This window comes from Neoarius graeffei, chromosome 18 (assembly GCF_027579695.1).
Source record: "Neoarius graeffei isolate fNeoGra1 chromosome 18, fNeoGra1.pri, whole genome shotgun sequence".
Classification (NCBI taxonomy): domain Eukaryota; kingdom Metazoa; phylum Chordata; class Actinopteri; order Siluriformes; family Ariidae; genus Neoarius; species Neoarius graeffei.
The window spans coordinates 61,029,737-61,149,736 of NC_083586.1; the positions used below are offsets into that span (position 1 = coordinate 61,029,737).

Here is a 120,000-nt window from a genome sequence, read left to right on the forward strand (position 1 = left end):
ATATATAATTACAAAAATAAATATATACTACATACCATATCCATATACATATATATATACATATACACATAACTATCTATATAAATATATAATTACAAAAAAAAAATATCTACTACATACTTATCCCTGTAAATATGAAGATATCTATCCCCATAAATAAATATATACCATATACTAAGCTAGTTCTAATATAACAATCAACCCTATTCTATTTATCCCTCATCATCCTCCATTAACATATTTCCTCTGCAATATACTTGTTTAAAAATATTTTTTTGTACCTTTTTTTAAACAGATTTATATTTGCACTTTGTTTTATTTCTGTCTCCAGTCTGTTCCATAAAGTCACCCCACAGCTCGATACGCACATGCTTTTCATATTTGTTCGAACCTTTGGTTTTTTAAAATTTAGGTCTCCCCTTAGATTATATCCCCCCTCTCTCTCACTGAACATTCCTTGTATATTTTTTGGCAATAGATTATTTCTTGCTTTATACATTATTTGTGCTGTTCTGAATTTGACCAGATCCATAAATTTCAACATGTGTGATTTTATGAATAGTGGGTTTGTGTGATCTCTGTATCCTGTTTTGTTTATTGTCCTTATTGCTCTTTTCTGTATTGTACATATCGGCTGCAGAGTGGTTTTGTAGGTGTTTCCCCAGACTTCGACACAATAAGTCAGATATGGCAAAAATAATGAGTAATATAGAGTATGCAAAGATTTACAATCAAGAATATATTTTGTTTTCCACAGAATTGCCGAGCACTTTGCCAGTTTTGCTCGTACGTATCCTACATGAGGTTTCCAGCAGACTTTAGGATCCAAAATCACACCAAGAAATTTAATTTCCTGTACCATTTCTATCTTAGTATTGTCTATTATCAATTCTACATTACAATCTATTTTATGTCTCCCAAACAACATAATCTTTGTTTTGCTTAGATTTAATGATAATTTATTTTTGTCAAACCATAGTTTTAGTTTATTTATTTCAGTTGTGATTATCTCTAAAGTCTGCTGCAAATTCTCACCGGAACAAAAAATATTGGTGTCATCTGCAAACAAAACAAATTTCAATTCTTGCGAAATTGTACATATGTCATTGATGTATATTATGAATAATTTCGGACCTAATATTGACCCCTGTGGTACCCCGCATGTAATGTTCATGAAATCAGATTTATGGTCACCTATCTGCACAAACTGTTGCCTGTTTCTTAGATAGCTCGACAGCCAGCTCCACCCAACTCCCCTAACACCACACTTTTCTAGTTTACTTAATAATATACTATGATCAATAGTATCGAATGCTTTTTTTAGGTCCACAAATACTCCAATTGCTATTTTTTTATTGTCTATACATTTTGTGATTTCCTCTATTAGTTCCATTAGTGCCATCGATGTTGATCTGTCCGTTCTGAATCCATATTGACTGTCTGTAAGGAGGTTGTGTTTTTCAATGAATTTGTCCAGTCTATCTGAAAAAAGTTTTTCGAGTATTTTGGAGAATTGGGGGAGTAAAGAAACAGGCCTGTAGTTTGTGAAATGGTGTCTATCTCCGGTTTTAAACAATGGTATCACTTTTGCAATTTTCATTTTGTCTGGAAATGTACCTGATTGAAAAGATAAATTGCAGATGTGGGTGAGTGGTTTCACAATTCCCTCAATAACTGTCTTTACTGTTAACATGTCTATATCATTCCAGTCTGCAGAGGTTTTGTTTTTACATTTTCTTACAATTTGGATAATTTCTTCCTCATCAGTTGCAGTTAGAAAAATTGTACTTGGATTTCTGTCCCCCATATCTTCTATGTCCCCACATTGTGTTGTTTCGGGTTCCTTTATTTTTGCCGCTAAATCTGGTCCCACATTTACAAAGAATTGATTAAAACCATTCACCACATCCTCCATATTATTTATGGTCTTATCATTTACAGTGTAGTACTCTGGGTAATTTGTAGTTTTGGATCCATTTCTCACAATACCATTCAATACAGTCCATATACCTTTAATATTGTTTTTATTTTTCTCCACTAATTTATTATAATAGTCTTTCTTGCATATCCTCATAATATTAGTTAATTTATTTTTATATTTTTTATATTTTTCCTCTGCCTCTATAGTTCGATGCTTTAAGAATTGTCTGTATAATATATTTTTCTTTTTGCAGGCATTTTGTAGCCCCTTGGTGACCCACGGACTATTTGTATATTTATGTATATTACTGTATTTCTTTATAGGACAATTTTTATTATATAGTTCATTGAATATTATTAAAAATTCCTCATATGCTTTATCAACATCTTTTTCTTTATAAACTACATTCCAGTCCTGTATTATTAAGTCATTTTTTAGTGCAATCATGGTTTCTTCAGTTTTCATTCTTATATATTTATAATTTTTATTATCCTTTTTCTTGCTATAATTACAGTAATATACATTAAAAATAGGTAGGTGGTCACTGATGTCTGTTAATAGTAGACCGCTCTCTATATTATTTTCCAGGATATTAGTAAATATATTATCTATTAAAGTGGTGCTGTGAGAAGTGATCCTGCTTGGTCTGGTAATAGTTGGGTACAGTCCCATACTTAACATTGAATTAATGAACTCTTCTGTCATTTTATGTTTCTTATGATTTAAGAGGTCGATGTTAAAATCACCACAGATGTACATGACCTTCTGAGTTGATTTTATAAACATACTTTCCATCCAATCTATAAAAACTTCTATGCTTGATCCAGGAGATCTGTATATACAGCTCACCATTATATTTTTCATTTTTTCACAGCATATTTCTATTGTAATACACTCCATCCAATCATCAACAGCTACCGTCATTTTATTATTAATTTTGTATTCCAAACTATTATCAACATATATTGCCACTCCCCCTCCTCTTTTGTTCTTTCTATTGATATAATTTAATTCATACCCGTTCAGCTCAAAATCTACTCCCATCTCATCGTTGATCCAAGTTTCTGATATGGCTATTATATTGAATGGAGTATTGAACTGACTGAGATATTCCTTCATTTTATGGAAATTGGCATACAGACTTCTGATATTGAAATGAATAATTGATATCTTATTTCCGTCTCTGATCTTTGCATTGTATTGATATTCAGTGTAATACCGGCAGCTGATATTGATGTTGCTGAAAAGATTATTTTCCGGATCAATATTATTTTCCATATCTTGTATTTTGTGCTCAGTATAATGGAAAGTGTCCAGTTCTTGTGTCCAGTGTCCAGTGTCCAGTCCTTGTGTCATGATTGTAAATTGCTTTATTTGGCTCCCTCAGAATTTGTCCAGTTCCCCAATATCTCGGATGACCAAGATCTTGGCCTCTTCTGGAGATCCCCTCAACTTGATGAAAATCTTGCAGTTTTGTGTCCAAGTGTTTTGGATTTTCCCCTGTTTCCTTAGTAGTCTCGCCTTTTTTGCAATATCTGCATTTTTTTTTGTTAAGTGCTCATTTAAAAACACATCTGAGCCTTTCAGTTTCTTCCCTTGTTTTAACAATTGCATCTTATGCTTTCTGTTGGCAAATCTCATTATTACAGTTGGTTTGCCTGTGTTGCTTCTCCGTGGGAGAGGGTGACATGCTTCAATGTTATTGCTTTTTACCTCAATCCCCTTGGAGTGCAGGAATGCTAACACCTGTTTCTCCACAGAGTTAGCATCCTCCTCATTCAGTTCCTCTCCATCTCTTCTCGCCACTGCTCCAGCATATGAGCGGGGTTGAATTTGCAGTCCGGTCACAATGATGTCATTCATCCGGGTGTACTGCTCCAGCTCCTCCACTCGGTTCTCGAGAATGGCGATCCTCTTTGCCTTCTCTGAATTCTGCAGCCTCAGAGCTTTGACCTCTTCTACCAGGTCCAGGATGGTCTTCTGCTGCACCCTGACAGCAGAGATTTCTTCCCCCAGAAAGTCGAGGGATTTTTTAATATCATCAATCTCCTCGACCGTAGGAGCTTTCTTCGGGGGCATTGCGTTTGTTATTACGCGGCCCGTTCCTGCGCAACCTCTCGGCCCGCTCTCGCGCAGCCTCGCTCCCGCGCAACCTCTCGGCCCGCTCTCGCGCAACCTCTCGGCCCGCTCTCGCGCAGCTTCGCTCCCGCGCAACCTCTCGGCCCGCTCTCGCGCAACCTCTCGGCCCGCTCTCGCGCAGCTTCGCTCCCGCGCAACCTCTCGGCCCGCTCTCGCGCAACCTCTCGGCCCGCTCTCGCGCAACCTCTCGGCCCGCTCTCGCGCAGCTTCGCTCCCGCGCAACCTCTCGGCCCGCTCTCGCGGGTCATGCAGGTTAGGTTAACTGGTGACTCTAAATTGAGCGTAGGTGTGAATGTGAGTGTGAATGGTTGTCTGTGTCTATGTGTCAGCCCTGTGATGACCTGGCGACTTGTCCAGGGTGTACCCCGCCTTTCGCCCGTAGTCAGCTGGGATAGGCTCCAGCTTGCCTGCGACCCTGTAGAAGGATAAAGCGGCTAGAGATAATGAGATGAATGAGATGCTATGGAAGACTAGTTTAATTTCGCATTCAAATGTCCATTATATTCTGATTTAAGGTATCTTTACCTTAAAATGTGTAACTGGCTGGTTGAACATTTGTTTATCCATGGAAATTCATTCTCCCAGGCAACCTGGGACTTGCATTCACATTTTTGCCGTTTGGTATTGGGTTTAGTGGCCATGATGAATGACTGCTTGTAAAAAATGTCGGACAGCCCGGGTGAATCCTACATTACAGAAGTGACTGTCATTCTGTTCATTGATTGGTTAAAAATCAGTTGACGTCAGCAGTGTTTCTCAGACGATTCTGATTGGACATAATCGGGAGTATTTTTAACTTGGCGGTAGGGATTTCCCAAAACCGGGAGATTATCCAGTTTTTAACAAATACAATCGGGAGGCAGGAGACGGAGGCTAAAATCGGGAGCCTCCCGCCGAAATCGGGAGGGTTGTCAAATATGACTCTTGATCCAGTTAATTCACGAGCAGGTATTCGGTTTCAGTGCAAATGTTTGCACCCAGTTAAGTCTCATCTCATCTCATTATCTCTAGCCGCTTTATTCTGTTCTACAGGGTCGCAGGCGAGCTGGAGCCTATCCCAGCTGACTACGGGTGAAAGGCGGGGTACACCCTGGACAAGTCGCCAGGTCATCACAGGGCTGACACATAGACACAGACAACCATTCACACTCACATTCACACCTACGGTCAATTTAGAGTCACCAGTTAACCTAACCTGCATGTCTTTGGACTGTGGGGGAAACCGGAGCACCCGGAGGAAACCCACGCAGACACGGGGAGAACATGCAAACTCCGCACAGAAAGGCCCTCGCCGGCCCCGGGGCTCGAACCCGGACCTTCTTGCTGTGAGGCGACAGCACTAACCACTACACCACCGTGCCGCCCCCCAGTTAAGCCTATTTTTAGGAATATCATAACTTTTAAAATAAATAAATTGTTGTTATAAAGTTTTATTTTTAACTAAAACATGCGAGGGGTACATCAGGGCTTTGTTTGACTTTAAACACCTCTTTGTATTGAGGACGAACAGAGTGAGGACACTTTTGGGAAGTGAGGACATTTTGTCTGGTCCTCACTTCTTCAGAGGGCTGTTTGAGGGTTCAAGGACTCTTAGGGTTCAGGTTAGAATGAGTTTTAGGTTAGGATAAGGGGCGGGGTTAGGGAGTTAGTTATGATGGTTAAGGTTAGGGTCAGGGGTGAGGGAATACATTATGTCACTGTGTCCCCACAAAGATAGAAGTACAAGTGTGTGTGTGTGTGTGTGTGTGTGTGTGTGTGTGTGTGTGTGTGTGTGTGTGTGTGTTCACTTTTTCAGATGGGTTAAATGCAGAGAACGAACTTCACTGTACTGTAACGTTTATGTAACAAATAAAGGCTTTTAATTCTAATTCTAAATTTAATTCTCTAGTTTGTTCTCTGCAGAAATCATCAAGAAAAAAGATCAGTAAAAGAGGTGATTTGGCCAGGGGTGCACAAACCTTTGCATAAAAATCTATACAGGCAAAAATCACTATGATTGTGGCAGCGGGGGCGTGGCCAAGCAGCAGTCTGTGAATGGAGGGCGGGGTCAGGGCAGACACACAGCTTGTGAACAGGCAAGGCAGGCAACTGCTTGGGGCCCCCTGGCCCAGGGGCCTCCCGAGAGTCGGGGCCCGAGGGCTTATTTATTTTGTTTTTTATTGTTTTCATTGTTCTTTACCATTGTATTTTCACATTTGGAATTTAAAAAACTTTGGTTTCATACATTTTTCGTTGGTGTCAGATTATTTATAACTTTATAACATATTGGTGATGAATACTGGTCAGAAGGGCCCCTTGGAAATTTTTGCTTGGGGCCACAACAGACTCTAGAATCGCCTCTGGGCAAGGATGCGTTATCCTAATGGGCTTCATGGGATAGCTGCCCAGGACCTCGGCCACTAGGGGGCCTCGGAGGTAGCGAGATCGGAAAATATGAAACGATATTTTCAGAAGTTTTGATCATATTGATAACATTTTTGATGCATTTCGCCACCCGTAAGGAAGCCCACCTTGTCCCGTAGCATAAATCACCTGTCATTGTCAATATGATCATTGTCCACCATGTCTTCACACGTTACGCCAGCTTGAGTTCAATGATTTAATTAATGACTTCGCTTTCCAGAAAAGTAGGAAAGTGCCCTTGTAAGTTGACCCGTGGCTGTCAAACTGAATGCGCAAAGCTGTGTGCCACTGCTGTTTGGGACATTACGTGTGTGAAAGGATGAAATGTTTCACATAGCCTAACATTTTGAGATTTATTTCTGAGAAGCAAGATATTTTTCTTTCTTTGTTATCGCTCTTTGTTTTCACAAGTTAAAAGTCGCCTGGATTCCAAAATGAAAACGAACGGTTCTATACCAAATGAATGTTCTTGTTCTGAATACTAAAGAAACTGTTGTAGGCCTCGGTTATGTTCCTGACATGTTGTTCATTGACTCACTCATTCAAAGGCTTCTTGAGGCTAAACTTTAGTGAACCAGACTTGTTAACTGTGATGTCCGATGGATTTTTTCACCATGCAATTGCCTATTTCACCATTGCTTTTTCTCGATTAAATAGGTGTTGATGGATATAAAGTTTTATCGTTCAATAGTATTTCTAATTGTGCCACTGTCATTATTTAAGTTTCCGTGTCTAGTTAGACAGGCACGTCTGAGGGGGTGAATTTGCTGAGCGCAGTTAACAACAGGCGGGGGTGGGGCCTCGGGGGTGGGCCTCGGGGGGGTGTCTGCCCAGGGCCTCGGCAAGGGTTAACGCGGCCCTGCCTCTGGGTCAGGGAAGGTAAGTGGCTAAGTCATTCCACCTGCTGTCAATTAATGTGTGGGTGTGTGTTTGTTACAGGGATGGAGCATAAAAGGAGAGAGAGCAGAGAAAAGGGGCTCTCTCCCCGACCACAACACGTGTGAGTGAGTGAGTGCGTGAAAAGCAAGCTCTCATCTCATCTCATTATCTCTAGCCGCTTTATCCTGTTCTACAGGGTCGCAGGCGAGCTGGAGCCTATCCCAGCTGACTACGGGCGAAAGGCGGGGTACACCCTGGACAAGTCGCCAGGTCATCACAGGGCTGACACATAGACACAGACGACCATTCACACTCACATTCACACCTACGCTCAATTTAGAGTCACCAGTTAACCTAACCTGCATGTCTTTGGACTGTGGGGGAAACCGGAGCACCCAGAGGAAACCCACGCGGACACGGGGAGAACATGCAAACTCCGCACAGAAAGGCCCTCGCCGGCCACAGGGCTCGAACCCGGACCTTCTTGCTGTGAGGCAACAGCGCTAACCACTACACCACCGTGCCGCCCTGAAAAGCAAGCTGAAAAGCTAAAATAAAGTGTTTCTGTCACCATCAACTCTCGCCTGCCGTGCTTCTGTGCTCCGCCCACATCAGGAACTGTTACAACGATAATGACTGATTACTTGTAACTTGTCATTACTCCGGGTCATAACCTCAGGATTCGAAAGTGACATTTGATCGTAATGTGTTGTGGATGAAGATTGAGCAAGATCATTAGAGTGTCCAGGATTGTGTAAGGGTGGAATCAAACAGGAACAAACCGAAAAAAAAAATCTAACAAAAATAACAGTGTCAGGTTTACACTCCCCAGCCGCTTTAATAGGAACTTGTACTTGATTTGGCTGCAGGACTGGAACCCAATGTGTTCTTTCTGCTGGTGATTTTCTGCTGAGATGCTTTTCTGCTCAGGACGGTTGTAAAGAGTGATTATATGAGTTAAGCAAGCAGGTGGGTGTATGTTTTTTTTTGTTTGTTTGTTTGTTTTTCTAAACCTTTATTTGTCACATGCACACTTCAAGCACAGTGAAATTCATCCTCTGCATTTAACCCATCTGAAGCAGTGAACACACGCGCGCACACACTCAGAGCAGTGGGCAGCCACACCAGAGCGCCTGGGGAGCAGTCAGGGGTTTGGTACCTCGCTCAAGGGCACCTCAGCCCAAGGCCGCCCCACATCAACCTAACTGCATGTCTTTGGACTGTGGGGGAAACCGGAGCACCCGGAGGAAACCCATGCAGACACGGGGAGAACATGCAAACTCGACACAGAAAGGCCCTTGCCAGCCGCTGGGTTCGAACCCGGAACCTTCTTGCTGTGAGGCGACCGTGCTAACCACTACACCACCGTGCCGCCAGTTCCTAATAAAGTGGCCGGTGAGTGTGTGTGTGTATATCATGCTAACAGATGATTTACTGTATTCTGCCACTGTAGTTGCTTTCTATTTGGTCACAAATGATGTTTTTTATTGTTGATGTTATAACTGTAATGAATTTTAGGACTTTATTTCTGGGTTTTTTGACAGTACGTCTTCATGAGGCAAAGGATTACTAAGAGAGGAATGATGTGTGATATTTATGCGTTTATTTAAATCATGTAGCCGTCAGATGCGAAAAGGTTTATTAATAGAGCATTCTGACTAAAATGTTGTGTAAAATCAGTATTGCACTGAGAATTTTAAGTAACTATGCGGTTAAGAAGCTTCTGACACGACTGACTCACAGCCTCTGATGCTCTGGTGGAGGAGTCGAAATGATCGATGGCCGCGTGCAGGAATGACTTCCTGTGACTCTCTGTGGTGCATCTCAGTAAAATCGGTCTTACACTGGATGTGAACCAGCACATCATACATCATGGAGTGGGTGGGTAACATACACTGTTCGGGGTACAGTACAAGTCCAGTTCTAACCCCCCAAGGAAAGTTCAGTCTACTCTAATGCTCCTCCTACGGCTCATTCAGTCAGTTCAATGCCCGAACTGATGATCACATCATCAGTTTTTCTTTGGCTAATCAGACACAAGGTACGCCACCACTCTTGCTGGAGCGGTTGGGGGTTAGGTGCCTTGCTCAAGGGCACTTAAGTCAATCCTGCTAGTCTGGGGAATCGAACCAGCAACCTTTTGGTCCCAAAGCTGTTTCTCTAACCATTAGGCCATGACGGCTCATTACTGGACCTCAAGGTAACTATATGGATTTTTTTAGGACCAGAACGGTACACATATGGTCCCAATCAGTATATAAAGGGTACCGCCCCAGTGACAAGACATTGTGATTGTTGTAATTTTTTCTAGTTTATTTATTTAGCTCTTAGAGCTAAACTACCTTTCAGATTTTTCAAGTGTAGGTCATAAAAAGAATTTTCCCGACACCTAATTATTTTTGTTTAGTGGACCGAAAGCTACTGAATTTGAATCACAGACTTCCAATTGTTGTTTTTTTTTTTAAATAGAACAATAGGTCATTTGCAGGAGTCGGTCACGTGTCAATTTTTCCCACAGCAACAAGCCCGTGGTGGGCAAGCTAACTTGACGTTCCTTGACAACCATAAGAGTTTGACTGACGATGTGAAGCAATCCATTTCTACAGTAGCTGTTTTTACCTTTTTCTACTGTCTTTTTTTACCAGAATTTTTGTGTGTACTTGGAAAAAGTTTGTGGTTTTAACTTCTGTCATAAGTTAAAGGAATCATTGGCTGTAAAAGAGAGTTTTTTGGACTCAAGTTGGTCACCGCCGAAAGTGCAGGATCTCATGGTCAAAAAACCTGGACAGGGTGCAAACTACAGTAAGCGAATGATAAAGGTAGAAAAGGAGAAATGATAAGTTATAAACATACCTGAGAAATCCACCATTTCGCACGTGAATTTCTTTTGGCAGCAACCAACTTGAGTCCAAAAAACTCTCTTTTACAGTCAATGATTCACTTTAACTTACGACAGAAGTTAAAACCACAAACTTTTTCCAAGTACACACGAAAATCTGGGTCAAAAAAGACAGTAGAAAAGGTAAAAACAGCTATTGTAGAAATGGATTGCTCCAAATCGCCAGTCAAACTCTTATGGTTGTCAAGGAATGTCAAGTTAGCTTGCCCACCACGAGCTTGTTGCTATGGGGAAAATTGACACGTGACCGATTCCTGCAAATGGCCTATTAATGACTTTAGTTATTTTTTCCTGCTTCACCATGACCCAATTCAAGATACTATGTCATGCATCACATCCCGTGGTGGGCTTTCCTCATTCGCGCAAGGCATTGTGGGATACAAACTTGAAACAGGAGAGAAAAATGGAGGACGCGAGTGTGTGAATGAAACGTGAAAGACTGACTACAGTAATGGAAAGCGAGAAGAAAAGACGTTATGTTATATACAAAGGAAAGGCAGGAAATATCTCATCTCATTATCTCTAGCCGCTTTATCCTGTTCTACAGGGTCGCAGGCAAGCTGGAGCCTATCCCAGCTGACTACGGGCGAAAGGCGGGGTACACCCTGGACAAGTCGCCAGGTCATCACAGGGCTGACACATAGACACAGACAACCATTCACACTCACATTCACACCTACGCTCAATTTAGAGTCACCAGTTAACCTAACCTGCATGTCTTTGGACTGTGGGGGAAACCGGAGCACCCGGAGAAAACCCACGCGGACACGGAGAGAACATGCAAACTCCACACAGAAAGACCCTCGCCGGCCCCGGGGCTCGAACCCGGACCTTCTTGCTGTGAGGCGACAGCGCTAACCACTACACCACCATGCCACCTGCAGGAAATATCAAATTAATACTCGTAAATACCGGTGGTCAGCGAGCACCTCGGTGTGATCAGCTGTTCATTTAGCGACAGAAAGCTTGAACTGTCAAAGGTCAAAGGTAAACCTGCACATGCGCACACACACACACGTACTTCCTCTGTCTGCACGAAGCGAGCGATTTCATGCACATTATTTGCTTTAATCCCCTCAAATTAAATAACTTCCCAGCCACAGAATGGCCTGATATTTTGAGAGATATTACAGAAATGAACATATATCACAATGACCACATTTCAGAAGGGAACTAAATTTTTCTGAAATCGAAAGGCCATCTAGCTTTAATTATAGCATACGTAATCCTATCACTGGAGGCCTAGTGGTATAATAATAAATAAATCATGTACTTTACAAGCAGAATGTTAACAATAGTATGAAATGCGAATGAAATATAATTAATAATTAAACACATCTAACAAAAGTGTTGTTTACCTAAAGGTACAATAGAATCAATATTTAATTTTCCAAGAGTGTATGTTTAAAAAAAAAAAAAAAAAAAAATGTCAGAATAGGGGCGGCACGGTGGTGAAGTGGTTAGCGCTGTCGCCTCACAGCAAGAAGGTCCGGGTTCGAGCCCCGTCGCCGGCGAGGGCCTTTCTGTGCGGAGTTTGCATGTTCTCCCCGTGTCCGCGTGGGTTTCCTCCGGGTGCTCCGGTTTCCCCCACAGTCCAAAGACATGCAGGTTAGGTTAACTGGTGACTCTAAATTGAGCGTAGGTGTGAATGTGAGTGTGAATGGTTGTCTGTGTCTCTGTGTCAGCCCTGTGATGACCTGGCGACTTGTCCAGGGTGTACCCCGCCTTTCGCTAGTCAGCTGGGATAGGCTCCAGCTTGCCTGCGACCCTGTAGAACAGGATAAAGCGGCTAGAGATAATGAGATGAGATGAGAAGTGTCAGAATAGAAAAAGAATATTAAATGTCAACCTGAATGGCTAAATGTCTGGACTATAAAAGGAAAAAAACAGACAATGGGCAGGATCTGGAAAGGAATTTGTTAGATATTTAAATAATAAATATATTATTAATGATCTAATACAGTACGTAAAATGTGTTATTTGTGCGTAAATTTAATTGTAATATAAACAAGAGACATTTAGGGGAGAAGAAAAAAATGTTTATTCATGAAGGCGATGATGATGTGTTTTGTCAGGTGTCTGAGGGTGGGCGGTGCGTTTGTAACCAATAGAGACGCACTTCCGGAAACAGCCGCTCGTGCGCACGCGCTGATTGGCTAAGACGCGTGTCGCTGTCTCACCAGGCTCCGCCTCTATCCGGAAGTTGTTGGTCAGGAGACTTGTTTAGTTTGAGGAGCTTGTTCTGCGCGGCGCTTTCATTGATTAAAACTTTTTCGTCTCTTCTCTCCCTCATGGATGAAACGAGTCCGCTCGTGTCTCCTCTGCGCGACTCCGCCGACTTCGGAGCGTTCTCCGGTGAGCCGGCGAGTCCCCGGGGCGGATTTGGCGGTGCGCCGGGCACGGTGATCCGCGTCCCGGCGGGGAGTCCTGGGCGCAGCCGGGAGAGGCAGCCGTTGCTGGAGCGCGACCGGAACCGGGGTGGATCTCCGCGGGGGCTGCACAGAAACGAGTTCCCGGAGGATCCCGAGTTCAGGGAGATCATCCGCAAGGCGGAGAGAGCCATCGAGGACGGGATCTACCCCGAGCGGATCTACCAGGGCTCCAGCGGGAGCTACTTCGTCAAAGACTCGCACGGGGTGAGGAGTTCAGAAGCGCAAACACAAACAATCGTTCAGCCTTAAACTGTTACACTAATCACTTCCGGGTAAGCGCTCTCTCTTTTTTTTTTTTTTTTTCCTCCAGTTTAACAGGGTGCTGCATCACCGCAGCAGTGACGTCACACAAGGCCCCGGAAGTACCAACTTTTACCACAAACAAAAATATGCTAGTAATTTTAAAACGTAATGCACTGTATTCCGTAGTTTGTTTTTGTTTTTTTGTTTTTTCTCCTTGGAAACACGCTGTGTCATTACGAATCTCTAAGTGCATTGTGGGTAATCTGTACTCCCTCCTACGTCATCTGGGTTTATTATTTTGTTTACTTTTGGTCTCCAGTGAACTACAAGCAGGAGCAGTGTAAATAAATACACAGCTTAAAGATCTTTAAGGTACACTTATATATCAGGGCTCTCAGGAATGGGGGTCTTTCATTAATTATCTCATCTCATTATCTGTAGCCGCTTTATCCTTCTACAGGGTCGCAGGCGAGCTGGAGCCTATCCCAGCTGACTACGGGCGAAAGGCGGGGTTCACCCTGGACAAGTCGCCAGGTCATCACAGGGCTGACACATAGACACAGACAACCATTCACACTCACATTCACACCTACGCTCAATTTAGAGTCACCAGTTAACCTAACCTGCATGTCTTTGGACTGTGGGGGAAACCGGAGCACCCGGAGGAAACCCACGCGGACACGGGGAGAACATGCAAACTCCGCACAGAAAGGCCCTCGCCGGCCACGGGGCTCGAACCCGGACCTTCTTGCTGTGAGGCGATAGCGCTAACCACTACACCACCGTGCCGGCCATTCTTTAATTATATTAATAATATTATTATTATTAGTGTTGTTGTTATTAATAACTGCTCAGACTTGCAGAAGAAAGGATAACACACGGCACTGACAACTCAACCAAATACAAAGTCTTTATTCAATTTCCGTGTATTGAATAAATGTGTGTGTGTGTGTGTGTGTGTGAGAGAGAGAGAGAGATTATGACTGGTGTTGTTTATTGTAAGTGTTTGTTGCCTTTTTGGAGTCCTTCGTCATTTGTGTTGTTGGCTCCCACTTAAAACAGTTCGGCTCAAGTCCAGCCATTTTCAGGGTCATGATAGAGGCCAATGTCCCGTCCAGGGACGAGCTGTTTCGGGTTGAAGTTTTGTTCAGACTGACCATTGAAAATACCCTCTCGGTGTCAGCATTTGAATGAGGAAGCACCAAAACCAAGGTTGTGATCTTCGATAGCCTCCCAAATTGGTTCAAGCCAGTCGCCTTTGAAAAAGGAACCAAGGGCCTCGATTACTTAAATGTTTTCCTTTTATCTTAATAATGAGCAAGTCATGTTGTGTGCAAAAAATTTCTTACTTTGTTCTTTTTTGAGGACATTCTTCCCCAAAACTCCTCAATGTCAAAAGATGTTGGGTTCTGTAATCTGTAATAGTTGGACTTTCCTCTTCCCTATATCTTCCCCTGGAGTCACGCAGTTTCTATATTATGAACAATAAAAATTTAATCTTTCACAAACAGCTCTTTCATAACTGCTGACAAATTAAAAAGAAAAACTTCACTCTTACATGCTGCTTTAAACACACGTTAGTGTCGCTGTTATTATTACTGACCAGCGTCTGTTATTGCCTGTGAACAAGTGGAGCTGCTCGCCAGGGGATCATTTAAACAGGTGCAATACAGCTCAGCTCCTGTCAAACCTGACCATGTCCATGCTGATTATCTGGGCAACATTCTCTCACAGCAGGCAAGCTGTCATTTCTTGTGTCAAGCAAGTTGTGAATTTGCTGTAACATTAAAACAGGATATGCCTTCCTCTGGTCTCTGTGCTGCTCGGAGCTCATCCTCACGGTGTCCACTGAACAAAACTTTCAGAAGATGGTTGTAGCAGAATCATGTGAACAATTCCTGGGATAACAATGCTTTTTTCATTGGTTGTTGCGTTATCGACCCAGATACAATAGTGCTTCTGATTGGCTATTGTGTAGCCCCGCCCTTTTCCTTTTTTTGATTGGCTGGTAAGTGGCAGGCTCGACTCATGGGAGACGCGTTTGTTTCCTGCCGTTTCCATAACGATAGCGGCGCGCCAGAGAAATTTATATTATAATTTTTTTTCAGCGTGAGAAATACAATGTGTGGCTGGAGTGCGTGACAAAAGACCGAAAAGCGTGACTGTCACGCTCAATGCGTGAGACTTGAGAGATATATATATATACACACACACACACGGCCAGAGGACTGGGGGAGTCATTTTTGTTTTGTGGGCGGGGCTATAATCAGCTTTGCTCTTACCTTGTCCAGGTCTTCAGTCATCAGGTGACAACTCACATTTTTTTGCGTTCATTCAGTGCAGTTAACAAGCGGCGATGCCATCTGTTGCAATCTAATGCTAGTCTTGCACCATCCAAGATGTTGCAATCGTCACCCAAGAGAAGCCGGAGATCTTGTTCTAAGATCTTCAGCAGGGATAGCCTGGGATCCCCCACGCGTCAAGACCCATGAGTGGGCCTGGCGAGACCCATGAGTGGGCCTGGCGAGACCAATGAGTGGGCAACCAGTATGAGTGGGCCTGGCGAGACCAATGAGTGGGCAACCAGTATGGCCCAATCCCAATTCTAATTTCTCCCCCTTCCCCTTGGCCCTTTCCCTTGAAACTGAGCTACAAGGGATAGGGCTTGAAATTCAACCCTTACGTATTGGGATAGCCCTTCAACGATCGCATACGTCATCGCGTACCTCCGTCAGCGTTTACTTTAGCAAAACGCGACCAAATGCGTCATTGGCTGCGACCAGCCGCTACAGTCAGAGCCAGAACCAGAAATCTCTGCTGGCAGGGTGTGATTTGTTAACTAACACCACTGAATGGGATATCTTTGGCGCTTCGCGCACCACATCCGACAGAATGAGGTGTCAGAACACTCATGTAAACAATAAAAGCGAGAATAACAGAACAAAACGTACGCAGTAAAGCAACCGAAAACAATACTCACTCCCAAAGCTTTTTAGCAGCAGCTTGGATTTCAGAAATCGCTGCTCATTCTCAGCTCGAAAGCGAATCAAGCGGCGTGTTTCCTCTGGATAACAACTTAAAACACGTAAATAATGGAGAAAATACATTTATGACAATCTTTCGCCATGGGAGCCGCCATCTTTCTGAAATCCGCATGAAATCTCGCTGAAATCCGCATGGCATTGTGGGAAATCACTCAAACCCCTTCGTTCGGAGTCAGCTCCAGGAAAATCTCCGTTTGGAGGGGTACAGAAGCCCTACCCCTTCCCCTACCCCTCCGCGTTAACTGGGATTGGGATACCCCTACCCCTTCACGTGAACGCGCAAAATGGAGGGGAAGGGCCAAGGGGTTGGTCCAAGGGGTGAAATGGGATTCGGCCTATGAGTGGGCCTGGCGAGACCCATGAGTGGGCAACCAGTATGAGCGGGCCTGGCGAGACCCATGAGTGGGCAACCAGTATGAGCGGGCCTGGCGAGACCCATGAGTGGGCAACCAGTATGAGCGGGCCTGGCGAGACCCATGAGTGGGCAACCAGTATGAGCGGGCCTGGCGAGACCCATGAGTGGGCAACCAGTATGAGCGGGCCTGGCGAGACCCATGAGTGGGCAACCAGTATGAGCGGGCCTGGCGAGACCCATGAGTGGGCAACCAGTATGAGCGGGCCTGGCGAGACCCATGAGTGGGCAACCAGTATGAGCGGGCCTGGCGAGACCCATGAGTGGGCAACCAGTATGAGCGGGCCTGGCGAGACCCATGAGTGGGCAACCAGTATGAGCGGGCCTGGCGAGACCCATGAGTGGGCAACCAGTATGAGCGGGCCTGGCGAGACCCATGAGTGGGCAACCAGTATGAGCGGGCCTGGCGAGACCCATGAGTGGGCAACCAGTATGAGCGGGCCTGGCGAGACCCATGAGTGGGCAACCAGTATGAGTGGGCCTGGCGAGACCCATGAGTGGGCCTGGCGAGACCCATGAGTGGGCAACCAGTATGAGTGGGCCTGGCGAGACCAATGAGTGGGCAACCAGTATGAGTGGGCAACCAGTATGAGTGGGCAACCAGTATGAGTGGGCAACCAGTATGAGTGGGCCTGGCGAGACCCATGAGTGGGCAACCAGTTTGCTCTTTAACTGTACAGAATTCTCTGACCTGTGGACTTCTGCAGCGTTCCGGATGCTACTGTTACTCACTCGAGCTGATCAGCAAAATGGTAACTCTTACGTTAATCTGTTTCTTGGTTATTATTGTTGTTGTTGTTGTTGTTGTTTTTAAGATGTGTGACTTGTAATGCGAAAACTGGTACTGCATGGGCTCATTTGCGTACTGGATCCTGATTGGTTGTCGTGTTTTATGATGCAGTAACATGTCTGTTACAAGGTCAGAATGAGCTCAGCTTTTGTGAGGAGGTTTTTAGGTTTGTGTGTGAGAGAGCGAGAGCGCAAGACTTAACCCCTTTTTTTTTTCCTCCTCCATTTGTTCATGTATTAATCAGTATAAAACTGCACGTTTATGGAGCCTGGACCTGATACTGCTGTAGATTTGTTCCTCCATGAAGAGCCTCACTGTCACATGTTCAGTCTCTTCTAAAGACTTGAGCCTAAATCATATCCTAACATGACTTGGAGATCATCAGAACTGTCAGGCTGTGGTCTGGGTTTTTCCTCCGTACTCGACATCACCACGTTTCGCTCTGAGAGGAAGTCTGACGTGGCCCAGTTCTCCTTCTCTGTCCATTTCCAGAGCCGGAGCTGTAAATCCACACACAGCCCGTTAACTGGACACCTGAGGAATGTAAATCGGTGTCATGTGGAGCAGTTTGTTCTGTTCTGAGCTGTTTCAGCTTGAGAGGTGTGTCGTCACCTTTGAGTCCTGAGTCACCTTAAGCAAACAAACAAAGGAAGAGTGTTAATCCATTAGCTTTTATTGATCGGAGCCATTTCCTGATAAGCTGTCTTGTTTGACTTTTTTTTTTTTCACTTTTATTTTTCACTCCAGATCACTTGGGTTCAAGAACAGTTCTTCTGTTCAGTTCAAGGATTCATGTAACTGATGTTCTGGAACTCTCTGGAGTCGTTTTGTTCAGTTCTAGAACATGCAAGGTCAGATTCTGGAGCTCTCTAGAATGACTTATTGTTCAGTTTCGATGCTTATGTTGTGGAGGTTCTGGAACAGTCCGGAATTTTGTTCAGCTGTAGTAATTGTGCGATTGAAGTTCTGGAACTCTTCAGAACCCAATGAGGTGAAGGTTCTGGAAGTATCCAGAATGACTTTTTTTCAGTTCCACAGCTTTGGAGGATTCTTCAGAATTCGTTTGTTTGTCGTACTTGTTTTGTAGAGATGCTCAAAACTCCAGAGTTGTGTGGTTTTTTTTGTTTGTTTGTTTTGTTTTTTTTCCTCCCCCCGGTTTGAGAACTTGCATGGTGGATGTTCCGGACCTCTCTAGAAATTCTGGTGCTCTTTGGGATTCTGAATTGAGTTTTAGGAGTCATTTGGTGGAGGTTCTGGGACTGGATTATAGAATTATTTTGCTTGGTACTGAACCTCACATGCTGGAGGTTCTGGAACTGTCTGGAATTTCTGGAACTCTTCAGAGTTCTGACTTTAGGTCTCAGACTCTCATAGTGGAGGTTAGAATATTATTTTGTTGAGATCTAGAATTCATTAGGTAGAGATTCTGGAAATCCCAGGAATGATTTTAATTCCAGAACTCGGTTTCTAGACGTTTTGAAGCTCTTGAGGTTCTAAAGATTATGAACTTCTTGAACTCATTAGAATTCCATTGTTTGCTTCAAGTGCTGGTGTGGTGGAAAATCTGGAAATCTCTGGAATTTTGTTCAGCTGTAGAATTCACATGGTGGAAGTTCTGCAACTCTGCTTAATTCTTTTGTTCAATTCTAGAACTTTTTGGAGGTCTGGAACTCTTTAGAGTTTTGTCACTCAGTGCGTTTACATGCACATCCAAATCGAGCTACTGTCAGTAATCGAGCTAAGGGTCCCAGCAGGGTGCCAGAGAAATCCAACCCTACATGCACACAAGGAAATCGAGCTATTGTGTGAGGTGCATTGTGCACCCGAGCCACAGGTGGCGCTACATGCCCCATCGTGTTGGTACACTTCCGGTTGTCGTCATGAAGAAGAGCTATTCAAGAGTGTAAACAAAGTTATCAGTTCACGTTTCTGCTCACCATTTTCTCTTGTTCGTTCGTTCGTTCTCCGTGTTCCTCCTGACCTCTTCTGCTGCTCGCTACTACTACTGTTGTCATGCCGACCGAGGCTGTTGTGTTTCCCGCTTGTGGTCTCGTCACTAGTCACTTCCGGAAGGGGCAGTGCTGAAGTAAGTAGCTGGACTACGTAGCTCGATAGGGTTTACATGCACTAAGTAGCTCGGCTACAATCACATAATCTAGGTCGCGTAGCTCGATTACGAGAAATCTAGTTCGGTTCGATTTCAGCCGAGCTAAGGTGTTTCCATGGCATTTAGAACTTCGATTTCAGTCGAGCTACGGCAGAAATTCGATTTTCTTCATGTGCATGTAAACGCACTGACTCTCTCTGCTGGAGGTCCTGGACCTGTCTGGAATCATTTTGATGACTTCTCGAGCTAATAAGACGGAGAGTCTGGAAATCACATGGTGGAGGTTCTGGATCTCTTGAATTTCTTTTGGTCAGTTCTAGAGTTCATGAAGTCCATTGTTCAGGTCTAGAACTCTGCAGGACGGATCCATGAGCCTGTTTTAAAGGACGACGGCGCTGCGTGAGTTTGAGTTCTCCTGATTGGAGCCTAATTTGAGTCGTGATGCTTCAGTTAACCAAATTACATCTTTGATTCAAAAGGCTCTTGTGTGAGGTTCTGTGTTGGACTCGGGTGGATTGTTGTAATAGCTTAGCAGGGTGTGTGTGTGTGTGTGTGTGTGATCAGAGCACACTCCTGACCGTTCACTCACACTGCTAACCTCATTTACTCCCTAAATCTGATTTGTAGTCTGAGTGACCAAATCAGATTTGTGTGGACTGGAGTCACATGTGCTCCCGTGGCCACGCTGGTCGTCATGGTAACAGTGATGGGCAGGCAAGAGTAATGTAGAACATGGGATCTTTAAATATTATAATAGTTTTGGATGCCAGTGATGTGAAAATGCAGATCCTGTTAAATATGGACGTGTGTTTAACTGTTAAAGATCTGACCACAAACGCAGCAGGAATCTGGTTTGAAGCCTCCGATTAAAGCTGCAGAAAACCGTCGCTGCTCCAAACAGACACGAGGCGGCCAGTAAACGGGTAAACGTGCTGCTAAAAATGTATGTTGTACCAAAAAAGTGTAAGAGTGAACTGAGACGGAGCAGGAAGAGGAATCTGACCTAGAGATGTGTGTAAGGCGGAGCTGTCCCAGCCACTGTACTGACAGGCCGTCTGTGATTGGTCGAAATGTGTTATTGATCTGGCAACTGATTGGTGCCGTAGGGATCCGAACATACACACACACACACAGTCCAAGATGATTTACTGCCATCACAAATTCACTTCCTTATAGTTCAGTTTTAGCAGCTCTCTCTCTCTCTCGCTGTCTGTCTGTCTTTCTCTTTGTCTGTCTGTCTCTCTTTTTGGTGTCTCTCTTTCTCTGTGTGTGTGTGTCTCTCTCTCTCTGTCGGTCTCTGTCTGTCTGTGTCTCTCTCTCTTTCTGTGCCTCTGTCTGTCTGTCTCTCTCGCTCGCTGTCTGTCTCTCTCTCTCTCTCCCTCTCTCTCTGTTGAGTGGGAAAGGGATTTGATCTCTGTGAGGAATCGGGGTGTCATGTGGTCTTGACTAATCTAAACCGTGGTGTTGTAATTAGCTGCACTGAATCATAGAAAGATCCGGAGACCGTTTTCACTTGCGCTGTAGAGAAGTGTGGTGTGTGTGTGTGTGTGTGTTTTTCTGGAACCTGTTGCAATATTCACTTTGGGTTTTTCATATTTTCACAGTAGCGTGATGTGTCGCAGGCAACATCTGGTTAAATAAAGTGTCCTTGTCCAATCAGCTCCTAGTCAGTGTGATGATCAGAAATCCCGTCATCAGATGATCAGATCCTTTGTGGAAGTGATTAGATTAGAGCGATTACTGTCGGTTCCAGACACGCCCAGTTGTGTAAATGTGAGCCCTAAACCCCGCCCACTGGCTTGACTGACACTGCATCACCAGGGCTTACATCTGCTGGATTGTCTCGTTGGCCTTCAGCGTAAGGGATAATGAGCTCGGGTTGTTTCTCCTGATTGTGTGAAGGAGTAAATACGCTGCGCAGCCAAAAGTATGTGGACACCTGAAGATCACGTCCGTGTGTGTTTGTTGACCTTTTTATAGCTGGTTCCGTCTGATCAGAACCTGGTTTATTTGCCAGGAATGTTTTATATCCTTATACAAACTGCACGTGTCTGACACTCAACAGAGAAACACCAGGTCCAGGAAAAGTCCATGTGATTAGTCAGTGTGGTTAGTCGTTGTGTGATTATTCGTCGTGATCACGTGTGATTAGTTATTGTGTTTTAGTGTGTGTGTGTGTGTGTGTATGAGAGAGCAATTGGCGTGAATGTGTGATATTAGTTGACATGTTTGTGATTAGTCAATCTCTAATCGCATGTCGAGTGTACCCAAGTAGGAATCCTGAGTTGAGAAGTTGTTTTCTTAGGATCTCTAGAAATGGACTTGTAATTTTTTTTTTTTTTTATCATTACTTCAAATATATGGTTCCGCTGGGGATCGAACCCAGGACCTTCTGCATGTAAAGCAGACATGATGACCATTATACTATGGAACCAACTAATGATGCGGTAATAACCTGTATCTTATAGCTAATGTGTGTTTCAATGCCGTGTGTGTGTGTGTGGTGCAGAAGATCATCGGCGTGTTCAAGCCGAAGAACGAGGAACCGTACGGTCAGCTGAACCCCAAGTGGACCAAGTGGCTGCAGAAGCTGTGCTGCCCCTGCTGCTTCGGTCGAGACTGCCTCGTCCTCAACCAGGGATACCTGTCTGAGGCTGGAGCTAGCCTGGTGGACCAGAAACTGGAGCTCAACATCGTGCCAAGGACCAGGGTCAGACACACACACACACACACACACCAACTAGAAAGTGCATTCCCAAAAGAGAATGCAGTGTGTTGTGCAAGATACGGCAGAGCTTTGACATTTTGTGTGTGTGTGCGCACGCTCTTGTGAAACCAGAGCAAGGTAAATGGAACTAGGGCCTGCTGGGGTGGTTAAATGGTTTCCCTTTTCAGTCAGCATTCTCACTTCCTGTTGATGGCATCGGCTTAAACTCTCGCACACACACAGACATATTTTATCAAGTATCCTCTATACAGCATGCGTGCGCGCGCGCACACACCATCAGCAGAGATACAGGTGTGTGTGTTTATATCAAATACATGTGCGTGTGTCTCAGGTGGTGTACTTGTACACACACTTATTCACACTAATATGGCTGTGTGTTTCCCAGGTGGTGTATTTGGCGAGTGAGACGTTTAACTACAGTGCCATCGACAGGGTGAAGTCTCGGGGGAAGCGGCTCGCTCTGGAGAAAGTGCCAAAAGTGGGGCAGCGTTTCCACAGGATCGGCCTGCCGCCTAAGGTGAGCTCCGCCCCCCTCGGTAACACGCTCACCTGTTTGGCACTAGCTCGTCGTGTTTTAAGCTCCGCCTCCTGCATGTCTTGTATGATCAGCATTGATCTGCAGTTGTCTGGCTCCATCACTGCATCTTGTTCCGAGCACACAGCGCCTCCTGTCGGCCGGGAGAAAAGTCTGATCCGTGTTTAACGATCACTCTGACGGTGTTTCCGCTTCAGGTCGGCTCCTTCCAGCTCTTCGTAGACGGTTATAAAGATGCGGATTTCTGGCTGCGGCGGTTTGAAACCGAGCCGTTGCCTGAAAACAACAACCGTCAGCTCCAGCTCCAGTTCGAGAGGCTGGTGGTGCTGGATTACATCATCAGGAACACAGGTAACTACAGCAGCTGTATTGTAAGCCACGCCTCGCTCCAGCAGCTGTATTGTAAGCCACGCCTCGCTCCAGCAGCTGCATCACAGCTTTTTTTTTTTTACAGAAATGAAGGGATAATGGACACAAATGGGGAAATTAATGGACAAATAGGCGAATTAAATTTAAAATATTAGCCTTTTATTCATCAAGCCCGAAGCTGTTTCATGAAACCCTCAGATAAGGAAGAGAGTCTGGGTTTATGAACAACTCAAAATTTGAATATAATTTGCTCATCATTTACATGGCACACATTCTTCACACCAAATGCAGTTAAAGGCGAGTGTTCAGTGTCGCCTCCAGACTTGTACAGAATTTGTTCCAGTTATAAGCAATGCAGTCAAAACAGTACTGATGTTCAAACTGAACTGAATTGATCTGATTTATTTTTAGCAGTGTATTAATTACTGTTAATGACGTTAGTGACGGGACCATCATCAGATTTGTGTGCGCTCGTTTTCACAGACTTGATGACACATCATTGATGAATAAGAGTAGATGATTATTGTACTAAACCCTGTGTGTTGTCTGTAATCCTGCAGATCGAGGCAACGACAACTGGCTCATAAAGTACGACTGCCCCATGGACACATCAGGGAACAGGGTGCAGATTTTTACTTCTGTTTCATGTAGACGTTTTAAATGACATGCTTATGATATTGATGTAAATTTTAAATGAGTGTGTGTGTGTGTCCTGTAGGACAGTGACTGGGTGGTGGTGAAGGAACCTGTCATTAAAATAGCAGCCATTGACAACGGCCTGGCGTTTCCCCTTAAACACCCAGACTCCTGGAGAGCCTGTAAACCAATCAGCATTCACCACATGCATTACACAATGATTAATCACATACAGCCACGTTAACCAACCATACATCATCGCTGACTAATCACACAACGACTAATCACACACCCACATCAACAGTCACGTGTATCTAGCACTACGTTCACACTGCAAGGCTTAATGCTCAATTCCGATTTTTTTGTGAAATCCGATTTTTTTGTGAGGTCGTTCACATTAATCGTTTGAGTAGGGTGCGCACATCCAAAAACTCTTTGCAGGTGCCAGACAAAAATGTCAGACAATAAAAGAAAATAGGTCTGCACACTGCTGGATGCAGTGTGCAGACCTATTTTCTTTTATTGTCGTTCACATTAACAAATATATGCGACTTGTATGTGATCCTCAGTATGAACGAAAAGCGACCTAAAAGTGTTCCGCATGCGCATTGCAGGATACGACGACGTCACACGCAGTGAGCATGGCCAGCGTTTACGGAAGTAACCTAAAGTTTCCTGTGTATGACAGTAGCCAGCATGGAGTACCTGGCGATGATGCAGTTGTTGTTGCGACGGAGCCAGAACATGCACAATAGCCTGATGTTAAGGAGGAGGTTGAGAAGGAAGAGGGCAAGGGTTTTGGCTCAGGCGTTCTGCGGGGTAGTGACTGCAACCTCCGTTCAAAGCAACATCAAAGCCATGTTGTTGTAAGTTTTTTTTTTTTTTTTTTTTTTTTTTTTTTGAGAGACCCGCCGCCTACTTCAGCGCAGAATAGTGACGTTTGTGGCTTGTTGATGACGTGTAAGTCGGATGAATGCGACCTGGCGGTTCAGACTGAAGTCGCATATGAAAAGATCGGATAGGAATCGGAATTAGGACCACATATCCAAACGGCCTGGGTCGGATTTGAAAAAATCGGATCTGTGTCGTTCATATTGTCAATAAAAGATCGGATACAGGTCACATATGGGCGAAAAGATCGGATTTGAGTCACTTCAGCCTGCAGTGTGAACGTAGTGTATAACTAATCATACACATCCATGTTAACCAGCCACACATCAGCACTGACCAATCACACAATGACTAATCACACACCCATATTAACAGTCCTATATATGTACACTACCGTTCAAAAGTTTGGGGTCACCCAGACAATTTTGTGTTTTCCATGAAAAGTCACACTTTTATTTCCCACCATAAGTTGTAAAATGAATAGAAAATATAGTCGAGACATTTTTCTGGCCATTTTGAGCATTTAATCGACCCCACAAATGTGATGCTCCAGAAACTCAATCTGCTCAAAGGAAGGTCAGTTTTATAGCTTCTCTAAAGAGCTCAACTGTTTTCAGCTGTGCTAACATGATTGTACAAGGGTTTTCTAATCATCCATTAGCCTTCTGAGGCAATGAGCAAACACATTGTACCATTAGAACACTGGAGTGAGAGTTGCTGGAAATGGGCCTCTATACACCTATGGAGATATTGCACCAAAAACCAGACATTTGCAGCTAGAATAGTCATTTACCACATTAGCAATGTATAGAGTGGATTTCTGATTAGTTTAAAGTGATCTTCATTGAAAAGAACAGTGCTTTTCTTTCAAAAATAAGGACATTTCAAAGTGACCCCAAACTTTTGAACGGTAGTGTATATAACTAATGGCATATAGAGAGCATGCACGTGACGTCACGAGGTCACGTGATATTCATTATCCGCCATTTTGGACAGCATGGCCGCGCATAGAACTTAGACGAACCCGTTCTAATTATCAAGCGTGTGGGAGTAGATCTTTCGAGAATGGTTATATCTTGTTCAGCATTTGGTGTAATCTTCTAATTCAGTACTCCTAGTACATCTGTTAAGTTGATTTTTGGATTGAATGATAGCTGCATCCTTAGAAACTAGACAGTCTCTAATGTTTAAAATGGCTATGCCTAGCCCTACTACCCTGGCCTAGTCTATGACAATGTTTTATCTTTTTGGCTCATATATGCCTTTGAAAGGCCAATCCATAGTAGGGATGGCGAAAACTAAAAAAAAATCTTGACCGACCACCGAGCCTCATTAGCCGGTTAAAGTCGGTTAACCTATGAGTTTAAACAGGGATGCAAACGGCGGATGCGCCTTTTCACGGCTGAATCGTGCAGATCCGATTTTTTTTTTTTTTTTTTTTTTTAGGGGGGGGGGGGGGGGGGCGTTGGAGTGTCTGAATAATTTCATCAGAGTAAATTCTGTATTAAAATTACTAAATAAGCAAATGCCTTACAGTCCATGAAAAATAGAAAGTATGAGAAGAAAACAGTAAATCAGAAAGCTGCCCACGTTTTCGTGGAAGCTGCGCAAACGTGCGCAGCTTTCTGATTTCCTGTTTTTACATACATATTTACAACCCTGTCATTATCTGGAACTGAGTTTAGATTTCGAACATTCTTACGATAAAATGTCCTGCATAGTCTCTTTATGATAAACGTCTTAATGCCACTTACCCGTGAGGTTATCAAGTAGACATTCTTCTTCGGGAACTTCCAGAGGTATAGTTGGGATACCCATCCCGCAACAAAATATTTATAAGCTTCCAGGCTCTTGTAAGCTTTGAGGGCTTTGCCAGTGTAACACGATTAACGATTAACGAGAAAATTGTAAATGTCGTGGTAGGCCAGATCGGGCAAATCGCCGGCACCGCAGCTCCGAATTTCCCTGAACAAGGATTGCGGCAAGTTGTACGGATCTGCAATCCCCAACCTGGAACACTTTTCCACGTAACGCTGCCTCACATCACCTTCAAGATGCTGAACAAACTTAGACAAGTTATCGCGCGATGTAGATGGGGTATTTTCCGAATTTTCTTGGGGATTACTCCCTGGATCCATCACGCTCGCGCAAGGTAAACTATTCTGATGCCGTCCAATATGCCGGAGTGGACGGAGTACACACGTGCGGGTTACGTGACTGCACATCCTCTGTATGGAGACTAATCACACAGCGAGTGATCACATGCATTCATGCTAACCAACCATACATCAACACTGACTAATCACGTAACGACTACTCATTAACTGTCATAGATTGTCACACAGCGATCAATCACACATATATAATGACTAATCACCCAATAACTGATCACATCCAACCACAACGAATAATCACATACTGACTCCTCACACGATTCGTGTTTAACCAATTGTATGTATTCACAGCAACTAACCACCCAGACCTACCTCCTATATCTGTGATGACTAATCACACACATGTTGCATAATCACATGTTTGCACTAATGGGTCACATAACTAATTGCACATATCCATACTGACTAATCACACACAACCACGATGAATGAGCATATATTAACACAATGAACAGTCGCACAAACACACAGTGACTAATCACAGACACACGTAGACTAATGTGTATCTGTAGTGACTAATCACACATGTCTGTGATAACTAATCCCACTGTCATGTTGGTTGTTCACACAGACTAGTCACTTGGATCCACTTTGACTAATCCCACTCATCCATGTACAGTATTTGAAAGTCAGTTTTAGTTTATGCAGATTTTTCCCCCCATTACTTTCTGATACTTGATTTTTGACAGTTTTAATAAGTAGTTTTAATTAAATATAACGTTGCAATAAAAACACTCGCTGTTCAGTGCTACAGCACATCACAGAAGGTTCTGTCTGTTCGCTGTAGACCCGTTCTACTGGGCGTGGCTGGCTCAGGCCAAGGTGCCGTTCTCTCAGGAGATCAAAGAGCTCGTCCTGCCCAAACTGTCTGACCCCAACTTCATCAAGGACCTGGAGGAGGATCTGTATGAGCTCTTCAAGGTGAGACGACGACACACACACACAGGCTCCATGACCTCAGGTGCACTGAGACTGCTCTAATTTTATGCAAATTAGTTATGACACAATAAGGCAACAAATCCGAAGCTCTGGATTGGATCGTCTGGTTATGGGTTGCATGATGTCATTCGTTTCTCCACACCTGATCAGTCTGTACTGACGCAGATATACTTCACTTCCACCACGTGTACATCTGCACGCAGCTGGAGGATTAAACGTGGCGTCCACTAGGCGGCGCATGAAAGCCAAAACATCTGTCCATCTGGAGTCCGAGTTAGCGATCTGACGCACAGCGACGTCGGACGAACGCCATCTCTCTTTCTGCCGTTGTCATGATCTGCGTTTCAAATCAGATCCCTCACCGTGCATGCAAAAATATTTAGTGATCTAGAAAATCGAGAAGGCTGATGCTCAAAGCAGAGTTTTCAGTCGGTTCAAGAAGATTTTAAATTCAAATGCTGACTATAACAGAACATTTCGTGTTGATGTTTAATAAAAGTCTAGAATAAGGCACAAGTATGTGATGAGACACGATGCTGGTGTGTTTAATCAGTCGTGGACACGGGTGGGGGGGCATGGCGCACTGGGGGGCATGGCGCACAGGGACTGCGGGGTGCCGTGTGGCGTCCATTTTATACACGTAATTAAGGACAGATATAAACCACCTGAAGGCTCCAGACCGCTCACTGATTCACTTAAAATAATCAATAAATAAACAAAGAAACTAAAGTGTCACTGTTTGACAATCTGTTGCTTTTACCCACATTAACCCTGTGTGTGTGTGTGTGTGTGTGTGTGTGTGTGTTGCAGAAAGATCCAGGATTTGACAGAGGCCAGTTCAACAAACAGGTTTCAGTAATGAGAGGACAGGTCAGTGTCTCTCTCTCTCTCTCTCTCTCTCCTCCCAGATCTATCTATCTATCTATCTATCTATCTATCTATCTATCTATCTATCTATCTATTCCCAAACCCCTCTCTTTACCTATCTCTCTCTCCTCCCATCCCCCCTCTCTTTACCAATCCATCTCTCTCCTCCCATCCCCCCTCTCTTTACCAATCCATCTCTCTCCTCCCATCCCCCCTCTCTTTACCAATCCATCTCTCTCCTCCCATCCCCCCTCTCTTTACCAATCCATCTCTCTCTCCTCCCATCCCCCCTCTCTTTACCAATCCATCTCTCTCTCCTCCCATCCCCCCTCTCTTTACCAATCCATCTCTCTCTCTCCTCCCATCCCCCCTCTACCAATCCATCTCTCTCTCCTCCCATCCCCCCTCTCTTTACCAATCCATCTCTCTCCTCCCATCCCCCCTCTCTTTACCAATCCATCTCTCTCTCCTCCCATCCCCCCTCTCTTTACCAATCCATATCTCTCTCCTCCCATCCCCCTCTCTTTACCAATCCATCTCTCTCTCCTCCCATCCCCCTCTCTTTACCAATCCATCTCTCTCTCCTCCCATCCCCCTCTCTTTACCAATCCATCTCTCTCTCCTCCCATCCCCCTCTCTTTACCAATCCATCTCTCTCTCCTCCCATCCCCCTCTCTTTACCAATCCATCTCTCTCTCCTCCCATCCCCCTCTCTTTACCAATCCATCTCTCTCTCCTCCCATCCCCCTCTCTTTACCAATCCATCTCTCTCTCCTCCCATCCCCCTCTCTTTACCAATCCATCTCTCTCTCCTCCCATCCCCCTCTCTTTACCAATCCATCTCTCTCTCCTCCCATCCCCCTCTCTTTACCAATCCATCTCTCTCTCCTCCCATCCCCCTCTCTTTACCAATCCATCTCTCTCTCCTCCCATCCCCCTCTCTTTACCAATCCATCTCTCTCTCCTCCCATCCCCCCTCTCTTTACCAATCCATCTCTCTCTCCTCCCATCCCCCCTCTCTTTACCAATCCATCTCTCTCTCCTCCCATCCCCCCTCTCTTTACCAATCCATCTCTCTCTCCTCCCATCCCCCCTCTCTTTACCAATCCATCTCTCTCTCCTCCCATCCCCCCTCTCTTTACCAATCCATCTCTCTCTCCTCCCATCCCCCCTCTCTTTACCAATCCATCTCTGTCTCCTCCCATCCCCCTCTCTTTACCAATCCATCTCTCTCTCCTCCCATCCCCCTCTCTTTACCAATCCATCTCTCTCCTCCTCCCATCCCCCTTCTCTTTACCAGTCCGTCTCTCTCTCCTCCTCCCATCCCCCCTCTCTTTACCAATCCATCTCTCTCTCCTCCCATCCCCCCTCTCTTTACCAATCCATCTCTCTCTCCTCCCATCCCCTCTCTCTTTACCAGTCCATCTCTCTCTCTCTCTCTCCTCCCATCCCCTCTCTTTACCAATCCATCTCTCTCTCCTCCTCCCATCCCCCCTCTCTTTACCAGTCCATCTCTCTCTCTCCTCCCATCCCTCCTCTCTTTACCAGTCCATCTCTCTCTCCTCCCATCCCCCCTCTCTTTACCAGTCCATCTCTCTCTCCTCCCATCCCCTCTCTCTTTACCAGTCCATCTCTCTCTCTCCTCCCATCCCCTCTCTCTTTACCAATCCATCTCTCCTCCCATCCCCTCTCTCTTTACCAATCCATCTCTCCTCCCATCCCCTCTCTCTTTACCAATCCATCTCTCCTCCCATCCCCCCTCTCTTTACCAGTCCATCTCTCTCTCTCCTCCCATCCCTCCTCTCTTTACCAGTCCATCTCTCTCTCCTCCCATCCCCCCTCTCTTTACCAGTCCATCTCTCTCTCTCCTCCCATCCCCCCTCTCTTTACCAGTCCATCTCTCTCTCTCCTCCCATCCCTCCTCTCTTTACCAGTCCATCTCTCTCTCCTCCCATCCCTCCTCTCTTTACCAGTCCATCTCTCTCTCTCCTCCCATCCCCCCTCTCTTTACCAGTCCATCTCTCTCTCTCCTCCCATCCCCCCTCTCTTTACCAGTCCATCTCTCTCTCTCCTCCCATCCCCCCTCTCTTTACCAGTCCATCTCTCTCTCTCCTCCCATCCCTCCTCTCTTTACCAGTCCATCTCTCTCTCCTCCTCCCATCCCCCCTCTTTACCAGTCCATCTCTCTCTCTCCTCCTCCTCCCATCCCCCCTCTCTTTACCAGTCCGGCCATCTGTCTCTCTCCCTCCCTCCGTCTTTACCCACCTCTCTCTCATATATCTGTATAAAATCAGACCTCATCACTAAGCTGCTGTTTTATCCTATAAATAATCTGTATGTTGCTTTAATAAAAATCTGCTCAGAAAGGTCTTTAGAAGAGCGTTTCATCTTCCAGTCCCGAGTGGTGGTGTGTGTCCGTGTGAAACGTTTGGTTCTGTCTCTCAGATCCTGAACCTGATCCAGGCGCTGAAGGACGGTAAATCCCCCCTGCAGCTGGTGCAGATGCCCCCCGTGATCGTGGAGTCGGCTCGAGCACCGCAGCGCGCTAACAGCGACTCCTACACGCAGAGTTTCCAGAGCAGACGGCCGTTCTTCACATGGTGGTGATGCGCGGGGGCGGGGCTAACCCGAGACACGCTGCTCTTCCTCGCGAACTGAACAGAGACGGTACTGAGACGAGAGAAGCAGAGGACCGCTTCCTTTTAGCCTTTTTCCCCCCCCGAATCAAATCGGCGATTCCTGCTCTGTAAAGAGGAACTTTACCTTAATGAAGGTACACTGACCTGCTACACTGTTTGCACATGTACACACGCGTGCACGCAGACACACTTCGTTTTACCGCAATCACATCGCCGATGGACGTGCACGCAAACCTGCAGCGCGTTCATCCACGCGCTCTGTCGCCCCCTGGCTGTGTGGAGGATGAGCTGCATGTCCATCACCACTTCAACTGACAACAAAACGCCAAAACGCATCGCCCTCGAGCTTCTCTTGCCATTTCACACTTATTTATTATTTTTGTTTTAACATCTTTGCCAACTTCTGTTGGAATAATGCTGCGGCTTCTGCCTTCTGCCTCGCCTGTGTTTTATTTTACAATTTTTTTCCCCTACATCAGGCGTCCGAGGCTGTCCGAGTCTGACTGAGCATGTGCAGAAGCACGCCCTGTTGGTTTTGAAAAGCAGACACTTTAATGAAATGCATTAACTTCAGTGAGTCAAAAACACTGACCTGATAATGTCATGGCGATGCACTGTATACATTTGTATGTATTGTAATTTAGCAAGAAAATATAAGTTATAAATAACAGGACCAGGAAATGTTTCTGGAAGCTTTTTTTTTTTTTTTAATAGCGCACACATACATCACAAACTCACAGCTTAAATAATCACAAAATTACAACAACCAATACCATGCATGTAGTGGAGATGGATATAAACACCTTTTTGGTTTTTTTTTTTTTTTTAAATTATAAAATGAATAAATAAAAACAGGCAAAAATTAACTTGTGCTAAGGCATTATAGTACAGAGTGTTGCATTTATAAATTTCGGATCACGGCTGTGTTAATGATTTAGAAATGCTGGTTTTAAAATGGATCTCTTACTTTCCTAACAATACTACTTTAAAAATCAGATGTGTGGCGTATTTTCCAGACTCCAGAGTACAAGTTACATGGTAAATTTAATACAGATGTGGCTTTACGCCCCCTAGTGGTGTAGTGTAGTTTTTTTTTATCTTGTTCATGTTGCCACACTTCACTTTTTGTGTGTGTGTGTGTACGTACATGTACTGTATGTGAATGGTCTAAAACAGTATTGGATAAATTATGTAGCCTTGAAGAATACCCATAATGCTAAATTACCCATAATGCACTCCACTGGTGAATAGTAATACTAAAAACCCTGTTATTATTTAGTGTTTGTCTGTGTAAATTACCGTAATTCCTGGAGTACTCTGGCTAACGTAAATACTCAAAAGGATGGTCATGGTTTCTCAGTTTTAAAAAAATAAATAAATAAAAGCAACCAGGAACCACCCAAAGAACTCCTGAACCCCCCAGACATCTGGAAAATACAGCCAGCTCCATCTGTGTTATATTCTCTCCACATTCACTGGATATGAGCAATCACGCGCTCTAATTGGCTACTCTACTACTAGGATATCAGGTCATATACCATGAGTAGAGAAAAACAAAATGGCGGCGTGTTGCTGAACTAACTGAGGACGAAATAAAAACTCTACTCGAAAACAAAGCCACAAAAAAAAACAATATGGAATAAAAGTATTTGATGGTAAGAACAGATTTTTTTTTTTTAAAAAAGAATTATTACAGGATTTTCACAAATTGCTCCTGTGATTTTCGCTGCGGAAATTATTTTGTCGGACGTATATATATATATTTTTTTTAATTGAATTTGCAAAAAAAAAAGCTCCGTTTTCTCAAAATCCAGTGAATGTGGATGGAATAAAAGTTATTCCACTCAATCTCATCGTAGAATAACTGTTAGACTTTTTATTTCAATCCACAACGGAGAAAATAAATTACAGTGAAGTGAGATTATTTCTCTCTAATGCTACACAGATACATATCTTCATCTTCGAATCCCACTGATTTATTATTTTCTCTCTCATGATAAAGTGATCGTCATAATGTGGAAGTACGACTGATTGCTCTTCAATGCATATTCTTCGTCATCCGTATTCATTTCCTAATGTTGGAGCGTGCGTATATTGCTAACGTGCTACAGAAGATGACGCTGACGTGAGTGTGGAGTACGGCCGGGTGCTCCAGCTCCACGTCCGCCTCAAGTGAAGACCTTCGTTTCGTTCTCAGCTGCTCCAGAGGAAGAAAAATAAATCGGGCTGTTTGAGGTTGGACAGATTTCCACCAAAGTCTGCCTTAAATCTCAGCCTCGTGTGTTCGGAGTGTTAGTCAGAGGCGTGTGTGTGTGTTAATCAGTACTGCAGGACTGATTGCGCATGAAGACTTTAATACACAAAAGAGACGTTTGTTCGACCTGTAGTGGCGCCGTGTCGAAACTTTTAGAAAGCTCATTTTGGTGGAGCGAGTTCAGCCCTCACCTGATCATATGAAAATATTCTGTAGTGAAATTATTTTTATTATTATTAGTATTATGTTAAAGGAGCAGCACAGTAGTGCAGTGGTGATCACCGTCCCCTCACAGCAAGAAGGTTCCAGGTTCGAACCTCTCCCCGTGTCTGTGTGGGTTTCCTCCTCCAGGTGCTCTGGTTTCCTCCTCAGATCAAAGACCTGCAGGTTCGGTAAAAGCACACCGTGCGTCCTGAACGCCGCTCCCAAGCCTAGATAGACTGAGGAGGGTCGCGTCAGGAAGAGCATCCGGGGTAAAAACCTACGCCAAATCACGTATTCGGATCATCATGACCCGCCATGGCGACCCCAAAGGTACAGGAACAGCCGGAGGAAGAAGAAAATAAAAACACTAACAAGATATGGAACCGAACCGCGTTTTTTCTTTCACGTTTAGATCCAGATTCCAAGTTTAAGTTGTGAAGCTGATCAGATCGATGTGATCTCATCTGCTAATTTTTCCTTTTCCTTCTTGAGATCCAAAATTTGCTGCATTTTGATAGAAAATACAGAAAAAAAGAAGACCCCCCCCCAAAAAAAATCATGAATACGACGTAACGAGGTAGCAGAGGTCTGATGTCGTTAGGGGTCCAAGCACCAAAGTGCTGGAAGCCAAAATTTTTTTTTTTTTTTATTACAATTGTTTATTAGTTTTAATAATTTTAAATTTTAGTTCAATTATTTTTCAAAAATAGTTTATTTGTAAGTGCGATCTAAAATCCAGCCTTGGTTGACGCACTCGAGCGCTTTTTCGAATGTCCAGCTGATTTTGAATTCATGGGTTTAATTTGATGAAAGGATTTTTATTGTATCTCGATTGAAGATCGATTGAGCCTCGAGTCCAGCGTGAATTGTTGCGGAGGTGTAAGATGTTGCGTCGTTGACCCAGATTTCCTGATTAGTCTGAAGTAGCGCTTGCTACAGTCAACGGGTAATTAATAGTTAATTTTTATACTTTTATTTATTTAATTACAATTTAGCAGCATTTTAAACTGTAGATGTCCCATGACGGTACATCTCTCTCTCCCCCCTCCCTCTCTTTAACAATCTCTCTCTCTCCCCCCCTCCATCCTCCCTCTCTTTACCAATCTCTCTCTCTCTCTCTCTCTCTCTCTCCCATCTTCCCTCTGTTCTCTCTCTCTCTCTCTCTTCCATCTCCCCTCTTTACCAATCTCTCTCTCTCTCTCTCCCATCTTCCCTCTACCTCTCTCCCACCCTCCCTTTACCTCCTCTTCCATCCTCCCTCTCTTTACCAATCTCTCCCTCTCCCCTCCTTCCATTCTCCCTCTCTTTACCAATCTCTCCCTCTCCCCTCCTTCCATTCTCCCTCTCTTTACCAATCTCTCTCTCTCTCCTCCTTCCATTCTCCCTCTCTTTACCAATCTCTCTTTACCAATCCCTCCTCCTTCCACCTTCCCTCTCTCTCTTCCATCTTCCCTCTCTTTACCAATCTCTCCCTCTCTCTCCCCTCCTTCCATCCTCCCTCTCTTTACCTCTCTCTCTTCCATCCTCCCTTTCTTTACCAATCTCTCCCTCTCTCTCCCCTCCTCCTTCTCTTTACCAATCTCTCTCTCTCTCTCTCTCTCTCTACCATTCCCCCCCATAGTGTTGCTGCCTTCCATTTGTCCAAAGTCACACTAGCACAAGTTCCGTGATATCCACTGATCTCGTGAACAATTTAATGACGTGTGTTAAATGTGACGCTGTGTCTAACTGATTATCAGCATGCGCCTGACAGTGTAACGCGTTAATGCAGGAGTGAATGTTTGTCGGATTGGATTTTTTTGTTTTAAACCCACTGCAGGAGCAGCGTGCTGTAGTTCTGCAGTAAACACGCGCGCGCGCGCGCACACACACACCGGCGCAAGTAACTCTGTAGTGTCTCTCGGTCGTAGTGTTGGCGTTTCCGCTCCCTGATGGTGGATCGTGTTTAGTGTCGTATGTGTAGTTTTGGCATCGCAAGCTGCACCATCAGTGTCGGATCCGGTGCAGGTAGCGTTCTGGATCTTTCTCGTCCCGGCGCCACATCGCTCGCACGTCCTCCTCATCCCCTGGGTCACATGACTTGGCTTGTTCCAGGCAGGCTCCCCGAGCCGTGACGACGTCGTCGTCGTCATCATCAGGCGTGACCTCGGAAGGCGTCCGCTCGATCATCCTGGCAGGAAATAAACACCAATCAAAACCAGCAGCTTTATACATGTGGAACAGTTCCAGTGCTGTTCTCGGAACAGCCAGGTTCTGAAGCGTTCCACTCAGTCAGGTCTTTAATATTCATCACAGATCGACACGTTTTACACCAGAACACAGATAAATATTTCCATAAAGGAGAAATCATCGGCAAGAACTAACAACATAGCCAAAGTCTTAGGTTTTCAGTGCATTCAAGGTCCAAGCACTGAAGGTTTTTCTTTTCTCTGGGTCTGTAACGATATCATGCGATGATGAATCATGATACAAATGTATAATTTGAATTGATGCAAAAAAAAAAAAAAAGAATCGTGTTCATTATCAGGCTGAGCTGTAATTGCGCTGTTTGGACAGCAGAGGGTGTACGATAACGTACAACAGTTGGAATACACGTGACTTCACAGTAGGTGGAAGTAACGCAACTCTAATGTGGTGAAAACACAACTGGATGTGAAAGCTGTTGTGATTGTGTACAAAGATTTAACAAGAAATCAGAGCTCTCTGTTTACAAACTGCTGAAAGAAATAAAAGGGAAGCCGAGAGGCAGTACAAATGTTCATAAAGGTTTAAAGAAAAGGACTTTTATTAACTTCATGTTTAATAAAGGCTTAGTTAACAGGCTATTTAACAGTTATACCATAAAATCGAGTCGTCTATAATCCATGTACGACAAGGTTGAGTGGAATAACTGTTTTATTCTCTCCACATTCACTGGATTTTGAGAAACGGCGCATTTTTATTTTTTGCAAATAAACTTTATACAAAACGTCCGACAAAATTTCCGCTCTGAATGTAAACAAACTGGCAAAATGACAGGAGCGATTTGTGAAAAATGAGAATTCTTGGAAAAAAAAAATTTCATTCCATATTTTATTGCATTTTCAGGCGTTTTGTTTTTATTTCGTCCTCGGTTGGTTCAGCAACACGCTCCGCCATTTTTTTTCTCTACTCACGGTATATGAGCTGATATCCTAGTAGTAGAGTAGCCAATCAGAGCGCGCAATTGCTCATATCCAGTGAATGTGGAGAGAATAAGAATTTACTCCAACCTTTACAAATGTGGTCTTATTTTTTGGGGGGGAAATTTTTTTAAATTTATTTTTGGGTAAAATTTTCATATTAAATTCTTTTTCAAAAATATCGTGGGGAAATTGAATCTTGAACCCAATATCATGAATCGAATTGCATTGTTACATACCTAGTTTTCACTCAAAAAAAAAAAACGTTACCGGCATTAATAATAACGGTGATGTGTCGTTCCTATTGAGCAGCGTTTCAACCCCAGAGGAACCTCGGCTAGGTGACGGGACGCAAACATCACGTCAGGACGTTTCTAAAAGTTTCAGCAAAATGTGTGTTGAAAAGCAAAGCCCTAAATAAATAAACCCTAAATAAATTTATTTTCTTTAAAAGTGAACTAAAATAATTGAACACCGAAAATGAGAATTTTTTTTTTCGTTTGGAAAACTCTTAAAAATTTCAGAGATTGAAAAAAGGGAATAAAACTTTTGACAAACCCTGCAAACAAATGTGATAGTTATTTAAATAAAAATAAAACATTTATAAAAATCTGATCATATCATATGGGTAGTATCTCACTGGGCTGTGACAGCCCGCGACTTGTTGGAGACACAACAATTGCGATAAAATATGCGAATTGGCGACAATTTTCACTTGGAATTCGCATATTTTACCGCAATTGTGTCTCCAACTAGTCGCAGGCTGTCGCAGCCCGGCTTTCCCTCGGCAGGCAGGGAAGTAGAGGAAGCCTCACGGAAACTGACTTGAGAAGGGTTCGCGACGGCTTTGCGACACCAGCGACGCGTTTGCGGCTATTTTGAGAGAAATTTTGTCGCAGGAATTTTTTGAACATGTTCAAAATTTCAGCGACGAAGGAGCGACACTTTGTGACTCATGTGAGGAAATCGAGAAGCCCCGCGAATGTTTCAAGACACTTTTGAAACTCTCTCGCAAATGATGTTCGCAATTTGTCGCAAGCTGTCGCAGCCCAGTGAGATACTGGCTTATATGAGACGTGCGCTCTCTCAAAAATGCATCATGATGTAATTTATCACGATAATGACGATATCATCTCGGTCGTGTCTCATGAGGGGTTTATCTTTAATACGCATCATCATAATCTTCCTTTATCAGAACATCAAGAAATAATTAAACCCTGGCTTGTACCTTATTGTGTGTGTTTGATGTCTGATAGTGAGATTTTATGGCCTTGTTTGTGAAACACTCCTATCACACATGTCTCTGACCTGTTGTGTCCAAACGCCCGGAGGCCTCTGCTGGTCTCGGCCCGGATCCCGGTGCGTGTCCTCGCCCTCACCCGGAGCCCCACCAGCGCCTGCGCCAACCCTTCATCCCCCTCCTCCTCTTCCTCCTTCGAGACCTCTTCTCCGTCCCCGTCCTCCTCGTCTCCTTCAGCTCTCCTCCGGTTCCTCCAGACCTGTCTGGCTTTCTGTTCGGCGTCCGGTTCCCCCGCCGAGTGGAAGAGGCGTCTGAGCTGACGCAGGTTCACACCCTGGAAGATGTTGGCCGAGCCGGACTTGCGCATGCGGCGCTCGGACGCAGACGCTCGACAGGACGTAGGCTGGGGGGCTCCGGGCAGCACTGCAGGAGCGCTGACGCCGACCTCCTCCATCTGCAGCTCTGAGGGTCAAGAGAGGTAAAGACGGTCAGGGCGTGAGTTACAGATTTAATAAGTTTAAAGCTAGCGTTGGACCTTTTGGTGTAAAAGTGTCTCCGAAATGAATCGTAAATGCACTCGGGATAATCGTCGATTCTCAAGAGATTAAACCTCCAACATTTCCAGAGGTTTTTCCTCATCACACTGAAACCAAGAACAGGAACCGGATGGATCTAAGGGTTTGAGATTATCACTCAGGATAAAACTGCATCTTCATTTAGGTTTAAAAAAAAAAAAAACACGTCAGCTGCAGTGACGAGCGAAAAAAAATTCTTTAATTCCAAAACTTTCTTGGTGAGAAATCAAGAAAATGTAAAAACATTGACAACGAGCTAAAAATGTTACACTGAACTCCGTGTTAACGTTAACCAATAAAGTATTTCAGTATCTTAGACTCGTGACCAATCAGCAGCTATCAGTACTACAAGCCCCGCCCCGAACGCTGTTAGTTTTTGTTGCTGATCTTAAAACAGGTTCTGAAATTTATCGGAAACTCTGATACTGAATAAAAGGAAGTCGTGGCCTAAAGGTCAAAGAAGCAGCTTTAGGACCAAAAGGCTGCCGGGTCGATTCCCTGGACCAGCAGGAATGGCTGTTGAGGGAGGCACTGAACCCGAAATAATCTGGTGAATAATAAAAAATAAATAAATAAAAAATAGCGCGACCCAAGCAACCAGTGGGACAACACGAGAAAAACCGTGACTCAATAGTTTTTCTACATGCAGCGAAAACAGTGTGACGGTAATGAGGAAGTGATGAGAAAGTGGTGTTGTGTAATCAGGAGATAAGCAGCGACTGATGATCTGAACCCTGCCACCACGGGACTCGACTTTAACTCTTTAATCCGCTCGGATAAACAGGAAGATTTTCACTCGTCCTGACAAAACCTTTTTATTCCTCTGTATTTACGAGTTCAGTGCAAGTGATTCACAAAGTTTATCAGAAAGCAGGTAGAGTTCTGATCATTCTGCTTTAATGATTTTTATAATTTTCCAATAAAACTCAAACTTTAACAATAAACAGAAACTATCCAAAGCCCCACTGTGTGTGTGTTCTAACCATTTACCTGATCTGCGGTATTAAGAGTTAAACTCGCACACGTTCAAAGCTTCTGGAGGAAATAAAGTTAAATCCTGATTAATCCAGGTATAAATTAATTTTTAAAAAAAACACAAACATAAGGGGGACAGAATCACGCTGTGAATTAAAACAAACCGTGAGTTCAGCACTGTTGTAAAATTCCCCCGAAATATTTTACATTTGTGATAGTTAATGGGAACCATACAATAAAAAGTCCAAATGAAATAAAATGCTGATTCACCCCAGATATTTATTTTATTTAGGTGTTTGATCGCCATTTCTCCGATTTCAACGAGTCTAATAATTAGAGATTACGGTATTTTCCACTGGGCAACTCGTAGAAAATTTTGATACACGAGTTGCCGAGATGAGATGAACTTTAACCTTTTCAACATGGCGGCGAGCGGTACAAGACTAGCTTATGAACCAAGAAAGAAGTGGTTTTCACCTACGGAAAGCTGACTCTCACCTTTTAAACGAGTCATGTTATGTATATTATATTATTATAATATGTATATTATAGCCTAATACAAAATATACTGTGGCTGTCCAAAGAACGCCAACAATGATCTAGATACTGGCTACTCTCATTGTGGCTACAGCCAAATTTCCAAAAACTGCGTGGCATTCAATGTGTTAAGAAAATCTCTACTTGTCATGATCAGGAAATATTCAGCATTTTTTTTTTACTTTTGATAACTCGTATTCCTGCTGCAGCTGATGAACAAGGCAATCTATAATTGTTTTAGCCAAATAACAGGCCTGATTCTGAATCTGGTCCACCATCTTTAATTTGTCAACAACAACAAAAGCATGTGAACACAACACACGGGTAAATACCACTTCCCAACTGGAAAATATCATCTTCCCATAGCACATGAACGCAGCATGAATGTGCATTGCTTTTATTTTGAAGTTGCGTTCAACAAAAACGCAATGCGTGCGACATGAAAATGACATGAAATCCCACGAAACCTAATCCGGCGATAACTACTTCCGTAATTTGTCCAGACCAACCACAAACTTGTACGTCATCCTTCAAACGGTCCAGCCAATCACACAGTGTGACGTCACCAGCAGGCGCCGGAGCTGATCTCCGGCGAAAAGCACCAAATGATGTGATTAGACTACAAATGTGGGCATCATTATTATAATATGATGTATCTTGCTTGATATTTGGAGTAGAAAGACAATATTGTGATGTCTTTATTGTGTTTTGGGGTGAATGTGACTGAAAAAAAAAAAAAGGTACAAACGTTCACATTTTGTTAACCATTGTTTTGGGAAATTTGATTGAATAAATGACATTTTTTTGTAAGGCAACCTCGTTTTTTCCATCCTCTTACCAGTCTTAGCAGCTTGTAAAAACAATGATATTTATTGCTTTATATAAAGAAATACAATTAATAATATTATGCAGAATTTAGTTCAGCCTTTTGGTCCGGCCCTCCACAAAATTTTCTGTTTCTCATGTGGCCCCAGGGAAAAAATAATTGCCCAACCCTGACCTAGGGCGTAATTTTGGGTAGGGACGCTAGGGACGTGTCCCTACCAATATTCAGCCGCTACTGTGTAATCACGATCAATAAAACCGATGTCCTAACCTGAGCAATGATTATATGGCACACAAAGGGTTAAATGTACGACACTGCTAATAATCCCCCCTCTAACGTGGATATCATTCTCTGATTAGCTGCCTGTTTCTCGCTAACTTACATGGTTGGCTATCCCAGCTGCCACTCCATCTGCTGTAAAAGCAGCACACTTCCCACAGCAGCCGTGACTACCCGCCCATCAACCCCCCGTATCTCACACGTACACACCTGACCTACCCCACGCACCCCCCACTCTCCATCAGCCTACAAATTGAGCTGGACTTCAATGTCCATGCATGCTTGCCCTACGACTCGCATGCTGACTTGAGTATCATGGACGACGGCCGCCCTCCCAAGAAACGAGACATTCGTTCATTCTTCTTCAAAGTCAAGAATGTAAATGCAGGGTTTCCGTCGCGCTTTAAAAACTCAACAAAATCCTTTTGATGTATGGAAACCCTTCATAAAAGTATTGCTGCGGCTCCTTAGACAGGTTTAGCAACATGACAGGACGCATCAGAGCTAGGCTACTGCATAGCTGCAGAGAAAAGGAATGCTGGAGCAATGTAACTTGGTGTTAGATAATATCCTCGATGAATGAATGTTAAATTTATAGACCTAACGGTTTTACAGAATGTAAGTAGTCAGATGTAGGCTACTGCATGGCCATGCAGATGTGCGACTTGCATTTCAGAATCAACAGCGTGACAGCTGCTGAGTCTTGTAGGTACCGCCACAGTCCCGTCTAGAACTACAAATCCCATCAACTAACTTCCGCGATGACCTACGTCACGGCTGGGTGGGATCACCTACGTCACGTCCTCCATGACTCTATAAGTGACCCGGAAATCCTCAGCTCGCCCTCTTTGGCACTGTGGACTCGTCATACAGACATAGACACCCTCTCATCAGAACATCTAAAATCAAGATGTCTGCCTTTCAAGAAAAAGAAGATTCAGCGCGCTTTCGTATACCGCTGGCCACGGTAAAATACTACTTAAGTTGCGCTGTCTCACTAAATTGAGTTACAACCGGTTTTATTTGTATTATAAGTAACGTTATGACTGCAGCCCAAGCAGTTAATTAAAAGTTAGAAGCGACCGGATTACTTCTGACTTGAGCGCTGTGCACATTGATCAGAGACTTTTCCTCACGAACGACGAAGTTCGGACCAAGGAAAGCTCTGCGCTCTCACGTAAGCGACCCACGAGCTTCTGTGAACCCCACGAAACTTCGGGATATCTGGAAGTAAGGCTGGCATTTGGGCAAATTAGTCTTAGGAATTAGCTTTATGAAGTAGTGTGAATTTAAACTCAGGAACTGTTTAATTGTGCATACTGAGCTTGTGTTCTACATTGCTCGCTCTCTCAGTTGTTTCCAAAAGATAGGCTGTTGCATACTCTTTGCTATCTTCTCTAACATCCTTTAATTTTCATTATTACACATCTTTTGACCTCATCAAGATTTCAGTGAATTTGGTAATGTTATAGCTAGTGGGATTAGCAACCACAACATATTCCTTTGTCTCATTAGACCACGAGGTGAAATTCCTTTGTCTCATTAGACCACGAGGTGGTCACTTCACTTCCCCCAACCTTAGATAACATTCCAACACACACACACAATACCTCACTGTTTTGCTGCTGACCTTATTGAATGTATATCATTGTTATAATAAATTCAATTATTCTGTTAAACTGTGTGTCTGTTGTTGCTGCTGTATTTTGAAGTCACACAATCTCAAAGAACTCCAAATTGCCTTCGCTATTGGCTGTAGTGTCTATGTAATACGGTAAGTAATACATTATTGCTGCATCAGTAGTGATCATAATAATTGGAATATACCTTAATCTAGCTGTTTGGTAATTTATTATTAAACACCAAAATTAATAGTATCAATGAGACTGATTTAATGAGACTGATCACTTAAGACCAATAGCACCTACAGTCTGCTGCGTTCACCGTTTTACAGAGACCTCTTTCTACTACTACTAGGCTAGATACAACAAATCCATGGTCCTTTACTGCCACTTTTGGATCACTTTTGTGTCCCCACCAATGTCAAAATCAAAGTTACTCCCTTGGATTACATCGTGGTTATTTTCACACACACCTGCTATACTCTGCTTCCCCGGAATTTCGTAAACAATAACACAGTGGGATCCCTGAGGGGACTGAATTCATTTTGTTGGAACTTTACTGATGTAACTCTTGAATGATTTCTATAAAAATGATTTTCAACAAACTGTCGGGCAGGCGGGTGTGGATTTGACCAAACATTTGGTTGTCCCGGACAGTCAGACCACCATTAATGCTGAACCCTGTCTATGACCCTACACTGTCAGAAATAGGGGTAGAGTAGGAGTCCATTTCTGTCCCCAAAGGTACAATCTGCACTAAATGTACCCCCTAAGGCTCATTACTGGACCTCAAGGTAACCATGTGTCCCATTATAGGGCAAAAAAGGTACAAATAAGTACCTTAGAGGGAACTGATCCAGTGACAAGCCGTTGTAGCCCTAAAGGTACAATAATGTACTTTATTTTCTGAGAGTGAATGTTTAAGATTCTCAGCACCAAACATACCGTAAATCCTGGAGTATTCCAGCTACCGTAAACACTATAACAAAAATATAAATCACATTTTATCCTATGAATCACAGCATCTGCAGAAATGTTCCTTTCCTTCCAGACTGCTGGAGTTTCTAAAAGCCAGGACGATACTGACAGGGTGTCTTGTTTACCTCCTTCACATCTGTGGCATGCATCGTTTCATTTCATGCACCACCTATCCTGTTTAGCTGGGTGGGTGTGTGGGAAATGCAAACAGGACTGTGTCAGAGTTAAGCAAAGCCATTAATGTGATTAATCACTAACTCAGTGACCTGAACACACTTCAGAGGCTTCAACACTGCGCATGTCTGGACCAAAACGGAAAATAATCACCGCAAAACAAAACTGTGTAATCACTGCAAAATGATTTGAGCTCACGTTTTCACTTTTCATACTACAGCCAAGTAAATTCTGTGCTGTGTCCCAAACCACACGAATAGTACAGGCTGTACGCAGGCAGTCAGAGAGTCACATTATTACTCAGGTTTTAACCACAAAGCCACGATGACAAACTCGAGATCAGAGATCAGGCTTGAAAAATAATGCAGTGTGTCTAATGTACAGCTTCAGAATACTGCAGGAGAAAAACATACGTTTACACTGAACTTGTATTATGGTATCTATTTTTTCTTTAAAAATAATAATTAAAACTGTTTTTCCCCCACATCAGAAAGATTAATTCATTCTAAGCAAGTTTATATAGTTTCTGAGGGAGTGTAAATATACAGTATGAAGTATTTTATGTAATACAATAAAATATCTTTTTAAAAACAAACTTCTGTGCAGAAAATCGTTACGTAGCAACGCAATGACGTCACGACGTAATTTATTTATCCATTTATTTAAATGTTTAAATATTTATTTACAACAAATAAACCTACAATAAATATAATAAGAAATAATTATTAAAATGTTGCACGTCTTTCTTTTGCAAATTTCACGACGCTGCGTGATGACGTCACGACGTAATATTTATTTATCCATTTATTTAAATGTTTCAATATTTATTTATAATAAATAAACCTACAATAAATATAATTTAAGAAATAATTATAAAAACGTTGCTCGTCTCTCTCTTGCAAATTTCACGACGCTGCGTGATGACGTCACGGTGACGCAACGTGGACTGCAGTCGCTGCCGCTCGTGCGGTCGCAAAAAGAAATATAATAAGCAGAAGAGAGAAAGAATAGCTGATTTTTTTTTTTTTGCGCGGGCTAAACGACAAGAAAGCCAACAATTATAAGTCATTAACTTATTAATATGATAGTAATTAGAGAAAGATGTAAACAATATTATTATTATTATTATTATTATTATTGCTCTGACGCTAGCACAGGGTGCACGTGCGCAGCTCTGTGCAATATTTACATGTATAATCTCCACTTGCACTTTATTTTATTGTTGTTAAATAAAAGAGAGACAAGTTAAGAATGGTTTAAAAACAACTGTAAAAACATTTGAGAGATTATACCCGGGCACTTCGGTATAGATTTTTTTAAATAACTGCAGTAGATGATCCTTTGCACTGTATATAACAATGCAAGTTTTTTCTAAACATATAGAAAATATAAAGAATAGGTAAATGAGTGTAGCAATGCAGAAGAGAAAAGTAAACACAGACCGTTGAGAGTCCCGAGCTGTGTTTTTATCTTCTTAACCCTCGTGGTTTCATCCGGAAACGCCTGGATCTCTCCAATCCTCTGTGTTACTGAGTCTGAGAAGGATTAAACTCAGTTAGGCGTTGTGTGAGGCTTAGTGTTTCTCTGGGTCAGTAAAGAATCACTTTCTTTTTTTCGCCACTGTTCTTCCGTTTTACGTACAGCGCCGCCTCGTCCAATCAAATCGCTCGAGTCAGTGTTAAGTCCCGCCTACGTGTTCTATTTCTGACCAATCCCAGCGCAGCTCTCTCTGCGTGTTACTGTATTGCGTAGGAGGGAGGAAAAAAAAACAAAGGTGTAATTTTTCATTGACGTCAGAGGCGCTGATCTTCACTCCTGCAGTACACAGAGTGACATATTTCACAGGGGAAGAGAAAAGGGCTGGACTTCGGAACCATTTATAGATTATAGAAAGTCCAGAACCCTTATGCAATGGAATATTTAAACTTATATCCGTCATCTAACCTAAAAGTATCATTTCAAAGCATCAGTTAAACTAATAACAATAATAAGATCTCTACATAATAATAATAAACCGTATTCGTGTGTTAAAAAAAAAAAAACACCCTAAAAATATCTTTACATCTTTGGACAGAAAGATCAGGAGGTGTCAACATGCTAATATGCAAATTTTGACACGCCCCCGGCTCGTCACGCGACTTCTCCACGCCCCCTGTCTCCTCACACCACTTCTAAAATGGCGTATCCCTAAAGCTAGCTCAGAGTTAGCTGCTGGTACTGTGCCAGTAAACCGGCTTACATTACTCACACACTGACAGATTTATATCAGCATTATCAATATTTAATGACTGATTTATTTAACAGAAACAAAACCAGTGCAAATAAAAGATGACTAACAAATTTTTACATTATACATTTTGCTCATCACAACTACGGTATTAGCGAGGTTCGTTAGTTTAGCGAGGAGGTTCTGTGTTCACTTGTACCCATTTTCCACTGACGCTGTGTCAGTGCTGGTGCCTAATCTAGAACCAGTTCCACGCATTTTACCAAAAAAAGGGCCTGTGGTAGAACGGTGGTTAAAGCAGATACACAGAGCCTTTAAAAAAATAAATTCTGAGTGGATAGGATCTCCATCCTTGACTCTTGTATGCTGCATAAATGGGAGTTAAAAACAATATATATATTTGAGAGTTAAAATTGACCGCAAAGTTGGCATTGGAGCCGCCCCGCTGAGCCAGCCAGCCCTGAGCGCGTGACGTCACAGCGGGAACCGGTTTTAAGGCCGAGGCCTTTGACAGCTATTGAGGTATTTCACCTGACATCACAGGGTCACGTGACGCCCCGGTGTCCGCCATTTTGGATGGCAAGCTAGCTAATGTCAACATCATAGTACCTAGTATGTTGCTGTAGCAACGTTTACGTTCAGTCATTTGGATGACTGTTAAAACCTTTCAGTCTCAAGTTTTTCCTTTACTGTATTTACTAGTTTACTGAGCCAGCCAGCCCCGGAGCGCTAGCTAGCGCCGGCCAGCCCCGGAGCGCTAGCTAGCCCCGGCCAGCCCCGGAGCGCTAGCTAGCCCCGGCCAGCCCCAGAGCGCTAGCTAGCCCCGGCCAGCCCCGGAGCGCTAGCTAGCCCCGGCCAGCCTCGGAGCGCTAGCTAGCCCCGGCCAGCCCCGGAGCGCGCTCAGTAAACTAGTAAATACAGTAAAGGAAAAACTTATAACGGGCCATGTCTCAACAGACTAAGAAGTTATTTCAATGACATTTAATAACATTTTGTTTATCCTGAGGACCGAAAGTAAATGAAAATGTGAACAAATCTTAGCTGTCAGTGAACAGTCCTGGTGGAAGCAGGTAAACGTCGTTCTCTAAGCCTGCTAACCTCAATTTTTGCAAATACCTCTCCCTCTGCTTGCCCTGTAAATGCCCTACGTCGCTGGATAGTGAAGGTGTTTTCTGCATCTCGCTCCTTTTTCTTTTATGTTTTTCGTTTGTCGCCTTCCTCGCATTCAAACTGATTCGAGCCGTGCCGTCCAAAATGGCAGCATCACATGACTTGGTCACGTGAGTGAAATACCTCAATAGACCAAAGTCATATAAATAAAAATTTATGGTGAAAGTAGGAAATACCGTCACCGACTTGCTCAACTAAGACTGATTTGACTTCATTGATTGTGGGTTGACCCTTATTAAAACAGGGTGGGTGTTATAACTTATGCAACATACATGTACATGCATGCATTTTCACTGATAAAACGTAAAAGGCTCATTAAATAATCAGATGAACTGAGACAATCAGATTCTGAAGCAAATTAAATAATCTTATACCGGTAACTTAAACACACAACACAAGTTACATGGATTAATCTAAATGCAGGTAAACGTGTTGTTTTGTATCCAAATGAGAGTTGGCGCTTACCCGTCTGTGTTCTCGCTTCTTGAAGGCCGATCATTTTGAAACAATCTGACTTTCAGTTGTTCGTTCAGTTCTCCATTCATTCGCTTCTTCCACGTAAGGGCGAGATGGCAGCGATATCCAGTTTAGAAATCAGACGGCTGCTCCACTCATTCTGTCCATACTGAGTACTCCGCCATTACTGCTTGGCTCAGGCAATTACTAAAACCCGGGACAGAACGGGATGCCACCGGTTTTAGCAACAACCGCAGGGACGTCACTGCCCGAGCGATATGTCCCGTCCCGTTCCATCCCAGGTTTTATCAAGAACCCTCAGATCACTCCGGAAGGACTGGTGCAACTGAACTCACTTTCCTTTAAAAAAAAAAAAAACTTTCCTTTTCTTGTAGTTTTCTTTTCCTTTAATTGTTGGTACTGCACCCTTTTTCAATACGGGCTTATAGCCAACGCTCCTCAACAGATCAGAGGTCTCGTACGAGTCTTCAGTAAACTGTGCAGAGCAGAGGAGAGACCACTTCGTAGCCGCCCAATGTGCCCGTGAACTTCTCGCAAAACGCGTCCAAATCTTTGCAGTTTGAACATTCTTGGGCCGTGAATACAATGTAAGTCCACCTTCTGTCATGTTGCTGCACCGGCCAGCAACACATCTACATGGCATGGCGATAAATTAGCTCAAAATGGAGGATCAGAGTTGCAGTCAGCTCTGTGTTTTAGTATCGCGGAAATGGTGATGAGACCGATCGACTTCCTGCTGTGACGTTACGGATCTCAAGGTCATTCACTCAGGCCGCTACCCATATGAATCACTTTAATCGTAAAAATTACTATATTAGATTTATTGTTAACACTTAAAACTGTGCCATTCTTGAGGTCTCAAGGCATTTATAAACGAAAGTGACACCATGGTTCTGCGTATATGTTTTAAGGCTCTGGTAGTGTTGTAGTATTTGAGGTCAGTCTTGGTCTTGTGTCAGAATCAATCGCATTTTTATTCGGTCTTGTCTCGGTCTCAGACATAGAGGACTCGGGATTTTATTTCAAGACTGATCAAGACCCCAGTTGTGGGGATTTCACTAAACTGCCTGTGCATTGTCTGATTTATTTGTTAACATCGTTACTGTGATTGGATGTGAAACTTCCTGCTTCAAATGTGACCAGTAACGTGACTCATTGCTAATTTGAAATTTTCGTTACTGTTAACGGCCGTCACCCCTCCCCCACCCCTTCACACACACTGCTCTGGTTCTGGTCTTGACTCAGTCTCGCCCTGCCTTGGTCTTGTCTTGATCTCAACCCCTCAGAATCTTGGTTAAGGTGGTCTTGAATACAACACTAGGCTCTGTGTTGCTGATCAGAAGGTCGGGGGTTCCAGCACCACCAAGGCCCTTAACCCCCTCTGCTTCATGGGCATGGCATCATGGCTGACCCTGCACTTTGACCCCAGCTTCCTAACAAGCTGGGAAATGCGAATAAAAGAATTTCACTGTGCTGTAATGTATATGTGACAAATAATGGCAATTTTATTTTTATTTTCCCCGTTTGTATTTCTTTCTGTTTGTTTGGTTTGATGTTTGTTTCAATAGCAGAAGAAGCCTTTATTTGTCACATGCACACTCAAGCACAGTGAAATTCATCCTCTGCATTTAACCCATCTGAAGCAGTGAACACACACACACACACACACACACACCCAGAGAAGTGGGCAGCCACACTACAACACCCAGGGAGCAGTTAGGGGTTAGGTGCCTTGATCAAGGGCACTTCAGCCCAAGGCCACCCCATGTTAACCTAACTGCATGTCTTTGGACTGTGGGGGAAACTGGAGCACCCGGAGGAAACCCACACAGACATGGGGAGAACTCACAAAATCCACACAGAAAGGCCCTCATTGGCCGCTGGGCTCGAACCTAGAACCTTCTTGCTGTGAGGCGACAGTGCTAACCACTACACCACCATGCCGCCCGTTGGAAAAATGAAGCAAGCCCGCATGATCAGCTGCTTATTAACAAGGCATGAAGTCGAATGTTTTGTCCGCCAGTTGTGGTGTAGCTCCAGACCCAGTTTTGGGCGTCGGTTTCCTTCAGGCCTTAATTGGCCCACCATGGGTGATGCATGTTCTGTTCATTATGGACTGCAGTGAGCTCGCTGCTCTCTTTAACATCGTGGTTGTCCAGCACTCTGTGCTGACGTCAGTGGCTATGGGAGGGGCTACTGCAAGAAATTCGATGCCATTTTTGATAAAACGAGTGAAGTCAGAAATCGCTACACGCAGGCAACCTTTAATTGCAAGATGTAATGACTTAAAATATATATATTTTTTTTAAATAAAAACAAGCAAAGCAGATGTGTTCTGTCTGCTATGATTTTTCCCGCAGGTGTTCCCCTGGTAACATTTCAACAGGAACATCCTTTACGTAATGTTCTGTTCTCAGACCTGTCTAAATTCAGGCCAAAAGGTACCAAGGAGGAACCGGCTCCACACCGGTACCGTCCTGGTGGAAAAGAGCTGTACTACAAGGATTCAGGCAGTGTGTTCATCATCCTATATTTTTGTAGCTTTCTACTGGCAAATTTGACACAAACACCCAAATAAATATACATGTTTAATTACAGTGATTAAAAATTTCAGGGCTACTATAAATATTAAATATTTATTGTTACCAGAAGGTCTAGAAGCACTGATCCAGTAATCTGGTGGAAATCTCATGAACAAACCTCGTGCTGCTTGTGACTCTGTAGGTCGTGATCTCATGACTGTATGAACTCAGGGATGATTAATGATTGGTTCACACTGTAATCATCATTCTTTATGACCGGAACCTACAGAAAAGGAACATGTGATGCTGTGAGTGTCATTAATCAGCTGAGGAGATCATCACATGACCATGTTTCCACACAACCATGTTTGACACGACAGCAAACAACTAGGAAAAATAAGAAGCTTTTTGTTAATAATTATCCTTACTTGTCAGTAAATTAACTCGAGGGCTAACTTTTTCCACGAGTTAATAAATTTGAGGAATAAAAAATAAGAAAAATTGTAAAGCTAAAATAAAAAATGCATTAATAATAATAATAATAATAATAATGAAAAAAGAAGACCTTTTTTTACTCCTTGAACCCGCCCTTTATTTCCACCCATGTCCACAAAACTCCACCCCCAGAATCAGGACCGTCGTTACATCACTTTCAGCACATTTGGACATTCGACTGCTTGAAAGCCAAGTGACACTACAACCTCACAAACTCTATCAGGACACAACATTTAGCTCACAATGATTTGTGAATATGTTTACAACTGTCCTCACTGTCCTTTTTCCTTTGTAATTAAAAAATACCTACCTGATTCGATACGTAAAGCCAGTCAAAAACAGCTCAAAGCTTTACACAGATTGTAGTTACCGACCTGTCCAGGAATAACATCACCAATTTTCAGTTTACCATGCTTCTTCTTATTGTTCTTGGTTGGTTTTATCAAAGCAGAGGGATTTTTGACATTAAAAAAAAAAAAAAATATATATATATATATATATATATATATATATATATATATATATATATATATATATATATATATATATATATATAATTTCTATTATCTGGCTGTGCTGGGCGCTTGCTAATTTCAATATCAAGTTTCTTTATCATGTGCACAAAAAGTCAGGGACAAGCTCAGGTACTCCACAGGAGTGCAATACAAAAATATATATCAGATGATAAACAGGGAAGAAGGAAAGGAAAGAGGGGAAAGAGATTATTTACAAATACTATATCACACACAAAATATGCAGAATATAAGAGGGAACTGGTCTGTATAGATGTCTAGTTAGTAAGTATGTCAGATACAGATTTTGTAAACTGTAAACACTGAAATATTTACAGTCACGGTATGTGAACAAGAGGGCGAAACGTATTAAAAATAAATCGTAACCGTGTGCAATTGTAGTGTCTGAACAGTCCACTATAGACATAGGAGAAGTATATACAGAGTATATACTCTGTACTAAAAGTATATATTATACGGTGGCGCAAAGATATGAAGTTTATCTTCAAGTGGTGAATGTATAAAATATTTTTCAACGCAAGAAGATAAACTTCATATCTTCAAGCCAACGTGTGATTTTTCTTTTTATTATATCGACACATTCACAAACAAAAAGTCCCCAAATTTATCAAAACAACTCACTCATGGATTTCCTCACGAGTGACAGATAGAGATTTATGTCACGGTTTTGGTTCTCCACGTCCCGGATGAAGCTCGGATGAAAAATACGAGTGGTGGATTTCTCAGTAAAACACTCGTGTCTATATAATATGAAAAAATACAATTAAATAGGATGTGGTAGTATGTGTAGTCTGTAATGAATAAGATCAATAGCCTATCTCAATATGTTACACAGAGACAGCACTGAGCCCTTAGTGGCAGTAAAGTGGTAATATTTCGCTTAGACTGTCAGAAATAGGGGTACAGGAGGAGTCCATTTCTGTCCCGCAAGGTACAATTTGCACTAATGTACCCCATAGGGCTCATTATTGGACCTTCAGTTAACTACGTGTATCTTTTTAGGGCCGAAAAGGTACATATACAGTGGTGCTTGAAAGTTTGTGAACGCTTTAGAATTTTTGATATAAATATGACTGAAAACATCATCAGATTTTCACTCAAGTCCTAAAAGTAGATAAAGAGAACCCAGTTAAACAAATGAGACAAAAAAATTATACTTGGTCATTTATTTATTGAGGAAAATGATCCAATATTACATATCTGTGAGTGGCAAAAGTATGTGAACCTTTGCTTTCAGTATCTGGTGTGACCCCCTTGTGCAGCAATAACTGCAACTAAACATTTCCGGTAACTGTTGATCAGTCCTGCACACCGGCTTGGAGGAATTTTAGCCCATTCCTCCGTACAGAACAGCTTCAACTCTGGGATGTTGGTGGGTTTCCTCACATGAACTGCTCGCTTCAGGTCCTTCCACATTTCGATTGGATTAAGGTCAGGACTTTGACTTGGCCATTCCAAAATATTAACTTTATTCTTCTTTAACCATTCTTTGGTAGAACGACTTGTGTGCTCAAGGTCATTGTCTTGCTGCACGACCCACCTTCTCTTGAGATTCAGTTCATGGACAGATGTCCTGACATTTTCCTTTAGAATTCACTGGCATAATTCAGAATTCATTGTTCCATCAATGATGGCAAGCTGTCCTGGCCCAGATGCAGCAAAACAGGCCCAAACCATGATACTACCACCACTATGTTTCACAGATGGGATAAGGTTCTTATGCTGGAATGCTGTGGTTTCCTTTCTCCAAACATAACGCTTCTCATTTAAACCAAATAGTTCTATTTTGGTCTCATCCATCCACAAAACATTTTTCCAATAGCCTTCTGGCTTGTCCACGTGATCTTTAGCAAACTGCAGACGAGCAGCAATGTTCTTTTTGGAGAGCAGTGGCTTTCTCCTTCCAACCCTGCCATGCACACCATTGTTGTTCAGTGTTCTCCTGATGGTGAACTCATGAACATTAACATTAGCCAATGTGAGAGAGGCCTTCAGTTGCTTAGAAGTTACCCTGGGGTCCTTTGTGACCTCGCCAACTATTACACGCCTTGCGCTTGGAGTTATCTTTGTTGGTTGACCACTTCTGGGGAGGGTAACAATGGTCTTGAATTTCTTCCATTTGTACACAATCTGTCTGACTGTGGACTGGTGGAGTCCAAACTCTTTAGAGATGGTTTTGTAACCTTTTCCAGCCTGATGAGCATCAACAACGCTTTTTCTGAGGTCCTCAGAAATCTCCTTTGTTTGTGCCATGATACACTTCCACAAACATGTGTTGTGAAGATCAGACTTTGATAGATCCCTGTTCTTTAAATAAAACAGGGTGCCCACTCACACCTGATTGTCATCCCATTGATTGAAAACACCTGACTCGAATTTCACCTTCAAATTAACTGCTAATCCTAGAGGGTCACATACTTTTGCCACTCACAGATATGTAATATTGGATTATTTTCCTCAATAAATAAATGACCAAGTATAATATTTTTGTCTCATTTGTTTAACTGGGTTCTCTTTATCTACTTTTAGGACTTGTGTGAAAATCTGATCATGTTTTAGGTCATATTTATGCAGAAATATAGAAAATTCTAAAGGGTTCACAAACTTTCAAGCACCACTGTATTTTCCCAAGCATTACATAAAGGATACAAATAAGTACCTTACAGGGTACTGCCCCAATGACAAGCCGTTGTATCCCTAAAGGTACGATAATGTACTTTATTTTCTGAGAGTGTAGACCTGAGACTGAGATGGGGCGGAGTGAAGGGCGTTGTGGTGTCTATAAAATGATTGACAGGAGGCCCATCTAAACAAGAACAAACATTCTGGACCAACATGTCAGTTTCCAAACAATTTTTTTCCCAGTCATGTAATATACTTGGGGCGGCACGGTGGTGTAGTGGTTAGCGCTGTTGCCTCACAGCAAGAAGGTCCTGGGTTCGAGCCCCGTGGCCGGCGAGGGCCTTTCTGTGCGGAGTTTGCATGTTCTCCCCGTGTCCGCGTGGGTTTCCTCCGGGTGCTCTGGTTTCCCCCACAGTCCAAAGACATGCAGGTTAGGTTAACTGGTGACTCTAAATTGAGCGTAGGTGTGAATGTGAGTGTGAATGGTTGTCTGTGTCTATGTATCAGCCCTGTGATGACCTGGCGACTTGTCCAGGGTGTACCCCGCCTTTCGCCCGTAGTCAGCTGGGATAGGCTCCAGCTTGCCTGCGACCCTGTAGAATTTTGATTGATTGATTTATTCGGTATAAAACATGTAAAAATTGTACATAAATGAATATATAAAATATTGACATAATCATACCAGGATAACACAATAAAGCGCACAGCGCTTGTTTCCATTGTGGTCCTTGGGTCAAGTGACTAGCATGTGACAAGTGACTAAAAATGAAAATAGAATATTATACAAATTGTTAAAATAAATTAAACAAGATAAAGAGTATAAAATCAAAATGACTAGTAATATACATAAGGACTGTGTTCCTGGTTAATAAGTTCACTGAATAAAAACTGTTTGACTAGCAACTTGAAGAGAGACCTGCTTTGTGTACATTGAATATGAGATGGAAGCTCATTCCAGGCTAAAGTACCGGTATAAAAAAAAGAGGTGTTACCAAAAGATTTGACATGAGGAACATGGAGAGAAGAGGTGTTGGATCTTGTACCAGTGCCGTGAATATTACGGGTAAGGGACTGAGAAAGGTAAGAAGGGGCGTTTCCATTGACAATTTTATGTACTAAATTTAATTTAAGTTGTTTAATACGAAGTTCCACCGGCAACATCCTAACCAGGCAAAATTCATCAGCTCCAACATGGCTTTTTGACGGTGCATTCAAAAGGTATCTAATGATTTTGTTCTGAGAAATCTGTAACCGAGACCTATGTTTCTTGGTTAATCCAGAATACCATGATGCACTGGCATAGTCATAGTGACTTTGGATTAAGGCTGACACAAGCAGCTTTTTAGTTTCAAGGTTGACATTTTTAGTCTGTCTATACAGAAACTTTAGTTTAGCATTGGATTTCTTAACTATTTTATCCACAATGCATTCCCCATCCAGGGATTGGTCCAATTCGACCCCCAAATACTTAACACTGGATTGACATGTCAAAGTACTGCCAGCACATTGCACCTGAATGGAACTAATTTTGTTGAGTTTTCTCTTAGATCCAAAGAGAATTGACTCCGTTTTGCCAAGATGTAAGGAGAGCTTATTGTCAATCAGCCATTCCCTGATTGACTCTAACTCCCTTGATAATCTATGTTGAATTTCCTCCGGATTGCTGCCTGGTACAATTATTGCCGAGTCATCTGCATAAAGCAGAAGTTTACATTTAACAGCTGAGGAAATGTCATTGACATAGATGAGGAAAAGTAAAGGGCCTAATATTGACCCTTGTGGCACTCCACAAGTAATTTTAGAAGCCCTTGACATTGTGCCACCTATTTCCACAACTTGTTGGCGCTCACTCAAGTAGGAATTAAACCAGTTGATGGCAGATCTATGAAGACCGATTGCTTCTAATTTATGTAGAAGTATTTGATGGTTAACTGTATCAAAGGCTTTCTGCAGGTCAAGGAGCACCATACCTACATCATTGCCTTTGTCCTGTTCCAACTTGATAAAGTCTGTAAGATGTACCAAGCAGGTACAGGATAAAGCGGCGAGAGATAATGAGATGAGATGAGATGAGGCGGCACGGTGGTGTAGTGGTTAGCGCTGTCGCCTCACAGCAAGAAGGTCCTGGGTTCGGGGCCGGCGAGGGCCTTTCTGTGTGGAGTTTGCATGTTCTCCCCGTGTCCACGTGGGTTTCCTCCGGGTGCTCCGGTTTCCCCCACAGTCCAAAGACATGCAGGTTAGGTTAACTGGTGACTCTAAATTGACTGTAGGTGTGAATGTGAGTGTGAATGGTTGTCTGTGTCTATGTGTCAGCCCTGTGATGACCTGGCGACTTGTCCAGGGTGTACCCCACCTTTCGCCCGTAGTCAGCTGGGATAGGCTCCAGATTGCCTGCGACCCTGTAGAAGGATAAAGCGGCTTGAGATAATGAGATGAGATGAGATGAGATGACAAAGGTGGATCCAAGGCCAAATCGGTGCGATCGGTGTTTGTCTCTGTGGGCTGAGTGAAGCTTTCATCCGGGTCTCTGTGATCGACACGTCACCCTGCGCAATGCGGAAGTAGTTTGGAAATCCGGAATGAATCGTCGTTTACTGTTGCTGTTAAGCGGATTGATCGAAAATTCTAAACGTTGTCAGAGAGTTTTGGATGGAGGTAGAGGTGCTCATCTCTCACACACTGCGCTGTGAAGCGTGAAAACACAAGGAAAGGTAAAGAAACAACAAAAACCAGCACCGTTGAGGATGCTAGCTAGCTAAGCTAATTATAGGAACTGACTGCTCATAGAAACCGCGGACTAGCGAGCGATTATTATTATTATTATTATTATTATTATTATTATCTCATTATTATTATTATTATTATTATTATTATTATTATTATTATTATTATCAGTAGTAGTATGCTTTGCTAATTGTATCAGAGTTTCAAGAATGTTCGATTTTACAGTTAAGAGTTTGATATGACGGATGTATCGCGATACTTGAATCGAAAGTATCGCGATATTTGGGTTTGCTAGGGTCCATCAAAACAACGGAGCTGTATTATGAAACGGTGAATATTCAGAGATGAGCAGGAGGGTTAAAATAAATAAATAAATTCTGTTCATGTAGATATAAACACTAGCACTGTTAAGCATTGGGGTCAATATGTATTTCATACTGTTTAATTTATAGTCAACTAATAACTGATTACACAGACTGACAGAAAAGGATCTGCTGCATATCAAATACAAATGTGTGAGAGTGAGCGTGAGATCCAGCCCTCTAATACTGATTAAACAGTGCTGTATAAGTGCAGCTGACCCCTGGGGTAACTGCGAGCGAGTGTGAGGATGCAGCCGGGCAGTCAGGAGACTCTGCCCGCTACAGGGGAGCGAACAGAGCCAAGCCAGGTGCCCAGTAAAGACACGTCCTCCCTGGACGGCACGTCTGACCTGGGTAGCCCTCGAACTGTGACCTTTGACCTCTTCAATATGGTGGTTTCATACAAGCGTATGGCCATCTTTCTGGAACCGGTTACTGATGTGGTGGAGGTCCTGCGATACTTGCTCGGGTGGGTGAATAATGAGATTTTTAGAATGGAGAACAGACTTATGGATATTTGTGCTAAGGATTTTGGTGTGTGTAGGTGGAGAATGCCTTTGTGTTCTCTCTTCTGCTGCATCCTATTGAACATCCTCTTCATCACATTGAGTGAAGGTGAGACACAAAAACACACCAACAAAAAGGTAGCCATGACTTCATCCTTGTGACAGTCAGGAACAGAGGCCATGCCTTCGTCCTTGTGACAGGCTTGAATTGTTTTTCTCTTCCTTAGTGGTTTGGTTCTCGCTTCTCCTGTTGGTGGTCTCTGTCCCCGCTGTGCTGGGTTACCTTGGTGACCGTTGCCAGGCTGATGCCAGCGACGCAGCCGTGCAGAAAAAGAGGCATCACGCAGTACAGCGCAGAGAACTGCAGACCGTCCGCATGACCCGCCAGGAAGCCATGATGGAAGTTAAGGGCCTGTGAGTAACCATTAAGAGCGAGGTTAAAGCCGTCAGAGGTCATCCATTAAGAGCGAGGTTAAAGCCGTCAGAGGCCAGCCACTAAGAGCGAGGTTAAAGCCGTCAGAGGTCAGCCACTAAGAGCGAGGTTAAAGCCGTCAGAGGTCAGCCACTAAGAGCGCGGTTAAAGCCGTCAGAGGTCAGCCATTAAGAGCGAGGTTAAAGCCGTCAGAGGTCAGCCATTAAGAGGGAGGTTAAAGCCGTCAGAGGTCAGCCACTAAGAGCGAGGTTAAAGCCGTCAGAGGTCAGCCATTAAGAGGGAGGTTAAACCCGTCAGAGGTCATCCATTAAGAGCGAGGTTAAAGTCGTCAGAGGTCATCCATTAAGAGCGAGGTTAAAGCCGTCAGAGGTCATCCATTAAGAGCGAGGTTAAAACCGTCAGAGGTCATCCATTAAGAGTGAGTTTAAAGCCGTCAGAGGTCAGCCATTAAGAGCGAGGTTAAAGCCGTCAGAGGTCATCCATTAAGAGCGAGGTTAAAGCCATCAGAGGTCATCCATTAAGAGCGAGGTTAAAACCGTCAGAGGTCATCCATTAAGAGCGAGGTTAAAGCCGTCAGAGGTCAGCCATTAAGAGCGAGGTTAAAGCCGTCAGAGGTCATCCATTAAGAGCGAGGTTAAAGTCGTCAGAGGTCATCCATTAAGAGCGAGGTTAAAGCCGTCAGAGGTCATCCATTAAGAGCGAGGTTAAAACCGTCAGAGGTCATCCATTAAGAGCGAGGTTAAAGCCGTCAGAGGTCATCCATTAAGAGCGAGGTTAAAGCCGTCAGAGGTCATCCATTAAGAGCGAGGTTAAAGCCGTCAGAGGTCATCCATTAAGAGCGAGGTTAAAGCCGTCAGAGGTCATCCATTAAGAGCGAGGTTAAAGTCGTCAGAGGTCATCCATTAAGAGCGAGGTTAAAGCCGTCAGAGGTCATCCATTAAGAGCGAGGTTAAAGTCGTCAGAGGTCATCCATTAAGAGCGCGGTTAAAGCCGTCAGAGGTCAGCCATTAAGAGCGAGGTTAAAGCCGTCAGAGGTCAGCCATTAAGAGCGAGTTTAAAGCCGTCAGAGGTCATCCATTAAGAGGGAGGTTAAAGCCGTCAGAGGTCAGCCATTAAGAGGGAGGTTAAAGCTGTCAGAGTTCATCCATTAAGAGCGAGGTTAAAACCGTCAGAGGTCATCCATTAAGAGGGAGGTTAAAGCCGTCAGAGGTCATCCATTAAGAGCGAGGTTAAAGTCGTCAGAGGTCATCCATTAAGAGGGAGGTTAAAGCCGTCAGAGGTCAGCCATTAAGAGCGAGGTTAAAACCGTCAGAGGTCATCCATTAAGAGCGAGGTTAAAACCGTCAGAGGTCATCCATTAAGAGCGAGGTTAAAGTCTTCAGAGGTCATCCATTAAGAGCGAGGTTAAAACCGTCAGAGGTCATCCATTAAGAGCGAGGTTAAAACCGTCAGAGGTCATCCATTAAGAGCGAGGTTAAAGCCGTCAGAGGTCATCCATTAAGAGCGAGGTTAAAACCGTCAGAGGTCAGCCATTAAGAGCGAGGTTAAAACCGTCAGAGGTCATCCATTAAGAGTGAGGTTAAAGTTGTCAGAGGTCATCCATTAAGAGCGAGGTTAAAACCGTCAGAGGTCATCCATTAAGAGCGAGGTTAAAGTCGTCAGAGGTCATCCATTAAGAGCGAGGTTAAAACCGTCAGAGGTCATCCATTAAGAGCGAGGTTAAAACCGTCAGAGGTCATCCATTAAGAGCGAGGTTAAAGTCGTCAGAGGTCATCCATTAAGAGCGAGGTTAAAACCGTCAGAGGTCCTCCATTAAGAGCGAGGTTAAAGTCGTCAGAGGTCATCCATTAAGAGCGAGGTTAAAACCGTCAGAGGTCATCCATTAAGAGCGAGGTTAAAGTCGTCAGAGGTCATCCATTAAGAGCGAGGTTAAAACCGTCAGAGGTCATCCATTAAGAGCGAGGTTAAAGTCGTCAGAGGTCATCCATTAAGAGCGAGGTTAAAACCGTCAGAGGTCATCCATTAAGAGCGAGGTTAAAGTCGTCAGAGGTCATCCATTAAGAGCGAGGTTAAAACCGTCAGAGGTCATCCATTAAGAGCGAGGTTAAAGTCGTCAGAGGTCATCCATTAAGAGCGAGGTTAAAACCGTCAGAGGTCATCCATTAAGAGCGAGGTTAAAGTCGTCAGAGGTCATCCATTAAGAGCGAGGTTAAAACCGTCAGAGGTCATCCATTAAGAGCGAGGTTAAAGTCGTCAGAGGTCATCCATTAAGAGCGAGGTTAAAACCGTCAGAGGTCAGCCATTAAGAGCGAGTTTAAAGCCGTCAGAGTTCATCCATTAAGAGCGAGGTTAAAACCGTCAGAGGTCATCCATTAAGAGCGAGGTTAAAGTCGTCAGAGGTCATCCATTAAGAGCGAGGTTAAAACCGTCAGAGGTCATCCATTAAGAGCGAGGTTAAAGTCGTCAGAGGTCATCCATTAAGAGCGAGGTTAAAACCGTCAGAGGTCATCCATTAAGAGCGAGGTTAAAGTCGTCAGAGGTCATCCATTAAGAGCGAGGTTAAAACCGTCAGAGGTCATCCATTAAGAGCGAGGTTAAAGTCGTCAGAGGTCATCCATTAAGAGCGGGGTTAAAACCGTCAGAGGTCAGCCATTAAGAGCGAGTTTAAAGCCGTCAGAGTTCATCCATTAAGAGCGAGGTTAAAACCGTCAGAGGTCAGCCATTAAGAGCGAGGTTAAAGTCGTCAGAGGTCATCCATTAAGAGCGAGGTTAAAACCGTCAGAGGTCATCCATTAAGAGCGAGGTTAAAACCGTCAGAGGTCAGCCATTAAGAGCGAGGTTAAAGTCGTCAGAGGTCATCCATTAAGAGCGAGGTTAAAGTCGTCAGAGGTCAGCCATTAAGAGCGAGGTTAAAACCGTCAGAGGTCATCCATTAAGAGCGAGGTTAAAGTCGTCAGAGGTCATCCATTAAGAGCGAGGTTAAAGCCGTCAGAGGTCATCCATTAAGAGCGAGGTTAAAACCGTCAGAGGTCAGCCATTAAGAGGGAGGTTAAAACCGTCAGAGGTCAGCCATTAAGAGCGAGTTTAAAGCCGTCAGAGTTCATCCATTAAGAGCGAGGTTAAAGCCGTCAGAGGTCATCCATTAAGAGCGAGGTTAAAGCCGTCAGAGGTCATCCATTAAGAGCGAGGTTAAAACCGTCAGAGGTCATCCATTAAGAGTGAGGTTAAAGCCGTCAGAGGTCAGCCATTAAGAGCGAGGTTAAAGTCGTCAGAGGTCATCCATTAAGAGTGAGGTTAAAGTCGTCAGAGGTCATCCATTAAGAGGGAGGTTAAAGCCGTCAGAGGTCAGCCATCCCGAGCGAGGTTGGAGCTGTCCAAGGTCAGCCATCCAAGCAAGGTTGCAACCAGCCGAGATGAGCCCTTCCGAGCGAGGTTGGAGTGGTCAGGGATCAGCCCTTCCGAGCGAGGTTGGGAACTTCAGCCAGGTCCAGTTAAGTGATTCAGAGCCCTGAGTGAGAAGTCATTTTTCTGATGGCAGTGCCAATACTGAGCAGCCATCTTGCTGAGGTCAAAGCCACTGGGAAGCAGCCATGTTAGTGAGGTGAAAGTGTAATGAGCATTTAAAAAGATTAGAAGTGTTGGATACGCCATCTCTCTGCATTCAGAGCCATTAGTGAGCAGCCATGATTGTGAGTTCCCAGGTTAGACAGGTGAAGATGCAGAAATGATGTTTGTTCTGTGTGTGTGTGTGTGTGTGTGTGTGTGTGTGTGTGCGTGTGTGCGCGTGCGCTGCAGATTAAAGAGGCTGGATGAGTTCCTGACTCAGGCGTGTATGTATGCAGAGTCTGTGTATAAGGTCTTGTACTGGGAGAGTCACACAGCCTCTTCACTGTGAGTAACACACACTGTTACACACTTCCTGTATGACTGATGGACATGACGGACTTAAAGAGCACTCGCTGTGTTCCTCTGGCTCTGTGCAGGTTTTACGGCTTCCTCCTGACGACAGTGTGTTTACTGTACACGGCTCCTGTGGGCTGGAGTCTGTCTCTCATCAACAGCACCCTCTTCATCTGGAACAAAGACTTCTGCAGGCGTCAGTCAGCACACACACACACACACACACACACACACACACACACACACACACACACACATTGTCTCTATAGTGTAAAATCGGAGCGAGTGTACTAATTTACCATGTTGGTTTATGCTGACTGTGTGTGTGTGTGTGTAGTTGTGTTGCAGCTGAAGGACTTGTTCCGCTCGCCTCCGGTCCAGCCTGCAGAAGGAGAGACAGAAAAGAGCGATCCAGACCCGAGCCACGTGTCAGACCGAACCCCTACTCCCACCAGTCTGGAGGTGAGACAGAGATGGAAAAGAAAAGAGTTATTGCATCATAAAATAGAAGAGCCAATCATGTTCCCGTATGCAAATTGCGGGGCATGTATAAATAAAGATTTAAGGATAAGAAAGATTAAAAAGGGCTTCTGTACCTTCATAGGTGTTTAATGAGATTTTATTTGTGAGTCATCTTCAATATTACAAACGTATTGTTTTTTCATAGAAAATGTATTATTTATAGTTGAGTTGATTAATAAGTAAAAGATATTAATTGATGGATGTACTGTGCATTAATGTGTGTTTTTACACTGGTGAAACTACATTCCTCTCCGCATTCATGATTTGTGATGTCACTTTTGGAATTTGTGCATAAAACGTATCTATCTATCTATCTATCTATCTATCTATCTATCTATCTATCTATCTATCTATCTATCTATCTATCTATCTATCCAATATTTATTTATTTATTTATCATGATGAAACCTTTTTTTTTTAAACCTAGAAACGCATACAGAGTGAAAAAGAGAGCTTGGGTAAAGGAGTGTGGTCGGTTATTATGTGTCTCTGTGCAGGATCTGTCACCAGGAAGTGTGGAGGAGGCAGAGGAGGCGGAGCCTGATGATGAGTTTCGAGACGCCATAGAGGTACAGAGACCCCTGTAGCTTTATCCTGCGCTCCCTCTCTCTCTCTCTGCCTCTCTGCTTATATGTCACATCTAATCCACTGTGTCTGACTTGTGCTGTCTGTGCTGCACAAGGAGAACCAGCTGGTCCTGCAGGTGAGTGGCTCCCTCTAGAGGAGCGGAGGGGGAATTACATCTCTGAGTGGTAGCATGTACCTGTTTATGTAATGAGGAACTAGGATAGTGTGTGTGTGTGTGTGTGTGTGTGTGTGTGGCTCACTGCTTTACTTTGCCTTAAAGGAATCTCAGCTGGCTTTTGTGGTAAGTAGCTGTTCTGACTTAAGTCACTTCCTCTGTGGAAAGGAAGTCCTGAAAGTTGCATGAAGCACTGAGTGTGTGTGTGTGTGTTGCATGTGAATATTGCCATGCATACGAGCTTGTGTACACTGAATGAATGCAACAGATAATTGCAATGAAAAATGCTTGTGATTTTTTTTATTTTTTTTTATTTTTTATTATTCTTTAAACTTTTTGTGTTTATACTTCAATATACAACATTTCAAACCACACCAGACTTTCACTCTAAAAAGGGGCGGAGCATATCCCTGTGTAACCACCCCCTTTTTTGGCTGTAGGAGTCGTCTACAATCACTGGGCTGACCAAAGCCCTGTGGAGACGTGTAATTCATAAGGTGCCCCTCCCACCCCGTCACTCTGGGTGTTCTCACCACGCCTCTCTGAAATCTTTCCTCTCTTTATTGGCTCGTACTCACAGCGATGTCACTGGGGCACTCTGATTGGTTCCTACCTGTGTGTGTGGTGTAATTACCAGAGCTTGGATGGATTGTGTTGGGGGTAAAAAAAAAAAAAAACAATCGGTTTTAACGACAGACTGTGGCTTTAATGTCTCACACACACACATTTAACTCCTCTCCTGATGTCTCGGTCAGAGAGAGAACCCTGCACACTCTGTCTGTCTGTCTGAGGTGTGAGTCAGGGTGTGATATGACCTACTCGTCCACCTCCGCTGCTGATGTTAATCAGTCACTCGTTCCCTTAAATCAGCTCTTCATCCTCTCTAAAGGCAGTGTGCAGGTTTCTCTCGACTCGAGACCACCTGACGGACTCCTAACACGACTCGGCTACTGTTTGGAGAACTCCACTGGATGTGGGTGTGGTAATAATCCTGCATTATGGTTGGTGAAGGTGTGTGTGCACGCGTGCGCGAGAGTGTGTCCCTGGGTGGGGTAAAGTCCTCTGGAATATAAGACACACTTGCTACTGTATTACACTCTTACCCTTGTTGTGTTGGTGTAATTACTATTCTGTGCTAATTTATTAGCGTGTTTAAAGCAGTTTCGCTGCTCCAACACTAAACTAAATTACATGACACACCAGTAGGGGGCGCTGGAGTGCTGGTTTAGAGACGGTACTACAAACCTTGTGTGTGTATAATATATAATTATTGAGTCTGTTGCTGGATCATATAGTGCAGTGGCATAGATGTCTTTTTCTCTTCAGAATGTAGTTAGAGGAGGTGTGTCTTGTACTCCGGAGAGTCTGGAAAAGTCCAGAAAATATGGTAATGTCTGTCTGTCTGTCTCTCTGTTGGCTGTAGGATGATGATGATGTGGCGGTGGGCGGAGCCGATTATGACTCTGTGTCTGATAACGGCTTGTTGAGCAGGAATGAGCCGATACGCAGCCGAGTGTCCAAACTCACTGAGAGACTCCGCAAGCGTGTACCCACCAACCCCACAGGTCAGAGACTCACTCACTCACTCACTCAGTTATTCACTCTCACATTGAAACTGTTACTCACTCACTCCTTTACTCTCTCACTCACTCTGTCATCCACCTACTCTTTATTATTCCCTCTCTCTTCCCTCTCTCTCTCTGATTCCCTCCTTCCCTCATCCCCCTCTCACTTACCCAAAGAATTAATGTATTTAATCCGACACTCAGTCTGAATTATATTCTCTCTGTCTCTCTCTGTAGGTAACTGTTCCAGCTGTGCTGCAGCGTTCTCCGTGTTAAAGAAGAGGGTAGGTTCTCTAGACGAGACCCCGGTGTAATCGGGTTGTTGATTGTAGCCCTGATGACGGTGTGATTGTTGGATGTGTTACAGCGGTCCTGCCCTAACTGTGGTGTGAGCTTGTGTTCTCGCTGCTGTTCCTACAAAGTGCTCAGGTCCAGTATGGGAGCTACAGGTCAGAACTCCATCACTGTACATCACTACAGCGTCACTACAGCCCCATTGTACATCACTACAGTGTCACTACAGTGTCACTACAGCATCACTGTACATCACTACAGTGTCACTACAGCGTCACTGTACATCACTACAGTGTCACTACAGCGTCACTGTACATCACTACAGTGTCACTACAGCGTCACTGTACATCACTACAGTGTCACTACAGCATCACTGTACATCACTACAGTGTCACTACAGCATCACTGTACATCACTAGTGTCACTACAGCATCACTGTACATCACTACAGCGTCACTACAGCGTCACTGTACATCACTACAGCGTCACTACAGCCCCATTGTACATCACTACAGTGTCACTACAGCCCCATTGTACATCACTACAATGTCACTACAGCCCCACTGTACATCACTACAGTGTCACTACAGCCCCACTGTACATCACTACAGTGTCACTACAGCCCCACTGTACATCACTACAGTGTCACTACAGCCCCACTGTACATCACTACAGTGTCACTACAGCCCCACTGTACATCACTACAGTGTCACTACAGCCCCACTGTACATCACTACAGTGTCACTACAGCCCCACTGTACATCACTACAGTGTCACTACAGCCCCACTGTACATCACTACAGTGTCACTACAGCCCCACTGTACATCACTACAGTGTCACTACAGCCCCACTGTACATCACTACAGTGTCACTACAGCCCCACTGTACATCACTACAGTGTCACTACAGCGTCACTGTACATCACTACAGTGTCACTACAGCGTCACTGTACATCACTACAGTGTCACTACAGCGTCACTGTACATCACTACAGTGTCACTACAGCCCCACTGTACATCACTACAGTGTCACTACAGCCCCACTGTACATCACTACAGTGTCACTACAGCCCCACTGTACATCACTACAGTGTCACTACAGCCCCACTGTACATCACTACAGTGTCACTACAGCCCCACTGTACATCACTACAGTGTCACTACAGTGTCACTACAGCCCCATTGTACATCACTACAGTGTCACTACAGCCCCACTGTACATCACTACAGTGTCACTACAGCCCCACTGTACATCACTACAGTGTCACTACAGCCCCACTGTACATCACTACAGTGTCACTACAGCCCCATTGTACATCACTACAGTGTCACTACAGCCCCACTGTACATCACTACAGTGTCACTACAGTGTCACTACAGCCCCACTGTACATTACTACAGTGTCACTACAGCCCCATTGTACATCACTACAGTGTCACTACAGTGTCATTACAGTGTCACTACAGTGTCACTACAGCCCCACTGTACATCACTACAGTGTCACTACAGTGTCACTACAGCCCCAATGTACATCACTACAGTGTCACTACAGTCCCACTGTACATCACTACAGTGTCACTACAGCCCCATTGTACATCACTACAGTGTCATTACAGTGTCACTACAGTGTCACTACAGCCCCACTGTACATCACTACAGTGTCACTGCAGCGTCACTACAGCCCCACTGTACATCACTACAGTGTCACTGCAGCGTCACTACAGCCCCACTGTACATCACTACAGTGTCACTGCAGCGTCACTACAGCCCCACTGTACATCACTACAGTGTCACTACAGTGTCACTACAGCCCCACTGTACATCACTACAGTGTCACTACAGCCCCACTGTACATCACTACAGTGTCACTACAGCCCCACTGTACATCACTACAGTGTCACTACAGCCCCACTGTACATCACTACAGTGTCACTACAGCCCCACTGTACATCACTACAGTGTCACTACAGCCCCACTGTACATCACTACAGTGTCACTACAGCCCCACTGTACATCACTACAGTGTCACTACAGCCCCACTGTACATCACTACAGTGTCACTACAGCCCCACTGTACATCACTACAGTGTCACTGCAGCCCCACTGTACATCACTACAGTGTCACTGCAGCGTCACTACAGCCCCACTGTACATCACTACAGCGTCGCTACAGCCCCACTGTACATCACTACAGCGTCGCTACAGCCCCACTGTACATCACTACAGCGTCGCTACAGCCCCACTGTACATCACTACAGCGTCGCTACAGCCCCACTGTACATCACCTACAGTGTCGCTACAGCCCCACTGTACATCACTACAGCCCCACTGTACATCGCTACAGCGTCGCTACAGCCCCACTGTACATCGCTACAGCGTCGCTACAGCCCCACTGTACATCGCTACAGCGTCGCTACAGCCCCACTGTACATCGCTACAGCCCCACTGTACATCGCTACAGCGTCGCTACAGCCCCACTGTACATCGCTACAGCGTCGCTACAGCCCCACAGCGTCGCTACAGCCCCACTGTGCGTCGCTACAGCCCCACTGTATGTCGCTACAGCGTCGCTACAGCCCCACTGTATGTCGCTACAGCGTCGCTACAGCCCCACTGTATGTCGCTACAGCGTCGCTACAGCCCCACTGTATGTCGCTACAGCGTCGCTACAGCCCCACTGTATGTCGCTACAGCGTCGCTACAGCCCCACTGTATGTCGCTACAGCCCCACTGTATGTCGCTACAGCGTCGCTACAGCCCCACTGTACGTCGCTACAGCGTCGCTACAGCCCCACTGTGCGTCGCTACAGCCCCACTGTACGTCGCTACAGCATCGCTACAGCCCGACTGTACATCGCTAGAGCATCGCTACAGCCCCACTGTACATTGTTACAGCATCGCTACAGCCCCACTGTACATCGCTACATGCGTCGCTACATCGCTACAGCGTCGCTACAGCCCCACTGTGCGTCGCTACAGCCCCACTGTACGTCGCTACAGCGTCGCTACAGCCCCACTGTACGTCGCTACAGCATCGCTACAGCCCCACTGTACATCGCTACAGCATCGCTACAGCCCCACTGTGCGTCGCTACAGCCCCACTGTACGTCGCTACAGCGTCGCTACAGCCCCACTGTACGTCGCTACAGCATCGCTACAGCCCCACTGTACATCGCTACAGCGTCGCTACAGCCCCACTGTACATCACCTACAGCCCCACTGTACATCACTACAGTGTCACTACAACCCCACTGTACGTCGCTACAGCGTCGCTACAGCCCCACTGTACATCGCTACAGCGTCGCTACAGCCCCACTGTACATCGCTACAGCATCGCTACAGCCCCACTGTACATCGCTACAGCGTCGCTACAGCCCCACTGTACATCGCTACAGCCCCACTGTACATCGCTACAGCGTCGCTACAGCCCCACTGTACATCGCTACAGCCCCACTGTACATCGCTACAGCGTCGCTACATCGCTACAGCCCCACTGTATGTCGCTACAGCCCCACTGTACGTCGCTACAGCGTCGCTACAGCCCCACTGTACGTCGCTACAGCGTCGCTACAGCCCCACTGTACGTCGCTACAGCCCCACTGTACGTCGCTACAGCGTCGCTACAGCCCCACTGTACGTCGCTACAGCGTCGCTACAGCCCCACTGTACGTCGCTACAGCCCCACTGTACGTCGCTACAGCATCGCTACAGCCCCACTGTACATCGCTACAGCCCCACTGTACATCGTTACAGCATTGCTACAGCCCCACTGTACATCGCTACAGCATCGCTACAGCCCCACTGTACATCGCAACAGCATCGCTACAGCCCCACTGTACGTCGCTACAGCCCCACTGTACGTCGCTACAGCCCCACTGTACATCACTACAGCATCACTACAGCCCCCATGTACATCGCTACAGCATCGCTACAGCCCCACTGTGCGTCGCTACAGCCCCACTGTACATTGCTACAGCCCCACTGTACATTGCTACAGCCCCATTGTACATCGCTACAGCATCGCTACAGCCCCACTGTACATCGCTACAGCATCGCTACAGCCCCACTGTACGTCGCTACAGCATCGCTACAGCCCCACTGTACATCGCTACAGCATCGCTACAGCCCCACTGTACATCGCTACAGCCCCACTGTACATCGCTACAGCATCGCTACAGCCCCACTGTACATCGCTACAGCCCCACTGTGCGTTGCTACAGCCCCACTGTATGTCGCTACAGCATCACTACAGCCCCACTATACATCGCTACAGCCCCACTGTACATCACTACAGCATCGCTACAGCCCCACTGTACATCGCTACAGCATCGCTACAGCCCCACTGTACATCGCTACAGCATCGCTACAGCCCCACTGTACATCGCTACAGCATCGCTACAGCCCCACTGTACATCGCTACAGCATCGCTACAGCCCCACTGTACGTCGCTACAGCATCGCTACAGCCCCACTGTGCGTCGCTACAGCCCCACTGTGCGTCGCTACAGCCCCACTGTGCGTCGCTACAGCATCGCTACAGCCCCACTGTACATCGCTACAGCATCGCTACAGCCCCACTGTACATCGCTACAGCCCCACTGTACGTCGCTACAGCATCGCTACAGCCCCACTGTACGTCGCTACAGCATCGCTACAGCCCCACTGTACATCGCTACAGCCCCACTGTGCGTCGCTATAGCCCCACTGTACGTCGCTACAGCATCGCTACAGCCCCACTGTACATCGCTACAGCATCGCTACAGCCCCACTGTACATCGCTACAGCATCGCTACAGCCCCACTGTACATCGCTACAGCATCGCTACAGCCCCACTGTACATCGCTACAGCATCGCTACAGCCCCACTGTACGTCGCTACAGCATCGCTACAGCCCCACTGTGCGTCGCTACAGCCCCACTGTGCGTCGCTACAGCCCCACTGTGCGTCGCTACAGCATCGCTACAGCCCCACTGTACATCGCTACAGCATCGCTACAGCCCCACTGTACATCGCTACAGCCCCACTGTACGTCGCTACAGCATCGCTACAGCCCCACTGTACGTCGCTACAGCATCGCTACAGCCCCACTGTACATCGCTACAGCCCCACTGTGCGTCGCTATAGCCCCACTGTACGTCGCTACAGCATCGCTACAGCCCCACTGTACATCGCTACAGCCCCACTGTACATCACTACAGCATCACTACGGCCCCACTGTGCGTCGCTACGGCCCCACTGTGCGTCGCTACGGCCCCACTGTGCGTCGCTACAGCATCGCTACAGCCCCACTGTACGTCGCTACAGCCCCACTGTACGTCGCTACAGCCCCACTGTACATCGCTACAGCATCGCTACAGCCCCACTGTACATCGCTACAGCATCGCTACAGCCCCACTGTACGTCGCTACAGCCCCACTGTACATCGCTACAGCCCCACTGTACATCGCTACAGCCCCACTGTGCGTCGCTACAGCCCCACTGTACGTCGCTACAGCATCGCTACAGCCCCACTGTACGTCGCTACAGCATCGCTACAGCCCCACTGTACATTGCTACAGCATCGCTACAGCCCCACTGTACATCGCTACAGCCCCACTGTACATCGCTACAGCCCCACTGTACATCGCTACAGCATCGCTACAGCCCCACTGTACATCGCTACAGCCCCACTGTACATCACTACAGCATCGCTACAGCCCCACTGTACGTCGCTACAGCCCCACTGTACGTCGCTACAGCCCCACTGTACATCGCTATAGCCCCACTGTACGTCGCTACAGCATCGCTACAGCCCCACTGTACATCGCTACAGCCCCAGTGTACATCGCTACAGCCCCAGTGTACATCGCTACAGCCCCAGTGTACATCGCTACAGCATCGCTACAGCCCCACTGTGCATCGCTACAGCCCCACTGTACGTCGCTACAGCATCGCTACAGCCCCACTGTACATCGCTACAGCCCCACTGTACATCGCTACAGCCCCACTGTACATCACTACAGCATCGCTACAGCCCCACTGTACATCGCTACAGCATCGCTACAGCCCCACTGTACATCGCTACAGCATCGCTACAGCCCCACTGTACATCGCTACAGCATCGCTACAGCCCCACTGTCTGTCGCTACAGCCCCACTGTACATCACTACAGCATCGCTACAGCCCCACTGTACATCGCTACAGCATCGCTACAGCCCCACTGTACATCGCTACAGCCCCACTGTGCGTCGCTACAGCCCCACTGTACGTCGCTACAGCATCGCTACAGCCCCAGTGTACATCGCTACAGCATCGCTACAGCCCCACTGTACATCGCTACAGCCCCACTGTACATCGCTACAGCATCGCTACAGCCCCACTGTACATCGCTACAGCCCCACTGTGCGTCGCTACAGCCCCACTGTACGTCGCTACAGGATCGCTACAGCCCCACTGTGCGTCGCTACAGCCCCACTGTACGTCGCTACAGCATCGCTACAGCCCCACTGTACATCGCTACAGCCCCACTGTACATCGCTACAGCCCCACTGTACATCGCTGCAGCATCGCTACAGCCCCACTGTGCGTCGCTACAGCCCCACTGTACGTCGCTACAGCCCCACTGTACGTCGCTACAGCCCCACTGTACATCACTACAGCCCCACTGTACATCGCTACAGCATCGCTACAGCCCCACTGTACATCGCTACAGCCCCACTGTGCGTCGCTACAGCATCGCTACAGCCCCACTGTACGTCGCTACAGCCCCACTGTACGTCGCTACAGCCCCACTGTACATCGCTACAGCATCCCTACAGCCCCACTGTACATCGCTACAGCCCCACTGTACATCGCTACAGCCCCACTGTACATCGCTACAGCCCCACTGTGCGTAGCTACAGCCCCATTGTACGTCGCTACAGCATCGCTACAGCCCCACTGTACATCGCTACAGCCCCACTGTACATCACTACAGCATCGCTATAGCCCCACTGTACATCGCTACAGCCCCACTGTGCGTCGCTACAGCCCCACTGTACGTCGCTACAGCGTCACTACAGCCCCACTGTACATCGCTACAGCGTTGCTGTACGTCGCTACAGCGTCGCTACAGCCCCACTGTACGGCGCTACAGCGTCGCTACAGCCCCACCGTACGTCGCTACAGCATCGCTACAGCCCCACCGTACGTCGCTACAGCGTCGTTACAGCCCCACTGTACGTCGCTACAGCCCCACTGTACGTCGCTACAGCGTCACTACAGCCCCACTGTACGTCGCTACAGCGTCGCTACAGCCCCACTGTGCGTCGCTACAGCCCCACTGTGCGTCGCTACAGCCCCACTGTACATCACTACAGCATCGTTACAGCCCCACTGTACATCACTACAGCCCCACTGTACGTCGCTACAGCATCGCTACAGCCCCACTGTACATCGCTACAGCCCCACTGTACATCGCTACAGCATCGCTACAGCCCCACTGTACATCGCTACAGCATCGCTACAGCCCCACTGTACGTCGCTACAGCATCGCTACAGCATCGCTACAGCATCGCTACAGCCCCACTGTGCATCGCTACAGCTCCACTGTACGTCGCTACAGCATCACTACAACCCCACTGTACATCGCTACAGCCCCACTGTACATCGCTACAGCATTGCTACAGCCCCACTGTACATCGCTACAGCATTGCTACAGCCCCACTGTGCGTCGCTACAGCCCCACTGTACGTCGCTACAGCATCGCTACAGCCCCACTGTACATCGCTACAGCCCCACTGTACATCTCTACAGCATCGCTACAGCCCCACTGTACATCGCTACAGCATCGCTACAGCCCCACTGTACGTCGCTACAGCCCCACTGTACATCACTACAGCATCGCTACAGCCCCACTGTACATCGCTACAGCATCGCTACAGCCCCACTGTACATCGCTACAGCATCGCTACAGCCCCACTGTACATCGCTACAGCATCGCTACCGCCCCACTGTACATCGCTACAGCCCCACTGTGCGTCGCTACAGCATCGCTACAGCCCCACTGTACGTCGCTACAGCATCGCTACAGCCCCACTTTACATCGCTACAGCCCCACTGTACATCACTACAGCATCGCTACAGCCCCACTGTACATCGCTACAGCCCCACTGTGCGTCGCTACAGCCCCACTGTACATCACTACAGCATCGCTACAGCCCCACTGTACGTCGCTACAGCCCCACTGTACGTCGCTACAGCCCCACTGTACATCGTTACAGCCCCACTGTACATCGCTACAGCATCGCTACAGCCCCACTGTACATCGCTACAGCCCCACTGTGCGTCGCTACAGCCCCACTGTACGTCGCTACAGTATCGCTACAGCCCCACTGTACGTCACTACAGCATCGCTACAGCCCCACTGTACGTCGCTACAGCATCGCTACAGCCCCACTGTACGTCGCTACAGCATCGCTACAGCCCCACTGTGCGTCGCTACAGCCCCACTGTACATCGCTACAGCATCGCTTCAGCCCCACTGTACATCGCTACAGCCCCACTGTGCGTCGCTACAGCCCCACTGTACGTCGCTACAGCATCGCTACAGCCCAACTGTACATCGCTACAGCCCCACTGTACATCGCTACAGCATCGCTACAGCCCCACTGTACATCGCTACAGCATCGCTACAGCCCCACTGTGCGTCGCTACAGCCCCACTGTCCATCGCTACAGCATCGCTACAGCCCCACTGTACATCGCTACAGCCCCACTGTACATCGCTACAGCATCGCTACAGCCCCACTGTACATCGCTACAGCATCGCTACAGCCCCACTGTACATCGCTACAGCGTCGCTACAGCCCCACTGTACTTAGTTACAGCCCCACTGTACGTCGCTACAGCATCGCTACAGCCCCACTGTACATAGCTACAGCGTCGCTACAGCCCCACTGTACATAGCTACAGCGTCGCTACAGCCCCACTGTACATAGCTACAGTGTCGCTACAGCCCCACTGTACATCGCTACAGCGTCGCTACAGCCCCACTGTACATCGCTACAGCGTCGCTACAGCCCCACTGTACATCACCACAGTGTCACTGTACGTCGCTACAGCCCCACTGTGCGTCGCTACAGCCCCACTGTGCGTCGCTACAGCCCCACTGTGCGTCGCTACAGCATCGCTACAGCCCCACTGTACATCGCTACAGCATCGCTACAGCCCCACTGTATGTCGCTACAGCCCCACTGTACATCACTACAGCATCGCTACAGCCCCACTGTACATCGCTACAGCATCGCTACAGCCCCACTGTACATCACCACAGTGTCACTGTACGTCGCTACAGCCCCACTGTGCGTCGCTACAGCCCCACTGTGCGTCGCTACAGCCCCACTGTACATCACTACAGCATCGCTACAGCCCCACTGTACATCGCTACAGCATCGCTACAGCCCCACTGTACATCGCTACAGCCCCACTGTACATCGCTACAGCATCGCTACAGCCCCACTGTATGTCGCTACAGCCCCACTGTACATTACTACAGCATCGCTACAGCCCCACTGTACATCACTACAGCATCGCTACAGCCCCACTGTACATCGCTACAGCATCGCTACAGCCCCACTGTACGTCGCTACAGCATCGCTACAGCCCCACTGTACATCGCTACAGCATCGCTACAGCCCCTCTGTGCATCGCTACAGCTCCACTGTACGTCGCTACAGCATCGCTACAGCCCCACTGTACATCGCTACAGCCCCACTGTACATCGCTACAGCATTGCTACAGCCCCACTGTACATCGCTACAGCATTGCTACAGCCCCACTGTGCGTCGCTACAGCCCCACTGTACGTCGCTACAGCATCGCTACAGCCCCACTGTACATCGCTACAGCCCCACTGTACATCTCTACAGCATCGCTACAGCCCCACTGTACATCGCTACAGCATCGCTACAGCCCCACTGTACGTCGCTACAGCCCCACTGTACATCACTACAGCATCGCTACAGCCCCACTGTGCGTCGCTACAGCCCCACTGTGCGTCGCTACAGCCCCACTGTACGTCGCTACAGCATCGCTACAGCCCCACTGTACATCGCTACAGCCCCACTGTACATCACTACAGCATCGCTACAGCCCCACTGTACATCGCTACAGCCCCACTGTGCGTCGCTACAGCCCCACTGTACATCACTACAGCATCGCTACAGCCCCACTGTACATCGCTACAGCCCCACTGTACGTCGCTACAGCATCGCTACAGCCCCACTGTACGTCGCTACAGCCCCACTGTACATCGCTACAGCCCCACTGTGCGTCGCTACAGCCCCACTGTACGTCGCTACAGCATCGCTACAGCCCCACTGTACATTGCTACAGCATCGCTACAGCCCCACTGTGCGTCGCTACAGCCCCACTGTACATCGCTACAGCATCGCTACAGCCCCACTGTACATCGCTACAGCCCCACTGTGCGTCGCTACAGCATCGCTACAGCCCCACTGTACATTGCTACAGCATCGCTACAGCCCCACTGTGCGTCGCTACAGCCCCACTGTACATCGCTACAGCATCGCTACAGCCCCACTGTGCGTCACTACAGCCCCACTGTGCGTCGCTACAGCCCCACTGTACGTCGCTACAGCATCGCTACAGCCCCACTGTACATCGCTACAGCCCCACTGTACATCACTACAGCATCGCTACAGCCCCACTGTACATCGCTACAGCATCGCTACAGCCCCACTGTGCGTCGCTACAGCCCCACTGTCCATCGCTACAGCATCGCTACAGCCCCACTGTACATCGCTACAGCCCCACTGTACATCGCTACAGCATCGCTACAGCCCCACTGTACATCGCTACAGCGTCGCTACAGCCCCACTGTACTTAGTTACAGCCCCACTGTACGTCGCTACAGCATCGCTACAGCCCCACTGTACGTCGCTACAGCATCGCTACAGCCCCACTGTACATAGCTACAGCATCGCTACAGCCCCACTGTACATCGCTACAGCATCGCTACAGCCCCACTGTACATCGCTACAGCATCGCTACAGCCCCACTGTACATCGCTACAGCGTCGCTACAGCCCCACTGTACATCACCACAGTGTCACTGTACGTCGCTACAGCCCCACTGTACATCGCTACAGCCCCACTGTGCGTCGCTACAGCCCCACTGTACGTCGCTACAGCATCGCTACAGCCCCACTGTACATTGCTACAGCATCGCTACAGCCCCACTGTGCGTCGCTACAGCCCCACTGTGCGTCGCTACAGCCCCACTGTACGTCGCTACAGCATCGCTACAGCCCCACTGTACATCGCTACAGCCCCACTGTACATCACTACAGCATCGCTACAGCCCCACTGTACATCGCTACAGCATCGCTACAGCCCCACTGTGCGTCGCTACAGCCCCACTGTCCATCGCTACAGCATCGCTACAGCCCCACTGTACATCGCTACAGCCCCACTGTACATCGCTACAGCATCGCTACAGCCCCACTGTACATCGCTACAGCGTCGCTACAGCCCCACTGTACTTAGTTACAGCCCCACTGTACGTCGCTACAGCCCCACTGTACGTCGCTACAGCATCGCTACAGCCCCACTGTACATCGCTACAGCATCGCTACAGCCCCACTGTACATAGCTACAGCATCGCTACAGCCCCACTGTACATCGCTACAGCATCGCTACAGCCCCACTGTACATAGCTACAGCGTCGCTACAGCCCCACTGTACATCGCTACAGCGTCGCTACAGCCCCACTGTACATCACCACAGTGTCACTGTACGTCGCTACAGTGTCACTGTACGTCGCCACAGCGTCACTGTACATCACTACATCGCCGCTACAGCGTTACTGTACGTCGCCACAGCATCACTGTACATCACTACATCGCCGCTCCAGCGTCACTGTACGTCGCTCCAGCGTCACTGCAACGTCTCTACAGCGTCACTGTACGTCGCTACAGTATCACGTCACATCACTGTACATCTCTACCGTGTCACGTTCTGCCACGTTAGCGTAGTGGACATCATTAGGGATGTTATTCCACACCCATGTGTTGATGTAGTTCTGGCATTTTTTGAAGGGGTTAAGAGAATCAGTAGATTTCTTTCTCTCTGTCCATCTCTCTCTCTGTCCCTCTCTCGCCATCGCTCTCTGTCTGTCCATCTCTATCATCTCTTTGTCCATCTCTCTCTGTCCATCTCTCTCTCTCTGTTTTTCTGTCCATGTCTCTCCATCATCTCTCTCTGTCTATCTCACTCCATCTCTCTCTGTCTCTATCTATCCGTCTGTCTCTCCCCATCTCTCTCCATCTCTCTTTCTTCATATGTATCCATCTCTCTCTATCTATCCCTCTCTTTCTCTCTCTCTCTGTCTATTCTTTTCTCCAGCTCCAGAGGCTCAGAGAGAGACGGTGTTCGTCTGCGCTCCATGTAACACCTATCTAAGTGTGAAGTAGCACCCGGTAACAACCCGTTACAGCAGAAAGCTCCACAGCACCTGAACCTGTGGGTGGGCGGAGCTCTGCGTCCTCGTGAGGTTCTCGTCTCGTGATCATCCTGCACTGCAGCTTGGAATCCTGCTTCCTGCCTCGTGTCTCCTCCCTTCCCTCTGCTTCCTGTAAACCTTCAGTAGGTGTTTCTGTTACTGATCGTAAGAAATCAGCTGATTTGGGGCGTGTAGGTCATGTGACCTCATCCTGTACTGCACATCTATATCCGTCTATGTTTCAAAAAACACGGGTAAACTGATTTGGCCGTTCCCATAGCAACATGTTCTGGCCCCCCGTTATGACCTGGACTGTGGGAATAACTTCAGCCCTGGAGTTAAGACAAATCATTACATCATCACTCGTCAGTGTTTTATTAAAATAATAAGATGATGATGATGGTGTTGAGTTCTTCTGACTTGAGAACATATATTTTACTGTCCAAAGTCAAATCCTTTCTCTTCTGTAGACGCTCAGACAAGTCCAGGCTCTGGTTGCTTTAGATGTCCGATTCTGATCGAGTCTCTCCTTGATTTGTTTCTGCCCCAGATCTTCAACTGCGGCTGTTAAAACATCACATTTCGGAACGGCGCTAATGCTAAAAGTCAGCGACCGTCATCTGGAATTATGAACGTAGCATAAATAGGTGGCTAGGAGCTTCTGTTCGTCGTTAGCAGCATTAGCATCCTCAGTACTTCAAGTTCTTCTGTCTGAAACCTTCAGCACTCTTCAGGACCTTTCCATAATAGTTGTTGTTATGGCGATAAAATAGCCCCACCCACATCTCCTCCTCAGGTTCTCGCTTCAGAGCAGGTCGGATTTTGAAGAGAATCGGTTCTGAGGTGATGGAGGGGGAAAAAAAGTGAGAACGGTTTCATCATACGTGTGAAATTTACGACCAGTAGTTTTCACAGAACCGGGTCAGGATGTGCAACTGTGTTCGTTCGTTCGTTATTTATTTAATTACGTAAATCTGCGTATATCTGATGAACTTTTTTTTTTTTTTCCCGGTTTGAGATTATTTAAGAATGAATTCTAATTAAATGTGATTATTTCTTCTGCAGCATTATTATTATTATTATTATTATTATTGTTGTTGTTGTTTTTGACCTGATCTCCTGTATCGCACATCAGTGTTACTGTCAGATGTGGCATCGCTACATACACTGTTCTTTGCGGGTTGTTGTTTTTTTTTTAATTTCCTGTCCCGGTCACATGACTGGCTGCTGATTGGATTGGATTGTGGGCACGGCTTCTGAGCCAATCAGGATTGACGACGGCGACGACTCCTCAGGGATCCAGTTTCATCCAACACTTTCCACTTCATCATTTTCTCAGCGTGGTCATGTTTGTGATCTCGTTTTCTGTTTCTTCTCCTCATCACTGTTTTATTGAGATTCATGGAAATGGATTTTGCGAGGGGTTTCTGTCCTTTTCTTTTCTTTCGTTCTCTCTTTTATCATCGTTGTTTTTATCTTCTTTTTTTTTAAGATCCAGCTGAATGAATGTAAGATGTCATGTTATATTTTATTTAACTGTATGATCTCTGTACTGTAACACGGCTGTATTAAACCTAACTCTGTCACAGATTGAGCAGCGTGGAGCTCGACTCTGTAGAGTTAGCTGTCTTGCTGTTTCACAAGTTCAATAAACTCGGTTAGAGAAATCAGCCTGTTCTCTCCAAGCATGTCTTTTAATATGTTTTGCAGCTTGTATTTTGTTTGCGTGTATCTTTTGAAGAAAAAAACCCTGCTTTAAAGTGCCATTCCACCACTGGATGTATTCTTTGGCATAAAATACAATATATTTTGACAACATATATAAATGGTATCACTAGATAGAGAAGTCTTTTAGCTTCAAAATGATATATCAAACATAATTTTTTGACAACGACAAGTATGTTAATTTTGCGACCAAAGTCACCTACCCTTTTAATTTCCGCGCGTGATGTCATTGTCAGGTTCCCCTTCTTGTGTACCGTGTGACGTGGCACATATTATCAGCAATGGCGGATAGAACGCGATAAAAATAATACCAATAAATCTAGCTAATACCAATAAATCTAGCTAACTGAAAGATTAACTCAAAATTTTTCGCAATTTTTTTGGCCCCCATATACGAGGAGAAATGACTCTCTCACTTTGGGGGTTTCCTGGTCTAAAAATAGACCGACATGTGGTACACAAGAAGGGGAACCTGCCGATGACCTCACGTTTCACTACCGCGCGGAAATTAAAAGGGTAGGTGACTTTGGTCGCAAAATTAATATGCTTGTCGTTGTCAAAAAATTATATTTAATATATATCATTTTGAAGCGAAAAGATTTCTCTGTCTAGTCATGTTGTCATAAAATATATTGTATTTTATGCCAAAGAATACATCCAATGGTGGAATGGCGCTTTAATATTTAACCCAGTGATTAAAGGTGCCATATGTAATATTCATGATTATATCCCTCATCAAGATTGGCCAAGGAGGGCTCATGTGATATATAAAATAGTTCCACCATTGATTTTAAGCAATATCCTTGGCTTGCAAGTGACATCAAAGCAAAATAGAAACCTGGATGTCGGCCATGTTGGTGGAGATACAAATGCGGGGTCAAGCGACATTCCATACAAAACATAGTCACGCGTGCGCAACTCTGTTTGTTTTTCCACTGCTTTAAGCGTTCTTTTAGCTCTGCCATATCTTTGTGCTGTATATGCAGAGCCTAATCTAGGGCGCGTAATACGCGATAATGCGCGTTTTTTATCTGTCTGTCGCACATCCACTTTTTGGGCACGAGAGTGATATCGCGTATCTATTCATTCTGTCGCGCATTTATAAGTAGAGAGCTTGTAGTCGTGTTTTACTGAATCTTGTGCATATCAATTTGTCAGCACCCGCTAGCAAGCATTGCGGTAAATACAGCATTGTTTACACACCAATCGGAAAATATCGGAAAGGACCGAAGTATTCCGAATGGTTTATTTAGCGGGTAAAACAGTTTTGTGAACTATTATATCATTGGTCACTGAATCGGAAGACGGTGTATCTCAACCAATCATGTGAACTGTTTTAAAAATACCCAAAAGCACATGGCATATCGTTCTGTCTCATCCAAACATAATGTCAAAACGCGTGGTGACGTTGAAAGACCTTTGGACGAAAAAAGGAAACAAATCGAAGACACAGAAGCGAAAGATACTAATCCAGCCGACATTACACAACCCGATACAAGATATTATGAAATAGATTTAATCTGTTCTTGTATAATAGTAGGTACTGTAACATTACTGTAAATAATAAGAGGTTATCATGTTAATATACTGTTTAGGAAGTCTGAATTTTGGGATTATCTCTAGTCATCTATGTCAAAAACTAGTTTAAAGATAAGTTCTACATGAATGCTAGTTGATTTTTTTTTTTTGGGGGGGGGAGTAATTTGTTTAATTCAGTTTAGTATGTTATTAATCATATTCAAATAGTAAAGGTGCTTAGTTGATATATAAGACATATATAAGTTTGTGTATAAATATAATCTTAGAGTAATTATATGACAGTGTGAAGACATACTAAGTCATTTGATTCTGATTGATAATGGTTTTTGAAGTTTGAATTTGATATTTTCCTAATGCCAATATACAATTAGTTTAATACTGTTTGGTATTATGTAAGTTTTTTATTTAAAAATATTATGAAATATATTTAATCTGTTCTTGTGTAATTGTAGGTACTGTAAGATTGTAAATGATGGAGATTATATACTTTTTAGGAAGTCTGAATTTTGAGATTATCTCCAGTCATTTATGTCAAAATCTAGTTTAAACATAGGTAGATCATTTAATGTTTTTCACTTTCATGAAAGGTGGTCTGAACAAAACAAATATGATAGCATTTTTAAATATTTCATAGTGATTTTATTTTATTCAGAAAGTCAGATTTTTCATCTTATTATTAATTAATAGTGGCAAGACTACATGGATTTTAGACTTAACTATATCAAATGATGTAATATTAACCTAGTTATATTTGATATGTAATATTAACCTAGCCATATTTGAAATGCAACATTATACTACTGGTGGTCAAATTGGTAAAAATAGGCTAGTCACATGATTTATAGTAAAACAGTAACCTAGTCGTATAACAGAAAACTAGTCATATTTGTAAGGTTTTGCAGTATATAATTATTCATATAGTTTTTGATCTAAAATCTTTACATTTTTAAAGTTCAGATCTGATCATAATGTTTGTGCAATACTATAAACTGTGGATAACTGTTTGCTGATATGGTTTTCATATCACTGTATTAAAGGATATGTATAGTGCCATAATGATATTATACAGATTAACATCTGATATGAATGTTTGTTACATGTATTTAGTTTTATTAATAAAACTGTCATCACAGGGCTGACACATAGACACAGACAACCATTCACACTCACATTCACACCTACGCTCAATTTAGAGTCACCAGTTAACCTAACCTGCATGTCTTTGGACTGTGGGGGAAACCGGAGCACCCGGAGGAAACCCACGCGGACACGGGGAGAACATGCAAACTCCACACAGAAGGGCCCTCGCCGGCCACGGGGCTCGAACCCAGGACCTTCTTGCTGTGAGGCGACAGCGCTAACCACTACACCACCGTGCCGCCCAGGGATATTTTTACCCATGTTAATATTTTCTGTCCCCTGTTTCTACAACTAGTGAGGGATCTGTCCCCTATTTTCAAATTCCTAGATTAGGCTCTGATATGGTCGTGGTCACAACAGGACTCGTGACCATGGCACGTTCCGATTTTGTAGAATTCCGTCTGTGATTCAGAAAGAGGGCGAGGAAACCCTGTGGCTTAGTACGGAGAGGAGACGAGCGCGGCTGAACAACATCGGCAGGGCTGATCTAACAGAGACTAAAACCAAAACAGCTCGTGTTTGCAGTAATCGTTTTATCTCAGGTGAGATTCAAAAGCTTTCTTGATATTCTCATGGAAGAATTTTATTTTGTGTTGCTATAAAATGAGCGTTCTCGCTTGTCGTGCTTCACTTGGTCGTTGTTATAATTTTAACACGTGTATTACCATTTCGCTTCTAAGAGTGCCAGAAAAATTATACAATAGAAACAATCCAGACTGGGCACCCAATCAGAACATGGGCTATGTTTCGTCCAAGGTCGGACTCGATTCTTCTGCATCCGAACCAGATGGAACGCGATATCTGGGTGCTCGATGGTCGGTAGAAGCGTCTTCAGAAAAGTCTCACTTTTTTAAAATAATATGGGTCAAAACCACGCACACGTTTATCTTCTCTTTGTATCAAATCATAGTAATACTGAGAAAATTCAGCATCATTTCGAGACACGCTTTCAGCGGCTGCCGACCTAGCTGCTTTGTATATCCACCATCATGGCGGATGGTCATGAATGACGTAGCACATTTTGATCACATGGTTGCAAGTCATCTATATCTCATGACGTCAAAAAAAACAAATGGATACGATGTGTCAGTCATGGTATATCCTGGATATACCATGAACTGACGTCATAATTTCAAGCTGTACAGCCGACTCGAGTCACAGCATTTCCGTGTGTGTGTAGATCTATGTATCATGATCATGCCTGGCGAGGCAGGTGATAGTATGGTACATTGCACATGCGCAGGTTGAAGGTCGCGCCGACGTAAATAACAAACATAGCTGTCTTCAATGACTAGATTCAATCTTAGCGCTTTTAGTTTGGAATTTTTTGATGGATATAAATCTAATACACCATGCACTCGGTGACTGGTACAGTACTGCACCCTTCGCAAAATAGTACTGTACCAGTCACCTGAGAATCTGTCATTTCAACCGGAGCCTCGGAGTTCCTAGACCTGTAATATATTTTTTTTTCAGTGATACTGTTGGGGAAAAAAAATGTTTCTCTGACGCTGAATTAATGCATCACAAGCCGATGTTGGAGGTGTCAGTGGCAAGGCATGTCCTCAAACACTTGCTTCTGATTCAAAAAAAAGTCAAAGTCCATCCCATGCCAGGACCTGGTCTTCCCAGGCAGTCTCCCATCCCAGTACTAACCAGGCTCTTAAGGTGCATTGGGCGGCGCCAATCTCCATTTCTATAGCCCTTGGTGTCTCATGTACTATACAGCTAGGGTTACAGTGGGGGGCGGGTCCTCTGGTAACTACAAGAGTTTGACTTCCCTACTCGCATCTGTATTGCAGCACCTTGCCAGACGGCAGTAGGTACCATTTTTATGATGGTCTTTGGTAAGACCTGACCGCGAGTAGATCTCGCAATCTCCTAGTCAAGAAGTGGACATGCTAACCACTAGGCTAGGTCACGGTCTTGCTTCTGATTGGCTGCTTATTATTTTTTTTCATTACCCTACATCTAACGAGCATCCAGTCATTCAGAATGTTAAATCGGTGCTCCTTGCACAACGTAAAAATGTTGTAACTATACTGACTAGCATAACAGGTTTAGGTTACGCTATTAATTGTCCTTTATTAGCTCACATGGCCATAGGGCGATGAGCTATTGCCATCACGCGGCATTTGGCGTCCGTCTGTTTGTCCACAATTCACAAAAATCGCTACTCCTCCCTGAGTTTTCAACAGATTTTGATTCTGATTGTTTGCTTTGTTTTATTTGGAAGATCAAATTGTTCTCATGAAGAGCAGCTTAGCTAATTATAAACGAGTCTGGTTTCTCATGGTACGGCCGTGTGAGCTGCTGCATAGCTGACGCTTTGATTTATTATTCTCGAATTAATAATTATTATGGTCCTAGTCATGGTCTCATCACTAAACAAACCTGAATAAATAAAACGAACAATGTGGATTTACACATGAAAACAAATGAGTCATGTGCACAGGATTTGAAAATGTTTGTTTTCGTTAAAAATGACAAGAACTTAGCAAGGTAACCTTTGACGGTGTAACCATGGCGATAATCGTACATGGTTAGCATCCTGAAATCTGTCACACGCAACAGAAAATTGTGTTGTTTCCACGGGTCGTCACCCTGTAGTGGTGGAAAGGCTTGTTTGTGTGCCTGTGAACCTAAGAGTGATGTCATCGAGATCCTTAGCTCCTGATAGAGTCACCTTTCGCAGTAAGGTACCAGATGATCCAAAGCCTTGAAGATCTAGAAACAGGGCAGCTCTGGGCAACCTCCATCTCCTGGATGTGGTCTTGAGTCAGACCTCTTGGATAGGGAGTGTGGCTGAGACGGTGGAGGTGGAAGGGTTTCATAGCGCAGGCTCCTTGCTTCCATCCTCCTTGAGGGTTGGTTGGTGTCATCATTAACAACGATGATCTACATTAAGCATTCATATTACATCTACTTGGAAGCTCTTTGTTTGTTGTGGGCGGCACGACGGTGTAGTGGTTAGCACGGTCGCCTCATAGCAAGAAGGTTCTGGGTTCACGGCCGGCGGGGGCCTTTCTGTGTGGAGTTTGCATGTTCTCCCCATGTCTGTGTGGGTTTCCTCCAGGTGCTCCAGTTTCCCCCACAGTTCAAAGTTAGGTTAATATGGGACAGCCTTGGGCTGAGGTGCCCTTGAGCGAGGCATCTAACTCCCAACTGCTCCCCGAGTGCTGTTAGCATGGCTGCCTGCTGCTCTGGGTATGTGTGTGTTCATTGCTCATATGTGTGTTCACTGCTTCAGAGGGGTTAAATGCAGAGAGGAACTTCACAAGCGTGTGATGAATAAACAACAACTTCTTCTAATGGACTGATTAATTGTGTGTGAGAATTGGTATCATCGCCACCAATCGTGCGATACATGGCGAATGTTCCCCAAGCTTCATGAGTTATGTTTTGTTGCGTCTCCGCCTCATGAGTGGCCAAAAACGTCGCGAAAAATTTCAATGCATGCTTTGAAATTTGGTGGCGATGTTTGTTTTTGTCAGCAAACTAAGCGGTGAATCCTCGCAGATGGGTTTGGGAAAATGGATACTTCCTGAACCTTGAAGAAGCATCACCACCAACAAAACGGCTCATTTTCATCGATAGCCCATCACTGTAGTGTTGACTGTAGCTGAAGAAACCTTTTGTACGTAAGGCTGCGTCGCTCTGGAACATCTAAACATCAGAATATCAGAACCTCACTCTGTCATCATCTTCGCCTCTACCTCCACCGTGTCCTGATACTGAGAGCCTTTTGTTCTGCATGATCTCCATATAAGAAAGACACTTACAGAAGGAGTCAGGTGAGATAATCCTGTGAGAGAGAGCGAGAGAAAGAGAGCAAAAGGGATTATGGGATACGTCAGTGAAGAGCTGGAGGAGTGGGTTAGATGGGGAAGGAGCCTCAGCAGGCAGCACTGATCGGATTGTGATGCATCCAGATGCCTACGTCTGGGGTTTTTTTTTTTAGACACTCCCTCCTTCCCTTGCTCGCTCTCTCTCTCTCTCTCTCTCATTCTCATTGATTCATCCATCCATTCTCTGGCCGCAGTCTGCCGCTGGTGTGACCCATTAATCCGGAGATTGGTTGCATGGCAACATGGCGACTGAGGTAAGAATCCGTTCTTCTCCTCTCAGGGTTTCTCTCCTGTCTGGAGCATTAATGTGTTGTTTTCCTCTGGGAAGTGTGTCTCTGTGGTGTTGGTTATATTGCATTAGAAGAAGCTCTGCTGTGTTTTCATCATTCCGTGGCACAAAATCATCACAACGTGACTGGAAATGTTCTCCACCGAGCACTCAGTGTTCAGAACACTGCAGAGTGGAAACACTGATTGGAGCTAAACGTTTCCACACGTCACTGGGGAAGTTGCACGACTATAAATCGCCTCAGGAGTGATTCCCATGGACCGGTTTAATCAGATTTACACAGTGATATACTGAGTGGCGACTTTTATAACCGAGATTCTTTCCTCAAGTAGCAAGAAAGCTTGTTTACTCTCCGACCAGGTATGTATACTAATATACTAATGTCCTACGTAACACACACACACACTCACCAGCACGTAACCCAATGTGTTCTTCTTTCTGCTGTTGCTTTTCTGCTCACCACGGTTGTAAAGAGTGATTATATGAGTTACTATATCCTTCCTGGCAGCTCGAACTGCTCAATCTGTCCATTTTCCTCTGACCCGCTCTTATCAGCAAGGCGTTTGTTTCCACCCACAGAACTGTCGCTCACTCACTCAACTTGGTGTTTTTTGTTTTTCACACCATTCTGTGTAAACTCCTAGCGACTGTTTGGGGACTACTGCACTTTAGCGGATGCTAACCCTAACCCCAGTTTTGATGACTTCGACATATAATAGAACAAGGTAAGCTTTCCTTTATTTATTATTAATAATACGAGGGCTGCTGCCCCCGAACCCACGCTTAAATTTGCTCAAACGCCGCTAGGCTCGATAAAGTACTGCGAAAGTGAAAATCAATATGGCGGACTTCTAAACACTTGCATACATTAGCAACAGTCACGCACCTGCATCGGAAAGGCAGAGCATGCGCAGTAAATGTAAACAATATGGCGGAATTGCACCCACTAAAGTGCAAACTATCCACTGTTTGTTGTGTGTGAAAACCCTAGGACGAGATCAGCAGTTTCTGAAATATTCAAACCTTCATGGTTCATCTGGCGCAAACCAGCACCCATGCCACAGTGAAAGAAAGTCACACTTCTTTGGGATCACAATTTTTCCCGTTCTGATGTTTGAACGTTGTGAACGTTAACTGAAGCTCTTGATTTGCATCTGCAGGATTTGATGCATTGGATTGGCTGATTAGAGAACTACAGAAAACAGCAGGTGGATGGGCGCGCGCGCGCGTGTGTGTGTGTTACATATGAACTACATCCGGGACATGGAGAACCAAAACCAAGATGTATTTAAATAATAATGTCTAGCTTTTTTTCGTGGTCTATCAGATATATTCCATTCAGTTAGCATGATACTGAACAAGTCGAAGATGAGTAGCTGAATGGAATATATCTGATATACCATGAGAAAAAGCCAGACATCTCATCTCATTATCTCTAGCCGCTTTATCCTGTTCTACAGGGTCGCAGGCAAGCTGGAGCCTATCCCAGCTGACTACGGGCGAAAGGCGGGGTACACCCTGGACAAGTCGCCAGGTCATCACAGGGCTGACACATAGACACAGACAACCATTCACACTCACATTCACACCTACGCTCAATTTAGAGTCACCAGTTAACCTAACCTGCATGTCTTTGGACTGTGGGGGAAACCGGAGCACCCGGAGGAAACCCACGCGGACACGGGGAGAACATGCAAACTCCGCACAGAAAGGCCCTCGCCGGCCACGGGGCTCGAACCCGGACCTTCTTGCTGTGAGGCGACAGCGCTAACCACTACACCACCATTATTATTTTACACACATACATTGTATGTATCTTTCAAATGGTGATTAATGCCTGCATGAATACTCATGAGTGAAGTCCTCTTGTAAAAGTCTCTGTCACTTTGACAGTATTTCAGCTATTGCTCTCTTTTCCAGTTTTTCGGTGTCCGTTGGTATGTTTTTCTCTTATAAAATTGCATGACGAATATCTAATGAAGTTTTGGGAGCCTTTCATGTGTTCAGCGCATCTTGCTCTTTCAAAACTCTCTCAAAATCTTCTGTATTTAATGAAGCAAACCTGGCGGTCATGTTTGCTTATTTACAAATTGTCCCAGTCGCTCACTCGCTAGCGTGGAGTTTTACGTCTCCGACGTGTGATGCCAATGTTGTCTTGACAACCATGCAATATCGTAAACCATATTCAACGCTCATTCTCCATTGGGTAGAGTGACATAATACACGTAGGATAAGCGATATTCTAGCAATATTGCATGCTATCAAACCAAATGAATGAAACCCTTTAGAAGGGAATAGAACATGTTTTTATTCCATGGAAAAAGTGTCCTGGATGGATAATAACTCCTGATATTTCACTCTGATGATGTCACTCCCAGTGTTTTCCCACTGCGTTGTCAAAATAGTGAACTGGTTCAAAATTAAAATTCTTTTGATTAACTTGTGTTTTTTTTGTGGATGTGTCTATATCATATAAAGAACATTACACGGTGGATATGAAGTTTATCTTCTTGTGCTGAAAATATTTTCATTCATTTGCTTCACTCACTTGTGATACTGTATATACACTCACCACTCGGAGATAAACTTCATATCGTCACACCACTGTGTAACATCTTATATATAATACTACTGTGCAAAAGTCTTCGGCCTCCTTTTTTTCATGCAAACTTTGTTATAGATTTCTATTTTATGATTTCTACATTACTGAGTCAAAACATTCCAGAAACATTACATCATGATCACGACAAGATTTGTTTTTGTATTTTGCCAAAAAATTAAATACAGTACCATGATCTGAGTGTACAAAACAATCATCTTGATCATGACAGATGATTGCTTATATAATTTTTAAAAAGTGGTGTGTGTGTTTGGGGGGAGGGGTAGCAGGCTGTGTAGCTATTAGCACACTATATAATGGTAAAACAGCCCCAGATGGATAATATCTGGTGACTTGTATGTGGAACAATCCTACAGAACTGAGACATCTCGATTCTCTAATCAAGTTTAAAAGCACTAACGAATCTTCCCAGTGGCACATTGTGCAAATGTAATATTTGTGATCAATAGAGTTAAATTGCATTTTATATTTTTTACTTTTAAATTTAATAATTTATTTTGGCTACTGCTTCATATAGAGGCGCTAGCCACTGTGTCATTGTGTTGTAAGAATGTAACAGTCATGCACATGCAGGTGTTCCTATTAAAATGACCAGTGAGTATACAATTCGGTTCACCATTCGAAATAAATGGACTAAAGAAATCGCTTTCAGACATGTTTATGCTCATTACAGAGGGAAAGTGTGTTCCACTGAGCTCTAGCGCCGGGCCATTTCCGGGAAATAAGAGTTTGGGTCATGGCGACAGCGTGTGTATGTCAGCCTCGGTTCGGAGGTTTCAGTTTCGAAAACTGTAAGCGGTAAGAGTAGAATAATATAAAGTACAGACACTTGGTATATTTTACTTCTGTGATTTTTTAAATTGTTCATTTTTGGATTACGGTTCATTTTTGTGGCTACTGACATATATATATATATATATATATATATATATATATATATATATATATATATATATATATATATATATATATATATGTGTATGTATGTATGTATTGTCAAAACTGATGTGTGTGTGTGTGTGTGTGTGTGTATATATATATATATATATATATATATATATATATATATATATATATATATATATATAATACACACACATATATATATATATATATGTATGCATGCATGCATGCTGTATTTACTGTATGGACATGGGATCAGAAAACTATTTTATTTATAAGCAGCAGCCACATGGACCTATAGGAGACCAAATTTATAATTATATATTTAATATACGGGAAGCCATGGCCAAATGGTTAGAGAAACAGCTTTGGGACCAAAAGTTTGCTGGTTTGATTCAGTGAACCAGCAGAACTGGCTCAAGTACCCTTGAGTAAGGCACCTAACCCCCTAACTGCTCCGGCAAGAGCAGTGGTGTACCTTGTGTCTGATTAGCCAAAGAAAAACTGATATGATTATCAGTTTGGACAAGAACCCGGCTGTAACTAACTAACTAAAAAAATTTAATATTATATCAAGGAGGTCTTATGTAAGACAATGAGATATATAATATGATATTTATCTATTATAGTAGTTTAATTCTTATTTAAAAAAATCTCATCTCATTATCTGTAGCCGCTTTATCCTTTTCTACAGGGTCGCAGGCAAGCTGGAGCCTATCCCAGCTGACTACGGGCGAAAGGCGGGGTACACCCTGGACAAGTCGCCAGGTCATCACAGGGCTGATACATAGACACAGACAACCATTCACACTCACATTCACACCTACGGTCAATTTAGAGTCACCAGTTAACCTAACCTGCATGTCTTTGGACTGTGGGGGAAACCGGAGCACCCGGAGGAAACCCATGCGGACACGGGGAGAACATGCAAACTCCACACAGAAAGGCCCTCGCCGGCCACGGGGCTCGAACCCGGACCTTCTTGCTGTGAGGCGACAGCGCTAACCACTACACCACCGTGCCACCCGAGTTCAATTATTATTATAAAGTTCGCCCGACGAGTCAAACGATAACAAGGAAATCAGAAATTCATTGTGTGTCAGGGGGAGGCATGGTGGCGTAGTGGTTAGCACTGCCGCCTCACAGCAAGAAGGTCCGGGTTCGAGCCCCGTGGCCGGCGAGGGCCTTTCTGTGTGGAGTTTGCATGTTCTCCCCGTGTCCGCGTGGGTTTCCTCCGGGTGCTCCGGTTTCCCCCACAGTCCAAAGACATGCAGGTTAGGTTAACTGGTGGCTCTAAATTGAGCGTAGGTGTGAATGTGAGTGTGAATGGTTGTCTGTGTCTATGTGTCAGCCCTGTGATGACCTGCGACCCTGTAGAACAGGATAAAGCGGCTAGAGATAATGAGATGAGATGAGATAATATGAACTTTCTGTGACCTGATACACAGATCAGAGCTTTCTGTCGGTTTGAAGGCGAAATGATTTCTTTTTAAATATTCAAACTATCTATCTACTCATTTCTATTTCCATTCATTGCTATTCATTTATTCACTTGTGTTTTTGTTTGTGTGTTTTTTGTTTTGTTTTCGGATGCGACCGTTGGGGGGAAAAAAACGTTGGGATTTAAAAATGAATAAATAGAAAGAAAGCCTCTGCGCGTGCGCACTATGCTGGTGTCCTGTGCGCGCGAGCCAAATCAAATCAAATCAAATCCAGCCGTTATTGAGGTGCAGCGCGTGCCCTCGCATGGGGAGTGGGAGGGGAGTGGGAGGGGGCAGGGGGAGCGGGAGGGGGCAGGGGGCGGTGACGTAGCATCCGAGCTGGGAGATCAAAGAGGATAAAGCGGCAAAGAAACCCTCGCGCCGATAAGCTCAGCACATAAACATTCTGTATTACTGTGGAATTAATGAAGTAATTAATTAATTTCATTAATTTACTTATTAATTTGGTTGGCTGGCTGTTTGTTCGTTCTTCTCAAAGTGCAGCTCGTTTAAAAATAAATAATTTAATTCATTAATAATTAAAATAAAGGAAAAGCCTTCAGCGGGAATGCCTTCAGCACCGCGGACAGCGACCGGGAGAACCACACTGCCCTACTGTCACCAGTCTGTAAGCGCGCGCAGTGCTTTCGGGTGGTTGTTGTTGTTTGTTGTTGTTGTTGTTTGTTGTTGAAGTGCTTCCACGTCCTGTAACTAAACTAATATTTTGTAAGACTCAGTTTTATCACTGGGTTGAGTAACTTGTTTGAGCTGTAGGACATCACAGCAGGCATCAGGAGGTGGTGGTGGTGGTGGAGGAGGTGGCGGTGTAACCTTGAGCAGGACGCTGTGACGGCGGTGTCTCGGTTTTTATCCTCCAGATCTTTGATTTAACGATAAACATAAGATCCGTATTTCATTCTGAACCAACGCACTGAATATTTATAGCTGAATGGAATTTAATTAGTAAATAACTTCTCATTGTTCCAGCAAGATGATGATTGCTTTGTACAACAAATACACCCAGAGCAGGCGTAAATGGCCACGTGTCTCAGCTGTACCACTATCTAAATGTGGACACACACACAAACCAGATCAAAAACCAGATCAGTTGTACATCACTCTGGATAAGAGCTTCTGCTAAATGCCTGTAATGTAACCCAGCTTTCACATATCTCAGTTGTTTCAGTGTAAACAGTTGTCTTTTTTTGATCTGGTTTGTGTGTGTGTGTGTCCACATTTAGATGCCAGTATGTAAGTTTAACAGATACAAATTCTCCCTGGTACCCATGTCCATCAAATTAATTAACAACAAGTTGAATAGATAGAGAGAGGGTGTTTGCAGGTGACAAGATAATAGAGCAATGGTCTTGTAGGGGATACTTATTTATTTATTTTAACAGGATGTGCAATATTGGTAGAAAGGTGCACATGTCAATTGGGCAACTGTGCAAGGGGATGGTGGGGGTATTTATTTATTATTTAGAGGGGTGTGCAATATTTAGAGAAACGTGCAATAAGTTTATTATCTTTAGAAGGGGATTGTGCGATGCAGGGAAAGTGTGCAATATGCTGTGTATTTATGAGTGCTGCTTGTTGCCTATGTGAAGGTATTTGACTAAACATTTGGAGGAGAATTGTGCAATAACTGTTGGACTGAGGTTTTTTATGGTGTGTGTGTGGGGGGGGGTATTTGTTATCTGTGATGATGTTATATGTTGTTGTGTTATATGTGCTATGTGTGATGCCAATGCCCTGTAAGCCCAAGACAAATTTCTCTGCATAGAGACAATAAAGATCAATCAATCAATCAAAAGATAGTGGTACAGCTGAGACACGTGGCCATTTACGCCTGCATCTATCATGTGTGTCCAGTTGACCACCTGTGTTCAGGTTTCATTACTGCTTCCATCACTTCCTCTAGAAGGTCAAAGGGCTTCACACACAGTAATGTTGAAAACGTTAAACATGCAACATACCGTCTTTATTTTCTTGCACTTCCCACTTTATACATGAGTGCTCCACGACAGTTTTTTTGTTTGTTTGTTTTTTCAAGCATTGTCACATCACCAGAACAACCACCATGTCCTGCATTAACAGAGTATTTTCCTGTTACATCACTGATGAGGACGCGGGTCATCATTCACACTTGTATATATCTTCTGTCCATTTGTGATCCCATTGCCCAGGATGTCGCATTTTAAACCCAGGTGGACATGGGGTCACATTGTAGTTAAATACTAGTCTCACAGAATCAACATGAGTGGTGTTTGAGATTCCATTGGACAACCTGTGATGTTTAAATGTTGGGGAAGCCATGACCGAATGGTTAGAGAAGCAGCTTTGGGACCTAAAGGTTGCTGGTTTGATTCCCTAGACCAGCAGGAATGGCTGAAGTGCCCTTGAGCAAGGCACCTAAACCGCGACTGCTCCCCGGACTGCTCTGGGTGTGTTTGTTGTACATCTGGATAAGAGCTTCTGCTAAATGCTTGTAATGTAACCCAGCTTTCACATATCTCAGTTGTTTCAGTGTAAACAGTTGTCTTTTTTTTTGATCCGACATCTGGATCCTTGAAATTCATGGTTCGATTTTGTTCCATTTTTGTTCATGTTGTAAATGAATTGGAGTTTAAGACCGTGGTGAAGATTTAATATTTGTGGTTAAATATTGGCCGAGACCTTGATGATGGACCTGGTGATGTTCGTGAAATGATTTGACCAAAATGGTGGACTTTGTGATGTTCATGGCTAAATATTGGTTTTGATTAATTAATTTAGACTAAAACAATTAGTGTTTGATTTTTTTGGTGTTTGATATCAGTCTGTATTTGACGCTTGGAGTTTAAACCACAGTGGTAGAGTTTTAATGGTTGTTGTTGTTGTTGTTTGATGAACCAGTCATGGACTCTTGATGTTTTTGTTTTGAATTTTGCCAGTATGGACCAGTGAATAAGAACTCATTTGCATACGGCAGCCTTTAGTAATATCCTGCATGTGTAATATTGCTACAGTGATGCTTCTATCAGGTTCTGAATGATCTCATTTGCTGTGTGTGGGGTGTGCTGGTATGAAATGACTCCTCAGACCAGTATCACCTCGAGCACTATTGATCGGTTGTGGTTTTTGGACACGACTTGGCCGACAGCAGCAGCTCTACATCCATTATTAATGAAGTGTTTAGTATCAACAGTCTGGCGCGTTATTGGCGCTTCAGCTCAGTTTAAGCAGCTCAGACGAGACGAGATGAAGAATGGGACGTCGACATCCATCACGCATGACCGGTTTCATATTCAACCGCCATGGCATGTGGCAACTCGAACAGTTGTGAAGCATTAAATCATCACCAGTGGGAAGAGAACGCACTGATACTTCCTGTTCATCACATTTAGCATTACAGGGCTCCACCTCTTCCTGACCAGCGTCTGGAGGAAAAGAGTCTGAGGCTGGTTCGAAGCGTGGACTGATAAACACTTATACCATCATCATAGCTTCAGCTTCAACCCCACTGAACATGTGAACATGGGATGTGACGACTTCTTGATGTATGGTATATAATTATGTACGAATGCAGTTACTGTTATGATGGTTCTGGATTTCCGAAAGGACCAGTTTGGTGAAAAGACAAAAGGCACACAAGATCCACTTTAAAGGAACAGTCCACCGTACTTCCATAATGAAATATGCTCTTATCTGAATTGAGACGAGCTGCTCCGTACCTGTCCGAGCTTTGCGCGACCTCCCAGTCAGTCAGACGCGCTGTCACTCCTGTTAGCAATGTAGCTAGGCTCAGCATAGCCAATGGTATTTTTTGGGGCTGTAGTTACAGTGGTGCTTGAAAGTTTGTGAACCCTTTAGAATTTTCTATATTTCTATATTTCTCGGCCTTGAATACTGACCTCGGCCCAGAGGGCCTCGCTCAGTACTTTCAAGACCTCGGTCACGGTATTTCACCATACGGACCGACCTTAAGCTGGTAAATAATATATTTATTTTTTTCTTTACCAAATTTTAACAGAAAACGAGAGTGCCCGAAAGGGAAAACCGAGCTGAGCCGCAAATTGCTTCCTCCTCGGTATACAAGTGCACTTCCATGGCAGGAAAAAAAACTACATTTTGCTGCCCGTGTAGTCCCCTATTTATACAAAATTGAGTCATTCAGGATTCAGCCATGTTTTTGCTCGGTGTTTTTGCTCGACCAAAGTTATCCAGTATTATGACCTTTATATTGCATAAATGAAGACATTTGATGAAACTTTGAAGAAGAGATTGTTCTGGTTTAAAGTTTTTACCTAACGTAATATTATGTATGAGGATAATATGGTCCAAAATGGGCCTCATTAACTAATGAGATCAAACTGTGAGCAAGTTAGAGGTTTTTAGCTTTCTCCTGAAATGTTTTCTTTTATTTTGTCTTCCTCAGGGTAGTAAAACTCGCTTTCACTGTGAACGCTGTCATTATCGCTATCCATGCTGTAAAATTAATGCTATTTTGAATCCTCATTCACGGCTGTAATGCAAATTGCTTCCTCCTCGGTATACAAGTGCACTTCCATGGCAGGAAAAAAAACTACATTTTGCCACCTATGTAGTCCCCCATTTATACAAATAGGAGTCATTCAGGATTCAGCCATGTTTTTGCTCGGCGTTAGCAACAGTTACAGGTTTTTAGCTTTCTCCTGAAATGTTTTCTTTTATTTCTTCTTCCTCAGGGGAGTAAAACTCGCTTTCGCTGTGAAGACTGTCGTTATCGCTATCCATGCTGTAAAATTAATGCTATTCTCCTGAGAAATGCTGGCAAAAATTTATAAATTTTTAATAATCCTATAAATAAATCTTATTAAAAAAAGATAAATGTTGACAAAAAATGCTACTATGTTTGTTGTGAACGAGCGAGTTGCCAGAGGTCCGTAACCGGGGTCCGTACTGTAGGATATGGACCCACTCGCCAGCCAATCAGAGCACAGGATTTGGACCGCGAAAAAATAATTAACAATTATTGAATGGAATAGATCTTTTATACAGTCCACCTTCACTGGATTTTGAGAAACAGAGCATTTTTATTAATTTATTTATATTTTGCAAATTCGATAAATAAAAACTTTATACAAAACATCTGACAAAATAATTTCCACTTCTTAAAAGTAGACTGCCTTTCAGATTTTTCAAGTGTAGGTCAGAAAAAGAATTTTCCTGACACCTGATTATTTTTGTTTAGTGACCTAAAGCTACTGAATTCGAATCACAGACTTCCAATTTTATTCGTTTTTTTAAAATAGAACAATTAATAAATTTATCTCCATGTGGCCCTAAATTCTCCGCTATTTTTTCCTGCTTCACCATGACCCAATACAAGATAGTACGCCATGCATCACATGGCGTGGTGGGCTTTCCCCGTTCACGCAAGGCATTGTGGGATACAAATTTGAAACAGGAGAGAAAAATGGAGGACGTGAGTGTGCGAACGAAATGTGAAAGACCGACTACAGTAACAGAAAGAAAGCGAGAAGAAAAGATGTTATGTTATATACGAAGGAAAGGAAACGCAGGACCAAACTAATAAATATCGGTGCTCAGCGAGCACCTCAGTGTGATCAGCTGTTCGTTTAGTGACAGAATGATGGAACTGTCAGTGCACGCTCAAAGGTAAACCTGTAGATGGCAGCTGCCGTAAAACCCAAAAGAAGAAGGTGGTAAACCTGCGCATGCGCACACGGACTTCCTCTGTCTGCTTGACTGCGCCAAGCAAGCGATTTCATGCACATTATTTGCTTTAATCTCCTCAAATTAAATAACTTCCCAGCCACAGAATGGCCTGATATTTTGTGAGATATTACAGAAATAAACATATCACAATGACCACATTTCAGAGGGAACTAAATTTCACAGGTTTTATGAAATTGAAAGGCCGTCCAGCTTTAAAAAAAAAACCTATCGATGGCTGCATGAATTGACTTTAGTGTTGTGTTTTTGTATAAAGTGCCATCTTGCTGTCATGCTTTCAAGGTATAGAATAGCTTTAGATGTTTATTTAATTCTTCCTTGGACATTTCAGTTCTGTAATTTTCAAACTTTTGAACCTGGCTAAAAAAATTCAACAAATTTTAACACTTAAAGATGAAGAATGTAAATAAACCGACAGCAAAATGACAGGAGCAATTTGTGAAAAATGTGATGATAATTCTTGAAATATAAAAAAAAAGAGATACGTTCTTACCATCAAATATTTTATTCCATATCTTGTTGCTTTTATTTTGTATTTTTTGGGGTTTTGTTTTTGAGCAGAGTTTTTATTTCGTCCTCGGCTGCTTCAGCAACACGCTCCACCATTTTGTTTTTCTCTACTCATGGTATATGAGGCGATATCCTAGTGGTAGAGTAGCCAATCAGAGCACACAATTGCTCATATCCAGTGAATGTGGAGAGAATAAGATCAGATATTTGTTTATTCCTTTACAGAGTAAAATATAGAAAAATGTAGATTAACTTTTTTAAAAAGAATAAAAAGACACAATAGAAAAAATAAATAATAATAATACTAATAATAATGGGTGGCATGGTGGTGTAGTGGTTAGCGCTGTCGCCTCACAGCAAGAAGGTCCGGGTTCGAGCCCCGTGGCCGGCGAGGGCCTTTCTGTGTGGAGTTTGCATGTTCTCCCCGTGTCCGCGTGGGTTTCCTCCGGGTGCTCCGGGTTCCCCCACAGTCTGTGTCTATGTGTCAGCCCTGTGATGACCTGGCGACTTGTCCAGGGTGTACCCCGCCTTTCGCCCGTAGTCAGCTGGGATAGGCTCCAGCTTGCCTGCGACCCTGTAGAACAGGATAAAGCGGCTACAGATAATGAGATGAGATGAATAATAATAATAGGTTCAATTTATATAGCACCTTTCTCAAAACCCAAGGTCGCTTTACAATTATAGGCAGAAAGAAAGAAAGAAAGAAAGAAAAAGTCCACCAAATAGAGGTCAGGATATCATTCCAGTGGTGTAGCAGCCACAGTCCCACCAAAAGGTGCACGAAAACAAGTCCCACACTGCCAGCACAGCCACCGTGATGCCGCCAGCAACATCGCTCGGAACACCACGCCATGGATCCACAAAGTGAGCACAGAAGCACTGCCACGCAGAGCGCTGGTATGTTCCAAACCGCCTGCACAGCCGCCACGACACCACCAAGCAACATCACTCGGAACATCACGCCAAGCACTAAAGCACAGAGCGCTGGACAACCACGATGTTAAAATGAGCAATGAGCTCGCTGCAGTCCATAGCTGGGAGCACAGGCATCACCCACAGCGAACCAAGGCCTAGAGGGAACCAACTCTCAAAACTGGGGCCGGAGCTTCACCACAGCTGGTGGACAGAACACTCAAACAAACATCAAACTACACAAACACACAGAAAAAAGAAAAAGGAGAGAAAATTAAAAAAAAAAAAAAAAAGCTCCGGTGAGACATGGCAGTCAGAATGCGCATGACATACTCTCAACTGGAAACGAAAAAGAAAAAATATTTAAATAATATTGGCTGGTGTTGAGTGGTATTGATATAATATGGTCTGAATATATTCCATTCAGCTAGCATGATACTGAATGAGTCGAAGATGAGTAGCTGAATGGAATATATCTGATAGACCATGAAAAAAAGCCAGCCAATATTATTATTATCATCATCTCATTATCTCTAGCCGCTTTATCCTGTTCTACAGGGTCGCAGGCAAGCTGGAGCCTATCCCAGCTGACTACGGGCGAAAGGCGGGGTACACCCTGGACAAGTCGCCAGGTCATCACAGGGCTGACACATAGACACAGACAACCATTCACACTCACATTCACACCTACGCTCAATTTAGAGTCACCAGTTAACCTAACCTGCATGTCTTTGGACTGTGGGGGAAACCGGAGCACCCGGAGGAAACCCACGCGGACACGGGGAGAACATGCAAACTCCGCACAGAAAGGCCCTCGCCAGCCACAGGGCTTGAACCCGGACCTTCTTGCTGTGAGGCGACAGCGCTAACCACTACACCACCATGCCGCCTATTAGTATCATCATTATTATTATACATACATATACACTCTTCATATCAGCATTCTCGAAGGCTAACACTAGCTTACCTGCTACTCGGTGCTGTTATCGCAGCAGTCCAGTTACCTTCCAGCCAGTTAGCAAAGTTCAACGCTAGTGCAGTCAAGCTAAATAATATTCTTCTTATTATTAATATTTTCCCTGTGTAATTTACTTAGTTACGTTTAAAGTCAACACTGACAGCAACACACAATGGAGCGACCTGGCAGCCAAAATTCTCTCAAAATCTTCCATTTTTAATGACGCAAACCTCACAGCCATGTTTGTTTACAAATTATCAGTCACTCACTAGCGCAGAAGTTTTACATCTCTGATGTGTCTCTCTTCCAGTTTTTCAATGTCCGTTGGTATGTTTTTCTCTTGTAAATATGCATGAAGAATATCTAATGAAGTTTTGGTAGCCTTTCGGTGTTCAGCGCATCTTCAGTTTGTTTGTTTAGTGCTTAATCCTAGCGCTGGATTCGCCTCGTCCTCTCTCTTTCCTGGCGGACAAAGAAATGATTGTGCGTGTGCGCAGCAGAAAAGTTGTCACTGGATCTTCGCATCAGCTCTGACGTGTGACATCGTGTTTTGACAACATCCAATATTATAACAATATTGCATGCTCATTCTCCATTGGGTAGAGTGGCGTAATACATGGAGGATAAGCAATATGATGATATTGCATGCCATCAGTAAAGCTGCTAGAAAGGATTAAAACACGTTTTTATTCCATCGAAAAAGTGTCCTGTACCGTATGTATAATATTATTTATTGTCACTTTCTTTTCAAAGTCTTATCATGTGTTTATCTAACTTTAAATTTGAGCCTTGGTTTCTCATCTTCTCTTTTGTTTCCTTTTTCCCCTCCATCACTTGCTGGTGCCTGTCCACCAGAGACACTGATTCTGATTGTTGGATTGTCCGAATCAGAATTTCTGCTCCATTTCAAACGTCAGGAGGCGGAGCCTAAGGGTTGACATGATACCAATTTTACTGGTTATCCAAGATGGCCGCCCCATAACATCCAGTGTTGAACTCCACAATGACGTTTTGATCATGAGATTACAGAACGTCCCACAGTGTCGTCAGTGACATCACTGAAGGGAGGGGTTTTAGGTCAGAGAGATTCGCGTCGCTCCTACATGGTGATGATCTCATGAAATTTGATGTGGCTGTGAGACTGGGGCAGTCAGAGGTCGATCAGGGGTCATGGACGCATGGTTTAGGAATCACAGCTTGTTTATAGAGCTGTAATCAGGAGCAGTGTTTATTGTAGGATTGTTAACACACCAGACTCTGCGTCCACAATGGCATCTGGTCTGGTCAGGGTCATAACAGTGATGCTGAAAGTGGTGCTTGTTAATCAGTGTGATGTATACCGTGTCATAACATTAACTAGAAACTAAGGTCACAACTTGCTGGGTTCCATTTGAGTCAGGATCACATACAGAAGCTGCGACTCTACTGGATCCACAGTCTGGACGAGTGCCAGAGTCTTCTGTACCATGTGCTCAGGAATGAGGGCAGAATTAACAGAGTATAATCTATAATCAGAACTAGAAGAGCACTCGGAGAGCGCAGACCTCCAGCAAGGACGATAGTCGAAAATCACGCAGACACAAATCAAGAGCTTCGGTTAATGTTCACAATGTTCAAACATCAGAATGGGAAAAATTGTTATCTCAAAGTAGTGTGACTTTCTTTCACTGTGCCATGGGTGTTGGTTTGAGTCAGATGGAGCATGAAGGTTTGAGTATTTCAGAAACTGCTGATCTCCTCCTGGGGTTTTCACATACAACAAACAATCTCTAGAGTTTACAGAGAAAAAATGGTGCGAAAAACAAAAAACATCATCAAGTTGAGTGAGTGCGTGACAGTTCTGTGGGTGGAAAGTAAACAAACGCCTTGTTGATGAGAAAGGTCAGAGGAAAATGGACATTGTTTTTTTTTTTTGTTAAGAAGGATAGTGACTCGTATCACTTTTTACAACCGTGGTAAGCAGAAAAGCATCTCAGCATTCAACAGCAGAAAGATGATCACATTGGGTTCCAGTCCCACGTCCAAGAACAGGGATCTTAGACTCAAGAAGTAGTTCCTATCTGGGGATGACCTAGCACGAGTTCAAAAGATGGCGAGATTGACCTACTTTTAATTAGGTCAAAGGTCAGGAAATATGAACTCGCGTAACTTTGAGTGTTAATATCGATGCTCAGCCACCAAATGTGGGATATAGAAGACGACGCCTTGATTTGTCACATGTACACTCGAGCACAGTGAAATTCATCCTCTACATTTAACCCATCTAAAGCAGTGAACACATGCACACACACCCAGAGCAGTGGGCAGCCACACTAGAGCGCCCGGGGAGCAGTTAGGGGACAGGTACCTTGATCAAGGGCACCTCAGCCCAAGGCCACCCCATGTTAACCTAACTGCATGTCTTTGGACTGTGAGGGAAACTGGAGCACCCAGAGGAAACCCATGCAGACACTGGGAGAACATGCAAACTCCACACAGAAAGGCCCCTGTCAGCCGCTGGGCTCGAATCCAGAACCTTCTTGCTGTGAGGTGACAGTGCGAACCACTACACCATCGTGCCACCCCAAAAGTTAGATTTGCCTTATCAAGACCTTACTCGAGTTCAAATGGCAGTGAGATTTAAATCTGGTTTTCAGTCCATTTTGCCTTGGCTTCCATACTTTAGCACGGAGCTGATAAGACGATCTTAATAACTTCATCATTTTATCCTCTTTACTGAAGAATTGCCCTGATGTGTCTCAGAGGATTACTGGCACCCATGAATACGGATTTACCCCTGTGATATGGAGTCATCGTATTTCTACACTGGTTATATTTCATCACTATTGCATTTTATTGCCATCTACTGGATTTTAAGATGTATGGCGCTGTTGAGTGCAGACGTCCACCGAGGATGAATGCTGTATCTCGCAGCGTTAGTGAAAGAGAAACTAAATTCGTGGATCCGCCCCATGACTCAGATCTGCTCCGAAATGTAATGGGTTCTTCCTCGGCCCATGCTACACCCTTACACCAAGTTTCATGGAAATCGGTTGGTAGGTTTTGCACAGTCTGACTTACAGGCAGATAAACAAACCGCACTGAGAACGTTATCTCCTTGGTGGACGTAAGAAGGCAAAGCATAAACTAGATAACGCAGAAAACAGGACTCTGATTTAACGATACATACAACAAGACTTTAGGGGAAACAAGAAACAGGTGAACATAAAGGAAACAACTTGGTGACAAGATGAGGGTGGAGACAAAACTAGAAAACCGAAACCGTACACAAGTGCAGTTGAGTAGCGTGCAGTCAGTCATGAATTCCCCGCCTGTGAGAGTGTGTGAGTGAATGAGTTTCATGGCTCCTGGTGTGAATAGCGCTGCTTCTGGAGTTTGTTCCATATTTATTTCCGGTCATGACTTGTTTACATCTCCACGTACATCTTGTTTTGAGTTCAGTCCTGCCTCCACCCCAGTCTCCTCCCTACTGAGTCATGACCGTGTTCAGTTCCTGATTAGTTTGCCTTATTATACCCCGTTGGTGTCTTGTGTCCCGGTGCGAAGTCTTGCCATGCGTTTCATTCTGTCGTTAAATCTGAGCCTTGTTTTCTGATCAGGGATTATCCTGTCTTGATGATGCTTGCCTGTGTTTTGATACCTGATATGGATTTTGGTAATGAGGAGTGGATTTCTGTGAATAAACACTATGCTGAGGTGATACACTTGACGTCCCGTCTCTCTGCGACCGTCGGTGATCTAGGAGCAGCAAACGGATCAAGAACGGGAAAAATTTAAAAGGATTCTTATGATGACAGGTTCCAGATGCAGATCTAGATTTAGTATTGTGTTGAGTCGCTGTGTGTGTGTGTGTGTGTGAGTGTGAGAGAGAGAGAAACTTTAATTTGCTCTGTGTATCCTATAGATAGTTTTCACTGACGTCACGGCATTCCGGGGAACGCCCTCCAGCCGCCATCTTGTGGGGCAAACAAAACGGACCATCGCCATTACCAGCTACGTTATCTCAGACGAATTTATGAAGTTATATAGTCAGTTTTCTAAAATAAAGATCAATGTCGGCAAAATCAAGCAAACAGAAGTATATAGATACATTAGACGACATCTCACGACAACGGTATGCAGCCAAACTGGCCTTGATTGGGGGAATTGACCCTTACGAAGTGGACAAAGATGCATTTTCAAGTGACTATGCAGGGCTGCCATCCATATCGTACCCTGATATTGTGAACTATTTCGTGAATACTAAAAGTGCCTACACACTTGACGACCTCAAAGCATACAAGTCGCTGGAGTCATACAATTATTTTGTCTGTGGCTGGGTCCGTGAAGTCCACCATATAAAAACAAGTGACAGTCGTGTCCTAATTACAGCCAAGGTATGTAAACATTGGAATTTTAGAGCTCTCAACACTGCATATAAATATGTGTGTGTGTGTATAATATCGAGTTGATTTAAAACAAATTTTACATCCATTAGTGGTATTACAGTACCATGTCAGTATAAACTTTGTAATATAATTAACTGGTATGTAGGCTTGTTACATTTTGTGTTTGTTATGATAAATATGACAATTTATAGGCCAGTAATAATCATATGTTTGCAGCCTTGTACCGAGCGATATCAAGTGTACATTACAATGTAAACGTATACTCAGCGGTTCCAGTTAGGCATTCTCCAGAGATTGTTTACATGATGTTTTGGTTTCCAAAAACAAACTTAAACACAATTGATTGTTTATTTAAACAACTTACCACTTATAAAATGATCGGAGCAGACTTTGCTGTGTTTGGAAGGCTGATAATCCTTGCGGTTGATTCTCGCAAGCCATAGATTTCTCCTTTGTATGCTGAGTTTCTTTGTTTGCTCGCCTTTGTGCTCCCGTACAGTGGGAATTCCATAAAAGCTCCGCTTGACGTCATCATCTGACCTATTACGACAGCCGTGAATACAACAGGTGTGCACCATTGCTAGCTTTAAATAGCCTGCTTGGGTTCTTTTGAAGACTTTGTACTCGCGCGTTACAATGTGTGCTCAGTCACCCGTACGGTAAGCTTGACCCACAAGATGGCCACCACTAGGGAATCCCCGACTCTGTGACGTCATGTAAAAACTATGTGTAAAGCATTTGAAACTGTAAAACGAGCTTAACATAAAATACCAATGCAAGCTGCATTCACTGGCCTGACGTGTGTGTGTGTGTGTTTAAAGTTCCATAACCTACAGGAGCTGAGGCACAGCGCGTCTCTGGCGAATAAAGTGTTTATCCAGAGAGATTACTCCGAGGGAACTGTCTGCAAATTCCAGACCAAATTCCCATCTGAACTGGACAGCCGGGTGAGAGAGAGAGACACACACAGTGCTAAACGAGCTCTGGGAGTTAATGATAACTGTGATATCTGTAATAACACTTTTCAAAGTGTTAGAGAGTGATACAGTTACAGTGTGTTCCCCTGATTGGCTGGTTAACTCAGCTCTTGTGTGTGATTGGCCAGATTGAGAAGACTCTGTTCGAGGACACGGTGAAGACACTAAATAATTACTATGCGGAGGCGGAGAAAATTGGAGGCCACGCTTACCTCGAGGGCTGCCTCGCCTGCATCACAGCCTACCTCATCTTCCTCTGCATGGAGACACGCTACGAAAAGGTGTGTGTGTGTGAGAGAGAGAGAGAGAGAACCCACTAGAGGTCTACGCGGGTTGGATTTTTCAGTCCCGCTCCCGCCCGCGCCTGCATTGTGCAGTCCCACTCCCGCCCGCCAAGAATTATGATTTTCAGTCCCGCTCCCACCCACAAAAAAATTATGATTTTCAGTCCCGCTCCCGCCCGCAAATCCCGCATGATGCAGACGTTCGCGTCTGCATCATGCTCACGTTCATGTTTATTGTTTACCTTGTTTCTGAATTCAGTATGTAGTGTCTCTAATAATAATTAGTGCTGTCAAGCGATTAAAATATTTAATCACGAATCGCACATTATCATCACATGAGAAACCATTGTAATTCTCTGATCAGCATAAAAAAGTGAATGGGCTTGCTTTGTATCAATGGTATTATTATTATTTTTTGTTTGTTTTATTGCAAAGCAGAGCTAGTAAGAGAAATGAATTGATTTACTACTTGAGTTAGTCTACAACTTTAATCAGATAGACAGGTTACACAGTGACGGTAGGCTTGACTCAATGCTATCCCAGAAATCTTTCCTGTAATATGCAAATTTGGCCGCCTCTGATTGGACAGCCAAATTTGCATATTACAGGAAGGATTTCTGGGATAGCATTGAGTCAAGCCTACCGTCACTGTGTAACCTGTCTCTCTGATTAAAGTTGTAGACTAATGCAAGCAGTAAATCACTTCACTCATGGTTCTCTTGCTAGCTGGGTGCGAACTGCGAGTCATTAGAGTGATCAAAGGCAAGTTTAAGATGCTATTCCTCACTCAATCTGGCAATTTGACTCTCTTTGCAAATTTAGGCATCTTAAAATGTTTTTATTAATGCCAAATAAAATATCCAGTGCAAATTATATATGATAGACATAAATTATTAATTTATAAATTTTATTTCAAACACATTTTTAGTTAGCGGGACTGCAGCTTATCACCGCTCCTGCCCGCGCCGCATATGTACGGTACACTCCCGCCCGCGCGCGCATATGTGCACTTCCAGTCCCACCCGCGCCCGCAATGAGCTTTCAAAATTTGTCCCACGCCGCACTGCTTTGCGGTGGGTCCCGCGCGACTCCCGCGGGAGTGCAGGGCTCTAGAACCCACTGTAGACCCAGTAGGTGTAGTTTAGCTCCCCTAATCTGCTTTTACACAAGCAGCAGGAACAAGTCACGGCCACTTTCCTTCGCACTTACGCACTCGCTCTCTATCAGTGGCAAACCAGAGGTCAGAGAGAGAAACACAGAAGTGTGTAAGTCCAAATCAGTGATCAGAAGGTTGTTTTTAAACTCGCTTTGTCGTCCTCTCGCTGCTCGGTGATTTGGCTGTAAATCCAACTTTCATTTCCAGAAAACTGATCCACTCCAAGTGATGAATTGTTTAGGGAACGAATCGACTCTTTGAGTCAACTCTTTTAGATGACTTTTAAAAGTGACCCAGGTCGATGTGCTGGTTCAGGAATCATTGAACCCACTCCCCTTTCTGAATTGTTTGAGCTGATACCCATCCCCATAGCTGGTACGCACCATCTTGTTTCAGTACATTTTATTTCCTAATGCGGGGCGTCCGAACCACGTGTTAGTCTGTTTACAAACCGCTCGCTCAGCAGCCATTTCGGAAAAGTCACGTGAGGTCACACGCGGGTCAGAGGTCGTGACTGCAGAGCCACAGCAAAAACATAGCAGATCGCCCAGACTGAACAAAGACTCCTAAATTGAGACAAAAAAACCCTGATGATTTTATCTGAGATTTGTCAGGGCAAATAGAGAGGGGAGGAAAACACAAAGACCAGCCGAGTAAATATTGCTGGCCAGCTTTTCCGATGGAGGGACAAAAAGGCAAAAACAAATGTGGCATCTGATGCCAACTTTGCCAAGGTGCTGCTGGACAGGTGAGTGACAGGCAATGGCAGCTGACAAAATAACGCTAATTGGTATCTTATTACATCAACTTTTATACAGGTTAGAACTGAAATATTCCAAATCTAAACGCACCTGTGAGCTTGAAAGCTCTCAAGCGCTCGCTTCTGTGTTGGAGGCCGCCAGTTCCATTATGTTTGTTGCGACCTTGCTTATTATAATGAGGATAAACTTCAGACATTTCCGTACCCAAGTGTAAACATTAGCGTGCGGTGTTTTTCCAGCTCGTTCTCCTCCACAGACCTGAGGCAGCGAGCAATACAGCGTGTGATTTCAAGTATTCAAGTACCTCGGGGTTCTTCTAGCTCCACAGGGTACTATTCATCTTTTTAATACATCCACCTGGGTCACTTTAACTTGAAAGAGCAAACAATGATCTGCATCTCGGCACAACTGGAGGAAGGCAAGAACGTCTCCTTTCGTCCAGTGATCACTGCGATTGGGAATCGCTCGACTCCATCGTTTGATAAGGAGAAGCACTCGAGAAGAACTGACCACTGAATTTTTTCATTGAGGCGGTGTTGTCCAGATGATAAATGGCCTGGATAAACACTACCACGCATGCCTGAGCCCCTCCTACTTGCCACTGATTGTGTTTAGACGGTGAGTGGGAACAAGTTGCTCCTAGAACAGGATGTTTCAGAACAAGTTGCACCACCTCGTAAGGAAGAGCAAGTTATACCCAGATTGTTCTGGAACAAATCTTGTTTATATGTGCAATAGCGCCAGGGCAACTTGTTCCGATACAAGCGTGCATGTAAAAGCAGCTTTAGTTAAGCCTCTTGCTAGCCAGTATAACTAGTGAACTATACTGGCTATAACAATAACTTTTTAATGTAAATGTTAATGAAAGAATTAAACATCTGCATTAACATTCATAATAACCACTAACATGTTAATATACTGTAACGTTTATCAAGTTAAGGACAAGCAGCTTAACTTTATCGAGATACCATTTCCCTGCAATTGCAACTGTTTAGCTAGCTAATAATTACTAGCTAACTTGGCTGATAAACAAGCTAACACCACTGTGTGTAGGTCCTGAAAAAGATTTCGCGGTACATTCAGGAGCAGAATGAGAAGATCTACGCTCCCAGAGGCCTCCTTATTACTGACCCTGTAGAGAGGGGCATGAGAGTTGTATCCTTCCTCACCTGTTTGTGTGTGTGTGTGTGTGTGTGTGTGTGTGCACGCATTTGTGTATGCTGCCTTGACGCATGTATATCAGATTGAGATCAGTATCTATGAAGACAGAGGTTCCAGTGGATCCAGTTCAGGAAGCAGCACCACCAGTAGCAGTGGACGATGATAATCTTCTCTCACACACACACACACACACACACACACACACACGTCTTTTGCCTTCATGTTCCCCCTCTATGAATAAACACATCCACTGGTTCAAGTAGAAAAGACACAATCACCACCAACACGGTCCATCTGCAGATCACACCCAATTCGAGTGGGCGTGGCTATTTGTCCTTATATGGAATCCTCAAGTAGAAAAAGGGAGTTAATTTGAATTTCAGATTGTCAGGGATAATAATCTTCACTGCTAGTGAAGGGTCTGTATAGGTCCTTGGTTGGTTCCTTAGAGGGATGAACCAGAGAACCCTGAGGAGTTCTTCATTTAAAGGTGCTATGTGTAAGAATGCATGTCGAATTCATACTCCAGGAGCAGTATATCACCAGAAAGTCCACCTTCATCTTCATAAACAAGGTAATGCACAGTTCCTCCTCCTCTCCAACACCATACTCATAGAATTCTCGCTCACTGAATATCGCAGATATAAAAGAAAAAAGCCAGGTACTAACTAACAGCAGGACAAAACGCACCAAATTCCACCAAACTGCTGAAACTCCGAGAGCAGGTCAAGACAACACTGTTATCTTCTAATCTTCACGTGTGGCTCCAGCCTGTAGTTTACATTATCTCTTGATTGGCTCCGATTTGAGCAAGACCATGGTAGACGGAAAAGTTGCCATAAAGATCAGTTTTGAATTATCCAAATGAGGTCAGTGCAGTAGGTTTGTTTGCTCCATAAAATTACCAGAGTTTGGTAGATAGTTCGAGGACAAGCTAATTGAGCTATGAGGGTTCTTCAGAAAGTTCTCAGCCTCACCCGGAAACAAGAGGTGTAACTCCCATTTATACTATAAAGCCTTATTTGACTGTCCACAAAAACTCAAATGAAAGAAGCCATCAAAGAAAAAAGGAGAGGAACACTGAGCTGGCATGGTTAGAGAAGCAGCTTTGGGACTAAAAGGTCACTGGTTTGATTCCCTGGATCAGAAGGAATGACTGAAGTGTCCTTGAGCAAGGCACCGAGCCCCCAACTGCTCTGGTATGTTGTATGGCGCTCTGGATAAGAGCATCTGCTAAGTGCCTGCAATGCTGTTGCTCCAAAATGATGTCCCCATCCACACAGCACAGGTGGCAGGGGCAGAAGCAGCCAAACATGGCTTTGAACTCTTGTCCCGTGCACTTTACTCACCCAAACTGGCATTGCCTGACTTCCGTCTGTTCCCCAAAATGAAATCCATGCACATGGTCACCATTTTCAGAGTGATGATGAAGTCATCCATGCTGTTGAGGAGGATCTGGAGGCTCAAAACGTGACCTTCCATGAAGGGATAGTGATGCTTGAACAAGTGCATTGAAGTTAAAGGAGACTGTATTGAAAAAAAAAACACAAGAACAGTCTTTCTTGGTGAGGATGAGAACTTTTTGAAGTACCCTCATATGCTAACTGCTCTGAGATGAATATTAACAAACGGCTAATTTTTGTAAATCAAGCATTCACAGTGTCAGTAGCTATGCAATTAGCTACCATTATAGTTGAAAGTCTTTCCTGCTCCATGCCCTGGTCTTCCCAGGCAGTCTCCCATCCCAGTACTAACCAGACCGTTAAAGCGCATCGGGCAGTGCTGATCTCCATTTCCCTCGGCCTCTTGCCTATATATAGGGTTACAATGGTCTGGTAACTGCGAGAGAGTATGACTCCCCACTCACATCTGTATTGCAGCATGCCTTGCCAGATGGCAGTAGGTATCATTTTTATGATGGTCTTTGGTATGAACCGAACGCAAGTAGAACTCACGATCTCCTGACTGAGAGGCGGACACACACACTATCAGGCCTGCTTGCGGTGAGCTACCTTTATAAGCTATTACTTAATACCCAACATTAGCATTAACAGTTGTTTACATACAAGTCTACAAGAAATGCTGCAAGTTCAGCATCCAACTTCATCCCTTTACTCACCAAGATGGCAGCATGGTGGTGTAGTGGTTAGCACTGTTGCCTCACAGTAAGAAGGTTCTGGGTTCGAGCCCAGCGGCCGACGGGAGCCTTTCTGTGTGGAGTTTGCATGTTCTCCCCATGTCTGCGTGGGTTTCCTCTGGGTGCTCCGGTTTCCCCCACAGTTCAAAGACATGCAAGTAGGTTAAGTGGCTACTCTAAATTGTCCATGGCCAAAAGGAGTGGCTAGCTGGCTGGACTTACTTAGCCAAGAAACCCTAGGAAAGGCACCCAACCCAGAACACACTGGACGGGCAAAGAGGAAGATGATGACTTGCCAAGAGCTGTCTCCAGTGGTGGAAAGCAAACACTAATGTTAACCCTTGTTTTGCTACAAGGGTATCCACTTGTTAAGTCTGATGCCAATAGCCGTTTCTGGGTCCAAACACTTTTTCACTGTTGCCAACGCAAAGACTTTGTCACTAGATTTGGTCTCTACGTTGGCAACACGTGTCTTGAACTCGATATGGCTCTCCATGTCATATCACAGCCGCCGTTATACAGGTTTAGAAAGCAGCTTTGCTCAGCTCATCATCAGTGTGTGATGCCTGACTGACTTCTACATGCTCACATATCCAATCTGCCCTCAGTCTGACGCTCCAGTGACTCACTATCGCCTCTTGAGGTACAAAGTGGTATCATGAGATGGATGGGTCAGGGCTAGCTGGTTAGCATGCTAACTTCAATAGCTATCACTACAACACAATACATCGACGTCTTTGACATCAAACATCAAAACTGTTATGTTATATTTATAATTGTCATTAAATTTATGAATGTTTTTAAACTGAAATTCTTACATATAGCATCTTTATCATCTAGCTGCGGCGGCACGGTGGTGTAGTGGTTAGCACTGTCGCCTCACAGCAAGAAGGTCCTGGGTTTGAGGCCAGTGGCCGACAGGGGCCTTTCTGTATGGAGTCTGCATGTTCTTCTAGTGTCTGCGTGGGTTTCCTCTGGGTGCTCCGGTTTCCCCCATAGTCCAGAGACATGCAGGTTAGGTTAACTGGTGACTCTAAATTGACCATAGGTGTGAATGTGAATGGTTGTTTGTCTCTGTGTATCAGCCCTGCGATAACCTGGCGACTTGTCCAGGGTGTACCCCACCTCTTGCCCATAGTCAGCTGGGATAGGCTTCAGCTTGCCTATGACCCTGTACAGGATAAGCGGTTACAGATGATGGATGGATCATCTAGCCGCCATTTTCACATCACTGCCTGCTTACCATTTTGTCACAAAAAGATCATTACAATCTTTAAAACGGGTTCCTCAAGGGTTCTTTGGATGGTTATAACTTGATCAAATGGTTCTACTTGAAATGGTTTCACTTGTAGGACTCTACAGCGAGTCTGCAAAGGTTCTCCTAAAGGTAAAAAGCAGAGACCCCTTTAGAGTGGATGGTGAATGGTTGGTTACGACATTCTAAAATGATTCCACTTTGATTTCTGAAAAGGGAAAGCCTCAGTTGTTGGGTTCTACACAGGGTTCTATGTTACTCTGCTAAAAAGGATTCATACTGCTAGAGCTAACTACCTGACTCTCGTAAAATGGCTTGATAAGATTATAATATTAGAAGGGCATGTCTTTGTGTTACCGATAGACACGCCCACCAGCCTCAGATCTGCAGACAGACCCTCCTCCAATCACTGCACATGACCTCAGGACACACCCTATATCACTCAGTCATCCATCTATGCTGGAGATCCACACTTGGTGCATGTCTTGGAGAGATGGACCACGTTTATACACGCACGCACACACACATTTGCATGATGTTCTCACTTTTGCACTTCTGTGTGTTTGTATGTAGCAGCCTGTAGGGCTGATGGAGAGCAGAAGAGTCTTCCACAGCGGGTCAGGAGTCAGCCATGTTTGCACTTTTCCTCTTTCTTTGTGTGATGATTTACATGATTGGCATCAAGGTGCATGTTGATATCGGTTCAGATGTCAGAAGTCACCTGCACAACAAATCCGTGATAGGAGCCATGTAGATGTGCTGTATTTTATTATGAAGAAAAAACAAATCTGATCTCGCGTCAACCTGTTTACTGTATTTTCCGTAGTATAAGTCACTCCTTTTGGCTTCCAGTCATATCAGGCTTTCGCTCAGATCCAGGATCGTGAAAGGAAGCACTGTTCCTGAGAACCGTCATGATTACATCCCTTCTGATTGACATAGAATGAGAGATGCCCTCTCCTTACGTCGTGTCCTGTCTTCTGTGAAAAGCCTCACTCTCCACACCAGGAGGGGGCGCTAGACTTTATACACTATTGGGGGGGGGGGGGGGGGGGAGGTGTTTCTCAAGAGTTTCCTAAAGGGATTTTCCTTGGAAGCCACTGGGATAAACTATCCTTTTATTAAAATGTTCTTAAGAAAATTGTTAAAGGTTCTTCAGAGATGCCATAAAGATTCACCCGTGTTTCTGAACGCATACTGTGTACGGGACAAACTGGAGAACCTTTTAAGATACTTTTCGACCAACAAGGAATGGGTTCATGAATTGGTTCCATTCAGGATTCTTTGAACCTTGGTGCCAGCTAGCGAACCAGCCCAAGTTTCACCAGTTTGGTTCACCAGAGCAGAATCATTGTAATCAAGGATGTGTCATAAACAGAGGGCGTGGCACAATTCACAATGGGAATGAACAATAGGCACAAGATGGCGGAGCTCATTGATTACGTCTGAGCTTTTGTCCTGTTATTGCAGATGTTTTTGGTCCATTTTTTTTTTCTTGAAGAGGTTTCCTTTTCCATTGCATTCTCCATTCCTGTGCTCCGCTTCCTCTTCAAACTAATGACACACCCACTGATGTCCTCATGGTTCTCACTGGAAAAACCAGCTGTATTTAGGTTCCAAGTGGGAACCAACTTTTCAGGTTCTGAACCAAGGTATTTTTGGTTGAAATGCTCCAAATGGTTCAAAATTTGGTCCACGAACCAGAACAGGACCCGATTCCTTTTGGTTGAAAAGGGGTATTGGAGAGCTGGATGGAACCAGCTTTTCTAAGTGGGTATCTGGCACACTATTTCCACACACTATGCAGATTGGGACAAAACCAAACAAATTTCACTTTTGGTTTTTCAAGGGTTCTTTGGCTAGTTAATGATCCTCAACTTCCTAAAATGGTTCATCTTATAAGTTCTGTTTGAGGGAGCTACATAGAACCTACTTTGGTCCCTTTGAATAAAACAAGCCAGAGAACCCTGAGGAGTTCTAGAGCTAAACTTTTTAAAGAGGGTATTGTATGTACCATATTCACACAACTGCCTGCCTGAGCATTCTGCTGCAAAAATAATCACTAGCTCCACTCTTTAAAATGGTGTCCTCAAAGGTTCTCTGGATGTTTTAATGATTATAACGTTCCTGAAACAGATCTGGGACATTTCCTCAAAGGGAAACCCTCTTACAGAGAACCTTTAAAGCCAAAAAAAGTCTTGAGGATGGATGTTTCATGGTTCTATTCTTCTGAAAGTTCTTCTTGGAGTGATTTCTGAAGGAGAAACCGTTTGTCGTATGATTCTATTTAGAACTTTTAAAGGTTCCATCAGATGGAAAGGGCACAGAACCTTTTAGGGTGGATGGTTGCAACCTTCTGGAAAAGTTCTACTTGGAGCAAGTTTTGTAAAGGGAACCTTTTGGTGTAGGGCTGTAGATATCGAACTCTTAAATGTTCCATCTGGAGGAAAAAGCAAAGAACCCTGTATAATTACAACTTTGTAAAAGAGGTTCTAATTGTAAAAGTTTCTGAAAATTTCTTGTTATAAGGTTCTACATATAATATAACTTTGAAAGTTCTGACATAAGGGAAAACATGGAAAATGTTTTCAGGCGTTAGAATTAATCTTAGTACTCTGGAGTGGCTTATTGTCCGGAAAATATGGTATTACAATAGTTTAGAACCTGTATCATTTATTATATTCCTTGTTTTGAGCTTCCAGTGAGTCTTCCACATTCTAACACGCTGAAACTACAGAACTTCCCTCTGGAGAAGACGGCCTGGATCAAGTGTGTTAGGAGCTAAACCATAACAGACCAGATCAGTTTTGAGAAACTCAGGATTCGAGACGTGGGTAGAACCAGATAATTCGTTCATCATTCTCTCATCTCCTCAAAGCTTCCACTGCCGCATCCACAACTCTAAACAACTTCTCATTTTTATACCTGCTGTTTTCCTGCTCATGACGTACTGTAGCTGAGCATGGGAACGCAGAACCGACCTCCTCAGTGTGCCGTGACACTGCCACTAGCCAAACCCTCTTTTACAACTCGCTCTGAGCTTCCATTCCCTAACGAGAGAACTGGCTCATGATTATGCAAATATTTAGATGGGTTTTCATTGAAGTGAACAAACACACAGCTGAAGCTGATGGATAAAAGATTACGGCACCAAGAAAAGGACCAGAACGTTCAGAAATTCATATACGATACAGTGCCACATGCTTCTCTATGTATACGACAATAAAGAACTTGAACAATCTGTTGCCGTATCTGTGTTTGTTCTTCATTTTAAAACGCATTATATTACACAGACACGAGTGTTTTGCTGAGAAATACTCCACTCGTGTTTATTTTTCATCTGGGACATGGAGAACCAAAACTGTGACCTAGATCTCTATATGTCACTCGTGAGGAAATCGATGAGTGAGAGTTGTTTTGATAAATTTGGAGACTTTGTGAACGCGTTGATATAATAAAAAGAAAATCACACGTTGACTTGAAGATAAACTTCACATCTTTTTCATGTTGAAAAACTCACATTTTTCATATGAAATGCGTCACGGATCTGAGTGACGTACCGTATTTAACAATTATTCCACAAAATTGAGTCGGCTATAATCCATGTAGGACAAGATTGAGCGGAATAATTGTTTTATTCTAGCCACAGTGACTGGATTTTGAGAAACGGAGCATTTTTAATTTTTCCAAATTCGATAAATAAAACCTTTATACAAAACGTCCGACAAAATAATTTCCGCTTGGCAGACACGTGATGAACTGCATACGTGCGTAGTAAAATATTCAAATTTGATGAGATTTACATCAACAGTCCTTGGACATTTCAGTTCTGTAATTTTCAAACTTCTTTGATCTTTTGAACCGGTCTAAAAAAATTCAACAGGTTTTAATGCTGAAAGATGAAGAATGTAAACAAACCAATGAAATGACGGGAGCAATTTGTGAAAAATGTGAAAATAATTCTTGAAAAAAAAATGTTCTTACCAACAAATACTTTCATTCCATATTTTGTTGCTTTTTTTTGTATTGTTTGGGCTTTTGTTTTCGAGTCGAGTTTTTATTTCGTCCGACACGCTCCGCCATTTTGTTTTTTTCTACTCACGGTATATGAGCTGATATCCTAGTAGTAGAGTAGCCAATCAGAGGCGCACGATTGCTCATATCCAGTGAATGTGGAGAGAATGTTTAAATATTAGCTGGCTTTTTTTGTGGTCTATCAGATGTATTCCATTCAGCTACGCGTCTTTGATTCATTCAATATCATGCTAGCTGAATGGAATATATCTGATACACCATTAAAAAAAAGACAGCCAATATTATTATTATTATTATACAGTGACATGCAAAAGTTTGGGCACCCTTACTGAAAATGTCTGTTACTGTGAATAGTTAAGTGAGCAGAAGATGAACTGATCACCAAAAGGCATAAAGGTAAAGATGAGATTTCTTTTCTGCAGGATTTGTGTATTTGTTTCGTACAATTGGAGAGTGAAAAAAGAAAAGGAACACCATGCGAAAGTTTGGGCACCCCAACACATTTGAGTTCTCAGGTAACTTTTACGGTACCAAGGTTCCAGACCTTAATCAGCTTATTGAGCTGTGGCTTGTTCAAATTCTTCATTAGGAAAGGTCAGATGATGCAGATTTCAAAGCTGTATAAATTCTCTGACTCCTCAAACTTGTCCCTAAAATCAACAGCCATGGGCTCCTCTAAGCAACTCCCTCACATTCTGAATAATAAAATAATTGATGCTCACAAAGCAGGAGGAGAAGGCTACAAGAACATAGCAAAGTGTTTTCAGGTAGCCGTTTCCTCAGATTGTAATGTTAAGAAATGGCAGTTAACAGAAACAGTGGAGATCAAGGTGAGGTCTGGAAGATGAAGAAAACTTTCTGAAAAAACTGCTCGTTGGATTGCTAGAAAGGCAAATAAAAACCCCTGTTTGACTGCAAAATACCTTCAGAAAGATTTAGCAGACCCTGGAGTGGTGGTGCACTGTTCTACTATGCAGCGACACCTGAACAAATATGACCTTCATGGAAGAGTCATCAGAAGAAAACCGTTACTGCGTCCGAGCCACAAAATTCAGTGTCTGAAGTTTGCAAATGAACATCTAAATAAGCCTGATGGATTTTGGAAACAAGTCCTGTGGACTGATGAAATCAAAAAACTTTTTGGCCACAATGTGCAAAGGTATGTTTGTAGAAAAAAGGGGGCCAAATTCCAGGAAAAGAACACCTCTCCAACTCTGAAGCATGGGTGTGGATGGATCTTGCTTTGGGGTTGTGTTACAGCCAGTGGCACAGGGCACATTTCATTGGTCGAGGGAAGCATGGATTTGAATAAATACAAGCAAATTCTGGAAGCAAACATCACACCATCTGTAAAAAAGTTGAAGTTAAAAAGAGGACGGGTCCTACAATAAGACAATGATCTAAAACACACCTCAAAATCTACAATAGAATCCCTCAAGAGGCCCAAGCTGAAGGTTTTGCCCTGGCCCTCACAGTCCCGTGACCTAAACATCATTGAAAATCTGTGGATAGATCTCAAAAGAGCAGTGCATGCAAGACAGCCCAAGAAACTTGTAGAACTGGAAGCCTTTTGCAAGGACGAATGTGTGAAAATCCCCCAGGTAAGAACTGAAAGATTATTAGCTGGCTACAAAAAGTGTGTACAAGCTGTGATACTTGCTAAAGGGGGTGTTACTAGGTACTAACCATGCAGGGTGCCCAAACATTTGCTTCGGGCCCTTTTCCTTTTTTGTCATTTTGAAAATATAAAAGATGAAAATAAAAAATTGTTTTTGCTTAAAATATAAAAGGGAATGAGTCATCTTTAACTTTATGCCTTTTGGAGATCATTTCATCTTCAACTTGCTTAACTGTTCACAGTAACTTTGACTAGGGGTGCCCAAACTTTTGCATACCACTGTACATACACACTTCATATCAGCATTCTCGAAGGCCAACGCTAGCTTACCCGCAAGTTGTTGTTAGCACAGCAGTGAAGTCACCTACAGCTGCTGTAGCGTTCATCAATAGCGACAGGCTAACGACCGGGAAACTAAGATTTCTGTCTCCAGACTTCTCTTCCACGCTGCATGCTTGCTACAGTATTTTTTCACCCAGACTTGAGTATTAATTTCCCTGTGTAATTTACTGAGTTACTTTTAAAATCAACATCGACAGCAACACACAAGGGAGCGACCTGGCAGCCAAAATTCTCTCAAAATCTTCCGCTTTTAATGAAGCAAACCTCACGGCCATGTTTGTTTACAAATGATCCCAGTTGCTCACTAGCAACTAGTTTTACATCTCCAATGTGTGTCTCTTCCAGTTTTTTGATGTCCGTTGGTATGTTTTTCTCTTGTAAATATGCGTGAAGAATATCTAATGAAGTTTTGGTAGCCTTTCGATGTTCAGTGCATCTTCAGTTTATTTATTTAGCAATGCTATAATTAAGCACCAATCCTAGCAGTAGCACTGGATTAGCCTCGTCTTCTCTCTTTCCCCGCCGACAAAGAAGTTATTCTGTGCATGCACGGCAGAAAAAAAAGTTTTCTATTGTTGGATATTCGCATGAGCTCTGATGTGACGTCGTGTTGTCTTGACAACCGTGCAATATCGTAAACTATATTCAACACTCATTCTCCATTGGGTAGAGTGACGTAATACACGTAGGATAAGTGATATGCTAACAATATTGCATGCCATCGAACCAAATGAATGAAACCCGCTAGAAGGGTTTTTATTCGATGGAAAAAAGCGTCCTGTATGGATAATAATTCCCGATATTTCATTCTGATGACATCACTCCCAGTGTTTTCCTGCTGCATTGTCAAAATGGTGAGCCAGTTCAAAATTAAACTTTTCTTTAACTTGCATTTTTTTTGTGTGTATAATTATTTTTATATATATATATATATATGTGTCCATATAATATAAAGAACATTACATGTTTGCTCTGCTCACCCGGTCACTACTCGAAGATAAACTTCACAGTGTCGTGTGACCGTGTAACATCCTCTATATATAAAGCTTTAAAACAATGTACAGAATTTTCCCCCTTTACCCCAAGACGTGTTCAGTGTACAGTATTTACATTTCGCTTCTTGGCACTGAATCTACAAATCATGGAATTTCATTTCACACAAAAATCACTTCCGATACTCAACCTGACTGAGCTGATGTTCCAGAGAACCAATCACTGATCACCATACGAGAGCGTCCTCGTAATTATGACTTAATACCTCATTATTTTGAGAAAATGTTCTCAATATTCATTGTAGGTCATAATTATGATGTATCTCATAATTACAGTGCCTTGCGAAAGTATTCATACCCCTTCAACTTTTTCACATTTTTCCACCTTACAACAAACTTAAGTTTGAGAGTTTATGTGATAGACCAACACAGAGTAGCACATAATTGTGAAGTGAAATGAAAATGATAAATGGTCTTCAAAATTTTAAACAAATAAAAATGTGGTGTGTTTTAGTATTCAGCCCCCTGTCCTCTGATACCTCTAAATACAATCCAGTGCAATCAATTGCCTTCAGAAGTCATCTAATTAGTTAATAGAGTCCTACTGTGTGTAATTTACTCTCAGCATAAATACACTTGTTCTGTGAAGGCCTCAGTGGTTTGTTAGAGAACACTGAAGAACAAACAGCATCATGAAGACCAAAGAACTCACCAGACAGGTCAGGGATAAAGTTCTGGAGAAGTTTAAAGCAGGGTTAGGTTATAAAAAAAATATCCCAAGCTCTGAACATCTCAGGAAGCACTGTTCAATCCATCATTCAAAAATGGAAAAAGTATGGCACAACTGCAAACCTACCAAGACATGGCTGTCCACCTAAACTGACAGAGTGAGCAAGGAGAGCACTGGTGAGAGAAGCAGCCAAGAGGCCCATGATCACTCTGGAGGAGCTGCAGAAATCCACAGCTCAGGTGGGAGAATCTGTGCACAGGACGACTATAAGTTGTACACTCCACAAATCTGGCCTTTTTGGAAGAGTGGCAAGAAGAAAGCCATTGTTGAAAGACAGGCATAAGAAGCCATGTAGGGGACACAGCAAACATGTGGAAGAAGGTGCTTTGGTCAGATGAGACCAAAGTTGAACTTTTTGGCCTAAATGCAAAGCGCTATGTGTGGCGGAAAACTAACACTGCTCATCACCCTGCACACACCATCCTCACTGTGAAATATGGTGGTGTCAGCATCATGCTATGGGGATGCTTTTCTTCAGCAGGGACAGGGAAGCTGGTCAGAGTTGATGGGAAGATGGATGGAGCTAAATACAGGGCAATCCTGGAAGAAAACCTGTTGGAAGCTGCAAAAGACTTGAGACTGGGAAGGAGATTCACCTTCCAGCAAGACAATGACCCTAAACATACAGCCAGAGCTACAATGGAATGGTTTAGATCAAATAATATTCATGTGTTAGAATGGCCCAGTCAAAGTCCAGACCTAAATCCCAATGAGCATGTGTGGCAAGACTTGAAAATTGCTGTTCACAGACACACTCCATCCAATCTGGCTGAGCTTGAGCTATTTTGCAAAGAAGAATGGGCAAAAATTTCAGTGTCTAGATGTGCAAAGCTGGTAGAGACATACCACAAAAGACTTGCAGCTGTAATTGCAGCAAAAGGTGACTCTACAAAGTATTGACGCAGGGGGGCTGAATACTAATGCACATCACATTTTTCAGATTTTTATTTGTTTAAAATTTTGAAGACCATTTATCATTTTTGTTTTACTTCACAATTATGTGCTACTCTGTGTTGGT

General features: G+C 44.2%; 4 protein-coding genes and 1 non-coding gene across 10 annotated transcripts; 3 read left to right on the forward strand and 2 right to left on the reverse strand.

The window, feature by feature from the left end:
• The first annotated feature begins 12,420 nt into the window (after nucleotides 1-12,420).
• pi4k2a (phosphatidylinositol 4-kinase type 2 alpha) lies at nucleotides 12,421-31,728 on the forward strand. Its single transcript, XM_060899148.1, has 9 exons — nucleotides 12,421-12,877; nucleotides 21,779-21,979; nucleotides 22,383-22,514; nucleotides 22,730-22,883; nucleotides 23,462-23,523; nucleotides 23,620-23,719; nucleotides 27,390-27,523; nucleotides 28,352-28,411; nucleotides 30,854-31,728. Exons 1-9 carry the CDS (start codon nucleotides 12,533-12,535, stop codon nucleotides 31,013-31,015), a joined length of 1,350 nt encoding a protein of 449 aa, XP_060755131.1. The 5' UTR covers nucleotides 12,421-12,532; the 3' UTR covers nucleotides 31,016-31,728.
• Nucleotides 21,631-21,703, reverse strand: trnav-uac (transfer RNA valine (anticodon UAC)). Its single transcript has one exon. It is a non-coding gene; the product is annotated as a tRNA-Val (tRNA).
• Nucleotides 31,729-34,769: 3,041 nt separating the features above from the next.
• On the reverse strand, nucleotides 34,770-45,496 carry avpi1 (arginine vasopressin induced 1). Its single transcript, XM_060899149.1, has 3 exons — nucleotides 45,315-45,496; nucleotides 37,975-38,368; nucleotides 34,770-35,675 (listed from the first exon to the last, which is right to left on the reverse strand). Exons 2-3 carry the CDS (start codon nucleotides 38,358-38,360, stop codon nucleotides 35,492-35,494), a joined length of 570 nt encoding a protein of 189 aa, XP_060755132.1. The 5' UTR covers nucleotides 38,361-38,368; nucleotides 45,315-45,496; the 3' UTR covers nucleotides 34,770-35,491.
• Nucleotides 45,497-56,468: 10,972 nt separating this feature from the next.
• zfyve27 (zinc finger, FYVE domain containing 27) lies at nucleotides 56,469-79,113 on the forward strand. 6 transcript variants are annotated; one of them, XM_060899150.1, is made up of 14 exons: nucleotides 56,469-56,629; nucleotides 57,118-57,473; nucleotides 57,549-57,619; nucleotides 57,738-57,924; nucleotides 61,739-61,834; nucleotides 61,927-62,039; nucleotides 62,181-62,305; nucleotides 62,863-62,934; nucleotides 63,048-63,068; nucleotides 63,548-63,604; nucleotides 64,531-64,672; nucleotides 64,910-64,956; nucleotides 65,040-65,121; nucleotides 77,347-79,113. In XM_060899150.1, the coding sequence occupies exons 2-14, from the start codon at nucleotides 57,253-57,255 to the stop codon at nucleotides 77,412-77,414; spliced, it is 1,302 nt and encodes a 433-aa protein (XP_060755133.1). In that variant the 5' UTR covers nucleotides 56,469-56,629; nucleotides 57,118-57,252; the 3' UTR covers nucleotides 77,415-79,113. The 6 variants fall into 6 exon arrangements, with proteins under 6 accessions (XP_060755133.1, XP_060755135.1, XP_060755136.1 ...); XM_060899152.1 differs by having other exon boundaries at nucleotides 57,203-57,473; XM_060899153.1 differs by having other exon boundaries at nucleotides 57,214-57,473.
• Nucleotides 79,114-91,556: 12,443 nt separating this feature from the next.
• golga7ba (golgin A7 family, member Ba) lies at nucleotides 91,557-107,976 on the forward strand. Its single transcript, XM_060899584.1, has 5 exons — nucleotides 91,557-91,616; nucleotides 104,296-104,421; nucleotides 104,580-104,732; nucleotides 107,706-107,807; nucleotides 107,896-107,976. Exons 1-5 carry the CDS (start codon nucleotides 91,557-91,559, stop codon nucleotides 107,974-107,976), a joined length of 522 nt encoding a protein of 173 aa, XP_060755567.1.
• The last annotated feature ends 12,024 nt before the right edge of the window (nucleotides 107,977-120,000 follow it).

Excerpts from the sequence above, each read along its gene's own strand:
- avpi1 (XM_060899149.1), bottom strand. The coding sequence starts at position 38,360 with ATGGAGGAGGTCGGCGTCAGCGCTCCTGCAGTGCTGCCCGGAGCCCCC. Across the intron at positions 35,676-37,974 it reads CGGGCGTTTGGACACAACAG|GATGATCGAGCGGACGCCTT; the intron begins GTCAGAGACATG and ends ATTTCCTGCCAG.
- pi4k2a (XM_060899148.1), top strand. The coding sequence starts at position 12,533 with ATGGATGAAACGAGTCCGCTCGTGTCTCCTCTGCGCGACTCCGCCGAC. Across the intron at positions 21,980-22,382 it reads ACATCGTGCCAAGGACCAGG|GTGGTGTATTTGGCGAGTGA; the intron begins GTCAGACACACA and ends TGTGTTTCCCAG. Across the intron at positions 23,524-23,619 it reads TGGACACATCAGGGAACAGG|GACAGTGACTGGGTGGTGGT; the intron begins GTGCAGATTTTT and ends TGTGTCCTGTAG.
- golga7ba (XM_060899584.1), top strand. The coding sequence starts at position 91,557 with ATGCCTTCAGCACCGCGGACAGCGACCGGGAGAACCACACTGCCCTAC. Across the intron at positions 91,617-104,295 it reads TGCCCTACTGTCACCAGTCT|TTCCATAACCTACAGGAGCT; the intron begins GTAAGCGCGCGC and ends GTGTGTTTAAAG. Across the intron at positions 104,422-104,579 it reads CATCTGAACTGGACAGCCGG|ATTGAGAAGACTCTGTTCGA; the intron begins GTGAGAGAGAGA and ends GTGATTGGCCAG.
- zfyve27 (XM_060899150.1), top strand. The coding sequence starts at position 57,253 with ATGCAGCCGGGCAGTCAGGAGACTCTGCCCGCTACAGGGGAGCGAACA. Across the intron at positions 57,620-57,737 it reads CTTCATCACATTGAGTGAAG|TGGTTTGGTTCTCGCTTCTC; the intron begins GTGAGACACAAA and ends TCTCTTCCTTAG. Across the intron at positions 63,069-63,547 it reads AGAACCAGCTGGTCCTGCAG|GAGTCGTCTACAATCACTGG; the intron begins GTGAGTGGCTCC and ends TTTTGGCTGTAG.